A 144,179-nucleotide genomic window follows, 5' to 3' on the forward strand; every position below is an offset into this window, starting at 1 on the left:
AAAAGATCTTGAGTGAAATTTTGTATCTCTTTTCCTCTCGCCATGCACACCTAATGTTACAAATAAAAAAAAAATCCTGTTCCTTGTCATGTTTGATAAAATAAATATGTTTTTCAATCCATTAGTGATTTAGTGCTTTCAGCAGAGGACTGAATCATACCAGGTGTTCCGTGGGATAGAGACATTGTACTCACATTTCGTTTCGTAGGAAACCATGGAATAAAGCCATGTTTGCATTCTATAGCTGGAAACAAAGAACTGAATATTCTTGAAGTGGCCGCCTTCAGTGTGAAATGTGGAATGAGAGAGGTTTTGTTTACTGCGAGGAATGTCACTACCAAGTTTCTTAATCCTTTGTCAACACTGAGCTAATTCAGCTTTCATAAAGACAGGGTAGGGCAATGAGTAAATGGATCAGTTGCATTCTTCTATTATCACACTACATTAACATTAGAGTTTGCAGGTTTTCTGCTTAAAGGGCTGTCTCAGATTTATGCTTCATGGGGATTTTTTTGGCTAAATCCTTGGCAGACTATGCTTTGAGAATATAAGGAAGCAACAGAAGATGTCTGTGAAACAAACATGACGCATTTCGCAATGATCTCAGCTATGTAGTAATAGCAATTAAAAGCTACAATACCACAATGGTCACTACAATTAATGCCATTAAAGTAATTAGGCCCAGCAGCTGTAGGGTCAAATAAAGACAGCTTTGTAACAACAATATGGCAGAAGAAAATTACTGACATTTCCATCTAAATTATATTCCCTAAATTATTGTCTTAATAATAAATAAATAAAGTTACAATAATTCAAAGACTGGTTACAGATGAAATTAGCGCAACTACTTGCTCCACAGTTGGCTAGAGTTAACATTTCAAACGTAATTAATAGCCTTTATTCACTGTATCTGGTTATACATGGTGTTTCTCATTTACATTCCTTTGCAATATGCTGACAGTGCTAAACGTCTGAGAGGAAGGATCTCATCCACCAGAGGAAAATGGTTCTTCGTGTTACAGTGCTTATAATGGACATGGTTGCTGCACTGTTCTAATAATAATGACCAGAAAAGGAATGTGGGAGAGAGAGGCTCTACGCTGTTTTCTTTTCAGTTTTTTGTTCCAAGCCTTTCCTGGAGTCAACGTGAAATGTAATTGCTCTTTTGACCTCTATCTTCTCTCTCCCCAGGTCTGAGGAAGAGCTACACTGGTTGATTATTGCAGGAATGAAAGGCACTCTGACCTTGTCGACCGAACGCCTTGCTGCTTTCAATGTTGCCCGTTATACTGAAGGCAGGCAACTCCTGGAGAGAGGCTGAAATCTACAGGAGAGCTGCTTGCCGGGCAGCCTGCCAGCGAGGGCTTCTGCAGCAGCGCAGCAGACACCGCCAGGCAGCGAGGGAAGCCAGCTGGGGGAGGGAGAGGGGGGACTATATCAAAACATTGTTAGCACAGGGTATAAAGAGCTCTCAGATGCTGATCACAGATTGCTTCTTCATTAATAAAACTTTACATCATCCACCTGAAATGAAAAGTAGCAGAGAGGCAAAGGAGAAAGAAGAGTACAGGGATAATTTTTTTTGCAGTGGAATGTGGCAGTCATTAAATTAAAAAAAAAAAAAATACCACCCCAAACCCACAGTTTTCAGAAGAATAGAGAGATTGTTGCTGTATAAGGATCCATTGAAAATACTCCTCCAAGGAAAACGGGTCAAATATTCAGTTGCTATAATTGTGCTAAACCAGAAAACATTCACCATAAAATCTTCCTTAGAATATTTTTGGAGCTGTAAGAGGCTGGAAAACATACCACCTGTCAAACATTCTCTCTCTTTTCATGTGTGTGCATTTATATATATATATATATATATACATATATATATATTTTTCAGAAAATGAAAACCTCAGAATTCACAGTCATAAGAAGACATTATTTGAAATTATTTCCTATTACCCTGACTGTAACTTTCTTTGCTCTGAGCCAGCCATGGTGACTGGCTGAACGAGGTTTCTAATTTGACCTGAGGATAATGTGGAGACCCAGGCGAAGCTGTTGAAGGGCATTGATAGTGCAAAGCTGGTCCATTTTAAATGAAGCTATCCAAAAAGAGATTCAAATAACATGGGCATTTCATTTAGAAACAGAGCCTATCCCGGCAGGGTCACTAGTGTTTCAATGTCATCATGACATGAAGGCTGCCTAGTGACTCATACAAAATGAATCAGTGCTCTTTATTTAGGTTTGTTGGGGTTTTTTTCCCCCTCAGTCGTGTAACTCTATCAGAAAAAAACCACTGCTAAAATGCAGACACGGAACACTCACGTTGTTCCCTCAAGCTGAAGCAAGGACTGGATGACTGCTAGATTACTCTCACACTCATGGAAGCTAATGCTGCTTGCCACAGTGGGAGAGACGCAGGGTTAGGATGACAAACGTACCATGTATCATGTGTCCAGCGGTCATGTCACACATTCCCCAGCCCTGCCAGATCCACGTCCTGCCAGGCTGTGGACAGGGGTGATGGCTGCTCCTTATGGCAGCAGGGCCAGAATAGGCTGGCAAGTGGCGGCCGCGCATTGCCTCTTGCCGTTCCCCTTCTTCAGGTCTAGCGGGGAAGGCACGTACTGTGTCTTCACAGGCACTTTCTACCTTGAGAGGATGGTTATATCAGGTCACTGCTGCTCAGCAAGAGAAGCCCTGCCCCACATTGATACTGTACTGCTGCCTGAGAAGCCCGGAGCGAGAAAGCCAAAGAAATTGGTTGTAGGTCATATCCAGAATTGGGCACATATTCCCCTCATTGCTTGGGGCAGGGTGTGTGGACCAGAAATGGAGAATCTATCAAAAATATTTGCACACAGTAAACTTACTGACCTTTGCTGTTAAAAGGAATGCCTCCCATCAAGATTGCACTGAGATGGTCTTGAGTTTATCACCAATTCATTCCATGCAGTTATGTCTCTGATGGAGCTCCATACCATCTGATGGAATAGGAATTTGCAACTATGACCAATGGTCCCATTTAACCTCTCTGTGATAAACAAAACTGACTGCACACCCCAAATCTTTCACAGGGAGGCTTGCTTTCCAGTCTTTGAATTTCTCTTCTGATTCTTTTTTGTGTTTTCTCCAGAATATCAACATCCTGCTTGAACACAGTGCTCCTGTACAAACCATCCCACTGCAAAAAAAAAACCCAAAACACATAAAGATGAGATTTCATCTCTTGAATCTTACTTGAGAGTCATTCAGCTCTGTTATTCAGCTGACTATCCCCCATAAGCCTCAGCTCATTTTCAGAGCTGCTCAAGTCCTCTCCCTGTAAGTAATGGCTTCTATTATTTGTTCCAAGCTGAACTGCTATATGGTATGGCTTGTCCCTTTCTCTTTCCTTTTGTTGGAAAAAGAAAAGCCACAGTGTTGTGTCAAAGTGAAAGAAGCCATGTTTTAAAATAATGCGTGTAAAGAACCTGAGTGTGCTAATACAGGGGAACCTTTCATGCAGTTACCATACTTTCAATAGTTTTTCCATGGAACAAATACAGGTTATAGACAGGAATCATTATATTTACACTTCACCTTATAGTGAAAGGGCATTCATATTGAATACTGATTTTAATATTATTTTAACTCATGCCCTGTACATTTCAAGAAGAAGTTACCAGGATTAGTGTTGAAAAAGGGAGCATATAGTACAGGCAGAATTGGCATAGAAATGAGAATAACGCCAGGTGAGCAGGAGTCTAACACAAAAACGAGAGTAAATATATTTTCTCCAACACACTGCAGGAGCTAAGTGGCTTTTTTCCCCATTCTTTCCACAGTTCAAATCCCTGGCAAACAGCTTGCTGCAGCTCAAGTTATTTTGTTTGGAGAAATCTAAAAAGGTTAAGCCAACTAACACCATGAAACAAATGGATCAGAGGTATTTGAGCTCTGGAAAGTCAAAGTATTAAATAAACTGTAAGTTCATACTGTACCAGTTCTTAGTTTTCATTGCCTTAATCTGAAGGATGAAGTAAAATAAAACTCTGCCAGATAAAAACAAAACAAAATAAAAAAGGTATGAGTAACATGATGTGAAGTGTATAAAATAGAAAATAATTGGTTTTGCTCAGTCTGCTCACATGGAACCTCAGCAGATCAGCATATTTTCCCTGAAAGCAGTTCAAAGAACGAGCTGCCATTTGTACCCTGTGTTTTTTTGCATGTCTCCGTGCTTGCCATCTTCCACGCTTGCTACCTAAATGCTTTGTATTGTAAACACAAAATAGGAGTTTTGATTGTGAACCTGACAACGTATCCAGGTTTTTTTGGCAGTCTCGATGGGGACAGTTCTCCGCAATACAAGTACCCACCTAACACTAATAGCTTATGAACATATTCAACCACATGCACTTTCAAAAGCAAATATTCCTGAATCTTGAATGCACTTTGCATGCATTGGCTTGGGCACAGATCCTTGTTTTGCCTGAGAATCAGGCCTGGTAGGTATTTAAAGAGCATAGACATGCATACTACATAATATGTTCTCCTGTCCACCTAGACCTTCAGTCTATTAAAAAGTAATAATAAATGTAATTTTTCTAAAGTATGGTAGTATGTTCACCATGAAATCATTGGTAGATAAAGCAAAATGTTTAGAAATTACCCAGTATAGCTCTAAAAACAAATTTATAAGAACTTTGTCTTGGTCCAAAAATGAAAACTGAATACTAGCAAAACTGAAAAGATACAAGTAGTTTTCCAGTGTGCATGTGCATTTTGGTGTATGGTCTATTTGGATTTATCTTTAATCCTTATTTGTTTGGGGTTCTTTTTTTTCCTGTTTGCTCTGATTGGCCTTGTTCTCACACAGATGACACTTTCTAGTTTTAAAACCTGGGGGGAAGGGGTGTTAGTGAACCTTAGAAAGCTGACCAGAATGGAAACCCTGAAAAATACATTAAAATGTCGGTTCTTTTGCTATCTGTCCAACCCTCAAAGGTGCTAGAGTTTTACTGTTGTCATTGAACTGACCTGGGAGAGATGATAAGCCCCTGGAAAAATCATGCACCCCTGAGGAGTGGGCTCAAGTGTGTCTATGGGTTCAACAATTGGGCTTGACATGTACATGCAATCTACGTTTGCTCTTTACTTTATTTTAAAGGTTGAAATGTGGCATTTCAAAAATATAATGTCAGGTAAGTAATAAGTCTGAATGTTAAGGGTTTACTGAATATCAGATTCATCCAAGGAGATGAGAAAGGTATAATTTCTGCAATATTTGCTAGATTAGGGCTTTTATTTTTGTAGGAAAGGTAGATTTTGTCAGCATGGCTGGCAGCTCTGTGTCAGCAGACGGGTAGGAGTACAAGAAGCTTCCTTGTGTTCAGTATCAGCAACTCCTGTTTAATTTGCATTTGAGGGAGTTTTTTCCATAGCATATTCATTTGCCAGTGAGTTAATGTGTCCCTGCATAATCAGATAAGAATGGAATAGAATTACTAATGATAAGAGGAGGTGGAACAAGCGCATGCCAGTAGAGCAGCCTTTCCTGCGCCCACCCAATCTGAATAGACCATAATTTCAACTATCTCAAGTTTGGTTTGGTCTTATTTCTTTTCCCAAGGTAGGAGTAGAGGTATTTTTTTTCTCTCAAAACTGAGTTTAGAAAATTAAATGCTGTGGATTGGCTATGACAGCTACTACTTCATTCTGTGAAGCTGGAGTTAAAGAATAAAGCCGTCCTGCTTGCAGCTAGGCAAACACGTCACTTTTACCTTCTAAATCCTATCTATGAGCCAATTAATTAAAGCAGAGTAAAAAATATTCTCTGTGAAGCACGAAGGAAGTAAATAAATAAAAAAAAACAACCACCAGAAAAATTTTGCTCCCAGTGCAACATACTCTCAATGTGTGCAAGTCAATAGTCATAACTGCATTAGAGTAAATGCAAATGTCATAAGCCTTTAGGGTTGCAATGTGCCGCTTATGAGGCAGTCCTGCACGGTGAAGGAAGGAGGACTTCCAAACAGCTTCAGCAGCTGGTATGGGCCTCCGGGGCAGAAAGGAGGTTGTGAGCAGCAACGCATGGGCTGCGCTGCCAGACTTGTCGGTGCTCAAGAGGTGGGGCCTTGGCCTCACCTGAGAGGTTCTGGCCACACTGCAGGGGGGTGTTGCGGCCGAGGACCTGCTTCAGGCTGCTTAGCATTGCGCTTGTGAGCCCTTCTTTAACATTCGGTAAGGGGCACAGCGACGAGCAAAAGGCTGCAACGCTAAGCTGCAGCATTTTAAAACATCGCACAAACCCCCATGAGTTTACCACCAGTAAATGAATCCCTTGTAGTCTCTCTTGGACAAAGCAGCAGTACAAACACCCTGGAGTTTTATGTTGTATTATTACTTCTAAGCTTCTGTAACTCCACACAGATTGTCCCTTTTAGCTGAAATACTTTGTAATGTAGATAAAGCTACTTTTGAATCAGAGAGACAGGTGTTAATAGCCAAGATGCAGGAGGCCCAGTTTTAAACTCCTGTATGATGTAATTTCATTGGCTTTACTCAGCTTCTAATTTGGTTTTGCCTGAGCAAATTCTCACTGAAGTCAGTGAGCTACACCCTTTAAACATGATAGCTAATACAGAAAGTGGATACTTCATACGTTTATTAATGCCGCTTAACAAATTTCATAGTGATTTTTAGCATAAAACTGTGAGCATATATGCCATGATATATTGAAAGCGAACACAGAGCTATGAATATCCATACCAGTATATATGCAGTTTGAAAGAAAAGTTAACACAATGGCTCAACAGATCTGTTACAGTCTTTCAACCTTTAAGTCTCTAAATACGTATTATGTGGCAAACCTTAAACAGTTCCTGCAGCCTAAAGCTTTCCTGTGGATTTTCCTTTGGCCCCTTAAAAATGTAAGTATATATTTCCTGTTTGCATATCATCTGCTCAGCAGGACAGATATGCCAACTATAAACTATTCTGCCTAAGTAACATAAACTACATGACCTTGCACTGGCCTTTGCAAATTATTTGGACCAATGATGTGTTTAATTGGGAAGTTAATGGGCGAAAGAGATGTTCTTGTGCTTTTCCAATCCACAATTATGTTCTTCTGCTTTTACTTCCAGATAACGCTACTGACTTTGAGGAAGGCACACTTTAGACAAAAAAAAAAAAAAAAAAGTAGCGGTGCAACAGGCCCATGCCAGCTTCACTGCTGAAAACAAGCAGAATTTGCACTACCATGGAGCAAGAAGATCAAGCTGTAACTATGGTGTCCACTGAAACAGCCTCCCCAAAAGAAGCACCAGATCCTTGAGAGATGTTTCAGCCACTGTCACTGAAACTAAACTTTGTGACTGCTAACGCTGCTGAAGAGCACTGAAGAATACTTGATCCTGTCATTGAAATCACAAGCATCTCCTTCAAGCAATACAGCCCAAGAATCACCCTGAAGATTACAACAGTCTAGTCCTTTCTGAAAAAAAGCCTAGGCTTGATGCTACCAAGGTCAGCCTTTATAGTACTCTTTCTTCTAAACTCTCTTTTCTTAGTAACATAATTGAGAAAAATATATAGCTATCTAATCTGAATAGGTTTTTATACTTTGTCCATCACTGTAGTGCTCGAACACTTAGTACTGTCTTGAGAACTGTAGCGGTATCTATCTACATACTGGATTATGGGTTTCCTTGTTTAGATAGGAATATGCTTCAGAAATCACCCTCAGAATTCAGATTCTATCCAAAAATTCTAGCTTTGATGACCTCCAAAGTCACCTTATAATTAGTCTACAGAGAAGATGCAATATGCAAGAAAGGTGAAGGTAATGAGATCCAACATAGCAGGAGAACACAGAGCAACAGGGCTTCTCCTGTGGAAACTGGAGCACGTCTCAGGCATTGTTTGATGCAGAGGTGCCAAGCTAAGGACATCTAGCACCTGCGGTAGACACTCATATAGGAGGAACAACCCAAGCAGGATGCTTATTCTGTCTAAAAGAGAAAGATTCAAGCTATGGATAGTGTGTTCAGGTCACAGAGAGATCAGGAGAAAAAGGGTTTGCTTCAATGGTAAGCTGCTGCACAGAGATTCTTCTTTTCCATTGGTTTCTATTGAAGTCATTCCACCTCACAGGGAAAAAAAAAAAAAAAAAAAAAAAGGCATGGTCTGACTGTGCCCACACTAGAATGACAATGATTAATTGCTAATTCTTCATCCCCTCATGGAGTTTATTTATGGTAGGTAACTGGTAAAGTGAAAAGAACTACATGCCTCTGATTTTTAAATATCATTTTGTTCCCTCTGTACTGTAGGTTCTTTTCAAGCACAATACATCATTCAGTGAATCACTGAACTTAGAAGAATCTCAGGCTCACACAAAATTTTCCAAGAACAGGTGCAACTAGCTTTCTTACTTCAACTTTCCCCCAGTCCCTTAAGGGATTGGTGTTGCCCTTCAGGTACCTAGACAATGTCTGGGAATGTCTGTGATCTTTAAAATACAAAATTCCAGCTCCACTGTATTTGTATGAAAGTCAATTCTGTATTTTTCCCTAACCCATAGAAAATGTAAAAATTTATAAGGCACAATGGTGGTCAGAATTAGAGCTCTTACTGCATTATTTACAGACATTAAGATATGTCACAGCAATTATCCTACATAAAGAAGCCCAAGAAGCTTGTATTTTAAAGGTCTTCAGGTGGATATTTACATAAGAATGATTGTGAAGGAGCAGGTGTGTTCTCCTAGACAAACCTCTGTAAGTCACTTGTTTCTGCAAATGGCAAGAGCTTTTTACAAAATGTTATAGGAATGTCCACAAAGTTGTTGCCATCTAGCCATATAAAAAAAAAAATAAATCTGTATTTTAAGAAGGATTTATTCACTCACATAACTAGACTCTAAAGCCATAAATGGCTGTGCCATGTTGTATACTTCCATTGTTCCCAAAGCTGCTGCATATGTTTATTGAACTGGCCCTTTCCCGTGGTTAGTGCTGGTCAAATCTGACTTTCTTTAACTAAAAGGGAAGCAATTCATTTTCTTTAAATAGCCCCCTAAACTATGGTCCCAAGTTCATGGGAGCACAAATCTATGTTTAGGATCTATCTTACCAAGTCTCTTCTCTAAACTCCAGCAACAATGTAAAGACAATATTCAAGACACACAGCCTTAAAGAAAGTAAGTTATACTGAAGCCTTTGAATGGCAGGGATTTTAATTCAGCAACCACAAAGATGAATATCCACTCCTGCCTGTTTATAAGCCACCAGATGATTTCTAAAAAAGTTCACAGACCTTGTCTTTTGTGGAGAAAAGCCACAGACTGACAAACTGGATCCTCTCTAGAAACAGAATGATCTCAAATAATTGAAAAGCATGGGATATGGTTTCTGTACATACACAGTAAGATGGAAGGATTAGACTTCCAGTATATGGGCTACTCTGCTTTGCTTTGTGAAGGCGGCTGATCATCACTGCCCAGGCAGCTACAGGGACACCTGCGGGGTCGCAGAGCAGCTTTGTAGGAAATGTGCAATAGGTCCAACATCCCTGGTGTTGAGCTTCCTGCAATGGCTGTTGGAGCCTCTGTGAATGACCTGCAGCTCCAGGGGCTCCTGCTCCGAGATAATTGTGAATACTAGCACCAAGAGTGAGAAGCACTCAGCAACGGATTCACTATCCTTGTTGATTGTTTTGGTCAATTGTTACTGAGTTGTGAAAAACAGGCAAAGCGATCACCTTTATGCTTTTGAAATGTATGTGGTGATGACAGACATACATAAATTCTGCCAACAACGTTCATTTCCCTTCTTCTGCTTTAGTGCTTCATAGTGACCTACAAAAAAGTCCAATGGGCAATAGGGAAAACAGTGTGCAGAAGAGGGAGATGTTGTTAGTAAACAGGTGTTCAAATATTTGTTCTTTTTTTCTCCAGGTTTTTTTCAAACAACTGGAAATCAAAACCATATTATTTGATTACAATATAATCTTGTATATAATTCTATATAATTGGTTCTATTGTATTCCTTTAGCAGCATGGAATACATGTCAATTACTGTTTGCAGGTTTGGAGATATATATATTTGTTACACCTTTCCTGAAAGGCTTGAAAAGAAAAGCATTTTCATTTAGCTTATTAACATTATGTAAATGGAAGCATAACTAGCCTTGATTTGCTGCCACTACCTTGGAAATATTTAAACATTATTATTACTTAGCTCAACATTCCAGTTTTATCTCTGAAATTAATGCTTTTAGGCTCAATTTATGCTTGTCAACAAATAATGATCATAGATGTGAGCTGGTTCATAATCCAGAGGTACTGGGTTACAATGTGTTGCCATGGAAACTGTGTTTTATTGCATTTTCTCTACTTGATTTAAGACATTTGACAATCATAGCTACTGTTTGCCTGTCTTCCCATATCATAAAAAATTCAAAAACACAAACAACCAATAGGGGACATTCATACAGCTCTTGGACCTCACTATAAAAATAAAAAAGAAATGACAACCTTATATTTAATAGGGACCTTTTGTGAATAGTTTATCTCACAGAATGTCTAGGAGTGTTGGAAAATTCAATCAGTGGTTAGTCATCGAATGGACCTGTCTTGCCTGTGGTTCATTTTGTTTATTGCATCATATATCTTTTATGATCACTGGGACTTTAGCCTGAAACAGCATTTTCTTTAACAAGAGCCATGTTTCCTCTAACGTTGTTTATTGCATCTGAAACATTACTCTTTGAAACCACAGTACATTTTCAATTGAGCAAAGGTCTGTAACGGAATACAGCATGTCTGTGTTTATTCAGGATCCCAAGTAAAAAATATCCCAGTTCATGTAACATTAATCACTTTGCCAGTGTTCAGCTGAGGTCATTGCCACATTCCTAGCAGTATTAAGCCGAGTCAAGATTAATCACGTACATTAAACCCTGCAAGGAAAGCACGTGAAGCGGATCTGAAATTAGACATTTGGTGAAGGACTAAGAGAGCACTGTAACAAAATATGTTAGCAGTGCTGTAGCAAGCTTTCAGAATGATACGAGATTTTTCCTACTCTGTTGTTGTCAGTTCATCTATATTTAAGGCTTTGTTGCTGTCTCCTTCATTTAACCCATTTTTTAGAAGTTTTAAATAAAACCACTAAAATACTTTCTAGATTGTAGAAGTGATTTTTCCCCTTTTTTACTTATTCATCTATTTAAAAAAATGCATTAATGTATTCTTATGTAACTCAAATTAGGGATTTTTAAAAAACAGGTAATAAAATCCTGCAATATTTTAAGGCAGAAAAGTTAATAATAAAGAGTATTTAAAACCAGTTATCCTTTCATGCTTTCTCTTCTTTCTGTATGTGCACATATGTTAGTACCATAATGCTTCGTATTTCATGCTGATGTTGCCGCAAGTGTAAAAGATGCATTTTTCACTATGCCTTTACATTCTACACTGTAGACTGTAACAATTCCTTCGTCCATTCTTGTAAACTTCCATTAAATGTTTGTTTGTTTTTACTATGTTACATAGTCATAAAAGGATAACTGAAGCACAAATAACTCCCACTGAAAACCCCAAGGAGAAAAACCTAGGGTGACATGAGGTTTACAGTCAGTTATCTCTGTCTTGAGAATATATTGAACTGTCAGAAACACTAGATTCATGTTTTAAAAAAATTAGGAAACCAGGCAATTCAGCAACAGGAATGGAAACTAAACTGCTGAACTATAAAATTAAAGCAGGCAGATTACCATTATTTTGCCATTCTGCAATGGCCTAGCAATGGCCTGCAATATCAAATTCTCTCTTTTTCAATGATAACTGAAAGTTTTTTCATACAGCCAACATCCAAAATCTGGGCTTGCCCTAATTGTAGTTGTATAAGGTTGTGGCCTTCTACAGCTCTGCGGAGTCACAGAAGTAAATAAAATATGTTCTCACACAGTTATCTCATTAGAGCACAAAAAAGGTTCCTGACTGGGGCTGGATGGACTGAGCATTGAAGGCAAATCCTTCTCTCCGTGGAAAGTCTCATACTCCCTACCTGACTTCTGTGATGTGCAGGAGGGATACACCACCTCAGGGTCCTCGACAGGAAAGGCTGTTTTCTATAGAAAGTGTCATCTCATCTTGGTGAAGACCCTTACCCTGAAAAAGATGTCTATCACCAAACTCTACAAGCTTTAGAAGAATCATGACATTTCTGCAAGGGTTCAGACACTACAAAGTTTTTTATCTCCTTCCCTTTGAACTTTCACTGAGCAAGAGTGGGCTTTTTGTAGTAGACAACTCTAGAAAGCAGTGAGAAAGTCTAATGCTTCCCTGCACTTAGAAATGAATGTTCCTCTTACAGATCATCAGAGGCACTGGTCACAGCTGAAGGCAGGAGATGCTTCTAGTAGCAATGAAATTTATGAGACATCTGTTTCATGTGTGTTTGCCACAACTTTATGCCGAACTGATGTCTGGAAACAATCTTTATTCAGATCTGATTGGCATGTACTCTTGATGTTCCTCTGCAGAATTAGTCTTTTTCCAGTGGTTGTCTGGGAGCTTTCTCTAACAAGTTCCTGTTTGGCTGCAGAGGCTTACAACACTGGAAAAAAGTCTGCTGCCTTCCTGGGACATACTACAAGGTGTGGCTTTTGTTGTTTGGATAGAGGTCTTATGCTTGCTGCAGGACTTTGAAATGAATTCTACAATGTTTCAGTACTATGTAGAACACATATTCTGTGCACCTCCTAAAATACTTACTGCATGGTTTTCTGCAATGGCAGGGATCTGGACTTCTTGTGCTGTGTCCTTTCCAAACCTGTACTCTGGTGTTCTCTTACAAAATGGCTAGGAGTCCAATGATTTTGACTGTGCTCTTAGTTCTGCCACAGACTCCATACATGACACTTGAACTTGCACTTATCCGTACTACCTGTCCATCTAGCAGTCTGTCTACTAGATATCTGTGTAATATTTGGGCTTCTGACACATATTCTGAAGGGATATTTATGAACTCCTGTTTGAGAAATAAACCACACTTTCTTGGTTTTTTTCCAACTCTTTGTGGAAAATAAGAGGTAAGCAAACTAAAAAAAAAAATAAAATTGTCTTTGAGAATATTTGCTTCCAAAAACTTCATTAATGCAAGTTTAAAGTCAACTGACAGGGCCTTGCATGCGTCTGGTATATCAATCTGCATGTGCAACATTGCCCCTGGAAATCAGAGTTGACTACTGGCTTTACCTGACACTAAATTGCACCATCACCAGCTTTAGGTGATGCCATAGTATTATGTTGGGTTGGTAGTATTACTACAGTTAAAGTTCCACCACTGTAACAACCTGACAATGTTTTTCTAAGTCCATGTCCCCCCCCTGTTTTTTTAATTGATTGATTCACTGATGGAATGACTTATATGCCATTACAGATTTGGAATTAATAGTGAGTCTGTGCCAGTCATGGGAGTAGGGATACCTCTTAGAGATATTTCTCCGTGCTCAACTTTAGAGCTGAAGAGACAAAGTGAACGTGTCAAGAATGTCACCAAAAAGTTGTGGTTTTGTTAAAATCACAGTGAAGAATAAGACTGTTGAAATCCTCTGTGAAAAAATATGAATCTGTGGCTCCATGTGTGCCAGTGAATGCATCCCAGACTGATGCACTGAAGGCCAAGGGAGATAGAGCACAAAGAGCACTCACTCTATGGCTGAGTCTGAGACAGGCATGCGATGCTTCAACAAATAAGTAACCTGCCCAGAAGACTGGGAAGAAGCCAGTGGGCAGTGTGGCAAGAAATCAGGTGACTTTGTATCAGGTTCCTTGTACCTGAAATAAGTCATACAGAGATTTACTTCGGGTTTCTAAAATTGCTCACTGGATTTCACTTAACACAAAAATACACAGACAAGAAACAGTAACTCTTACAATTGTTTCCTTACTCGATTTCTTACCATTTTGGAACATTCTTCTGTAGTCAATGGCCTGGCCCAGAATATTCTGTGTGACTCTTCCCGACAATTTGTCTTCCAAACCATTTACTGCCTTCAGCTCAGCTCATCATCTATTATGTATGCTGATCTAACAGCCAAACCTCTCTGCTTTGCTACGAAAGCAGGTTTATTTCTTCCCTTCATTTCCCTGGGATTTCCCATGCGTCTCTGTGAGTCCCTGTTCCAACACCTTGATTTCTTTGCGCCTTTTTTTTTTTTCACTCATGAAGTTCATCATGATTTAACCCCAGCTGGCAACTAAGCACCACACAGCTGTTCACTGACTCCTCCCCCATGCCCCCTCCCCATGTAGTGGGATGGGGAGAGAATGGGAAGAGTAAAAGTGAGAGAACTCATTGGTTGAGATAAAGACACTTTAATAGGTAAAGCAAAAGCTGTGCATGCAAGCAAAGCACGACAAGGAATTCATTCACCACTTCCCATCGGCAGGCAGGTGTTCAGCCATCTCCAGGAAAGCAGGGCTCCAGCACTTGCAATGGTTACTTGCGAGGACAAATGCCATCACCCCGAACATCCCCCCCTTCCATCTTCTTCCCCCAGCTTTATTTGCTGAGCATGACATCATATGGTCTGGAACATCCCTGTGGTCAGTTGGGGTCAGCTGTCCCAGCCGTGTCCCCTTCCAACTCCTTATGCACCCCCAGCCTGCTCACTGGTGGGGTGGTGTCAGCAGCAGTGTGTATTATCAACGCTGTTTCCAGCACAAATCCAAAGCATAGCCCCACACTAGCTACTACGAAGAAAATTAACTCTATCCCAGCCAAAACCAGCACATTCTACAAAGCATGCTGTTGTGAATTTATTAGCATGGTCATTCTTCTACACTAAATCCCTCACAGTGCGGATGCTCTACGGACAGAGGCAGATCATTGTGTTTTACTGCAGCAGTGCCAGAGGAAGTGATTTCTCTCCCTAGGTACCCTAAGTTTTTACCTGTTCCTCTGAATGAGGTGCTTTCATGACTATGTCTTAGTCTGCTCCTGGCAAAATGAACAGGATTGGTTTATGTTTAAAATGTGTTTTTTGGCAATTTAGCCAGCAGACCCGGTGATGGCAGCTGGGACAGCAGTCTGAGAAGCAGCAGATCTCTGTCCTTACGGTATAGTTAGATGAAATGGCATAACCCAATTTCATGGTTTACTGCAAATAAAAGGGGTGGCCCTGCTCTGCTCAGCCCTCAATTTCCTCTCCCTCACTCCCACCTAACCTACATGCTGCCAGTGACCCCCTCAGAAGTGACACAACTGCCCCTCCGACTGCGGAGTGAGCTGATTCAGCTCACTGAGCCAGCAGCAAACTAACCCCACAAAACAGTCAAGTTTTTTGTTGGCTTAACAAACTCCACTGACTCACTTAGGGGTCAAATGAGTGCCAGAGCTGTGCAATGGAGAGGATGAGACCACACAGCTTGAAGGGCTGGAGAAAAAGTGGGAAAACAGGGCCTGAAGGGGACTGCCCCTTTTGGCAGCAGCAAGCTGCGGCAGCAGCCGAAGCGTCCGGCTGAGCGGCACCCTCGCCGTGCACAAAGGATGCCCACAGGAGACAGAGCGCAGCAGTCAGTCTGCTGTAAAGTCACACCCCCGCATACTTTGCAGTAACTTCACTCGATCCGTAAGTCTTTTGTTCTGTGTTTGTCCTCCAAATTCCCTCCCTGTAGGCAGGTAAGGGAAGTAGCTTCTCAGCTAATCTCCTTAGCATACCTATTGTCTGGCTGAAGTGCAGTCATTATGTTCAACAAGCCTCCATTGTAACCAGTCTGGGAGAGAGAAGGCACAGTCCGTGTGAGCTGGATACCCATTTGCCGGGGCTTTCAGAAGTACAGCAAACCTGCAAGCTCACCACGCCAACCAGAACTCCTACATTTTACCCATTCACCCCATGGCTGCATTATGTCAGAGTTCAAATTACTAGACGTTGATTAGGTGGGAGAAAGGTTTGCCAGAAAACTTCTTCTGGCTGAATGCACATGCATTGCACAACAGAACATGTCGGGCCCCTTATCTAATTAATTCTGTAATTAACAGACATTGCCCAGTTTTGGAGAGATCAGCCTTTTTGTGAGCACAAGGACTGCCAGTGACTGGGACAGAAAATGTGGGTTTGAATTAAATTTTCAGTGACCAGTTTTGACCTTACTCCCTCTAGTAATTAGCAAGAATATTCTACTAGAATCAATGGCTTAACAACAATAGAGGCAGCTTCAGGATATGACTATTAGGTTGTAAACAACCATTGCAGATGAAATAGAGCTATTTTCTAAGTCTATTGGGACTTGTTTATCACTGTACTCCCATGCCTCTCACCAGAAGCTACGAAACTTCACCTCTTCCAGTAAGAGCCCCCTCTTAACTCACTTCTGCCTAAGTGGGTTCAACTACTTAAAACAGTGGGGAAAATAGTTTTGCTAATTTGTCTCATTTTGGCTGCAGTGGTCTAGGGACTGCTCAGGTCAGGAAGAATATGATGCACTATCCCCAGGCAGAAGAGGGGCAGTACCTCTTCCACTGGCACAGTGATTTGCAGAGTAAACGTCTACCTCTAGTGCGCCAGTCTCCCACTATCCAGTGATATCTTCAGAGTAAGAAACTGTTAAGGAGCAATTAGATATATATTGGATAAGCCATTAAAACATCATTTCATTTTAATGATTTGTATCTGCAAGAGGATGTAAATTAGTAATGGCTTATCAAACTTTACAGCTGAAGTTATTAAAAAAGACCTCTGAATAGTAGATTATTAAAAAAAATATGTATGTATATGCATATACTCACACACATGCACATACTCACATTACTGCAGGAAAAGCTAAAATCAGTTTAGGGTTTTTTGTCTCATAAAAGAAATGGCTCACACATGTTGTCCAGCTTGAAAGTTTCCAAGAGAGCTGATTGCCAGCAATTATTTTATATTTTATGGTGCATTCTTTCACTCTATATTTGTTTTGTTTTGTTTTATTTTTTCATATGGAGTGCTCAGTGCAATACAAAGGTTCATAGAGGGTTGGAATTCCTAGATCCCTCCTGAAAGCTTGTTATTAACAGAGGCTGCTTAAAAGTACTTTCCATAGCTGCTAGCTGCTCCTGAAAGGCATAACAAGCAGCTTTCCGGGGGGGGCGGCGGGCGACGACGACGACCTTAAAAAGGGAAAAAAAAAAAAAGGAGAGGACACTAATTTTCCTCATTCTGAGTAGGAGGTATAATGTCTTTATAAAGTAATAATTAAAAGAAAAACAATTACTGGTGCCTTATCTGGACCTTGCAGCTGTACTTCCCCCTTTTGCATTAGCAGTGTGTGTTCTAAGGTTATGAAAAACCATGAAAATTGCATCTTAAGAGGAGTTTTATTCTTTTTCCTAGGATTTGATTGAAACAGACAGCTACATTTTGTGTATATATAATTAGGCAGTAAAATAGGCTTTGAAGGCAGATTTCTGTTTAGTATGTGAGTCACACGCACAACAGTCTTTCATTCAGCAACCAAAGACTGATCTTTTTAATGCCTCAACTCGCTCAACATGTTTTCTGAATGCTACATCTTGCAGGAAAGAAAAAAAAAACCGAGAGAAGGAAAAAAAAACAACCCACCAAACAGCTTTTAAACCATATTTCTCTCTTTTCTTCCTGTTTTTTCTCATTTCCCCAAATGAAAAACAATCTGAAAAGCCAATCTAGCTAGTCTGTGGTGATTTAACCTTATGACAAACTGATTTTTATCGTCTTTCTTTCCAGATTGTTGTCCAGGGCAGCACTGAATGCTGCACCAGCTCTAGGCGTATCTAATCCCTCTCATAAAAGGCCATTGTGGTAATAAAACTGAGACCAATGGCTTTTTCATTCTCCACCTCTCAGCTCTCCAAAGTAATGGCAATGGGGTCTCCTCTTCATGTTTTTCTTTTCAGATGCATAGTTTCTCCTTTTAATAAGGCTAAAATAGAGAGAAATAAAAGGAACACAATCACATTTTCCCCAAAGCTCTTTCTATAAATACCTTCTGGAGAACTGAACTTAGGAACAATTATCTGCTATCTGAGTTGTTGTGACACTGTGTGTGAATACAGCAACGTATCCCTGGAAGTTTCTGATCATTCTCAAGTATGTGAACATGTTAAAATGTTGGGCAGATAATACTTAGGGCTTCATATTTTCTGCTTAGGGTCACACTCTGGCATTATTCCTCATACTGAAGCCTGTGGAACTAAGGATGTGATAAGGGTAGTGCTCAACACTGGCACAGTTCTCACACCTACTCCTTGCAAAGTAATCATGTGGAAGGCATTGTCCACTTATTTTTGTGCACTTGAAATGCATTCTTGTCAACAATATTTTCCTCCCCAAAGACAAATTATAACCCAGGTTTTTTACAAATAACAAGTAAGAAGGGTAGACAGCAAATATTCTCCCCCAAAAAGTGTGCTTTCCTTTTTTTTTTTTTGAAAAGCCTTGACCTCGGTGCTAAATGATTTCATTAATAATATGCTAATAGATTATATTTCAGAACTAGTTCACCATTTTGAACAGCAGTACAAAAGAAAGTTGTTCTGCATTTGATTACAATTTTTTATTTGACCTCAGAGGAATGCTTTTAACCAACAAAATACAGAGTGCTAGATAAAAACATTTACAGCTAGAAATAGTTCACACAAATTCATTTCTCCAAATAAAAACATTGTATTTTAATACTTATTAATATCAATGTACTTACAGACATCTTTTAATATCACCATTAAAATTATAACCCAGCAACACTGTTTAAAAGCTATAAAACTTTGCTTTGGGCAAAATTTTAAGACAAGTGTTTCAATTCTGAGGGCATTACATTTGTGTGCTTACAATTAAGAAGTATAAAATTAAAAAAGAAAAATTTTAATAACAATTCTATAATTTATTCCTAAATTTCAAACCTGGAGACAAAGGGAAGGAGGAGTATGTACTCTGTAAAATGCTATTCCGTGGTCCAGAGTATGGAACAGTTCATAAGTAAGTATCCGTAAGTACAATTTGGAACTCATCTGTTGGGCATTCTTGATGACTATGAGCTAGATATACTCTGTAGAAGCAGTGATCTCACAGCATTTCTTCCAGGTTCCTTTATAGTATTTCTGTTGGAAGATGGTTGAAAAAATAGCACTTCTGGCTTCAGGACACCACAGAAAACCTTAAGCTCCAGAAGGATCCCTGAGCATCTCCTAAGGACTCAAGACTTCTTTAACCAGAATTATAAAATGTGCACCAGGTCTTTTTTCACATCCCTGTGGCTGTTCAGGGAATAAGATGAAAAGTCTGCTGCCATCCCTGCTTAAAGGGTTTGAAAGCATGGAGAGTCTTTACATAAGGCAGATAAAGCTGAGACCTGTGTGTGACTCTTTGGTGTATCTTTTTCTTCTCTAGTCCCAAAGAAGACAGCAGTTTCAGTCACTGGAAGGTCTACTTTAATAGTAGTTATTTGCAATACACATGTCTAAATCTAATGCAGATGTTCTTGATAACATCACAGTTGATCTCAATATGCTTAACAAACACAGTCCTCAGGGCACCCTGTAAGGTAAGTAATCAGTGTTACATGAAATTACAAGTGAGGAAGCAGAAGCACTGTGATGAGAAGACCCACAGGTTTCAAAGTCCAGATTGTGCAGAGGCTCACCAGCTAAGCAGATCACCTCTGCCTTGTGTCTGACACAAACAGTGCCAGCTTGAGTGCATGCCACTGCTTTAAAGGAGAGACAGGAGTGATGCACTCAGTTTAGCTACAATGATAACCTTCTTCCCTAATAAGAAGAATGATCAACTAGTGATGATGATGTTTGTTATTTTCTTTTATCACAGTTGTGATGCGTAACACCAGCTAAGTTTCATGGCCCCTGCTGTGGTACAACTCCTAGATGTTGAACCAAGGAGCATAACAAGACTATTGGACTGTTGTACACATACCACGTATCAACAGGTCAAGACATCACCAAAATTGTTTTGAATGTTTTATAAAATTTTCTGGATTCTCAGGTGATTTATTGCCTTTTGTGGGAGATTCTCATAACGTTAATTTTTTTTTTGTGACTTGATATTCCTTACTGCCAGACTTCTAAATCTATGCATACCTCAGTTTTTTCTTGCCATTTTCTTCTTTATTTGTCAGGCTTCTTCTCTTTCTAAATTAAACTTCTGCAGTCATATCTATCCAGAAAATATCTAGAGGCTGGATGGATCTTCTCCTCAAACATCAAGTATGCAGTTCTGCAATGTTTCAGGTAGCCCCATAGAGAATGTAAGCCTTGAAAGTGAGTAATGTCTCATCTGATCCAGGCTCCCCTTCCACTCAAAAACATAGCTGCATTATTTTTGGCTGAGGAATTACGGATGTTCTTACATCCACGCATTGTTTTAGTTACCATTTCAAGGCAAGATGGCCAAGTCACACAGAGAAGTACCATGAACTTCCCAAGGTCACATAATAATCGTGAGACAGCTGAGAACAGACCCCCCCAATTCCCCATCCTCTGCACTAATGAGATCATTCTTCCCCTTTTGTATTTACACTGTCCTCTTTTCTGTCTCCCTCTCTCGGTCTCATGCCCCCCCCCCCCCTTTTTCTATTGTCTTGATCTCTGTCTCCTCACACTTCTTTTGCAGCAGGTCCCTTCTTGTGCAGTTGAGGGTGCGAAGCTCTCTTTGTGTTTCTCTCCTCCTGCCCCAGTACAGCAAAGGAAGCAGTAACAGAGCAACAAGGACAGTCAGGAAAGCAAGAGGCTACAGCTGCCTGCTCTGGTACACATTGAGAAGTTCTTAGGGATACTCTCTTCACTCGTAGCTCCAGTGGTCCACATAACTTCATTTGCTAAAATGCTTCTCAGCCTGGTTATCAAGATCTCAGGCATTCATCTTGTCCCAGGGCATTTATTTTCACCTTCCACACCTCTGCAGTTTTTAAATCTATCGGACATCAACTCCCAAACACATTCTGATAACTTCTTTGGTGAGTTTTCAGGGTCATTCCCCTTCAAGCTCCTGTCAAAAATGCAGCAGCATGCTTCCTCATTCCTCCCCCGAGGATGATATACCTATCCTTGGCTCTGAAAGCTTCCACAAATTCATTCCTCACTTCACCAGCCACTACACACTCTGCCTCTTAGTCATCTTTATCTTACTCCTAGTATGCACTATCTGATCTTATCTCTGGCCTATTCCTTCTGCTCATCCAGCATCATGCTTCTTGCTCTCCTTTCACATTGGACAGCAAATCCCTCTCACCCCTGCTTCTGCTGCAGGCTCTGTAAGCGTAGCTGGCTACTCCTCTGCAAATTCCATCTCAAGACTCATCTTCCCTCTCCCTGGCCTATGACTCCTAGCCTTCTCTCTAATAAAGCAATCCAATCCTATTCCCTAAGCCTCAGTTTCATTTCCCCATGCTCATTTGTTCTCTCTGAAACACTGAAGTATGGCACCCAGCCACTGGCCTTTTGTACATTTTTCACCTTACCACTACTATAATGTGGATGCTGCCCGACTAAAATACTGAATCTGCATCCATCATTTCTATTGCAAATTATAATCGACTGTGAAACATTAAGCTATTTTGTATGAAAGTAGCTGTAAAAAAAACACTGTGTAATAGAGTACTAAGGCTAAGACAAAAGGCTATAGCAGATTTTAACATGTATTGCCTGTTTCTTATCGCAGACAGTCTATTAAGCAAGAAATACATGTCTTTAATATTATCTGAATGTTTACACAATGCAATACATAAATACATAAGCTTTTGTTTAAATTGAGGAGAAATTGAGAGCAAGATAGGAGACTATCCATACAGTGAACTGAAGGATATATTCGTGTCTGGGTAAAAGGTTTGTAGTTCAAATTCTACAGCAGAACTTCACGGAACTATTAAGTTACAAAATGGAAAAGCCTTACTAGGTCATTCAGTCCATTCTAATGCCAAAATGGAGTCATTCCCCATAGTATTTATTTTTAGTGCTTTTTTCCAGCCTAATTTTCAAGTCCTATGCAATGGGACTTAAGAACTTCCTTTGGGACGTTATTTATTTCACTGATTAGCACATTTCACTGTCAGGATTTTTTTTAAAATCTTCCAACTGTTGTTTTTCTTTTCTTTTTTTTTTGTTCTCTGTGCTCTCAGATAGTTTCCATCTACCTTTTACACTCTCTCCCTAACCCCAAATAAATTCACACACACACACAGAGTCTTTCATAAATCATTCCCTCTAGTTGCCAGTTGCCAGGCCATCTTCATTGCTCTTCTGTAAACACCACAGCAGTACTTTGTTTCTGTATATAACCTATATTTGTGTGCTGAAACATCAGAGACACTGACCTTCAGATTAGATATAGAACTGAGACTCCTTGTGAATATGCAGATAAATGTAAAAGAGTCCATGGACTGTTCTAAAGAAGAAAACATTGTTAGCGTTGCCTCTTTAAAAAAAAAAAAAAGTAGCATCTAACATAAGTATCTGTCGAGTGTATAATGACTCCTCTGTATGTTTGTACCACCAGTTCCCACACTCTGGTCTATGGATCACTGGCAGTCTGCAACGCTGCAATAAATTATCCACAACTAATCCGCAGAGCCAGTAGTTTGCGCGCATCAATTCAAAGTTTGTCCATAAGACTGCGGGGTAGGCCGTGACAAATTCTGAGGCTTGTAAGGATGTGCTCATCCAGAATTTTTGGATCAATATGATAATTTCCAGTGTGCTGCTTTCAAATCTGCTGTGAGAAACCCTTTATGTGCAAAATGTTGTATATGAGAGAAATGCCACTCATTGTTTACCTAATAAATCTGGCAAATAAGTCTTCAGGAGAAACAGATTTTGTCCTCTTTTTAGTGCAAAGCTGATGAAAAAAGAACGATGGTTTAATCTTGGCAGATGTTCTGTGTGCAACACTGAGATTGTCTGCACGTACGCGTACCTCTGCTCCCGCAACACGAAACGCAGGAACAAAGGGTGCAGCTGGAAGAGGTCGTCTGAGGGATGGTAATTAAGGCGCAGCTGCAAATGATGGTAGGACGACGTGGCATTTTCAGGCATTAGTAAATTTAACACCGAAGATCTTAAAGTTCGCCCTATCAGCGGGACTGGGGCACGGGCCAGGATTGAAAAAGGCCCTTCCCGAAGTCGTCCGTGAGTATTTGCCGCGGTCTTTGTTTTCCCCCTGCAGCCTGCCTGCGGGCACAGGTGCCCCGGGCTTCCGGGGAGGGGAGCCCCCCGCCCGCTCCCCCCGCCGCGGGCAGAGCCGGGCGCGGCGGGGCGCAGAGGGAGCCGGGCGCGGCGGGGCGCAGAGGGAGCCGGCCGCAGCGCCGCCGCCAGCCGCACACCCCCGCCCAGCCCCAGCCAATGAGAGGTCGGGAAAGCGATTTCTGGAGCGGTGATTGGCCGCTGCCCGCTCCGCGCCCGGGGCCCCGCCGGCCGGGGGAGCGGGGCGGCGCGGGGGGGAGCGGGGGGCCGAGCGCCCGCCGCCGGTGCGCGGCGGCCCGGAGGGTCCCGCCTGGCCGCGCTGATGGATCTTGTCGCCAGGCTGCTCCGGGAGAAGGGAGGAGGAGCGTCTCCTCATAACAAACGTGCTTTTAAACTGTCCAGGAGCGTAAGATAAGAGCCTCGCATTCCTTTCGCTAAAAATAGACGTTCGCCGGTAATTTTTCTTAGCGTAGACGAGGCATGTGTCTGGCAAGATTAAAAAAAGAGAAGGGGGAGGCGGGCAGGGTGGATGGGGATCTCTTTGGGATTATTAGCGGTTTGCAGCTGCATTAATTAAAAACGGATTTCCTATTTTAGACAAACATCACTAATTTATTGGCCTTCTGTCTGTCTTGTAAAACGTACACGAATACAAAGTTGTAATTTAATTTGGCGAGCAGGCAGAAATTAAGGCGAAAAAGCCACTAAATCATACAGCGGGCACTGGCCTGTTTTTGAAATAGGGACATTTCCAACCTGACGAGACAATGCGAGTTAAGTGGTCTTTTTGCAGCCACTCATGGGAATCGACTGCTGCAGATGCACCCACGGGCCTGCGAGTGGTCTTGCTGTAATTCCTGCCACAGCAATAGATAAATAAAACCCTGCTCCGGTAACCATGCGGTACGCTGGGCAGGCCTCTTCCCTGTGTGGTCATACACAACAGCCAGGAGGGAGAGGGGCGAGAGGGGAGGGTCCCCTCTGAACTTTGTGATCTAAGGAGGTTTGTGGGGATATTTTACCCATCAGTTGGCAGCTGTGGTTGGAGAAACGGATCTTCCACTGACGGTTGCTTTCAGAAATTAAAATGATGGTGTAACTCAGATAAAGTAGAGGCATTTTTGCAATCTCTCCCAGTGACTGTTCCTTGGCTAGTTAACAGACCATCTATTCAGAAGCAATTTTCTTTGGGCTGAAATTATGTGCTGACCATAGCAGATCACTTCCCATAATACCCCTTCCCCCACCCAATGCTAAATACAAACTGTCTCCAACTCACTGTATAATAATGTGAAAATGACTGTAATTTCGCAGACGAAAAGCAGCCCAAAGTGAAACGTGTCTAAACAGAGGTCGATATTGAAAAATCAGGGCCATTACCTAAATGTGAAAAATACATACTGTAAAGAAAGAGGAACACTGATCCGCAACTAAGCAGGCTAAAAAAAGCAGGCTTGCTGTTGCTGATCTTAAAATTTTCGCTAACCACTGGGTGAAATCACCCAAGAGTTACCCCTGGGAACCTGTGATTTTCAGTACCTTGTAACATTATGCATGCTCGTTGCCCCACAAATGGCGAACGCGGGGGCGCAGGTGGGCCACCCCCGGGTACCACTGGCAGTGTCCGCAGCCACCTCGGCTGCCGCACCAGCTGGGAAGCAGCCCCTCGCTGGGGGTCCTTGCGATCATCCCAGCATTGTCAGAATGCCGGGGCGGCAAGGCAGGGACGCGTTCACACCAGGCAGCACTTCTTGCTTGCATGACGCACGTGCCGTGCCCCCTTTTTTTCTCACCCCCCCCCCCGCCTTTGTCATCACTTAAAAATTTTAATGTGATCAAGGGCCTCCTTGGCAATGAACTTACCCTTGCTAATAAACCCTTCCATTATCGGCCCCCGAAGGGGAAGTGGTTTTACACCAGGAGGAACAGAGCGGGTTTTCTCCGGGTGGCCTCCCAAGGGAGCGTGTGCTGGTGACCCTGGTGCCCCCGGCGCGAGGCCGGAGGGGCGACCGGGAGCCGGGGCTCACGGCACCGGGCAGGCAGCCTGTCCTCCCAAGGGCCCTGGTCACGGTGGCCCAGTGGCCAAGGCACAGCCGGGTGCCACGTCACGGGTGGCTTTTACCACCACCACCCCCCCCATCTTGCATCACCTTCCCCGATGCCCCCGCAGCGAGCAGGTCTAGGAGGTTTTTACTCCTGCACTACCTCTCCGCTAATCACCCCTTTGATGGGAAGCATGTAACTGCGGGGACACTAACGCCCGTAATTTTGCTTAGCTGGATGAAGTCCAAAGAGTATTTTGTCACCCTGTCACGGGTGCGCAGGACATCGTAAATGCCACGCTTTGACTTCTGGCCGGAAACCTTGACTTGGGCAACGCGTGCATTTGGCAAGAAAAACATCCCCTATCGATTTTCACAGGGAGATAATTCCCAGTGAGATCAAGGGGAAAGAAAAAAAAAAACCAACAACAACAAAAAAAAGCGTGGTAGGGTGGGGGTGGGTGGTGGGAAGTAAACCGTGATTAAGGGTATGAAAAAGGACAGGGTCCGACCCCCCGGCCCGGAGGTGCCCGCGGGTGCCTGGCGCGAGGGGCAGCGCCCCCCCTCCCCCCCGGGTGCCCGCGGGCGGCCCCCACCCCCCCAACCCCCCCCCGCCGTCTGCGAAGGGTTAAACGCAATTTAACGCAGTGGTGTAGCATAATGGCTCCCAACCTAAACAAAAGGAATGATTAAGGGGGATATTTTCGAGCTACACAAAGCCCGATAGGGAAGATTTGTGTTACTAATTCCTGTGAAAGGATGTTCACGTGGTAGTTATACGGTCGCTGGCATTCACACTTCAGTGCGTGGAGCAGTAAATCAGCAGCCTGGAAACAAAAGGGTTATTTTCTGCTCCTTCTCCTTCCGAAAAAGAGGAGCAAAAAAAAAAAAAAAAAAAAAAAAAAGAATAAAACCCGACCTGCCTAACTTAAACCACATTGTAAAAATGAACATGGAATAAAATACGTGAGGAGGCGAAGAGAGTGGATACAAGAAAGAGGGCTGGTCCGAAAGCGCAGCAGCGCCTCGGTGTCCCCCCGAGCAGAGGCGGGGGTGCTGCCCTGCCCTGAACCTCCCTTCAGCCCCTTCCTCCAGACACTGTTTGCTTTTCTCCTCCACTAAGCACGGAAATAATCGCACATGTGTATCAGCAGCCCTCTCTCGCTGGCTTCAAGCTGTTATAATTTTGAATGAGAGGGCATTTAAAAATTATGAGTGAGATTCTAAATTGCCTCTTTGAAACCAGCACAGAAAAATCATTCATCATCGCTTCGAAAACTGCCCTGAAATTAAATTAAAATGAAATGAGGGAGTCTTCCTCCCAACGTGTGAGTCTTGGCAGAGCTCCTCTCCACCTTGGTTTTCTATTTTTTCCCCTCCTCCCTCTCTTTTTTTTTTCCCCCTAAGCCCTAAATGTTATATAGGATAATTGAAATGGGAAACATGATTTGTATCTGGCTGCAGCAGGAGGCTGCCGACTGTAGCACTCGGCGCCGGCTGAGGGCTGCAGAGCGAGGGGCTCTGCGTGTGTGTGTGGGGGGGGGGGGGCGGTATACGTGCGCTAATGCCTCTGTGTACAATGTGTGTGTGTGCGTGCGTGTTTCTGTCTCTCACCCTCGCCGGCAGGCAGGAGGAGCGAGGGACCAATCAGAGAGCCCGGTTTCATAAAAGCTGGCTTCTGATTGGCCAGGAGGGAAAGGGCATCGTGAACAAAGAAAAGTCCCTCTCAGGTACCGCGCCGGAGCGGGCTCCCGCGCCCGCGCCCGCTCCAGCGCCCGCTCCCCCGCCCCGGGGGCAGCGCTGCGTCCCCTCTGTGTGTGTGTGTATGTGTGTGTGTCTGTCTGTCTGTCAGTCAGAGTGTGTGTGTGTGTGTGTGTGTGTGTGTGTCAGCCTGTGCGGGGACAGACACAGATGCGATTTTTTTCTTCTCTCCCCCGTTTTTATTTTTGTTTTAATTTTGTTTCTAGAAAGAAAGGAGGGTTCATGGTATCTGGTGCTCTCTTCTTCCAAACACAATAAATCTGTTGAAGACATTAGATTTTTTTTCCTAAAATAAAAAGCGGCTGCAACAAAAACACACTCAATGCAGTTAGAAGGAAAAGGTCAACTCGATCCAATACAGACCGTAAGTACGGTTGCGTGGTGTGTCTATAGCACTTAGAGGGGATTTTTATTTTTTTTCTCTGCAAAGGGGAGTGTTAAGAGTTTTGGGAGTTGAGATAACTAGGGTTTTTGGGGGCTTTAAAAAAAAGAATCCCACAAGCAGGATGAGTTATTTGAGGGAAATAAGAGGGTGAAAGCACTGTAGTCACACAAATCATACTTGACGGTGCACTTGGGGGGCGTTAAAGCATAGTGCCTTTTTGGGGTTTTAACTAACCAAGGGGGAAAAATAAAAGTGACACAATTACCGACAAGCCTGCATACCTCCCCCTCCCCCCCGGCCCCGAGAGCAAGGCGCTCGTTAGCGGAGTGATGGGGTACCGACAGACCCCGGCGGCGCGGGAGGCATTTCTCCTGTCACACCGGGACGCCAGAAACGCGAGGCTGGAGCTGGAGCTGGAGCTGGGGCGGGGGGGGGACGGGGGACGGACGGTGGGATCGCCCGTTGGTCGCCGGTGCCGTGGCCGTTTTCCCCCCGCCCGGGTCTCCCAGCCGGCCGCCGCTCGCCGTCCCGAGGCGAGAGGAGGGGAAAGCCCCGAGGTAACGGCACCCCCTCGCCGTACCGCCGGGGGGTGTGCGGGGGGTGTGTGTGGTGTGTGCGGGGGAGCCGTGTTGAGGTGGGTTGTAAGGTGTTTCTCGGGAGCACCCGCTTTGCGGCGGCACCCCCGGGCTCCGGGGTACCCCCTCGGCCGCGGGGGTGGCGGCGAGAGGGCGGGGCGAGCGGCAGCCCTGACGGGCTCTGCCTGCCTGCTTGTCCGTCGTCTGTCTGTCTGTCTGTCGCGGTGTGCTTTTTGCGTGTTAAAGACGCGGCCCGTCTTCGCCGGTTACGCTTGTCACCCATTTTTGTTCTCACGACAACCAATGGAGCCCGCCAGCCTCACGTGACGCGGGCGGCCTGAACTGTAACGGAACCGCCGCGCCTCGGGGGTTGGCGGTTGCTGGCGCGAGCGCCCCTCCTCCCCCTCTCCTCCCTGCCCCCCCCGCCACCGGCAATTCATTACGGCTTTTAGCTTCCCATCGCCGGCTAATTAAAAATACCAAGCTAAAGCTCTGAGACCGTCTGACGGGGGGGTGGTGGGGGGGAGGGGGGTAGAAGTAGGCTGCGAGGTTTGCCCAGACAATAAGGTGGGAGCGATCTGTCCTGAAAAAAAGGTCGTCTGCTTTATCTCCTCGGACTCTAATTACTGAATTACTTACCGCATGACTGATTAGCCCAAGCTCCTGGGTTTTTCTTTTTTTTTTCCTTTTTTTTTTTTTTCCCGAGAAAGCAATTTGAAACTCTGATCTGTGCCTATGCTTTTTTGATTATTTTTAAAAAGCGCTGATTTGAGGCGGGGGAGACGGGGACAGACGCCCCCCTCCCCGAAATGTTATCCCTGGGAAAATTTACTTCGTTTGAGAGCACGCTATCCTTCCTCCACTCCCACAAAATGTTTTGATAACCGGTTTATCAGATCAGTGATTCCCCCCTCCCGCTCCTCCTCCTCTTCCTCGCCACCCCCGCCCCCCCCCGCCCCCCCCCGCTTCCCTTCAAGTTACTTCAAGAAATCAGATCTGTCAGGACGGGCGAAAAAAATGCCACTTCCCAACTAACAGGCGGAATCCAGCCCAGATTTTCAGTCCTTTCTTCTTCTTTTTTTCCTTCCTCCCTTTCACTAATTTATCCCGATGTTAGCACATTCTGTCTTGTAACACCCAGGCGCCTGTAGGTTTGTTTCATGGGATCATTACTTACTGATCAGGATGGCTCCCAGGTCCGGGGCTGAAGACGGAGTGTGAAGTTGGGGAAACATTTTTTTTTTTTTTTTAATTACTGTGATGATTATTACGTCTCGGTGCTTATTCAGGAAAAGCAAACAAACAAAAATCTGGTCCTTGATGCTTCAGTTCTGAATGTGAAATATTACCTGCCATCTGGTAAAGTTGTGAGGCTCAGCATTTTTTTTAAATTTTTTTTTTCTTTTAAGCAAGGAGGAAAAAAACCTAAACAAACAAAAAAAGGACTTCTGATCCGTGTGCCAAAGTAGGGGGAGATATGTTATTGACCGATTTGTACTGGCTGAGATGATACTTGCTTTCTACTTCTTGATCACTTGCTCTTTAAGTAAAATGAGGCACAGAGTTGTTGCTGAGACGTGTGGGAACAGCATTTTGATTTGCTGGTTTAATTAAAAAATGATAAAGGATTAAAGGTAAGCATTATGCATATATATGTATCAGTATTTCGACAGTCGTCTGTAAAAGGGAGAGATCCCTTTAAAAATCGTTTTAACTAAGCTTTGTCAAACACACACTCATTTGCGGTCACTGAGGCCACCTTGGTGCAGATCACTTAAAGTGTATGTCTTAATCAGTTTCCTGTACAGTCAGTAATACTATATTTAACAGACCTAACAATTGTGTGACCTATGAGTACATTATAACTGCTTTTAGAACTGTTATCTTGAGAATATTTTTTTAAAGAAAAAAGACCTTTTTATTTCTTTTCTAATTTTTTTTTTTTTTAACCTATGGAGTTTAATATTTTCCAGTAAACATTTTGTGTTTGTAGATTGTTGGTTTTTAACAGAAGCTGTATTGTGGCAAGGAAAATGAGGTTTCCCACTTCCTTTAGCACTCCCTCTCCCCCCCCCCAAGAGATTAAGTGGAAGGAGGGTAAAAGATAGGAGAGTCACAAAACTTCAAGGGTCTGGTTTAAAGCCACAAAATCCATGGAATGCAGTGGAGAGTGAATCTGTGTCCTTCCTTTTCTCTCTTTCGTGCCTAGGTGGTCGTCCAAGAGGTTAGATTACAACATGTGCTCCAACAGCTAGGCACCACTTCTAAGACTGTATTTCCTGAGCTTTATGGATTTAAATCATGTAGTTAATTTTTTCTTTCTTTTTTTTTTTTTTTTTTTGTGAACATGACTTTTTGACAAATTGTGGATGTTGGTATAGAACTAGATTAAAGATGCTCACTGTAAAAGCATCACGGCCATTGCCTCCGGTTTAACAAACTTAAGAAAAACCCGTGGCAATGGTGAATGATTTTGCTCCCCCTACCTTGCCCCCTTTTTATTAGTCGTATTATGTTCTGGTAACACCCAGACAAGAAATATTTGACTTTTCCCCTCACAGGACAAGGTGGACGTGGACTGCGGGTTGTGAACCTAGACACACCTGGGGGAGGAAGACAAGAGTTGAACTTAAGAGACCCCAACGGAGATAAACGAATGTCCCCACATCTCCAAAGGAAAGTTCATCGGATTTTTACTCTAGAGATCTCGTCTTCAGGATGTCATTGAACACTTCCACTGCAGGAAAAGGTGTGGATCCAAACGCGGTTGACACTTATGACAGTGGCGATGACTGGGAAATCGGTGTTGGGAATTTAATAATCGATTTGGACGCCGATTTGGAGAAGGACAGACAGAAATTTGAGATGAATAATTCTACTAATACCACCAGCAGCAGCAACACCAGCTCCAAGGATTGCGGGGGTCTGGCTTCCAGTGGGGCTAATGCTACCTCAGCCTTAGCTGATGGCCTAAAATTTGCTTCTGTTCAGCCCTCTGCTCCCCAGGGGAATTCCTCTCACAAAGAGACTAGCAAATCAAAAGTGAAAAGGAGTAAAACTTCCAAGGATGCTAATAAATCTCTGCCTTCTGCTGCCTTGTATGGGATTCCTGAGATCAGCAGTGCTGGCAAGAGGCAGGAAGTCCAAGGGCGCCCTGGAGAGGCAACTGGCATGAATTCAGCACTGGGTCAAAGCGTGAGCAGTAACCCAAACGGCAATAATAACACCACCAGCAACAACACCACCATTGCCTCTTGTGGGAAAAACAAAGAGGAGAAACCAGGTAAAGCCCCGGGCAGCAGAGGCTCCAAGCGGGATAAGGATGCGGGAAAATCCAGGAAGGACAAGCAGCATGACCTCCAGCAGGGCCACCCCAATGGCAGTGGGGGTGGCAGCAGCCAAGCTCCCCCTGGGCACCTCTATGGCTTCGGGGCCAAGGGAGGTGGCGGTGGAAGCAGCAGCCCCTTCCACTGCACCTCCTCTGCTGTGGGGGAGGTGAGCAAAAGCACCCCGGATTCAGGGTTAATGGGGAACTCTATTTTGGTAAAGAAGGAAGAGGAGGAGGAGGAGAGCCACAGGCGAATCAAGAAATTGAAAACAGAAAAGGTAGGACAAAGCTCCTCTCCACCTCTTCTCTTCTGTGTCTCCCTGTGTCTATAATAAATGTCCCACAACTGTGTGTTTGGCTCCCATGTCCTCCTCTCTGCTATGTGTTTGTGACATCTATCTGTTCTTCCTCTTTCTCTTAAAAAAAACAAACCAAACCAAAACAACCCCGAGACCTCTTCCCTAGAGAGAAGACACCATGTTTTGAGTGTGCTGCTCTGCCTTTGATTTCCCCGCCCTGTCCCCAGCCCTGGAGAAGGTTCCTGTTTTGTCTGTTCCTTTTGGTCACACTCACCCAGAAGGAGAAACCCCGAGATGACCCTGACTGAGCCATGGCTGGTTTTAGCAGGGAGCAGCAGTGTTGGTACCAGTGGGATGGCACGTGTTTGCAGGCTGGAGGACTGTGCGTTTGCCTAGGGGGGTGCCTAGCTCAAGCTCCAGGCGCCCTGTGCTGACACTTTTCCACAACACCGGTGGCCATTCCTCTCCTAAAGTCTGAAGGGACCCCTCTCCCTTCTCTGACCCGCTGTCTGGAGTCGAGATTGCACTTGGGGGGGAAAACAGGAGGCATCGGCAGAGACCTGGGCTCTGCCATCGCGCTTCGTGGAGAGACGCAGGATGCTTTTCTTACTGGGGGCTCCTGCCCAGAGGCCCCCAGAAGCTGGTGTGGGTGGAGGAGAGGGAGGAAGGAGCCGGCAGACAGGCGGTGCCTCCCCTCTTCCTGGAAGGAGGAGGCTGGGAGGAGGGGAATGCACCTTGTGCTGAGATGTGTATGTCTAAAACAGCTTTTGGAACAGAGGGGAGTGGTCTGTCTCCTTTCTGGGGGAGCTCTCCTGTCTGAGCCCCGCTGGCCCTCGGATGTGAACTGCTCGTTTGTTGAGTGGTTGAAATGTATGAAAGAAATCAGATGGGGGGGGGGGGGGATGGGGTGTTTTTCTTCCTTTCCATTACCTTATGAAGGATGTTTTCTGTAAGAATAGATGGCCACGACTCTATGCTTTGGGAAGGGCGGGGGCAGAGCTTGGCTTTTGTTAACCACTGGTTCAAGGAGGTTCTGGTGTCGGCAGGAATTGTTCTGTCCGTAGGGCAGAAGGCATCTTCTGGGGGACCTGGGGGCAAGCGTTGGCCCAGGATTACGAGTCCAATGAATTCTACAGGTTGTTAAAGATAACCTGGTCTGCCTGAAAAAAATAAAGCAAACCAACACCCCCTGAATGAACAATCTTAGGGTGTTAGATTGTGGCTTTATTGTCAGCTGTTGGTCTTAAATTACCTGATTTTACAGCTTCCCTGAACGAATGTTCAGAGATGGGAAAACTTTCGGGTCGGTGTTAACTGTACAGTCTGCAAGTGTCTGGGAGGGCTGAAGGTCTCAGGGGAAAGTTATGTCTTTTTACGCCCCATTACTGGCTGTTTTGTATTTTGGTCATGTTGAAGTTTTTGTAATAATATTTGACTGGAGGATTAGATTTGTGTGTTTGCAACATCAGATATTTGTTAAAACTGGAAGATAATTTCAAAGGCTTCTGTTCCAGGCAAGGAACAAATTAAATTTCATATTGTACGCATAATATTGCTTTTAAGGTAGCATATCTATGGATGAATTTGAATGAGCCTTGTGACCTTTTCTAAATGCAGATGAGAAAACCAGATTGCTGTAATTCATGTGTATATGTTTGCACTTTGATTTATGGAAGTTCTGTTCCCGGCGGAAAGGTGTCCTAAAATCTCACAGTCTCTTTATTAACTTAGTACAGTAGGCATTTACTTCTGTTGCCAATAGTCTTCAAATTGCAGTTCTCTAATCTGTTTTAACTATCTAGATAAATTGCCCTAATCCGGTCTTCACAATGGCTGTGGTTAAAGAGTCAGAACCATTTGATTGGATTCAGTGGCTGCCTGGAATGTGGGAGGTACTGCCCTTTTGCAACCCCCTTAGCCTTTTAATCTCTCAGCCAAATGTTCACATTCAACAATTTTGTTTAGCTGGCAATCTGAACATTTCAGTATCTCAAAGGCTGCTGTCATGGCAACAGAGATTAGAGGGTGGTGTGGTTTCTTCCGTTTTTGTGTTCTTTTCACTCTCTAGTCACACAGGAAATTGTATGAAGAATCCATATACACGGGAGTAATGTGACGTGCAGTGTACGTTGGATGGCATGCAAATTCAGAGCAAACATGTATGGAGCGGCTCAGAGCCAGTGGTACACTTCGTGTTGTAGTTGTTGCTCCAGAAGGAGGTTTGGAGCTTGCATTTCCAGTAACAGCCACTGACTGCTTTTGGAACACACCGACTTTAATACAGGCTTCGCACATTAGAGTCCTGCAGTGTTGGCCATTGTCTGGGACAATGGTGTGCTTGCTTGCTGTCTTAAATAACATCCCTTAGTGTTTCTCTTCCCAAAGAATGTTCACTTCTAGACGCAGAATAATAATAAAGCTCTTTAAGCCCAGCCTGTGGCACTGTTAGCGAAACTTAAGTGTTCTGGCTTTCTTACCAAATGTTTAATAATAATTAGAAAAATATATATATTTTTAAGGGTTTTAGATTCCTTAAGTGTTCTCGCTTTGGCTGCTTATACACTAGAACATGTATGCTGTACATGCACAAAGCACCTTGTGTCTATAGATAAATATATAATTTTCAAGCCTGCATGTTAAAATCAGTTTCCAGTTATCTTAATGTTGTGAAAGAACATGAATTTGGATGTTTCCTCTTCGATACAAAGGAGTTCATGCCTGCCGATTCAAAATCTACAGGTTTCTGTAAGTGGTGTGGTATATAATACTGCATTTGTTTACTATTTGTGAAAAACTTGGAGCAGATTCCCAGGAGTTGTAGTTACTGTTCAGCTTTCACAGCATGCTTCAGTGTCTATTTTTGGTCTATTTATTCTGTTTCCTTGCTGCAGAAAGTCATGTAGAACATGATAAATTGGATCTTATGAAGCCTAATTAAATCAATGACTGTGTTCTGCTGGCTCTTTTATGCGGAAACCGCAAGTACGTTGTAAAAGTTGCCACTCCCCTAATATGTGGATAAAGTCAAAGTATGCTGTAATTCTAAGATGTTTGAGCTATATTTGTGCAGCCCATTTTGTGGTTAAGCCACCAGTGACATGTCTGAATAAGTAGCTTTGACAGGTAGGCTAACCACTGCTAAGATTTTTGGTGTTAAAACCTGTCTCTATTTTCCATTTCTCATCCATACTGTTTTTAGCACAGTTACTGACTGTTTGTCAGCATGAACTCTTCATCTGTTTCAGCCAAGTTTTTTGTATTTTTAACAGCTGTTACACTGAAGAGTGGTCAGAGTGTCTACAAGAATTTGCTTTGTGTGTGTTGCAGGGAGATTTGGGGATTCAAACACTCAGAATTTGAGATACGGGAAAATTCTATCTGGCATGTGAAAATCAGTATGTTTACATGACAATAGTACAGAAGATATAAAGCCATAATCAGAGGTGTCTAATTGCAGGTTTTTAAATGAATCAGTCTAGTGATACTCCAGGATTGAGTTTTTCTCTTGTATTAGCTTATTGCTTCTCATTAAGACTGCATTTCACATCTGAAAGTTGTCTTCGGCAAATTAACATGTTGGCTGGTACTGTTTATTTTATCTTCACTGTTTTTTTTTTAATAGAGGGATTGAGAGTGTTCTACACTTCATCAGGAAACTGTGTGCATTTTACCTATTGATGTAAATCATTTAAGTACATGCTTTGATTGATGATGTTATGGAGATATGCTTTTCATGTACTTTTCTTGCCGGCCTTGTGTGTAGTTTATTCACTGTGAAATAAAAGGGCAGGGAGGTCACTTGCTGTAATTAAAGAACAAAGTCTATTGTTGTTTGACAGCAAACTGTTTTGAAAGCTACATAGGGGATTTAGCTGTTAAAAACATTGATAACTATGGGTGTCTAACAATAAGCACAGCTCAAGGTTCTTAAAGTTCTGTAGTGCTGTCTAGTAGTGTGATGGTGCTTTTTGAGCTGGGTGAAGAGGTGTTGCCCTTTGGCCGAGGAAAGCTTTCCGCGTGAACCTGCTGACCTCTGCCAATATGTATGACCAGATCTGCTGTTGAATTCCTGTGCAAAGCAAGAGTTAGCGTAGCACAATGGAGGCTGGTCTAGAACATTTATAAAATAAAGTAGGGAAGCTGATAACCTTACTTGGAACTACTGGAAAAATGTTTCACTTTCGGCATTGGTAATTTTACAATTTTAATAACTTCATAAATACCCAGTAAAAAGGAAGGGATTGATTGTCCAGATGTCATGAGGTTAACCATGTTCTCCATGTTAGAGGGCTTTCCTGCAAGACTGTTTTAATTATAGCTATATAAAGACTTGTTTTTCCAAAGGAGCATTTTATAGTCCAATAAATGAAATGTATGTTAAAAGTGCTAAGCAAAATCTCCCGTAACCATAGAGGTGTTCAATAACCAGATTCAAGTAATGTGGAAAGTACCATCTGTTCCTAGTTTCCAGCATAAACCCAGGAACTGAATAGCTGAGATTTGATCATATTTTTTCCGACTTTCTATTATTATTATTATTATTATTATTATTATTATTATTATTATTATTATTACTACTACTACTACTACTACTACTACTACTACTACTACTTCACCTGGCACTTTATAGAAGCTTTCTGAAATGGAGTAATACGGGAGAGACTGTGAAAACACGTGTTCGTACATACAGTTAACCAGTTCGACTTTCATTTAAAGAGATTTCCAGAAGCTCAGTCATTGAAGAATTTATAATAGTGAATCACCTCCTGCGGGCAAACACAATAAGGGTCAGTTCTTCAAAGGTCTTACTATTTAGGTAGAACCTGAATTATTCTGTCAACTTTTCCCTACGAGGTAAAAGGAAGGGGGGGCGGGGGCTCTCAAAGGATAACTTTAGCAAGCTCTTATCAGTCACCTAATTGCATATGATAAAACCATTGACTAAAATTTTCCATGCAGAGACTTTTCAGCTCTTCAGAGAAGTGTTCTAGAATTGTTGATAGGGGGAAAATTACTCTTTTAAAGATAACTTAAGTTCTGAACTGTTAGGCAGTGAGATTCTTGGCTGCAGCCTACGAGCCCTGGATAAAACGCCATCCGGCCTTTGTTTGAGGTCTTTTACTGAAGCTAATGACTGGTCTTGTGCCGCCCTGAGATAAATGACATTATCTCTGAGTGGTCTGACAGGAAACAGACATGTTAATGGTGAAGCTGCGGGGAGGATCTGCTGTAGCTCTTGACAAAAGAGTAAAGCTTGGACCCCTGGTTGTGATCATTAACACATAATGCATTCCAGCTTCTCCTACCAGGGCCTCGATAATTGGAAAGCTATTTTATCGACAACAATGTAAATCATAAATTTGAAATGTGTAGTTTTTCTTGCATGCTAAAACTCGTGCTCCCCCCCCCCCCCCCCCCAAGAAATGAATGATCTAGTTTTTTAAAAGGTGTCATCTGTAGGCTCTGTAGTACAAATGTTTGTGGGAGATTCAGTGGCCTGCTTTCTGTTAATTGGATACATGCTTTGCATCGCTGAATGCAGGTTCCCCTTTATTTGCTCTGTGTTATCCATGCAATTTGCATTTGTGAAAGTAGGCTAAAAGAGTAAAAAAAAAAGTAATCTGTGTTTCTCCACATCTTACGTGTTGTTACTGGTACATGTGGTATTGAGCACATTTTACAAGCATCGTCAGGAATATGGTCTCAGAAGTACTAACATTTCTGCTATCAGAAACACCAACTTCTGTTCTGGATAAAGACATACATATTTTGGATTTCCATCACCCACCCTTGACAAAATGTAAGATTACTTCCACAGCTACTTAGGCATCTTTGTGTCCTTGCCACATGTTCTGTATTTCTCAGATACAGTATTCACTTTTTTGAATGGCATGCCAGCTACATGTTCCAGATTTGTTCCATGGTATACAGTTGGGATTGCTGAATATAACCCAAGTTTTAAAGTCTGCCTTGCTCTGAGCTAGCATACTTTGTACGATGATCCAACAACCAGGTTATTCTTTATGTAATATGCTTAGCACTGTACCAGCTTTATATTGTACTTATATAATGTTCTAACATACATGGTGATATGTCACTGTGTTTCCTGAAAGGCTAGAGAGATTATATGACTTCTTAACTGTGTTTTATTTCTTACAGCAGAAATACATTCTCCCATGAGTCCTCAGATAGGGTCACACCTGTGGATCTGTGGATGCAGTGACTTCAGTTGAAGGGCTGGCCATGGTTTTGCTAAAAACTAGTGTTTGTTTTTAGTGTGTTTACATGTCAAGGAGTTATTTTTATTTCTTAATAGTAATCACAGAAAATGTATTGATCGTTTTAAAAATGTTGGTCTGTATGTAACATTCTGTGTTGGGTGAAAGACGGTGAAAGACAGTGAAACAGTGTTCCCTGAAAATTTCTGATGATGGCAAAATATCAAAAAGTAAATAGCTTTTTAAAATTTAGAAAAGTTAATTTATATTTTTTTCTTCCTTTTTTTTGTTTCAATTTGATGAACTTTTTTGTCATCTTCTCTTTTTTGCACCAGAGTGTTTCTGCCCAGTGGAACTCTTTTGTGGTGGAGCATTTTGCCAAAGTGAATAATAATACAAGCTATCATTTTTTAATTTGCTTAAAAATATGTTTGAAATGACATAATTTTAATAAAGATAATTACCAGTTTTCATAGCAGGACTTGAGCGTTTTTCTTAAAATGAGATTTTAAATCACAAGATTTTGTTTTATTAATTATTACATTCTTGAATTAAAACCACAATTTACTGCAGGCTATGAGTAGCCATTTCGGCAAATATGAAGATCAGACTATGACTTTTGGTTGTGCTGTAGCCAGGGTTTCAGTAAGCACACTCTATTGCATTTTCTCTTTTAATTCTGTCTAAATGGTCTTGGCAATTGGAACAAAGCCTTTACATTTGAATGAAAGGTTGTAAAACTATTCAGAGTGACTTGACTGACAAGCAAGTTCTTTGTTGTTTCTCCACACCCCCCCTTTTTGAAAAAGCTGAGAGAAAATTCGAGGGGGTGGGAATAGATGGTTTCTTTTGATGCCCCTTTTTGCGTGTACATGTATACATACATAATATATATGCTTATATATAAGATTACTTGATTAAACAACTTAAGTGACCGCGTAGGGTAAGTTGCAGGCAATAAAATAGGATTGGTGACTGTATGTGTAGGTTTTGCAGCTCTAGGGTAGCTATGGTGTTTAAATTTTCTGAACTCTTAAGCCAACAGTGGAAGTGAAAAAGTTGCGTTATAGTGGCAGATGTTTATAATATGTCTGCTTTTCCTGTAAGTTGGCAAATACTGCAGCATCTCAAAACGAAGGGATCAACTTTTCTAGCATCCAACTGTAATGTCCACTGAGGCTATTCAGATCAAAGCCATTGGTAATTAAATGTGAATGCTCTTTGTTTCAATAATTCTGAAGTGAAGACCTGCTACGTTGAATTGTATGTCTTTTATGTAAGTCTTCCTCAACCATTTTGACTTGGCCATTTTCAGAAAAAAAAATCAAACATTTTGTTCCCTTATCTTCTCCCATCTTCTTCTCCCAGTTTTTGAATCTTCCTAGCCTAAATCTTATTCCTGGGCACAAACCCAGCTTGGCCAAGGTGTTTCTGTGTCCTGAGAATCTCCACCAAACAATAACGTAAGAAAAATGTCCTCATGGGGGTGTTTGAAGCATGTGCCAGTAGTGGCATGTGAATGCAGTTTTTGCAGTCAAAAGAGCAAACTAAAATGTATTGATTGTGGTTATGTGGTGTTCTCAAAACACTGGTATTCTAGTTGTTGAATTGTCTTGTCATGTTAACCAAGGAGCAGATGGCATTATGCCACAGAAGTGTTTTTTACTTAAAGGAACTTTAGAGGTTTTGATGTGTTTTCTTTTCCTCTTATTTCCCTGATGGCTTCTTTTTATTGAAGAGTAACATGAGGAGACCTGGTAGCAATTTTATTGCTTTCCCATAACAGTTTGAAATAATAGCTTGGTCTTTGCTTGCCAGTCAAGTTTCTACCAGTCAGCTTGATTCTGTTTTTTATCATGTGGCAGTGGAATATAAGAAGTATATGTTTGTAGTTTGCCCTCAGAAACTGGCTCTTTTTTTTCATGCCTCAATTAGCAACAGAAGACTAAGCTCCAATTGGTCACACTTTGGTAAACTCCTAGAGCTCGCTTTCTTCATTCTGATAAAAGAAAGCGCCAAGTTTAGGCTTGGTTTCCCAGGAAATTTTGAGGCACATCTGGCCTCTTTAACTGTGTGCCGTAGACAGTTTGATTTTGAACACATTTAGTAATTTGCATTAGCCATTGAATTAGTTCAGGGGTTTTGTTAAGTCCACCCCTATGCCCCCCAACATAAATTCACACTACTCAAATTCCACCTTACTGATGAATTTCAGTGATGCTGTGCTGAACTATGGTAGAAATACGTCTGTCACAGGAGTGGTACTGTAGGTATCTGTTACATAAGCATAACTTTCGTAGTTTTCACAGCTTTCCTCAAACAGTAAGAAGAGTGGAAAGCAACTTGTAATCTCCTTTCTCATAGTGCGTAGGGCCAGACCAAATTATTTTTGGATTTCCTGTCACCTCCTTGGCTGATTTCTGTGGATGGCTTATGTTAAAAGCAACAATAATGTTTGAATTGGAAGGGTTTGTTCTTTGGGTTTTCATTCTTCGTGGAGAACTGTTTATTTGTGTGTGGTTCGCCACACTACATGGATAGTACTATCAACTCTGTGCTTTATTATAGGCTTATAGCAGTGGAGTAATGGCAGTAGTTGCATGTTTCGGGGTTTTATGTTCTTGCCAATTCTTCCTTTTTGAAGGAGGGAAATGAAAGTAGATCTGTATCTCTGTGGCAAAAGGTAATAGAAGCAAATACAATTAGAAATGGACCTCATTACCCAGTTGAACTTTGGTTTGCAGCTAGGAGTTTTAAATCTGATTTAGTAAATATTCAGGGAGTTGTTTAGTTAGCTGGCACTGATGATAAGAATCTAATATTCCAGGAGTATTTTTCTGGATATATCGAAGATATTTGACATAAAGTTTTACTGGTTAATTTTTGCCCTGGGCTTAATGTTAGGCAGTGTATGTTGAATTGCACTGGAGTTCTGGAATTTGAAGGAAAAATACTGCTGCAATTTGAGAACAATGAAGGTGGTTGTTCCACGCCCAGTGTTACTAAAAAACTAAATTCATGTTTTTACCCACTTCAGCTAGTAGTAAGGCGCAGTATCATGTAATAGTGTTACTAGTTGCTGTTTAAGGACAGGATTGTATATGTGTATGTATGTATGTATATCAATAGATATACTTACATATGGAGGAAGTGGATACGTATATATGTATATATGTGTGTGTGTGTGTATATATATATATATATAAAAAAAAAAGAGCTGCTACTGCTTTATAAATACAGCAACTGAGTTTTGGCTAATAGTCTATATTTACATTTCATACCCAGATCCTTTAACAATCTTTCCTATGATGCTGCACCAGATGCCAAACGAAGGAGAAAGCTAGCAGCTGTTTCCATTACAGCATTGGTACATTAGCCTCTACACTTTATTTTCATTTTTATATTCCCCTCCAACCTTTCCTAATCACCCTCTAAAAAGGATTTTTTCCCTCTTGCCTCCGATATATCTGTCTGCTGGGTTCTGTGTTATTTGTCGCTCTAAAAATATAAAATCTGTGTGATTTTTTTCTTTCTCTTAAGAGCTTAATGCTTTGACTCTTGCTCACAGTGAGCAAGGGCTTACAGCCCTTTCTCAACTCAAGTAAGTAGTTAATTGCATTATGTCTGTGTAAGCCCTACTTGAGATGAGTCCAGGTTACAAAACAGGGCCCAGTATGACCGATTTGATTATTCTTGTAACAACTTGAACCACTGTTTGATTTATATTTTTTTTGCACATCACCTGAATAGTGTTTTGTTCATTTTTACTCTTTCCTTCGCCATCTCTCTGAAAAATAATAGTTTCATGGCTGTATGCTGTTATTGCTGAGATATGACGGAAAACTGCATGCAGTACAGTGAAGCACATTCATTTTCATCTAGTACCCGTTTATTGCCTTGAGCACTGTAAATCTGTCAGCTCTTCACGATGCTTTCACCTCTTTCTTCATTTGCTCCAGCTTCTAGTTTGACAATGTTCCCCTGAGGCAGAATTCTAATCTGCTTCCAATTAGTTGCAAAATGTGACTCAAATTTCCACATTATGGCTGCTGTTTTACTTGCATGCACACATCTAGAAACAAATTAATACTCGTGAATATTTATTTTTGAGCCTTCAGATTTACTCTGGAAGGAAACGTTGCCAACTATTTTCAAACTACTTCCAAGATTTACATTTTTCCTCAAACTGGAATATTTATTATAGGTTTAAAATGCCTCTTACTGCTTAAATTTTAGAAAACCTTTACAGCTGGGCGGTAATTATTGAAGATACATTGCATATGGATATATTGGAAAAATGAACAATACTTATAATTAAGGTTAAAATTTGTTGTGATTGCTGTGCCAATTCAGGACGTGAGGCACTTCTTTTCTGCAGGGCTAGCACAACATTTTTTTCCTTTAGCCTTTAACTAGTTTTTCAGGATGAACATACTTATCTGCCACCTGTCTGCCTGCCACCTATTATCTGCAAGTCCAGAAGTTGTCATTTGGCTGGGGGGAGGGAGACAGAGACTTATTTGGTCTTTGGTGAGTCTCAATAAGTACAGCTAATTAAAATCTGTTTGTGTGTGCCCCTTTGTATGTGTCTGTACCTCTGTGTGCATGCATATGCATGAGTACACGGGTGTACCTTTAAAATATTTTATATAATTTGAGTTTTCAGGATTCTCCTATAGCGTTCATATTCCTATGAGCAGTTGCAGTAGCAATATGGCCTTTACTGTTGTATACATTGGGGAAGAAGTGAAATTTTGAGTGGAATGTGAGGAAATCTAGACTAAAACACTGTGGAGAGGAGTGGAATCTAAACCCAAGTGGGAGTCTGAACTTCAGTCCTTGTTCAGGCAAAAGGGGCTCCATGACAGTTCTGCTTTATTGCCTGTCCACCTCAATGCCTTATGTCTGTAGTTGCCTATATGGAGAAACACAGTGTACTTAATTCAAATATACTAGTAGCTAAATTTATAGGTGCAAATCTTTAGTGGAGCTTAGCACTCTGCAGCTTGGCAGATTGATGTCAGCAGCCGTAATAGACTTTAAATAGGCTTGCAGAATTTCATTGAAAGTATATTGCTGAAGTTGATATTGCTAAGTGCCTGTCATTTCTAAATGAGATTTACACCTGTAAATTGAGCTTTTCATTTACAATAATTCACTTATTTATGGACAATTTAAAAAAAAATATTTCATTGTCTTTACCGTCCCACATTGAGGTGGTAGCCTGCTAGCCCCATGTTGTATGTATAAACATCTGAATGAAGGCAAACACACACATGCTGTGTTTTGGTTCATAGTCCCTGAGAACTTATTTTCCACCAAGAACAAAAATGTAAAAATAGAGCTAAAGGAAAATGACCTTGATGTTACTGTGTTTTCTCTTGGGTCATGAGTGACTTTTTAACTGCAGAGATGAGAAACCTAACATGTTATTTATTTCTCTAAAAGTTTTGCTGACTCTAGTAGACTCCTGTGATTCACGACATTGTTTTATAAGGAAACAATATTTGCAAACATTGTGAAATGCTGCAGCGGCACAACTTTTTTTTTTTTTCTTATACAACATCCAAGGTTTTTTTTCTCATACAACGTCCAAGTCTTTGAGGTTCAGCTCTGTAGCCACAGTGAACTGCAGTTCTTGTGATTGCCAGTTGTTGAGAAAAAAAGTACACAGACAGTTAAAACTGGAGTGAAAAGTATGTATTTGTAGCTTACAATAACTGACTTAAAGACATTCAAAGTGTTTAACCAGGCCAGCACTTACAAAACCACCCCCACACATCCACACGTATGGGTACACACACACACACACGCAACCACACATTATTAATTTCTCAGGCAAAAGCCACAGTGCTTCAGAGAAGCATTAAATGCTTTTGTTGATAGCTTATAGTTTTATAAACTCTAAATGAGCTTATTGCCTTTTAACCAGCACTAAATAATAGAAGAACCTATGAGCCTTCACATTGGACAGCAGCCAAGCAGCCAAAGAAAGGGGAAAAAAAGAAGAAAAAAAAAAAAGAACTGAATGGTTTAATTGTGGAGCAAATCATTTGTTTACAGATTAAGACCTATTTGGTAGCCAAATCCTATGGACAAGGAGGTGAAAGAATGAGGCGCTAAGGTACAGGAAATGAGCTTTATATTTTGTCACTAAGTCCTGCTATTTTTGCCTCCTAAAGCAGAGGAGGCAAGGAAAAAATGGATTGTTTAACAGCAAAGACTGCTGAGCAAAGTGCGCATATTAAGTAGGAACAAAAGGGTGGGAGAAGGGAAGTGTTGGTGCGCTTTACATGCTGACAGGAACCTGACAACTGGAGCTGCTTCCAGCTAAGGGGCACCAGCCGGTGGCAAGAAGAGCTACCCTATTTTGTTTTCCGTCTGAATGGTGTGGGGGAAAAATGCCTCTGTTAATGTGAGCAAACATAATACATTTTCTTCAACCTCTCTCCCTGAAATGCAGTTTGGCTTGCTCACAAGACCTTTTTTTCCACCTCTTTTTTCCCTCTCTCTTTTTCTCCTCTCTCCTTTTTAAGAGCAAGTTTTTTAAATGGGCCTTTGTTTCAGTATCATAATTAATTAGTTGACAGTTCAAATGGTTCAGAAGTGCTTGTGGTTCCTGCTTTATTGTTGTACAACATTTTTTTAAAGACCTACTTACTGGTGGCCTGTAAATTTGAAGATACCATTTTCATGAGTCATTGGTTTAAAGATCAAAGTCAAGAAAGCATTATAGCAAAAGTGGAGTAACCTCTACAGTAAAGGTTGTTTAAGCTTCTTCATTTGAACCTCCTCTTTTTCAGTAATTTATAGCCTTTCAAAACTGCTACCTTTTGAGTTGAATTTTCTGTGACTTCTTTACTGTAATTTCCCCACCATCACCACTGTGAAAATTAATTTACGAAGTCTGAATAGGGAAAATGTGTATTAGGGGGAAAAAAAGTCATGGAAAAGAAAACACTTTATTTATACAGGACATCCCTGCTGCCAATAGTTTGGTAGGCAAAACCTTCTTGGAAAATGTGTTATGATTGTGTGAAAATTGGCTTTTATTTGATCAGATTATGAACCTTCTGAAGAATATGTTTGACCTATGTAAAACCAGCTATAAATATGCCATTTTCCATCTTCAGTAGCCATAGTAACTTTGCATGAGAGAGGGAGTAGGCATAAGTGAGTTTGGCAAGTTGTGTCTGGTCATCTGAAGTCATTATAAAATATGCTTTTAGTTTGATACCCTTTCAATTATAATAAAATGGACATTGATGGTTTTATCCCTTTGACTAGTGGCAAGTTTATGTAAAGAAAAATCAAAAGATGCAGGAAAAAAAGAACTTGTCAGTTGCTCGTATTTGAAATCCAGTACAGGAATAAGGTTTTTAGTGTACACTGTATTGGATAGTTTCCATAAGGGACAGGAAAGGAGTTAATGAGCTTCAGGTGTGCCTTTTAAGTGCTTAGCAATGCTATGTGTTGTTTCTTTTCATATTGTTGATTGAACTTTACTGACGATATATAAAATGTTACTCTCAGCTTATACATAAACAAACATAAAGAGCATTGCCAGTAGCCTGTGCTATTAAAAATATTACTCTCAAACTGTAGTCTACTAAGTAGTAACCGTAACAACAGTATTCTTCATGGAGTGTTTTTTTCTTTATATTTAAGTTTCCACTGTATTTCCTTATCCAGAGAATGAGAGAGAGTACATGGTGAAGTGCATGTATCTGTATCCCCAAGTAACAGGCCACTTCAGCCATTGCATTTAGAGGCGGAATGTGGTTGCTTTGAAATGAACAGAAGTATTACCACTAACATCTCTGCAAGGAGAATAGTGCCTTGAAAGTTATGTAAGAATTGGGTCTCTTATATGCAGTCTAATTATATGCATATCTGTGTACATTTATGTCTCCTTCATTTTCTCCCTAGGGAGTGAAATGACTATTTCCATTGGAACATTAAACCAGTCTGTTATCTGATGTCATGTATTTGGTAAACTGAGCGTTGACATTGTATTTTAAGTGGTTGAAAGCAGTGTTGTAAGTGACCCTTAAAGAACTTTACTTTACATTATGTTCTGGTATTGTGATTTTGTTCACATTGTACTTTAGAACTTGTACAGTGTGACTGGCAGAGCTAAAAACCAGTCTGTAATAGGAAATTTGCAATAGGAAATTTTAAGGCATAGCCTCTGTGTGGTAGTATTTTTTTGTGTCTACTTACAAGTATATAATTTTGTTATATAAATAATATATATTTATAAGCATCTGGTGCTTCTAACAGATACACGGATGGTCTTCACACTGCAGGTTGAAAATGATAGCATTGAAATAACAGGTGAAGTTTAATAAATTCTCAAGACAAAATTATTCTTTTTTTGCAGGTATGTGAGGCTTAACTACCAGTAGACAAATTCACTCCAGGCTAAGTCTTCAATTTTTGATCAATGTAGTGAAGTATGTAATAGAAAGTTAAGGGTTTTCTTTATCAGTAGTACCATATCTGAATGCTTGAGAGACTTAATGAACTTCTCTATCTCCTTGGTAGGGTGAAAAACAATAAATAAGCAGTGTTGCCCTGAGTGTGCATCTCAGTCAATTCAAAAGGAAATTTGCATTCTAAATCAACAATTTAAGACAAAGAAATTATTTAATCTCAGCATTTTGGGAAATCTCATACAGGTTTAATTTGATTTTTTTGTTGTTGTTGTTGTTTTAGTAGTACTGGAAGCCAAGGGGCTGGTAAAATTCTGAGAAAAAGGAAGTTGCTGATATGATTTTAAGTCATTAAGATAAAAATAGCTCTGGATAATATTTGTGGTGACATAAGAGCTCCTCTTTCTTATAATTAAGTTTATCAACTTTTAATTCTTTCAAGAAAAGCCATGCAAATACAATACTACTTTCAGAATTGAGTGGGGGTTAATCAGGTTATCAGGTTTAACCTGCACTAACAAATTTTCAGTACCTTGGAGGAGACAAACCTTCAATACGTTTAAATTCAGAGGTCAGAGTACATTTTCCTCTGTCCTATTTGGCCTGCATTTGCAAGGCCCATGGGTGTTTCTGATCTGATCTTGCATTTGTTGCACAAAGGAGTCACTGTGTTTACTTACTTTTGTGAATAAGAACCGGCTCCATGGATAAGGAGTGTGACGTCTTTGTTGTTCATTCTCATACTTCCAGTATTTTCAGTGTTTTGACTTAGAGAAGGTCATCTGATCTGTAAACTGGAAGTCAGTATACCAGGTTTTCCAGGTAATTAGGCTAATTTGTTTTAGTCATTATGAAATTTGTAAAGCATTTGCTGAGAGACCAGGCTATGAGCGGGGAGGAAATATTAGTTACTTTGAGATTAATTGACTCCTCTTTTAAATTACAGCTTCATTTAAAAATAAACTCATAACCCACTTTAGAGTTGAATTACTGCCTTCATTGGTTTGGGGTATGAGAGCAAAGCATCATTACAAGCCTTCTCAGTATGGAAATGTAATTTCTTTGGTTTGGTTTAAGTCAGGCTGCATTTAGAGGAACCACTACCTCCAAAACTAGCTCGTCTTGGAGCCCTATAGAAACTCTTTGATACCTTTATGGGTTTGCCACTGTGGAAGTGGGCTATGGTAAATGTTGTTTTCTTGATTTCCAGACACAAAAGGTCACATTTTTTCTCACTTCTCTCGCAAAAGGTTTTTCACAGCTCTCTTACAGAATAGTGTCTGCAGATGTCTTGGCTGTACTGTAGTCTTTGCATCTGGATGTGTAGTGAAGTTGTATCTGTGAAACGGGTGTGAATGGAGCAGTGCCAGGACAAAACTGGTCGCTGACTGCCAGAGCATGCCTAAGCCTGCAGGTATCAGTGGAACAGTTTTGTTAGGTTTCTGAAAATGAAACTTGAGCTGTAATCCCATGTGGGGTTCTAATGGCATCTACTGAGAATACTGTCAATACTTATCGCTAATGAGTACTTTTTTTATTTTTCCTCCCTATTTTCTACAAGGTGGGCCATTCACTAGCCTGCTTCTGTCAAGAAAAAAAAGTCCAGGTGATCACAACAGTGTGCATTTTCTGACTCAGTGTCCAACTTTGCTGTGAAGAAAGGTGAGGTTACATGGGCAATGTGGAGAGAAAGGCAGTGACATCCAGTATAGGTGAGGTGGGGCTGATGATTAGTAGCTGGGTTTGATACCCTCGCTTCAATTTAGTTCAGTTGCAGCTGTAAGAAGGGGTGTGACTCCAGCCTAAATGTATTGAGTTTATTTGGGCGTTTAGACTGGCATTTGCAATCTCCGGGTTAAGCAGAGCAATTTATTTAAAAAAACAACAACAAACAACCCCCCCCCCCAAAAAAAAAAAAAACCAAAACCAAAAAAGAGAAATGAGCACTGAAAGTCTTTCAACTTTATTTATCACATTGCCTGCTTTCTTCATGAAGGCCGTCAATACTTTATGTGTAATTCTTTCTCCTCATTTCCACAAGATGAGTGATTATTCTTACTTTTGCTTGCATTTGTGTGATACTAACACCTTGGATTTTAATCTCACATCATAGTGCCTTTTTCATTTTTCCCCATGTTGTGCTGTATTCAGTGTTAGGAGAAAAGGTGGAATATAGGGAGAAAATTTTCCTCAAGACCCTCCTGTTCATTTGACAGATTGTGTATGTAGTCAAATCTCTGGTTCTCTGGTACACTCTGTCAGTTTCCCCTGTTGTTTCTGTGGATTTATCAACTGGTTACCGAGGAGAGAAGAGTGTTTCCAAATTAATAGGAAAATGTGTCGTGAAACCACAAAAATGTATAGAAGTCTCCAGGGTAACCTGTGTTATCTGGAACAACTCTGTCAGGGCTTTCCTTTTTAAAAAGCTTTCATTAACCTGAAGGGATGGTGCCTGTAGAAACCCGATTGCTGAAATCCTGTCTCCTTTGCTGTTCTGTCTTGGAAGTTTCCATCTAGCCCTCTTCTTCAGCAACACTGGAAACTTCTCGTCTGGCTGTCTGGTGGCCAGGTGCTCTGGAGGTAGCTAGGAAAAATATCACAGACAGTGAGAAGGACAGGGTTTTCAGGCAGAGAGTATCACAGATAGCAAGAAGGACAGGGTTTTCAGGCAGAGAATATCACAGATAGCAGGAAGGACAGGGTTTTCAGGCATAAGGGTAGGAGCCAGATCTGAGTCACTTCATATGAATGAAGCTTACTTAGATAAGATGAAAGTTCACCCTGCAGTTATTCAGGGGAAGCTCTTGGGGGGTGGTGGGGGAGAGGTTGAGCAACATCTGTCTTCTGGTCATGAGGAGGGATTTTTGGGTTTTTTTCCCCCCCATGTTTCCATGCTTGCCGCCAGACTGGAAAACACGTTTTTTGGAGCTGGTGCAAGACAGGAACAGCCTTGTCTTTATGGCACTCTTGAGTGCTAAACAACCTTTGGGGCATCTTCCATTCATCCATTGATTGGCCAGTGCACCCGCTGAAATAGTTAATGGTAACCTATGGAAACAGGTAACCGTACTTGTGCAAGTGATGTAATATCATAGGTTCTGTGCTTATGTGGAAATCCATGCTCTTTAGGGAGCCAGGTAGCGATGTGACTGTAGAAATGGCATGCTGTTGTTCTGCATTTAATGCATATTAGCCAGCTTTCTATAAGCTATTCCATGATGAGGAAATAAAGAAGCACCTGTTTGGAAAGGAAGAGGAAGCATGAGAGTGTAAGCCCTCGGTGAAGAAAGGACAGTCTCTTCACTGAGTCTCTGTGTTGCCCACTTGAGGTTGTGACTCATGAATCTTGGCTTCGTTGTCCTTCTGTGGCCCTAGCCAGATATTGCGAGTGCTGCGTTTAATGCTGAAATGCAGCTTCTCAGTTACCAATATAAATCAATGAACGTTTTTGAAGAACTTGTTCCTCTTAGATGTGTTTTCACAGTGCAGAGAAGCCTATGGCAGTGGCTAATTACCAAAGGGTTAGTTTTTCTTCAGTACTCCAGCATTCCCATATAGATACTTGTGCTTGTAGTAATTTGGATTTCAGGCTACTTTCATCTCAGCAAGAGGAGCCTAAGAAGCCCAAGAGATGTATATTGGCTGTTACAGTACTTGGGGGCTGAAAGAAAAACACAATCCTTCCTGGTTACAGTTAACCTCTGGTTGAACTCAAGATGGCTTAAACTGGCACCAGCCCCATTTCTCTCTTCTGGAGCCTCCTTTTCCAAATTTGTACATACAGATATCGTGGGAGTTATCATGATGATGACTGATGCCATTCACAGGGCAGTGGAGGGCTGGCTTGAATGACCTGGCCTGGGAAATGTGCTTTAGGTAGTTGTAGAAAGAGACAAAGATATTTAATGTATGAGGCAAAGGAGCACAGTAATGACAAAAGAGTTTCCAGACTGTTTTACTTTGTCTAACCTAATTGAAGATCCAAAGACTTGTATTAGTAAACCACAGATATATGTACTATGCAGGCACGTATAGTTACTTCCATACAACTAAGCTTGAAGAAGTGTGCATAATTGGAGAAAATACCTTGGTGTGATGGGTGTGGCTGTAAATCTTGTGCATCTAGAAAGTGGAAGCTATCCTTGGTTTGCTTACAAAATCTGTGACTAATTTAGTAGATATTAATGTTGCCTTTGGTTATCAAACAGTTTTGAAGTATGGTGAAATAATGTTTGTTCCCAAGCTGTTAACTTCCGGAAAAGTCCCTGTATATCAGTTAATTAATGATGTTTATAGGATCAGCACGTTGTTCAATAAGCAGATTCCTCATGTTAATTAAAACATGAGTGTTATAATCTTAAAATACATCTGACCTTTTAAAAGAATGGCTTCTGTGCTACTCTGTGCCACTGTTATACCGAGTTAGAAATCAAAGTCTAATAATGAGTACTTTTTCGCTCTAATGAAACTAAATGTGGAGATTTCTTCCCCGTATGTCTCTGCTGTTACAGTCAAAGGTGTTGTCAGTATTAAAATTCGAATACCTCCTCCTCCTCAGTCATCACCGCTGAATAAACTTGTTTTTGATTGTAACTTTACAGATTAGCAGTTCCTTACTGCCCATATTGCTCTCCAAAGCACAAGGGTAGCCTAAAATGGCTGCAGATTATGATGTATGGCTGCTCTTGTGAAGCTGCAGCTGTGAATCTCAAAGAGGATGTAACCATGCAGAATCGCTCTTTTAGATGGTCATTAGCGCTGCATAAGTACAAGCCTCTTTTTCAGATAGCATTTATTCTTCACGGTTCTTCTACTAGTATGTGATGGCAATGTCATTTGCCATTGAATAACAATGAATGTTTTATTGAAGTACAGTATTCTGAACCAGTGCTTTTTTTAAGCTGTTTAAGTGCTTAATTTTCGTTTGACTGCTCCTTTCATGCAAATGTGAGTGTAGCAGAAAAAGCCAATACATCCTCCTCCCTTGTGCTCGTGTGATGTATTGGACTAAGCTGAAGGCTTGTGTGTGGGAGAAGAAAACATAGCTTAATTTGTTAGAGTTATCCACTGGCATCCTATCCTACTCCAGTTTTAGTAGTCTTTCTTCATTTTGCTTGGAACAAACACATGCAAAAAAAGCAGAAAGCTTTCTGTGTGATACTAAGGAAAAAGTGAGCCAAGAAACAGTCTCTTCCTTGCCCTCAAACAGATTGAAGACTAAGTTCCAGATTCCTTTTACGTAAATGAAAAGAGGATTTAGGTCTAAATATTTCAATGCATGGTTATTTCATTCTTCTTCCAAGGATCTCAAAGCTCTTGGAGGCAGTACAAGTTCCTTTCTGAAGGGCAGATTTTTAGTGTGGTTAACACCTACAACTATGGTAAGATTTTTGAACAGTCTAGCACCTACTTTTGCTATTATGAGAATCTGAGGGAAACCCATGCACCCAGTGTGCTTTGTTCTTTTGAACATCTGGCCTCTTGTTTTGATTTGTGAGCTATTTTGAAAATCTGGCATCAGTTCTGGGTTTTAAGTTCTAATTAAATATAGTACACAGTCTGGCCATAAGCTTCACAATACCCAGAGGGAAGGAAGGGGGGGGAAGGAAAAAAGCTATCTCCATTTTATAGTCAGTGAAATTGAGATGGCGAGATCATAGAGTTATTGAAAATTGCCAACATATTTCCATACTGAATAGCTCCATCAAAAGTGGCTTTTAGAGCCTAAATTCAGACCAAAAGAAATGCATCTGTGATCTCAACATTCCTAGGTTTTAGAACCACAAAGCAAATTGTTTGGATTACAGCATGGAAATCAGCCGTACTATGCCATAAGCACTGACTGTATCCATTCCTACGTTATCATCAGACTCTTTAGCATGATTTGGGAATGTGAAATAGTATTCACTTGTTTGGGGGCAGAACAACAGATACTGTGTTCTTTTTGTGGAGCAGTAAACAAATACTACTCAGGATTCAAGTGCTGTGACACTAATTTTAATAAAACACATGGTGATTCTATTTTAATTATAAACAGTATTGACAGCAAGTGGTCAGTCTTCGGTAGATACTCAAGCTAATACAGTCCAGGATAGCTTAAATACCTGTGTCTTTGCTGTGTAAGAATGAAGAATTTTCTATATCATGCCTGTTGAGATCAAAGAAGCTTGTGTTTATCTGATTCTTTTTGCCATTTTTTCCTTTATAGAAAAGCTAGGTTCCAGTGTAAGAATGTGTATGTTCTTTGCTTATATTCAAAGATCCACCAACTCTGTCTCTGTACCTCCAATGTTATTGTGTGTGGGGGGGTGGGGGGTGGGTGTCTTTTCTTCTTTCCCTATCCACAGCACACAAGTAGTGCATCTTCAGGTATCTTTGATCCAGTCTTTGCTGTTTGGCCATTAGTCATATTGATTCTCCAGTGATAAAGGCAGCTTTGTTCTCAATGCAATTTTAACAGTACAGTGTCAGGGCCTGTCACATAAACATTGTTGACATCAAAGACACTTTGCAAAACCATGTAATTTTGCAAAAATACAAACTGAGTTGTATTTCACCTTTTGTATTTCAGATACAAAAAGGAAAACTGACTAGGTTGGTTTTAGTGTCCAAAAGGAGTGAAATTCCAGAAGCAAACAAAAACAATGACAAGAAAATTTAACTTCTTCCTTTTTCAGTTACCTAAAATGCTAGTAATAATACAAGCGAGGTAGCTTCATTTTTAATGTCAGTATCCCTTTAATGTAATTTAGTATTGATACTATTTTCTACATTTTCAGATGAAGTAGCTCCCTCAAATTTGAAAAAGTGGACCACAGCAAAGTGCCATTGATTTCAGTATCTGAGAGTAGTGTTTTGAACAACTTTGCGAGTAGGCTTTGAACTAAAATAGTGTTGCATATTGAGAACTGTTGTCAACTAGTGTGCTTTTTATGTTTTATTGTAGTACAGTATTTGCTTTAACCCATTTAAGAGTTAGTCCAATAAGAAGGAAAGGAAAGGTAGCAGAGGTGTAATAAACACTGGTTTAATTTTTACAGCACAGTACACTATAGAACTATAAAATTGTGTGATTAGCTAAGTCATTAACGCTGTCTTAAAGCAAATAAGTGTTTAGAGCCTGACACACTTAGTGCTGAAAATCTTTCTAATAGTGAATTTAAAAAGTAACTGATGTTGCTTGGAATAAAGATTCTGTTGCTGTGTATCAAATCATCAGGAGCTCTGTGTTAGGGCTATCATCCAATTACTATATTCTAATGCATTCCCTGTTTTACAGCACTCGTATCTATATAATTTTGACACTTCCTTAAGAACTGTGCCATGTAGAACCTGCAGAGCATTTGTACAGGATCGTCACCAAAAATAAGTTAATTGATTTAAGTTCTGCCCTCCACTTTATGAAGGGGTTTCTTTTCTTGCTGTTTTGTCCTGCATTATTGGTAGTGAGTTAGGAGGCATAGTAAGAGGTAACCTAAGAGTCATTAGAGTCAGTTAGTCTCCACTTTCCTAATATGATCCTATTGATCCAGGGGGCTATGTTAGTTGTTTATGCTTTTAAATCAAAATTTTCCATTATGATTAAGAGAGCTCTAATTGGCTGGTATGAGACATCTGAAAAGTCCCAGATTTTTGTAGACAGACTGCTCAGTGCTTTCTGAAAATGATGTCTTTAAGTTGGAAATTTAGAAAATCTTGACCCTGTTTTGAATACAATCTAAAAATAGATAAACAGCCTCACTTCTTAATTTGCTAGATACGGGGAGGCCACTTCTGTAAAATGTAACTCATGTCACTTGGCACATTAAGTCCAACATTTGGTGTTAGTTTGTTGTAGTTCATTCAAATTTAAAAACAATGTTAGAGAATGTTTGGAAGATAGATTTCATGTCCCAGCCAGCTGAACCTCCTGTCCCATGGCCTCTTAATAAATTTAACTTCTTTTCAATCCAAGTTTCTTTTTTGCTGCACAATGGTTGAATCACTTTGTTGTTTTATGATGCGCTGATGAAGTTACTGCTTTGGAAGACATCTGCCTGATAAATGTTTCTCAGGTTAGCTTTTAAGCAATTGAATCGCAAAATCACTAGTCCTTATAGAATGACAGAAAGAGAGAACACACTGAAAGTGAAAACTTGAGATTTTTTAGGGTGGCTCTCATAGCATGGTGGGTTTTTTAGACGTGTAGGAGAAACACATCCTTTTTTGGACATGTATCAGAGAGAATATTTTCTTTTATAACAGTGGATCTATTCCCAAAACATGTCTAGGATAAGATAAAAAGTATTGCTAAAATTATGTCAGCTGTTAAGCTGCAAGTGATAGATCTTTAAGGACCTGGTGTGTTCCAGGCATTGCTTTCGCTGTGGGAAAATGAAGTGCAAACCTAAGTGAGCAAAGGACTCTCACACACAGTATTAAGCCATCAAGCATCAGTGTGAGTTTAAGATGTTGCATGTCTCTGCCAGCAGTTGCCATCTCTGTGGCTGTGCTGGCAGAATGATTGTGCGAGAGTCGTCTGTCCCCTTCGGTGCAAAGCGTACACTTAACCTGTACTCCAACTCTGCAGAAAATTATTTCAAACGGAGCTGTCACTGTCACACTTTCCCATGGACCCTGGGTAACTAACTGGCATGTCAAGATGAATCCCACCAAAAGTGTGAGACAAGTTGTGGGATATTTTTCGGGGCCAGATGTGAGTTGTCCACATGTTCAGCTGTAGGAACACAAGGACTGATACAAGACTGTAGCCTTAGTTAAAATTGCCATTACAGGTGTCCCTGAAGCAGAAAAGCTCTGGAACTAACATTACCATGGTTACCTGAGCAAACAATCTGGGACTGACATCTCTTTGCTCCAGCTGTTTACTAAAGGGGCAGTTCTGCAATATGAATCTGCTGCTTGAAATGCTTCCTGCCTGTGTGTCCTTCCATGTGTGATCATGACCTTCTCAGCTGGGTCAGTTTGACCAATAATATGCCATCCTTCAGGACGATATGTACGTGTAATATACCAGGTAAAAAAAGTGAAGGGAATGAGTGTCTGGAAGACCACAGCAAAGTGGAAACTTTTAAAACTGGCTCATCTGACAAAATATGTATTCTGGAGCTAAAGGTGTAATTTTCACATTACTGGCTCAGGGCAGCAGAGACAGTCTAAAAGCTTCCTGCTACTTGCCCCCTTGCTGAGGTTAATTGCTGGTAGTATCTGAGACAGTTTATATAGAGGTAGCTGTGGAAAGTCCCCACAAACAAAATTCTCTCTTCCAGATTGCATGCCCTTAAATACGGTATTGGTAGGATTGGATGCAATTTCTTTACAGCCATGCTGTAAGACATCTCTCTACTTTTAGACTCCTGAGTAGAGTCCAGACAGGGTAATTGATGACTGGACAGTGATTGGACCAAGCTCAAAGACTATCCAGTTAATATTGCTGCATTTAAAATGACAGCAACAGGTTGTTTGAGGTCCGTCTTAATAGGCATGTTTACATTTGTACAGAGGAATAACTGCTCCCTTTGGAGGTATATTCTTGTCTTCTTACATATAAATCAATGGAAACAAGAGCAAGCCTCTAGTCAGCCACCCTGCATAGAATTCAATAAGAAAGACGCAATTGTGGGATTTTTTTCCCCACATTTGAAGACCAAAATGAACCTGAAGATGAGTTGGTAGTATTTCTACTTAAGTTTTTCTAAGTCATTAGTGAGACAGAGTAAATGGATGCCTTGAAGGCTGGCTAATTTGTTTATAATAGTAAACAGCTCTGGTTTTGAGGGAGAGAAAAGCCATCAAACACTTTTGTGTGTGGATGTTAATTTCCAAATATCTGAATAATGATTGAGGCTGTATGATTCAGGAAAGGAACACATAAGAGTTGTTGCCTTTATCCACCAAATAGAGCTTTTGCAGCCTTTCACAACTTCCCATATGTTAATGAAAAACATTTTCTGAGAAATTGGCAGCTTTGTGCTTTGTAGCTGATGCCAGCTTTTTTCATGGACCAGTTCAAGGCAGAGCAAAGGGAAAAATGCCTTGGTTGAGTGTGTGAATTACTCTGACAAGCTTTCAGATTGCCCCTCCTCTTATTAATATTCTTTTTGATGTGAGCTTGTAAAACAGAGGATTGGCTGTTAATCTCTGGGATCTCAAGGGCTTTTGGCAGTGGCCCATAATTGATGTGTTCACATGGCTGTTGTCTGACTACTAATGATTAGACAGCAGTGTTATCTCCCAGCTAAATCAGTGTTGCTTATAAATCACACTTGATAAACTGCAGTTTCATGTGTTCAGAGGATCTGTACACGTCTATGTAGTTTGATAGAACTGCCAGAGTAATTTCATGATTTCATGAAGGCTTAGATTAGGTTTATTTTTTACTTCAGTTGAGCAAAATATTTGAATTTCTACCAAGCATACAAAAATGTTTCATTTTGTTTTTTTGTTTTAAGCTCATCATGCAGTAGATAGAATAGAAAGATATGTACAATTAGGGCAGAGCAGAGAATAGAAGGTACAAGTAACTGCAGAATGTTAACACATGAAGAGTGGAATATTTGGACTACTGATTTGTTTTGCTTTATTTGAACAGAAAGGGAGATTCATTTACAGCAGGTGTTGATCACACTATTACACTATAAAAATAGTCTATGAGACAGTGTAAGAAAGAAGGAAGTTAAAGGTTAGATTGACATACTGAAACACAAGGTCTTTCAACAATGGTGTCTGGGATTTTCTGGGTGAAATCGGGTCCTTTGCATGCATCCATTCTTTCTCAGCAAGACAGGAATGATAAGCCCTTACTGAAAGTCTGCAAATGTAAACTTTTGTTGTTGTTTGGGTGCTTAGAGAGCATGCTAGTGAGGATCCCAAGGTACTAAGGGAAAAATGTCTCTGAGGTAGGGACATAAGAACAGAGATCTCAAGGTGACCTGCTTCTAACTCACAGAAAGGACAAGATTTGGCACTCTGTTCAGTAGCCTGTAATCAGATGATTTGGTGCTGGTAGTGTTGATGCTCTCGTGAAAGAGAATTAAGAGAACACTAAACCTGGGTTTCTCCTCTCTGCCAAAACTGAATGGCCTCAGAGCTAAGGCAAGTAGGTAAGTAAATTTAGAAAGGTCTTCCCTGCTGATTCCAGTTCTTGTGTTTGCCTTCATACTGTAAGCTTAATCCTTCAGTTTCATTGTTAATGTTTATCGGACACTTTGCATCAGTACCATGTTCAGTTTAGAAAGAGAAAAAAAAACCACCCTACAAACCAAAACAATTTGGAGGGAATGGGTTTCCTCTTCACAATGATTATTTTCCTCTTAAAAATCTTCACTGTACATGTGTTATTTTCAGAAATTTTTTTAGAGCTTTTGAAAAATTATTTGAAATGCTAATTACTGTTCTCTCTGGTAAAACAAACACTACAGTCCAAATTCTGCCCATAGTTACGCTTCAGTGGAACCACTCTGGATTTACACCGGCATATATTATGCTTTAGTAGAACTACTCTGGATTTACACCAGTATATAGATGTACACCAATTGAGAGAAAAAAAATACTTATAATAAATTGGCTTTCCCTAAGATAGGGTAAATACCTCAAACTGCATTTGAGAATAAAGATTTTATTTTTGTTATTAACTATAGATATTCAACAGCAGGTAGTTGCAAGGATAGCTAAATAGTAATAGTAATGCTTCAGCTCTTTTCAGTTGAACTATCGCAGTGAAAGGGAAAGCTGAAAGGTCATTTTAGAAGTGTTTCCTTTAGTGACTTAGTAGATAATCATGAATGTGTATGTCCCATTCTTAAAAGTAGTAACACTGTCTTCCTTAAATAAAATTAGCACATAGTGTCATACACTTGCTAGTGTTTGTAGCTAATACCATGAAGTTGGTCTAAGAAATATAGAGAAAAACTAACTGATACGGGATCGTACACCCTATTGAAAAGCCCAGGTGGGAGACCTAGGGCAATAATACAGGACTATATTAACCAAAGATCCACCTGTCTTGCCTAAGAAGCCTAAGGCTAGCTAAATTAAAAATTTTGGGGTCTGTACACACTGATAATTACAGGGCCATGAAGTCAAATGATGGATTTTCAGAACATGCTAAAAATGTTATCCATAAGAATCTAGTTAGGCAACTAAAGGTTTTTTGTATACATAGACTATCAAGGAAGCTCGATTCTGTTTCTGAGGATTATAGAGGTTCTTTGACAAGTTTTTGGATGAGAAATTAATCATTTAGTTGATTTTTCTCAACAAAAGTGTATTGAGTTGAGGAAGCGAGAGCATGAATCATAATGCATGCAACTTTGCACTTGCAAAGTAGAGTAGCTGGCAAATGGGTAGGCAACAAAAACCTAGTGATAGGCCATTAACATGCAGAAAGTCAAAGAGGTGCAAAGAAGCCATTTCTCTTCTGAGTCTTGTTTGCCACTGGATTATACATTGGAATTCCTGGAAAAAAATACATTGGTATCCTGGAAAAACTCACAAAGTTGTATTGATTTTCTATGTCCCTGCACTCCAGAATAGCTGAAAAGGCAGCTATTCCACCAGGCGGCAGTCACATCATTGACTAACTGAAACCACCTTTTGGTAATGGAGAACTTCTGCTGCGGGGTCATAGGGTTCTGGCATGATTTGCTTGGACATTGAGAATGAAAACTTGAAATGTAACAGTTAAATGCATTCAGTCATGGTGCAATTAAATTATCCATTGTCTTCCTATATACAATTGAGAGCGAGAAAGTTTTCCTTGGTCAGTTGGTGTCTTGATATGTCACAGAGCAAGCATAGCTTCGTTCAAAGTCTCACACCTGTTAGAAATAAACATTGGCAACTTCAGGTACCATCTATTAATAATGCTGTGAGATTTCCATAAGTACATACCTTTTTTTTTTTCAGGCTCAGAACCCTGACAAGTTGAGCATAGCAGAAACTTGGGAAGAAAAAGAGTTGATTGTCATCTTTAAAATGAAAAACTTTTTTCTTTAAAACTAAAAGCTTCTAAAGGGTCACAGAACTCAATAAAGCAGTACCTAACCCTTATCAGCAAATGGCTGTGCCTTGGTTTTTACTGTATTCAGTCACATGACAACATCTGATACTGAAGATCATCATATGCACATTCTGTCTAAATTCAAACAGTTCAGAGAAATTCCTTTCTTGACTGTGGAATACAGCATATCTCTCTAGACATGATAGGTATCTTGAGCAAATTTCAGTGCTTGTTTAGTCTGTATTAGAGCTTAGCAAAGCACCCAGGCTGACTGAAGAAAAGTTGGAAGTGCAGACTGAAGACCTGACCAGCATAAATCAAGTTTCAATGGAGAAAGGTGTTCTAGAGATGTATGGACAAAACTATCTCAATGAATACGATCTTAGGCTGAAAGAGGAGAAATGTCTTTACTAGAAATTTGCAGGTGGTGGTCTGGGCATCCTCCCAGAACTCTGCCAAACGTTAGAGTTGACATACAGTTTTCACAGATGCAGCCTTTGGCAGAAGGATATCACTGGCAGCTGTCAAATGCTAATCTTTCCCACAGTAAAATGGGTGAATGACTTTGGGAAATCCCAAGCATCTGAGCTAGAATAGACAATATAAGAGAGGACAAGGAATTATTCTTGCCTGTTGTTTAGCACCATCGTTTCTGCATTAGACCCTACTCAAAGTTTTGAGTTTTCATCATGGTCTTCATTGTATGTTAATGCTGTCCTAAAAAAAATTAACATTATCAAGTCTGTGGAGGTGCTGTAGATACAGTTATGTAATGTCTGAGGAGATCTGGAGTTCTGCATGTAGAAAGAGCATGTCACTGTTGAAAGATGGTGAGTTTGCAGAACTGTGTGTGCTAGTTCAGCAGCTGATAGGAGTGGCACAGAAGATCTTGAATAGAAGGGAGAATTTTTTCCTTGTTCCTTGTAGTAAAAGATTAGTAGCATAGTAAGAGTTTTAAGTGGGTTTTTTTGCTTAATAACAAATATTCAGAATATTCAAATTATTCCAGATGTGAGTGGTTTGCTGATTTACTGGGGAAAAAAAAGGTGTCAGTTTCTGTTAATATGTCTTTTTGCTTGCCTTTTTTTTTTTTCCCTTTCTCTCCAACTACTTAGTTGATTGAAATGGAGAAGTTCATTTTAAGAGTAGGAAATACTTGGAATCTGCAAGTAGGTGCTACTTGTATTACTCAGTTCAACACAATTACATGCCAGGTTTCTTGTCCATACGAGAATATTTGTAAAGCATAAGTGTATTTTTTTATTATTCACGACCATAGGTTTTTAAGTCTAAAATTTGGATGAAAATTAGACAGTCTGAATCTCCTTCATCCTTCTTTTATATTCAAGATCTTGTGATTCTCAAATGAGTTGACCATAATAAGTAACTTCGTAGTACCTCTGGCTTTCTTGTATTTTAAATGTAAGGCTTGTAGTAGATATGTCTCTCCTGTGACCAAAATTCTTTTCTATATCCATGTCTTGTAGTATTTCTTTCCTATTTTCTAAGCATGTCCTTCATGGCACCGACCTTCCAACAATTTGATGTAGAATGTTTGTTTGCCAAAAATGCTTTTATTAGATAATAAGTGTGGGGTTTAATAAATAAAATTATCTTTGGGTAATGACCATTATTTCAAAGATAGAACTAAATCCTTCTCATCTCAAAATTAATACTAGTTTATTTAAGAAAACAAAACATCAGTTCTGTTAAGTATGGTGTCAAAACACTTCTGAGTGGCCTCTTACGTGAATTTAGATGCAAGAAGTATTGAGTTGATATTAAATTGAGATTTTTTAGATGAAATGGAGATTCTTCATAGGGCTAATCTGTGTTACATGGTAGAATATGAAGGAATAGCTTTAGTTTTTAGATGTGTAAATCTTTGTGGGGCAAAGTTTGTAGCAAGAAGAGATTTAAAGATCAGTGAGATGTCTAGAAATGCAAACGCACTTCTGAGCACAGAAACATTTTTTTTCCATGTCACATTCTCCCACCTGTGTTTTCATCCAAAGCAGTTTCATTGATTTCATTAGAATTACTTCTGATTTATGATGCTGTGAATGAGATTAGAACGAGGTCTTCTGGGGTCACTGTTGCTTTAGAAAGTTAAGGTAGGGGCAAGCATACTTCATGTGAAAGCAAGGTAATCTCTCTTTCACATTAAAATCTAGAGAAAGCAATTTGGAGAAAGCAAAACTTCCATATAGGACTGAAGTCTTTTATTTCCTGTTTTTCATTTCACACATAGTGATTCTGTGAAGTATTAATTCATAACTTGTCAATGTCGTTTTCAAGGTTGGAGGTTTCTTATTCCTTTCAGTCTTCATGTTAGTGTCTTTTTTAAGGAAGGATGTAGTTTTGCAAAGGGTCAGGCTTTGGTTTTTAGGTATACCCCATAATAGGATTCAGATCTTTTTTCCACATTCTTTCTACTAGTGCAGATGTTCCCACTGAGAATGCTTACAGTAGATTTTTTTCCTCAATTAAAAAAAGCAGTGCTTTCTTGGCAGGGCTTATCCTGAGAGTTAAACCTGCTCCTCTGTCTTTCTCCTGGCTGTATATTGGTAAATGGATAAAACGGCTTTTGGCATGTACATTTCAGAATCACCTGGTGGGTGACGCTGCAGTAGTGTATGACCCCATTTGGTCTTAGATTGGTAGACTATGTAATCATTGAGATATATCTTCAAAGATACACCTTGATTAATGAGGAGGAACTACACATACATTCATACTTACGCATGTGATAGCACACTTCGGGTCACATCACGGGTCCTGGCTGCATGGCAGCTATTTTCTAGTTTGCATTTTGTGATTTATGACAGAAACATATCACACTTAAGATACATTAAGTGTTAACTTATCACACCCTCTGAAAGTTTTCAAAGTTGAAATGAATGAAGTACATACATACAGAATACTTCCACTTGATAATAGGATCAAAAGTTATCTGTTTGAATCTCTGTGAAAAGTGTTTTTATTTTGAATACTACTGTAAATCTGCTTCTGTCCAATTAGTACCATGTCAAATAGGGCCATAGGTGTTCCTGGTATCTAGCTCTTTCATTCAGGTGAGCTTTCCACAAGAGTACATGAGAGACTCTGTCCTGTAAAGACTTAAAATTCCCCTATTCTTGCAGGAATGGGAATATGATACAGCTGATTGCAATAGTATGATGTCACGCACTCTCTGATTGGGAAGTCCCCTCAAATCTGTGTACCTTCTTCTGTGAGCTCAGCATTACCCACTGAAATCTCTCCTGGTTGTTGGGAAATTGTGTACAAAAGACACAAAATGTTGATTTTCAGTCACAATTTTAGAAGTTTACACTGCATCAGGAAGATGAGTTTTGATGAGTAGAACTTAATTCCAGCATGCAAAATGTCTGAGTAACTGAAGGAGAACCCTGCTTATTAGAAGGTCTTGCCTATTTCCAGGTAGAATGATAGGTCCTCTCTCTTCCATACCCTCTTCCTCATACTGACTAATGTTATGCAGCCACCAAAATATTTTTTTTCTGTCATGTTCAGATAGAGGAGCGCTCCACGGAGCACTGACTGCATTGCTTGGCAGGCATTCTTCATTTTCTGTGAGCTCTCTGCTACTAAGAGCCATAGTGCTCTGATATAATCAAACACTTGGCAGTGGAAAGCTGCCACGAATAACACTCCAGCTTTGTAGCCTTTGTCACTAATCAGCTCTCAAAAGCTCTTGGAATTAGGTGAATGAAGAAAATATTGCTTGAATATTTCTGTCTTTTTTGGAGCCCTTTGATTATGTGTATAAAGAGAGCATCTCAGTAAATAACCTTCCTCAGATTTAGATTTTCATCCTCCTATTGGAATCTCGTGTGATAAACAGCAAGGCTACTGCTCAGTATGTGCCAACACCTGGGAATAATCATGCAAAAATAACAGTGAGAAACTGCAGAGCATCTGTTCTTGACATTAACTTTCCTCAGTTTGACAGACTGCCACCACCAGATGTTAGTCTTATGTGCCTTTTTTCCACTGGAGATGGCGGCCTTCCTGCCTCTCTCTTTGCCTCTAATAGCTTACATCAGTGCCTTTTGGAGAATTCATGAAAACAATCGTGTCACCACAATGATTGCTGAGAACCACCACTTTGCTGTGCTGACGTTACGATTATCAAACAAGGTGGGATAATTTTAAAACATGGAAAACTGGAGCAATATTTAAGTTAACATATCTTTTTCTTATGAGTAAGGTCATATTTGTGCAATGAACATGAACTTCAGGGACAATATGTGTCTCCTTAATTCTTGACCAAAGGCTTAGTGTTTTAATTCAGAGCAACAACCCCTTTACTGCAATAGCTACCTTTTGGCCTTGGCCTGCGTGCTTCTAGGAGAAAACATGAACATTTATTAGCAGGTCTAAATAAACCAGAACTGAGTAAAAGTATTTGTAACAAAGAACTCAGTAGGGTTCACTGTCAGATCCATGCTTTCTTTAGATCCCCCTCACTGTTTATAATACTTGGAAAATGGAAGACACATCTGCAATTTTAGTCTATATTGGTTTAAAACATTGGCTAGTTCAGTATGGTAATAGCAAACATTTTCTTTTTTCTCTGGCTTTCTGATGAGTATGTTTGTTGGAAGAATGATGTTACATGTGTAGCAGGAGGTTTTGCACCGTTTTACAAAACACTGTGTAAACTATCAAACAGGCCATCCATCAGTATTTCTTGGCTTTAAAAGGAAGCGTGGCTTAGCCTTTCTTAAGCAGTAGGCTTCATTTACCTGCTAGTTACTGATCCTGGTTCTTTTCTGGCTTGAAGTAAGGTATGTTAAGAACTTCTCTAAATTATGCCTGGGGCACATACTGACCCCGTTTCCTTGACAGAGCCCCCATTACGCAGCCAGTGCTGGGGACCAGGGCTCTGTGCCATCCCTCTGTTCGCCCCCACTTGGCATCAGACAGCCAGAATCTGTACAGCATAGAATCAGCGTCCCCCTGTACTAGGCATACACAGTTACGATTTTATGTTATGCTTACTGTTAGATAATGCAAGTAACGGCTGCTGTTGGGGGTCAGTTGATACTTGACTTGCCTGTGTGCCTTCAAGTCTGCTCTGCAAAGCATTCTTGCCTGTGCTTTAACACCGCAGTTGGGATGGCATAAAGAGAAGAGTAAAGATAGCATTGCTTGACTGCATTGTTTTTATGCCGCAGGAACTCTGCTTTACTCAGTAGAGTTTTGCTGTATTAACAGGTTTCTACTCCTAATGGATGCTTTTAGTATTCACATTTTGCTTTGATTTTTTTTAATACTTCGTTGTATCTCTAACCTGAAGATTATTTTAGTCTAAATAAAAAGAATGCCCCAAAAATGAGGAAGCGTTTGGAGAAGAATATGGTTATAGGTCCCTCCTCTCTCCTCCCTACTTGTAGTGTAACTGAGACCAGAATCCAGGCTGGTCATACAAAGATTGTACAAAACCTTTTTGTTAAGTATTTAGCACAGTTAAGGCTTGTGTGCACAATTAGAAGTGTTGGCTCTCAGTTTTTATGTATGAATGATGCTGAAAGCAAGACTAGTTACAAAGGCCAATTGTAACAATTGTTAAAATTTTTAAAAAGTTCTTTTTAATTTTAGTTTTCCATTGTATTTTCTCATTATGAAAAGTGGCCATGTGATGAAGTGAGCTGATCTGTGATACAAAGGGTATATAATACAAGGATAACACGCTTTAGTCCTTTCTTCTCTTTGTATCCCCATTTGCCAACTTGGCTTTAAAAGAAAGCAAAGTTACCATTGATCTACATTAAGATACATTTGAATGAAACCTAGATGACAACATACAGTGAGTCATTATGGTTTTTTCTGTTGAGTCTTCTTACGGGGTCCAAAATTAAAAACAGCATAGACTTAAAGATGTTTGATCATCTATTTGAAAGAAGCTAGAAAGCAGCCATTTTTAAAAAATCATTGGATTGAAGAATGATTTCTTGGTATGATATCTACAATCCAGTGGGCCAAGTAAACATGGATTTTAGGTGGTTTAACTATTTGAGTGGGCACACTCATATCCTCATTTAGCTATCTTTTATGTGACAAAGGACCTTACGGCCACAGTAAAATACTGAGAACGCTCAGGCCAAATCTGTATACAGAAAATCTGCTACTTGGTATGCTGGAAGTCATACAGGAAAGATAACTTCTTCAGTTCATATATAGATATTGGCTCTGTGTGAATTGTCTGTGTAGAGACTGATTGTGTGGTGAGTTGTATTCTTCCAAATATGCATTTTGGAAACGCTGAGAAATTAGATAGTTTGAATAGATTCTAGTAGGAGTCCTCATCTGTTATTTCAAGTAGAAAGATGTTAATGTTACCTGTAAGCTGTTAGGTGGGTGATCCTAATGTATTTTAAATTAATGGATGACAAGAGATTATATTTGATGCCATGTGGATATTAGAATTGTTCCAAGTGCTAATTTCTCTCCGATGCACATGAAAAAATGGCATTTATATGTCTTTGTACTGTCTTTATAAATGTTTTCCTTTAAATAGAAAATTAATTTCCCAGTTTGCAAAATTAATTTCCATCCACAAACCAGTCTCTGTCAGCACCAAGAAAAAAGTGGCCTTATTCCTTGTTTTTAAAATTTACTATTATTTCTTATTAGCAGTCTATGACAACAGGAATAGTCTTGTAGAAACTTAGCAATTTGCCTTGTTTTAGCATGATAGGTATTTTTGTACTTAATTTTTTCATGTGCAGCATTTGGGCTGATGTAAAAAAATGAAACTCATAAGACTGAAATTACCCGTGATACACCAGATCCCTGCATACACAAATGCAGTCTCAGCAAAGTGGGCTTTTTTTTTCTTTTTAATTTATCTCCTTTTTTTTTTTTTTTTTTTTTTTAATCTCACAGCACCATTATAGTAAGTTTGTCTGTTGTTTTCAGGTTGATCCCCTGTTTACAGTGCCTGCACCTCCACCTCCGATTTCCAGCAGTATCACACCTCAGATTCTGCCTTCCTACTTTTCCCCATCTTCATCCAATATTGCAGCACCAGTCGAGCAGCTTTTGGTACGGACTCGTTCAGTGGGTGTAAATACTTGCGAGGTTGGAGTAGTAACAGAACCTGAATGCCTTGGACCCTGTGAGCCTGGGACCAGCGTGAACTTGGAAGGAATTGTGTGGCATGAAACTGAAGAAGGTAAATTGTTTTTTCATTAGGTTGGTTTGTCTGTGAGTATGTTAATGAGGAGGAAACTGCTGTATCTGCCTTGGGTGCTAACTAAGGGCTTGCTAGCCTGTTGGGACACCATTATGTACAATGGCAGTCACAGCTTTATAGCTCAGCTAGAGAGTTTTTCTTTTAAAAACAAATGACAGGTTTTTTATGATTTAAGCAACTGTATTTTCCAAATGACCTACCATGTAACCCCAGTTAAGAACAGAATTGTTTCCTATTGCTATATTGAGAAAAGCATATGAAGAAATAACTGATAGAATAGCATAAATGTGCTACTTAAATATACATCATGAGGGGGGTATATACGATGGAAGTGGATATATGAATAGTTTAGATGAAGACTTAGAAAGCTGAATATTTTGGAATTCAGATACTATGATCAAAAATGCCAGCATTATGTAACAATAGAAGCCCCAGAGACCCCTCAGAAATTCAATTTAATGTGATTATTGTTTGCATTTTGGTTATTTGAAACATGCTTTAAGAGGAAAGTATTCTTGCTGGAAGAGAAGTGTTCCATCTGGTGAAGAAGTGCTATCTAAACCAGAGTGATTTCTTTAATATCCTTTGAAGGCATTTGGCCAAGTAGGAGTGCTGGAGAGCTTTGGGGAATACTAAACGTTGATTTGCTATGATTTAGAACAAAGAAAGTAGGAAGAGGATTATGCTGTGATATGCAGATTTTTCCATTTTGGTTTTCAAAAGCTCATTATTAAAATAACAGCTTTCTCCTGTTAATGCTAAAAATACTGCATGTGTACACTGAACTTCTGCAATTTTTGGTGTAATAATAGTGGATTTCTCCAGTTATAGCTGCTTGAGAGTCTTCCTGTGATTGTTCTTATGTTTGTTTTGAGGATTATTTAATTTTTAGTGATCTACCTCCTCAACAGTGAAACCAAGATTATTTACAAAAGGATATAATGAAAGAATACAGCAGTGCATTGCTCCATGATAAATTCTGACATCCTTTGGACATACGCACAACGGCACTTGGTCCTTTGCAGTGATATATAAGGCCTCACCAAAGTGCTCTACACTGTCCTCTCAAAAATCAATAGAGAGAGTCAGATTTACTTGCCTTTATATGCTTTCATCCATCCATCTCTCTCTCTGTATGTCTACAGCAGATTCATAAGGTAGATTGATCCTTTTAGATTGTTTTTAAAGCACAGTATAAATTCTGTTTTAAAATATCCCTGCAGAGATGACTGCCCTTAGCAGCTCCAATCTTCCTTAACTGGCCTGTATTAACCAGTTGGAATGTGTGGGCGTTAACTGTGTTGACATGAAGGAGCAGTAGCTGTTAATAGTGTTATTCTTGCTGAATAAACTAAACTTCTGACCCCCACTGAATTTAAGAAGCCTGCCTTGTTAAAGGTTTGGCACCAGAAATGAAATATTAAAAAAAGTGCATTCTGGTGAGGATGACATTCCATTTACCAGTTTCTCAGCGTTCTACTGGTTTAAAAACTCTTCTTAGTTAATAGAAATTAACTCCCTCAACCTGTTCCCAATTTTTCTAGAACCGTTTTCTGAAACACCTCAGCGTTCAATGATGGCATGTTTGAGTGAAATGGTTTTGAATATGCCTGTTTTCACAGCTTTACAAATACTGTTTGGCAACACCAAAGCTACGAGTGACTACAATAATAGATAAAATGGGATTCTAATATACTCTAGAAATATAGCTAGAATGTAGATTAAGAGACTGAAGATAATTGAGATGATTTCATATTCTATGGTTTGTACTGTGCTCTTTGTGTTTTACAGTTTCAGACCCTGCTGACTGAAGAAAATAACGTAAATTTTACTCTGGTTTTCCCAGTGTTCACAATCAACACTGTATTATGAAAAATGAGTTCCTAATGATAATTTTTGCATTTTAATTAAGTTTTGACGTTTGGGGCACACATACATGTATATATTTAGCTGTTTTCAAGTTTTCTGACATGTTCATGAAAGCAGCTATATAGCAGCTTGCATGAAGCCATTTCTGCCAAATTTTAGAAAACAGGGTGCAGATGGGCCTTCTATTTATCTTTAACAGAAGGAAGATTATCAGATACTCATTTTCTCCAGTTATGATTTTGACTTTAATTAGGCCAGAACATGACCTTTCCTAAATTGGTGTAAATCCACAATACTCTAACTGAAGGCTTTGTAATTGGTGACATCTAAAACCATCTTGATGTTCATAATGACCAACTAAATTACAGATTTCTTTTGTGATGCCCATATGTTTCATTCATACTCATTCCCTTCACTGCTTTCCAAAACATAATAAAAACACACATGCAAACTGACATCTATCTAGCTGTCTATATGTCCGATAACTTTTTAACATAAAACAATTCTAAGAAGCTAAGGTATGAAAACTTCTGACTTTGGCTTGTGTTTTGAGATATTTGAATTATTTTGTATCTGATTTAGCCATTCTGTAAGATGAGTTGTGAGGTGATTAGAATAGGCTTGTAGGATGTCTGCATACTCTATGGCATATGGGAACTATGAACCAAATGTGCTGCCGAGCAGCGTTCGTATGCTGCAGCAACTAGCTGTGGGAATGCAAATACAGAAAGGATGTGGTGATCACGTTATAGTAAGAATAGTAGAGTGAGTCGAGAAAGATGAAATCAGATAGGTTATGTAAACTCATTATTAAATGTAATACATGCTTTATAGAGGAGAAGGCATATACATCCATATTTTGAAGATTTTTGGTATCTGAAATAACCAGTTTTAGGAATGCTACACAAGTTGTCACCTTCTGTTGCATTTGTTCTTCAAGGTCAGAAAAAAGATGATGATTGGTTTTATTAGTCATATTGTTAAGATAATTAACTCAAAGGAGAGAAAAAAAAGCAGCACTGCATTTCAGACAAAACTGTGGCAGATTAAAGACAGTGTTTTTATAACAGCTCTTTTCATTTATTCCACACCAATCTATTCAGTTGACTTGATCAGCAGATTTAATGAATCAGACCATTTTTCCCAGAGTGTTTCAGTTTTAAGCCATGTAGAGGAAAGCTGGCATCTGAAGTCTGTCACATTTTATTACAGGGCATTGTAACTAACCATAGCTGGTTACTAGTATAATTGACTGAGACTGCTGGTTATCACCTGGGTCTCAGTTACGCTACTAAGTTGTGTAGTGTTTAATTTCTACATATGTATGCTGTAGGCATTTTCATCTGCATAATGACCTTGTTTGGAAATGACTTGATAATGTGTCCAAAGTGGTGGTAACAGCTGTAGAACAGAATATTGAAGGAACTAGTTGACACTACCCTGTAGTAGTGGAATGAGAAATGGTTATGGGCAGGTCAACCTGTAAGCTGGCAGGTGATGCAGGTATTTGACACCAGAAACTACCATCCACTAACAGTTAAACTCCTTCACAAAAAGCAGCTTGGTAGTGTTATTGGAGTGTATTTTTTTGTTTGGTTCCTCTGATACTCTGGGGAACAGCTGCTAAAAGTCTGTATTTCTATACTCAGAAATAAGGTTTATGTAGAATCAGGTACTTGGTAAATTGTGTAATTATCTTCTGGGAAAACAGTTTTGAAGAGAGCAGTAATTGTTTCTTACTGCCTGGAGGAAATAAAAATGACCCAGAAAAAAGGGAAACCACCAACCAACTTTCTAAACTGCTTAGAGCTTGCTTCTTTGTTCAGTTTCTCACACGCAGTTGCCCTGGGTCATGTCCTGGTTTTGGTTCTGCATCAGTAGTAGAGTCTGCCTTTAGATGTGGGAAGCACTAGTTCTGATGATGTCTTGTTTGAAAACTGTGTAGGAGACAGCCATCCATCACCTTGCTGCCTTTGTGTGCAGAACAACCTGTTCTACATGCAGTGCTGGAGTTCTTGCAGTGCTGCACCGACATTCTTCCTCTTTGTGCAGTTTGGGTACAACTTGCTGTTGTTGTTCACTAACAAATAATGGGGAAATGAGTTGTATTTTTTAAAGTGTCCTGTTTTCAGGGTTAACTTGGTGATTTTTATAACTTGAGACTGGTTGTCAAAGATAAGAAATAGGAATCTGCTAGATCTCAGCAATCTGATGGGATCATCTCCAGGGTATTTCAAATTTATTCTAGCATCAGTTCTGACACTATTTTGCAGAAATTTTCAGTAGAAAGGAGAACACTTAGATGACAAAGAGGCTCTTGGTTGTGTGTGGGTTTCCCAGCCTGCCATGTTTGCAACTAATATGCATAGATGTTGTTTTGAAAACTTAGCTGTTGCACAGAGCTGATGTGGATTCCTCCCTGCTTTACTATGTGATGTTAGTTTTGCAAAAACTATTTTAAAATAACAGTCTGTTTTAAATGTCTTTGGTTATATATGTGTTTGTACCTGTCTGTATAAGCAAGGGTGTTTATGTGTCTATAGGAATAGAATGAGAAGTAGTCTGACTGCCTCCAATTCCCCTTCGCAATTTTTGTGGTTTAACAACCAGATTTTCCTACTTTCACAAATACAAAGGCATGGTGAAACAATGAAACTTGTAATGTTGAAAGCTGTGTCAAATATGTAAGTAAACAAATACAGAAATTAGAGATTTAAGAAAAATCTGTTTTATCAAAGAACGTTAAAATAATTCATAGCAATTAGATCAACATGATTGAATCACACTGTTGTGTTGAGCTCAGGCAAGGTTTATAGAGAGAGGTAATATCCTTTATTAAGCCGAGTGATACAGTTGTAAAAACCAGGTAAGCTTCCAGACTGGGTGCATTTATATTCTGTCCTTTCTGTGTGATGTAGACCATTGACTTGCTGATACAGGAAGCAGTGGTTTGTTATTGTTAACCACCATATTCAGTTCAGAACTGAAAGACAGTGGATGTTTTTATAGGAGAGAAGCATAAAGATATCCATTGCTCAAAAATCAGGCTTTGTTATGTCCATGTTACAGAGAAGCAGTTTGTGGAGGAGATAGGGTTTTTTTCCTAGCTACAATAACAGAACACTTAAAATCCAGCTATTTTCTACTGTTGTGTGAGTTATCTGCCGACCAGTATGAATGTCAGCTGGTATTAAAATGTCATCTGTTCAGAAAAAGCCTATACACCTGTTCGTATTTTGAGATGTTATGTTTAATTTTTCCTCTTTCTACTACTGTCTGTGATACCAGACCCAGTAAATCAATGGATTTAAGGAAGCCTGAGATAGGTGATTCTTTATAGACCTCCACTGTCTGTGATATCCGACCCAGTAAATCAATGGATTTAAGGAACCCTGAGATAGGTGATTCTTTATAGACCTCAACTGTCTCATTATCTAAGGCACTTTAAGTCTGACACCTAGTACGCGTTACTCAGAAACTTGTAGCACAAGAGAAATGGGCTGTATCGCACAGTGGGAAGCCACAGCCTTGCATAAAGACGTTTGTGGTTTATGGAAGTTCTACCTACTTTACAAAAAGAGTTTGGGAGATTGTACTTTGAGATGTACACAGACTATCTGAGAAAAGTTTTAAGAGTTTAACGTTACAGGATTCAGACTGTGAGAGGGATTTAGCTGTAGGTACACTGAGGTTTGTGGGTATGAGGGGCCTTTTTGACAATCTTGACAGTTTGCCGGACTGTATCAGTGTATGCACTTGTTCAGGGACATAAATTCTGACACTGTCCTGTAAGTGGCTTCTGCAGTGTTTCTTGTGCATTTGTTTGAAACAAGTGGTGCTGGCCAGTGTTAGGGGGAAGGAGTGGGCTAGATGGACTGCTTGGTCAAAGCCAGTATGGCGGTAATTTAATTTTGATATATTTTATTGCTATAACACAAAATCTTTGTGCTGAGAGAACCAAAAAAGGAACTGGTTTTGACTGAATCATAGAATCATTTAGGTTGGAAAGGACATTTAAGATCATTGAGTCCAACCGTTAACATAACATTGCCAAGTCCACCGCTAAACCATGTCCCTAAGCGCCACATCTACACAACTTTTAAACACCTCCAGGGGGATGGTGACTCCACCACTTCCCTGGGCAGCCTGTTCCAGTGCTTTACAACCCTTTCAGTGAAGAAATTTTTCCTAATATCCATTCTAAAGCTCCCCTGGTGCAACTTGAGGCCATTTCCTCTCATCCTATCCCTGGTTACTTGATAGAAGAGACTAGTGCCCACCTCATTACAACCTCCTTTCAGGTAGTTGTAGAGAGTGATAAGGTCTCCCCTCAGCCTCTTTTTCTCCAGGCTAAACAACCCCAGTTTCCTCAGCTGCTCCTCATAAGACACTGTCACACACAACCTTCAATTTCTCAACTAGACAACTTCTTGTAGTCTATTTGATACTGTTTTCATTTAAAATAAATGAAGCAAACAGTAATTTTAGAGCCCCCCCTGTATCCACAGAAGCCCCTTAAAATGGTTTTAGACCATTGGGAGTGGCTCTTATGAACCAGGTGTACATGGTTGAGTTGATGTGGCTTTAATGAGTTGCCATGAATCAGCTGGGCTATGATAACCAAACCTTTGCAGGCTCTGTGTTCACAGCAAACAATAGATAAATCATGTCAGTATAAACCACCACAGTGAAGGAGAAATGCAAAATAGGTTATGGATGTTCCCTTCTGGCAGAGCTCTGTGTCAGCTGGGAGATACTTTGACCTCCTTGAGTTTAATTCTGATTCTTTTACAAAGCACTCCTTTTTCCAGAAATGTTCAATTAGTCATTCATTTAAACAGTAATTTAAGTTTAAAGCTGTTTGTCTAGGTGATGGAAAGCATCACAGATCAGTGAAGATCAGTAACAGAAAAAGAAAAATATGAGGTGAAAACAGAACCGCTGCTAATTTCCAGGCTATGTTACTGCAGGGAAGTCGAGCTAGTTCATCACCTCTTCCATTCCTTCCCAGCACCATTGCTTCAGAAGATTTTTGAAGACTGCAGACCACCACTGGAAGGAAAGCACTTAGGAAATTGGTGTAAAGATGCTGTTAAATGTTAAATTTGGCATTTAAATGCTAGTGTTCCTCCTTGAACATATACACTACACATGGCAGGGTCTAACTAGTGCTAGTCTTAAGAGAGGCTGTACATCTCTGTCGCATGGAGGGATCAGTGATTTGTGTACTGCCTAGTGCTTGGCTTGTTGCTTCACTCTTACAGATACAGATGTAATGCTGAGCAGAGCATAGCCACAGTACAGTTGCAATAACTGAACAAAAATATCCAAAGTGTCTTATTTAGCCAGCGTAGTAATGGCCAGCTTATCTAAAGGGACCTGGCAAATGCCACATTACACAGCTCAGTGAGAAGTCTGGGTGCAACTCTTTTGCTATAACCGAAAGCAGAGAATGAAAAAACCTAACAAATTCCAGACAGTGCTTACATAAAAAGCTGTATATTGCCAGACTGCTACAGAGGAAGACTCCCTGCGCTGCTTGTACATACATAGAAAATTATCCCTTTTACAAACAAGCATATGGGGGCAGGGAGGGTGCATAGAAAAAGGAAGGAGGATAATTGAGATTGGAAACATTTGCTTGGAGCTATTTAAATGTGAAACTCAGCCTGCTCAAGCAGTGAGGTTATGAACACTGAAAGAGTTGCTTTAAGAAAACCAACAGTTTTGAGCATTTACTGCTCAAAAGCAAAATTTCAATAGCAGCAGATTGCTTAGAAATGAGACCATTCCAGTACAAAATACTTGCAACATGTGGTGTTTGGATTTGTAGATAGCAGGGGGGAGAGATGACTGCTAATGAAGAAAGTGTGTATGCATGCAAGTCTTTTCTTACTAAATAAATACTACTGGAGTAAGGAATGAAAGCACAACTGAAATGGTATCTTTAACTGGTGTGGTTCAGGGATTAAACCGCTTACTTAAAGATGTTCTCGCAGTCACGCTAATCTTGTACATTAACTAGTTAGGACAAGCTGTGTCTTCCAGTTTTGTTACACTCCTAAGTATTGCTGGTCTTCTCCAGTGGTGAATGAGAGGTTCTCTTAGTTGCTGGACTGTATGTTTTCACTGATACAGATTAATATCAATTTAATAAAATAACTTCCCCCCCCCCCCCCCTTGTTTCAGGCTACATAGTGAAAAGCTACTTTTGGCATTGGGACTAACTTGCCTGTGTAAGATCAGTGGCTGACCTAACATCCAGCTTTTCATTTTTTAGAATTATTGGAAACTTACATTTTGTTACCCTGAGGGCATACTCATAATTCTTTCCAGTTATTACTGATGTGGTAGTAACTAGCTACTAGTCTGGAACTCCTGGTGACCAGAGGCAATCCAAAAAGGAGAAGGAAAACCTCAGCTTAAGAATTTTGAACAGTGAAGACTTCTTTGGCCTCCAGGGTTACTGAAAGATTACAGCTTGTATTTTTGTTCTAAAAGAGGGAGACAGGAAAGGTAGAGGTTGAGGGTGAAGACAAAGAATATAAAAAAAGAAAAGCTCAAGGGAAATAGCTTTCTTGATTTAGACTGAAAAACTAGGTCTAGATTTATTAAAGCTCGTGTTGCAATGGAAACCACAGTTGAGGTTCATCAATTTTATATCCCCAAATGCCATGAGATTTAGGGGAAAAAAACCAAAAACATCTGGGATGAAAAACAAAAGGCCAATAGTAGACCACTTAGCTTTAATTCTGGTTTTGGTTTGTTTGGTTTGGGTTTTTTGTGTGTTATGTTGTTTTGGTTTTTTTTAAGGAGTATCAACTAAAGCAGAAACACTTTTATGTCCATCAGAATCAACACTGGTTTGTATTTACTAGCTGTGAATTTAAATCTCAAAGAATTTTTAAGGGGATATAGCTATGGAAGTAAAAGGCCATTGAATTCATTTTTAAGGGCAAAATTTATTATCCTTGTTAAAAATTTAATCAGAATAAAAAGAATATTTAAGAAAAGCCTTCTTTTCCCTTGCTTTTTTTGTTTGTTTGTTTGAATACAAGTCAGTTACTTGTTAAGCTTAGTTGGGAAGTTTACAAGGGCTTTGATTGGGGTGGTATTTGAGTGTATTTAAGTGATTTTGTTTTCTTTGAGTTTTGTTGTTGCTGTTTCTATATGATCGTTAACAGGCAGATCAGGCCATTTGCTGCTTGCTAGTGACTTAGCCAATAGTATAAAGATCTCCATCAATAAAATGGAACTGAAGTTAGTTGTCAGTAGATGACAGTTGTGTAGCCGGTCCTTAACACTGAGGACAAGTGTTGTGGAGAATCGGTTTCAAGCAGAGGCAGTTCCAGATCAATCTTAAATTACTTTAGAGGTGTTTTTTTTCCCCAGTCACTTAAACTTCTGCATTTAAGTAGGTTCAAACAAGTAATTACGTTTTACTGCCTGTTTACTTTCCCCTACAGTGACTGAACTTCTACTTCTTAACCTTCCATTCATATAGAGCTGGCTTTTGTGGATCTTTTAAAGCCTGAGGCTATGTGACCCCCTCTAGTTGGGAGATTTTAGAAACAGAAAGAAGAGTCTCAGGTTTCACTAAAGGAGCTGTTTTCCTTAGGGAAGAGATAAGCTGATGTTAACTTTTAGCAGACTATGACTTCTAATGTGTGTTACAGATTTAAAAACAAAAAAAAGCTTACTTTTTACATTATGCTCTACAATTTTCTTTAAGTGCCGAACGTTATGATTTTAGGTTCTGTGTTTTCTGAGGAAGTTTTGCAATGAATTAATATTTGCTTTTTGAGAAATTTTGTTCAAACCAAACCAGTACAAGTTTGCCTGCATCCAAGCCAGCTTCATCCAGAAGAACCACTGGCTATTGGTAGACTTTATTTAGCTTCAGAGTAAGAAGCAACACTGGTTACAAGCCTGAGCAATTAAAAAAAAAAAAAGAATAAAAAAGATTGTTCCTGGATTGCAACGATTCCCAGCTAGAGACCTGTATTTAGAGGTGATCCAACCTGAACTAAGGCCAGTGGAGGCTACTCATGTTCACTATGTAATGAAAATCAGATCATTTTTGTTGAATTCTGAAAGAGAAGATGACATCTCAGCACAGTTTGCATGCACTTGAAAAGGCCTTTTATTTTTCCGTTGTTGTATAAAGGAAGGGAAAAGTTTTCCTTGGTAGCCTTACAAAAATTGACGATTCAGTATTTTTAAGCACATCAGACCTGTGTGACTCTTAAGTGGCAGTATAGTTTAGTTCTTTGTCAGTAGCCAATTTCTGAGGTTTTCCAACTTCACCAATCTTTTGCAAACCCCAGCTAGGCCCCTGTTCTTGAAGGACAGAGGGCTACTTAAGATGGGAGTGAAAGATCTTGGTTTTGAAACATAGTGACATAGTAGTTTGTTTCTCATTAAACTGGCTAGTCAGGGTTGGTTAGAAACAGATTTAGCCAGGAAAGTGTTCAAAGGTGGTTCTGGTGGGGAGGGAAAACGCGGCAGCGAAGTTGTCCTCACAAGTGCTGGTGGAAGGCTGAGATCTCTCCACAGTGCTTCTGACGTTGGCTGATCCAGCGTGTGAGAGCGGAGCCATTCAGTGAACCGCATGCATTTCTTCCAGTCTAGTTCTTTTGGAAACTTCTCACAAGAAACTTTCACATCTTACCTGAGAGTTGTCTCCTAGGTTTTGTGTGTGTGTGTGTGTCCCAAAAGCTGTGCAGACTGGCTTCTTTGGATTTTCCTTTCTCCAGCACTTGCAGTCCTGGTGGCCTCAACCACGGTGCTGCTGCTATACCAAGGTAGGGCTTCTTGCTGACCAGGGAAACTGCAGATGCCAGCAGGCTTGAAACGGATTTTGAATGACCACACCTCCCGTGCAAACACCTTCCTATTGACAGTGGGAATGAAGTTGTGTAGCGTTTTAGTCATTTATTTAATGATAACCAGTCTGGAGGTTTTGCCGTAAGAACTGACGGGCAGTTTTTCCCTCAGATGAAGATTACAGGTGGCACAGAGGTTCAGATTTCCCAACTGATGGTGCATTTTTATGAAACGCGAACTAGAAGGCTAAGGCTGTTTCTTCTTATCTTGATTTTGCCCACACCAGTGGCACATGAAATTAGTAAAAATAAGGGGGAGGCGGCGAAGACACACTCTTCAGGGGCGGGAGTAAATCTGTGCTTGGTTTTGCTTCAAGGTAGTGGGTGGTGATGGGGTTACAAATGGTTCTGTTGGTCTAGAGAAGCAGGTGACAGGAAATAACTTAGACAAAATGTTTTTGTATCCCCAAAGCATTATCTTCAAGGAGCACAGTAAGTAATGCTGTTGTGAAAAGAAACCTCCATTTGGACAGACAGCTTGATGCAGGCAAAGCTGCTAATTTGTTTTCAGCTTCAAGGAGATTTAGAGTCTTTGCATCTTTGGCAGTAACATACAATGTAATTGTTTCCGTTCTCCTTAATCATCAGTCTAGCTGCATTGGCTTAGTGTAGCTAGGAAAGGCTGGAATGTTGACTGAATTAGCTGCACCAGATAGCTTCTCCTAACAGGAGAGGAGTTACTCTGGGACTCTTCTGACTTTCTAGTATATGAGGAGAACACTTGCTGTTCTTTTCATGATTACATCTAGTCGCAGAAACCCTTTTGCACAGAAGGGAAAATGAATTGTTGAGTATGAAAAGGAGGTGACAATTAATGTTCTTACACTGGCAATGTTACTTGGTTATTAGGCGCTCTCTGTAAATAACAGCTTTGCTTTCATCTATTTCTGCCTCTGCCTTCCACAGAAGTAATTTTGTAACCCTAGAGTTTTTAAATACTTTAAAAAACCTAACTGTGCGTCAGGAGATTGTTTGCATTCCTATTACTCAGTTTGGCAATGTTTGTGGGCAGCAGCTGCTTACACTTTTGGAGTACGTGCCATTAACATACCACTGGTATAAACCTAGCTCAGTTCACCAAAAATACAGTCTTCAGAGAAGGGATATAGCATATCATTGAGCAATTAAATTATTTAGTCAATCCAGTGGTTAAGCTTGGGTCAGCTTTGAAGGGTAAATTTCATTGCTGGGATACATTCTTGGCTATGAATGAATGCATGAATAATCTTTCTTTGAACCTTAAGATGCACAATAGACACAATAACTTTTGAGTTGAACTCTTGAGAGTGGGCTGATTTATGGGCAGCTGTTGAAAGTGCTCCTAGTCAAATTATTTTTTCACCTGTGAAGTAGAAACCTGTAGTATATTAATTACTGTATACCATTGCAATGGTAGACAGACAAAAGCTGTTCAAGTCTTTGCTATGTTTTTTAAATTCATAGATTAAAAGAAAAAGTAATGATTTTGACATGGTACACTGCCATAAACTGAGAATGACTTGTCAGGGCTCCAGCAGACAAATAACTGAAGGCGTTACTGACCTCAACTGCTCAGATAGTTGATCTGTGTAAGTTACCTCCCATTTAGCAGAGGCAACAGCAGGGATTGTGTGCTTCCCCAGTGCCAGCAAGTTCACAAGCCTACGTAAGCCAGCACTAGTTCCATTTACATTAATGCTGTGATTGCAGATGACCAAGGATCTGACACACATTTGTTTCTACTTTCCCTGCTCCAAGGGCTGTAGCCTCAAGCAAAGGGCTGGGGCAGATGTACAGGAGGGGGTAGCATCACCCATTACATCAAGATTTGGCCAAGTTTATCTGCTGGAGGGCTTAGTTTGCTAGAAACATCAAGAGAGGTCTGTTCTGTGATGAGCAATAGTGGCTTGGCACAGCACCTTTTCAGTGCTGAGGGAGGAGGAAACTGGTTTTGTCTCAGTACCTATTTCTGAGCTATTGTGTCTACATTGCACAGTGATAGGAGGTTTACTGATTGTCGTAATGCATTCTGCATTATTAAAATCGTGTCATGGAAGTTGTTTTTTAGGGGAGTTTTGAGAATTAATTGCAGAAGGAGCAATTTGATTTTATTTTCTTTCAGTTAACAGGCCAAGCAGATGGGAAAGCAGACCTGGAGTAGTTTTGCTGGCTGGCTGCCACGATTCTGTAAATTTTGATTTGCGTGGATATGTAACAGTTTTATTTTTCCCTTTTTGGAAATGTATGCCTGTAAGTCTTGGGGAAATTAATCGTTGGTTTCCTGTGAAATGTGCACTTGTAAAACAAATGTTGTAGCAATGTGCCATGCAGACCCTGTGTTGTGTCAATTAGGAAGTGTGACATCAGCAAACTCCATAGGCTGTCAAAGGCTAAAGCACTTTTCAAAGCATCATTCCTTCACAGCTCTCCAGAGAAAGGATTAAAAAATGACAGAAATTCGAACTGCAGTTCAGTACAGTTTTATTGTTTGCCTTTGCCACTCAAAAGTGCAGGTTCGTAATTCTACCCAAATGAGATTTTTAATGCCATTTGACCTTACACTATTTTGTATTTGAAATTAACAAGGCATTCAAATTTGCAAAATCTGTATTAACAACTAAGTGTGAGTTGATCAAAACTTGGAAATCTTAAATTTAACGTTCCAGAAGAGGAAGGATGAAAAATGCAACTCAAGTTTCACCCTTGATCTGTCTCCCCTTCACTTCTTGCTACCCCCTGCACCTCCATACCAGAATGACCTGCAAGAGAAGAGTTAGTTAAGCATTTGTTAACTATGGTATTGATGATGACATTGCCACTAATTACATGCCAAGAGGGCTGCATTTAACAGTAAAAAATGCTAGGGATTTAAGCACATGGCTGACAGCCTGGGTCATAGTTCTTTTTGTAGCTTTTTCCCTGGAAATCTAAAGAACTCAGATTCTCACTATTCAGCACTTGAATCTTCGAGATCAAAAGGCCTTTCCTTCAAAGAGTTTCATGTTGTTATTTAAATGGTAATTGGCTCTATCCTCAGTTTGACTGTGAGCATTTTAACTTTACTAGGTTTGGGATTTTCATTATTTTCAGTTCTGTGCTTCTAATGGAAGAGGTGATTTGGGGAATGACAAAGATTAATTGCAAAGTTGGAAGCTAGTTACAAGTGACAAGAGTTGATAACTTTTGGGAAGGCACATAGGCTATTTGAGCAACGTGTTTCATAACGAATGATTTTGCTGCTGTAATAATGCCTCTTCTTTACTGGTGACTTACATCTGGAGTAGTTCCTCAATGACGGGTGAATGTTTCTGTATAGTGTGGACTGTGAAGTAGACCTAAATTATGGGTTTGTTAAACTATTTGCCTGCAAACTTTTGCTTCAATACAGTACTCCCTGGAGAGAAGGTCACGGCAATGAAACTGATCTCCAGGGTGGCAGTGCTTGAAGAGTAGTAATCTTTGATGAATACTTTCTACTGTAATGTTCAATACTTTCTGGTGTAGAAAAAGTTATCGTCCCATGATGTTTTTAGGAGACAGAACCAATATTTTGCTTTAATGCCTAATCACTCCTTGCTGAATTGGGCTTCTTTCTGTTCCTCTCTTGTAAAGCCTATTACCTTCAGCTGTCAGTATGACAAAGAAACATGAAAACTGCTATCCTTGTTATCCAGGAAAGGCTAAAATACATTTACAAACAAATGTATTGCTATATGATATCGCTATCATTGAAGTAAGTAAACTGCTGTTGCAGAGCACTGAAGAGCAAGATGAGACAGGATTGTATTTCCTGTGCTTGGTGACTTGGTTTTCATTCTGCTGGGGTGGGGGGGGTGTGGGGTGTGTGTGTGTGGAACAAAAGACTCTTGGGTATAATTACTGCTAAAGTGGCTAAGCTGTATTCAGGATTCAGATGTCTTCGTGGTAAACATTAAACAAGAACCTGCAGGCCTGGGTGAGAGAAACAAACAGATGAATGTGACAGTTTTCAAAATGCAACAGTTCAATTTATATGTGTAAGGGAAGAGTCTACAGAGGTGTCTTTGTATTAGTGATGTAGCACGAAGGACTGCATTAGGAATCTCTGCTGTTTAGAGGTATCTTCCCATTCACATGTTCATTTTCTATCGGCTTCAGACCACCCAACATCACATCTAACCTGCAGCCTTTTTTTCCTGCAGTCTCTTTCTTCCCCTCCCCCAAACGTATGGTGCATGTGTATTCATGTTTTTGCTTTCTGTTCACGGAGGTATCCAGCTGGGAAAATATAGTGTGTACAATACTCTCTGCCTTCAACTGACATTTCTCATAAATTGCAATAGAAACACTGCTATCAGCAGCTTAATAGCAGGTAGAATACAGCTCTACATATCAAGTCTCAGCAGGACACAGAAACTATGGTTACCAAATTTCCAAAGAGAAAGGATTGGGAGGGAAGGTTTTTATATAAGAGTAACTGGGGGGGGGGGGGGGGGCATTTAAAATGGTTTCATTGAAAGCTGCCTTTCTGAAAAAAAGGCTTATAGGGGCTGACTCAGTGGCTTCAGCATTTGCTTTTTGCTGAATTGTTGTTTTAGAAGACCTCACAAGAGGTTTCTATTAGAAGTAGTGCACAAAAAGCAGTGCAACAGTCTTTCCTCTTTGGTCTTAAAAAAACCTACCCTCCTTACCCATTCCTTAAAATACTTTTTGAAAAATACATAATAAACTGCTGCTGTAGTATAAGGTGTTTATGACAGAACGTCTGGGTCAGCCACGGTGCATTTATGCAGGAAAGTACAGGTTTGGTGGAAATAGACTAGTAAATAGCATTATGTTCCTAATCACAGGATTTAATAAGTTTCCATTTTGCCCTCAGCTCTATTGAAACCCAAATCTTGACTGAAGAAGGTCAGCATATGTTAGAAAATATATCACAATATGGAAATAAATTAATTGATTTAGGATTGGGGGGGGTGTTGTTTGTTTTAGTTGGTTGGTTTGGGGAGGGTATTAAGTCAGGTGAGATCTTGTTTCTCACAGGTTGGTCTGTTCTTTCTGACCATGACAGAAAGGACAGGAAAAAATGATCTTAATTTGTGGCGAGAGAGATTCAAGTGAGACATTAGAAGAACATTTCTAACAGCAAGGATAATGAGGCTGTGTAGTAGGTTGTGTAGCAGCTTGTGGAGTGTTCCGTTAGAGGAAGATCTATGCAAACATTTTTCAGGATAGATGCTGCCACTGCTTCAGAAGTAGGGACAACTTCTTGAGGTCCTCTCAGCTCTATAGTTCAATGTTTCTAAGAGCAGGATAGTTCATAATTGATTTTGTTGGTTTTTTACTTCTCACACAGGGATTTCCTAGGAAATTAGGACACAGTGTGTCACCTTCTTTATTTTTTTAGATTTAAAATTAGTTGAACAGCATTAGTGAAATATTTAAAAATGGCAGTAAAAGGAAATTGTGCTGCCTAAGCCAGGGCTACATATAAATTATAGCAGACAGCTATTAATCAAGGGCTCAGGGGAACCAAATATGGAACAGAGAACAACTCTTTTATGGACAGCCGAGTAATGAAGAGACCAACTGTTGAATCTATACAGCTGAAGGAAAAAGAAGGAGAGTGTGCAGGTACTCTTTGCTGGAAAGTTACCACTATGTTTGGCTTAAGCTTTAATTTTTCATACCAATACCTAGCTAGTAAATATCTCATAATTTTGAAGGATGCTTCTCCAGTTACCTTTGCTCTTCTGTAACGTAATCTTTTAAAGCTGTCTTATGAGGAATGAGGGAGGGCAGTGTTATAAACATAGTACAGCATATTGAGATCCAAGAATACCGTTGAGTCTGAGTGAGGCACATAAATAACACTAATCTTCCTTCTGGGAGGACAGCTGTTGGTTTCAGTTTGAAGAGTAATAAAGATATACCGCTCTTCTTCAGTTTTTCAAATTATTTTCAATGGAATATTTTTCCAGTGGAAAATATGTATTAGCATTTTTGTTTGTTTGTTTCTTTGAGGGATATTGGTTGTATGTTGAGTTTTGTGTGAAGAGAAGGGAAAAAAAAACCCTCTTCAATGTCTCAAAGTTATGGCCAGTTATGTTTTATTTATGGCATCTGTAAGACAGTTGGCAGCAAGCCATAGAGACAGAATTTCACTCTTAGTCTTTCTGCTTTTCTCATTCTTTTCTCATTATTTCCTACCACCTATTGGTAATAGTATTTAAGATTTTCCTAGTTCTGTGTTGTTTTCCCTACAGCTAACTTTCCTGTGACAGAGGAGGAGTAATAGTGAGATTTACCAACAGTGTTCCCTTTGATTCATCATTCATTTGGTTTCTTTCTGCAGTCCTCCCTTGCACTCCTGAATTTTTATGAAGTCTGAAGATCTCGCTTGGTCAGCCATATAGTTTTGTGAAGGAACAGTCTTTACCTGTTTGATTATCTAATCATGAACCTTTTTGCCAGTGAGCAGCTGGCTTGCAAATACGTTACATTTCTCTTTGTCTAGAATCTCTAAAAGAGAGGATGTTTTTTCACAGAAAACAAGAGAAAACCCCATGCTTCTCTAAAAATAATTTATGTAGATAGTTTACTAATCTCCCATTGAGAAGGCCTTGAAGAAAAGAGATCTTCAGCCAATAACAACCTAACTTTTGATTGTGCTTGCTACATTCTCTAGACAGGACAGGTGAGATGGTAGGATCAGAAAAACAAGTTTAAAACAGTTTTATCTAGACACAAATTCATCCTTTATGTCTGTGGCAGCTATCACTGTGAATATCTGAATATTTGAAATCCAGAGCAAGTTGGAAGGTTCTCTGTGCAATGCCTTTGCTTTCAAAGACAAAGACCAAAATTGACTCAAATCTTTTTGGAAGCATTCTGCTTTGACTGCCAAGGGACTGTGAAAATATGTAGGTGGGAAGTCCTTTGGAGAGAAGAAATTATCTTTCTACTCTCTGAATGTTTCTGATAGTCTCCTATCAGATAGAGTCTCCTATGCATGGATGTCTCTAGGCTCCTTTTCAGCAATTCCCAAATCTACGAGAAGTGGATATATTTAATCCCTAAAGACAGAAAGAGACAAAAATAGGTTTTAATTTTTCTAAAACAGTGGGTGTTGATCTGTGAAATTTAAAAGTACTTGAAATAAACTCAGTGGCTGCCATTTGGCATGGAATAATTTCTGAATCATAGAATCATTTAGGTTGGAAAAGACTTTTAAGATCGAGTCCAACCACCCTGTGCCCTGGAAACGTGAGGTGACGAGGTGGGTCCTGAAGAGCTTTTGGAGAAGGAATTTCTTGGAATTTGTTAGAATTTTTTAGAATCATTTAGGTTGGGAAGGACATTTAAGATCATTGAGTCCAACCGTTAACGTAACACTGCCAAGTCCACCGCTAAACCATGTCCCTAAGCGCCACATCTACGCAACTTTTAAACACCTCCAGGGGGATGGTGACTCCACCACTTCCCTGGGCAGCCTGTTCCAGTGCTTTACAACCCTTTCAGTGAAGAAATTTTTCCTAATATCCAATCTAAAGCTCCCCTGGTGCAACTTGAGGCCATTTCCTCTCGTCCTATCAGTAGTTGCTTGATAGAAGAGACAAGCACCCACCTCACTACAACCCCCTTTCAGGTAGTTGTAGAGAGCGATGAAGTCTCCCCTCAGCCTCCTCTTTTCTAGACTAAACAGCCCCAGCTCCCTCAGCCGCTCCTCATAAGACTTGTGCTCCAGGCCCCTCACCAACTTGGTTGCCCTTCTCTGGACACGCTCCAGCACCTCCATGTCTTTCCTGTAGTGAGGGGCCCAAAACTGAACACAGCACTCGAGGTGCGGCCTCACCAGTGCTGAGTACAGGGGGGCGATCACTGCCCTGCTCCTGCTGGCCACACCATTTCTGATGCAGGCCAGGATGCCATTGGCCTTCTTGGCCACCTGAGCCAACTGGCCACCTTCTGAACTACCTTAAAGGCTAGATACTGAAAGAATCATCTGCAGCCTTTTTGTTTAAGCATGTTTTACTTCCACTTCCCAGTTTTTCAGGTTTACCGGATTTGTCTTTTGTCATTTGTCATCTGAAATACTGAGTCATGTCTTTGTACTAGTCTATAGATGATTAAAGATAATACAAAATTTTCTTTTCAGAAAAAACGAACTTCTTGAATGGTAGTTAAATTTGTGACTCTTTAAGAACTACAATTAGTTTCACAAGTGTGCTTATACCTTCAGGATCCTATCAGTGTAAACAAAATGTCTATATTAATAGTTTGCATGAACTCTTCGGTCAAGTTTGCATTTCTTATGGACCAAGTGTAGATTTTGGTGTTCTCAGAAATAGTTCTCAGTCAATAAGCAGTTTTCTCAAGAAGGGAAAAAAGGGCCTTTTCAGAGGAGAGAAGCAAAAAGTAAAATGAGTTTGCAAAACTTAAGGAAAGTTAGAATGGGTCTGTTGGGCAACACAGAATCTTTGCCCAAGAGGCTTTTCCATAGCATCCCTTTGGTTTTCAACACCTTCAAATGACAGGGTAAAGGTAGCAGCTTTCTACCAGCCTACCAATCCTGCCTGCTGCAAAGAGACCACAAAAACCTGACCTGGGTTTCCTTTCATGTAGCTCTTCTGTATGCTCAAGCCTTCTGCCTTGGAATCTAATTCAGTTCACCAAGCAGCCTTTTTATCTGCCTATCCCCAAAAGGTTTCCTACTAAAAAGAGGTTGTTTCTGACTGTGCATAGTGCATTGGACTCTGCAAAGAAAAAGAAGGCTTCTCATAAGTAAGATGCTAACTGGATCTGGGCTGTCAGAAATATGGTGAAGGGAAAAAGACATAGCCTTTACAAATGTTTTCCATGGACATTCATTAAAAACCTAGTTTACTCTCTTCTTTGAGTAGTCTGGTAGCTATTTTAGGTGGTTTCAGGTCTTTTTTAAGAAGAATATATCAGTTCCTGTTATTAAATCTGTAGTCCTCAAATCTCCACTAGTGTTCTTTGTTTCAAAAGGCATCCCCCTTCTGTGGAGTTTTCATAGTTAATTTTAATATTTTTTTTCTCAAAATGACATTTGCAGAAGCTCTTCAACCAGAATAGGAAAGGTCTCCCAGGACAAGACATCCCCTTAGCAATGGACAGAAGTGCTACTTTTGTTCAGTTCCCAAAAGAGGCAAAAAGACCTCCATGTTCTTGTATCTCATAACAGTTAAAACAGATGTATGGTCTTATCTTGATCGCTGGTATTTTTTCTGACTGTCACAGAGGAGGGTCCATGAGACAGAAACCCAGCCTCTGTAATGTAAGTAACTAGTTGACTAAAATACTCAAAGATCCTTGGTAGAACCTCTGAACAGAGTGAAACTGTGAGGAAAAGGTGCCACAGCCTCAGCTGCCTTCTGGGTGAGGAGAGAGGCTCCTGCCAAAGATTTGAGAAAGGCAGCCAACTGTCATTCCTTTCACACCTTCCTGAAGTGTTACAAACTTCTTGTTGTGGCATCTGTTGTTACTGCATTTGGTTGTCTACTGCTCAGAAATGAGGTCCATCAACAGGAACCCATGGGTGGAGACATACGGAGGTCTGACCTTTTTGCCCATTGGCACTCTTTCTCTGTCAGTGCTGCCTTCTTTTCCTGATGAAATGCCTTGATTCTGTGTGATTCTACTCCATCCTTCCCTCTAAGCGGCCTTAATCTGCTGGTGAATATTGCACAGAAAGTATAAGGGAGAGAGAAATACAGTACTGTTTTTGCTAATTACTTTTGTGGTTTCAGATGGTCATCTTCAGGTGATCTTGTGTCCTGAAACACAAAGACTCCTCTTTATAAGGCAGGTAGGTGAGTTAGAAGATGATAACTATGCAAATAGTGTGGAGGACCAAGAGCAAGGGAGCAGTCTTTCCAGGCAGTTGTCTCCCAGCCTACAGGAGGGTGAATCCACCCCAGTGAGCCCCCCACAGTCTCCAGGGGTATAGCAAAAAATGCATTGACTAAGTGGAACTGCATTCACACATCAGGACTGAGGGAGCTAGATTTTATATGGGTTTGATACATCATGCTGGTATTTCACGAAAGGGGAGGTCCACATGAGGTATGTAGATTATTCCATGTAATACAATGATGGCATCATTTCACTTGCTTCCTTCCTGACAGAAACCGTTAGCTGTAGTGGATTAGCTGCTGTCTGAGCAGAAGTTGTTCTGACAAAGATGATCATGTAAGGAGTGAGCTACAATTTTGTATTAGGAGGGAGGTCAGGAAATTAATGCATCAGAGGATTAGAAGAGAAAGAACAAAACATTCCCAGAAGCCTTGCTTTTGTGGCCTGTCAGAAGCAGCTTTCTTCATGTGGTCAGAGGGATCGTAAATGACAATAAAACATGCAGTGAAGAGTTGCACTTAATCTGACTAAATATTACACATGAAGTCTTTATCAGTCTTTTCTGCTCCTGCTGTTGCGGGCATATATTTTCAGACATTCAGTACATTTCCCCCTCCCTGCCTCCCTTTTGCTCCTGTTCAGGGGCTGCAGAAATGCAGAGTAGCTGACATTTTCAGTGTCATAAATAGAGGATGAAGGGTTATGCTAGTATGATCTGGCGACAGCCTACTTCAGATATGCCATTTCTTTCTTTTTTTTCCCCATGAGTTACACTATGTTACTAAGCTCAATTCACAGTGTATTGGCAATTGAGTTCACAAACTGTCATCAGAAAGATGGGAAATTAAAATGTTCTTTGCCAAACTTTATAAAGAAATTGCAGGTGAGGAGTGGAAATCAGAATTAGGCTCTCAGGGCTTTTGGTCAGTGTACGGTGCCCTCTCCAGCATGAGTTTGCCTAACAGAATGAAGGGAAGAATTTTCCTCATTAATTCATGTGACAAGGAAGTGAAACAAACCACACAGCTTGTACTACAAAGTTTTTATTGCTTCATAAATTTTATTGAGATAGAAATTAACCAGTTTCCTCTGTGTTTTAAACAGAGTCAGTTTGTGTTTATTGACACAGGGGAAGCTCATCTGTGTTCAAGAATAGATCTGTTTTCTGTTAGAAAAGGCTGCACTTCAGAGATGTTTTTACTACCATGTATTCACTTGACACACCATGCTTAAGAATCTGTGGTGTGGGATTTCTTGATTGAACAACAACAGTTTTTCTACCTGATTGGTTTTATGATAAGCAGTGAAGTATCAAGAAAGAGGTATCAAATTATAAGAAAGCCACTGTGAGATGCAGTAGACGTGCCAAAGTCAAGAAATGTTTTTATGTGTTTCCAAAAACTTTTCAGCACTGCATCCACATTAGGGCTGCTGCCATGTTTACTGAAGCATTTGAATGATGTTTTCCTGCTCATTTACGAGGAACATAAGCATGGGTGTGTTACATTGTGGCAAACATACAAGAACGTCTTTCATTTAAGCTGTATTATTCATTAAGAGTTTTAAACTGCCCTAAAACTTATGGAACATATGCAGCTTTATTTGGGCACTTCAGTACAGACAGGTCCATATTTGAAATGGAAGCTTAATGAGCTGTGACTATCTGAAAAATGAAAATGTATAGGCAGAGCCCTTGAAGCGTCACCCTTTTTTTTCTCTATTTTTACAATAATGATTGTACAAGATGGGATTTGCATCTCTGAGCAATGAGTTAAATACTTCCAAATCTCCTTGAAATCAATTTCGTGTGATCATGCACGCAGATTGAAAACCATGACTTTGAGATTTACGTTCTGTGAATAAAATTTACGTTCCTTGAAAAGCAAAGAAGGATGTCATTTCATGCTTCCTAACCTTCATTGTCTATTTCCCTTCGGTACACGCAAGCCCAGTGCGCCTGCGCACAGTCTAGAGGAACAGCTTTCTGCTCTGTCGATTTTGTTTTATAAAAGCCCTGTTTTCTTTATTGCCTTTATCTATTATATCTGTAAAATTTATTTTAGCAATGACAAATTTCTCTTTCAGGCCTGGAGTCTAAAAGAATAACTACAGTCAGGCTATTGGTAAAAGATTTGTTGGATATGACTGTTCATTAAATTGCAAGGATCTGTGGGTGAGGCTAGCTGTCTGAAGCTGCTGTGAGTAGGTGGGTTATGGGCTGTACTTAGTGAATATACATCATCAGAGAGACAAATGTGCTTCAGCAGCCTCTTGTTTTGTTCAACTAAAATGGGTGTTGATTTTGGAAAGCTCAGCAAAATCACTGTCGTTTTTCTAAATCAGATATCATTCATCCTACAGAGCACCCATGAAAAACAGCATTTAGTTTAAATATAGCAGCATTACTTCTCAGCTTTGTAAGTTGACAAGAATAACATTACATTTATTTCCCTTCAAAAAAATGCTCAAGCTGAATGCAGTGCCTGTGAGTGAGAGCTAATTGACAGCACTGTAAACAGGAATCCTTGTACGCACCAAGTGTACAGTCCAGGATGCTGCAGTGGTTACCTTTTCACACTGCTTTGGTGGTTTTTCTCAGCCACAGTTTCTGTTCCTGTAGGGACAAGAAGTTTAATGTTGGATGCATTGTTACTATTTTTAAGAAAGGAAATAAGAGAATATAAGGATAAAAACTTGAGTTACTAATACTGTGACTGTTTGATCCAGAGTAGCTACATAAATAAATTGAAAGGCCTCCTGTATTTTTAATTTTTTTTATGCTACTCCAGCACTACCCATACTTACTGCTCTGTTTATTCATGTGTCCACCTACATAACTGTGAAACTTCATCTTCAGCAGAATCTGAAAACAAGCTGTTTGATGGACTACAAATTCTGAGTTCTTCTCATTCTTCAGGGTGTAAATATGCTTTCAGCTGAAAGCCAGGGAGGGAGGGGAATCCTTCATCTGAAACAAGCTTTTAGTCTGCACTTGATCTCCTCTGGTTTTGTATGAAAAGCCACATTGGACTGAATGACAGCTGAAAAGGCAAGCTGCTGTATCAGGGGATTTAGCAGAAGGAAGCTGCTGTTCTTTCAGCCAGCACCTTCCCAGAAAGCTCTCTGAATCTCTTACCATTTCAGTCCAATTGCGAAGTCAGTGCACTAAAAATATGCGGATGAAACAGTTTAATTGAAAGTACCTTTCACTGTCTTAGTACTGATATTCAGGTTTGAGAAAGTAAACAAATATTGACTTAAGGATATCAGTTTCTATTCTGTAATTTAAAATGAGATTATCCTTTCCTAAAAGCTGAAGTTATAATGGCAGAATCATCTAAAGCTACAGCTAAGTTAATTTAAAAAAAAGAAAGAAAGAGCAAGCCACTTTCTTCCTTCTGTTTCTTCAATATCCAGGGAAACTGATCTCTGGAGCTACTGCAGTTGGTTTCTGCTAGTTGATCACAAGTTCCATTCCTATCATAACGAGTCCTTAACAAACTGCTTTCCTTTTTCTTCTGTTCCAGTTTTAACTCTGATAAATAGAAAAACCACATAGAAGACTGTGCCAACTGTAAAATCTAGTCATGTTATGCAGTGTTGAAATTCTTCCACAAAAAAAGGGTTTCTGCGCATTTGGTGACAGCACGTTATGACTCTCTAAATGACCTGTTGTTGGTAGTAAGATTTCTACATGCAACTGAAGTGATACACAGTTGTTTAATAGTAATAATTAAGGGTAAATGTTTTCAAAGATGAGTACTCTTCTGTGTCAGACATGTAGGAGTCCCATTTAAATGCTCTTCAGACCTCTGGAGAATGCTAAGGAAAAATACTGATATCATGATTAGTTCCGAAAGTGTTTTTCTATTTTGAGCACAATGTGATACTGATCTTGAAATACTACAGAGTGACTAAAGAAGAACATACCTATTTGTCCACAGTTAGCATAGCATGATTCCACAAGGGATATTTTAAATCAAATGTGGTTTGGTCACTGGTTTTCTAATATACAAGTTATGTTACAGAACATACCAACATTTGTATGACAGTTCTGTGTGACGAAAAGGTTATAGTTCCTGGTGTGCATAAAATTATCTAGGAAATCTTTCTTAGTGTGTAAAGATGATGAGTCTAGCTGTTTGAATTCTTCACCTTTCTTTCATACAAGTATGTGTCTAAGGGCTGATCTTTGTTACTGATGATTATTAGCAATTAGGAATGTGTTACTTTCAGGGAAAAGGCTTTTGGGCCATTGTTGTACAGCCCAGAGTCAATAAACTCTGAGCTGCTCATAATAGCCTTTCTTTCTCATTGAAGCCTTGGACTTGCCCTAACTTCATCAGAGCAGAGGAAAAAAGAATAATGTGAACAATAGGAGCCATGGAGTTTGACTTAGGCCTAATGTGAGGAGGCTGTAAAAGCTGTCAGGCTACTTGATTGATTGGCTTTCGGGCTGCAGTCCTCAGTGCAAAGCAATAATGTTCCTGCCTCTTGTGAGAGGGCTGGATGTGCCACCTGGGGTCAGAGCTTATCAGCCTCAGGGGCCAACATTTCAGATGAGGCCAAAGTGCAGTCAGTGATTTATACAGAAATTTGCGTGTAGATTCTGGAGTAAAGCAAGCTTTATCTTGATATTGTTTGTCTGACCAAGGAAAGAATTAAGTCATGTCTGAAAGTCCAGCCTCTTTTTTTCTTTCAGTGACATGGGAAAATAGTGTCCTCATACTGAAATAAGTGTTACTGTCATCATGTTGGTTGTACTTTAATGAGGGAGGGCATGTCTATAATGATACTTTGAGGGATGTTTCATTGCCAGAATAAATGTAGAGATTTTTAACTGATTATATTAGGATTACTAGAACTCTTAAGATTTTACTTACACAACACTAGTGTGTTCTCAGTGTCTAAATAGTTTTGTTTCTAAACCTATTAGGGTCAAAGGTTGATCAGCTCTAGTGCACAAAAAAGCCAAGAGAAGCTGTAGTAGCCACATAGATCACAGCAGGTCAGAGAAAACTAGTCAGGCTCTTATTAATAAGTGGAGAAATTGGGACAGCCTGCACAAAGGACACTTACAGGAAAATTGTCCAACCAGTGGCTGGTAAGAGACGAGAAGCCTAGCAGAAAGAGTACTGATAGCTAGTGGGAAATCAGTTTGCTGGTAGCTTGCCTTTGCATTGCATCAGTATTGACAAACAGCTGGAATAAGCCAACTGGTTAACTAGATGTTTTACTAGTTTACACACTTGGGAGATAATTTAAAACAGAGGAAGGAAAATCACGCTGAACTGCTCTGCAGAACTCTGACACCTATTGAAGTTGGTTCATTGATAAGTAGCTCACTTTTGTTCTGTCCAAGCAAAATGACTGTGGTGCTTCAGCAGATGCTAACAAAAGCCCGTTTACCTTTCTTCTGCTCAGGGAGAACACTATTAGTCACAGTTCATTAGGCTTGTTTACAAAACAGAACTGGTATCTTAAGTGTGTTACTGAAATACTTGTAACTGTTCTGGGCATCTTTTTCCCCACTAAAATACAAGAATTTTATAATAGGAGGGACAGCACTGCCTACTATTTTTTAAGGAGAAGAACACGTTTGTGGGATAAGAGCTGTAAAAATTATGTAGCATTTAGCCTTGGCAATGTATAATATCTGGTTTATGGTTTTCAAATCTAGAAGGTGCAGTTTCAAGCACAAGTTTTGTTTTTAATCTGTTAACTGTAGCAACAAAAGACCTTACAATAAAGTTACTCCAAATCCTAAAGAAGCAACTGAAGAGAAAGAAGAGCCTCAGAAGCAATTGTATAGGAAGAAGACCCTCAGATGTGTAAGGTTCTTGATCTGCTTTTCCTAGACAGGAAAAAGTGGAATGGTGGGCCTCACCATACTAAGTTGATTTCTTTTCAGTGCATGGGACAGAGGTAAAAGAGACAGAACTCCTCCTTTACATTTGCAGTATTCATAGGACTCTAGTGTACATCCTATGCTTGACTATACACCACTTACAGCTTTATGTATTTTACTGTGAATTTTCATGGTAGAGTATTACTGTATTAAGATCTTAATAGAGTTTACCTCCACAAACATAAAAGATGTGTCCCTGCAAGTCCCACAAACTGAATGAAAGAACAAGAGGTACTTGTTTCCTATTAGCTGTAGTAAGAAATCCTGATGGAGTTCTGCAAAAGAAATCCCAAACGTTTGGGGTTTTTTTTTCCTCCCCTTTATCTTGGATGTGTCTGTCTCAGGTGTTTACTTGCCCTTTTCCCAGGCAGAGGACAAGGAAGTCTTCATGCAGTAAGTGAAGCTTAATGCGCAGAGAGAGAGAGAGATATGTAAAATGCAGTTCAGTAGATTTCAGTGTTTTCAGCCACTGCTTTAAATTGCTATTTTCAATTCCAGTGAGTGGAATAATAGCGAAGTTATCATGTCTAGTAACTGCAGTTGGCCTTTGTAAAGAATGGCTTGTTAGGAGCCTTTATGATTTACTGAGGCCACAGCTGGCTGCCAGCAGAGCTACAGGAATGTGTTCTCTCTTGGGCCTGGTAGCTAGAGATGAAAAGGATCCAAAGCTGGCACAAAAGCAAATAAATGCTTTGACTTTAAATAAAGCATCATAATTTATAAGAGGCTCTGCCTCTCAATCCCAATGAGGTACATGGATCAGCAGCAGCTCTTTGAGGTTGAGCAGTATTGTCTGCCTGGCTCGACTGCAATTCTGGTATCTGCAGTCCACAGATTTGGAAGCATTTTCATGGTTTGGGCTTGGAATTGTTTCTTTATCCATGCTGTTTCTTTTCCACAAATTCTGTCTCTTCTGTCTTCCATTCCTTTTATGTTTCTTTAGCTGCTCTACTGTTTGGTAAGTAATTGTACCAGTTTGCACCTGGCAGCTCTTTATCATGATGTAGAGCACTGGGGAACTAATCACCAAAGACACGTGAAGGTTTAGAGGTGCATTTTGTCATCTATTATTTGCTTGGTTTTTACTCTCCAAGTGGATTGTTCTTACAGTAGCAGAGTTCAGAGCTGGGACACAAACTTCTGTTGAGATGTCCTAATACTCACCTTAGGAAGAAAAACAAAACCGTATAAGCTCCTTAAGAGTGGTTTTTTTTGATAGACAGATACACACACACATGCATACACACCTAAATTTATATCAGCTTCCTTCTTTCTGCAGCTGTTTCTCAACAGTCTGCTGATGAAAACAGTATTTCTGTGGTCTGGTGTCTGAGATGAAGAATAGGAATGAGGCAGATAATTATTAAAGGAACTCCTGAATGCTTGTCAGGGTGAGAAAAAAATGGTTTTGGTTTTCCCTTTTTGGTCTTACTTCTCATATTTAAACAATAGTTCTTTTCCCTACACTCCAGTTTTGTTTTGCTTTGCTATTTACTTGCTTTTAAGGGTGAAAGAGTTTGGGAGAGAAATAACTAGCTGAAGAGATCCTGTAATTAATATAAACTGCAGGAAGTGAGTGTGACAAATGAGTTGAAAAGCCCTATGTTCTGTTGCTTATCTCAAGTGACATATGGTCCTAGAGTACAAGCAAAGGCAGTTGATTGTGGGGTTTCTTTTTCTTTCGCTCTAGTAGATGGCAGAAGAATGTCCATGTGTTCCACAGGGCAGCAACATAGGAGCTGAAATAACACCCCTTGAGAAGCGAGTGGGAAATTCAGGGGATTACAGAACAGCATTTCCTTCTCCTAAAATTGAGACTATGTGACATTTTTCAGTGTCAGGCAATGTGAATCACAGTTATGATTACTGAAGTAAAAGAGAAAAAAATCTGCTAGAAACAAAACACTTATTTCTGAAACAGATTTGGTTTTCTTCAGAACACACAGATGTGAAATGATTTTCAACTTGCATTTTTAGTGTCAACTGAAATAAAGTAAGACTGTAGTTTTATTCTCAAGCTTCAGTAGAACAGTGAAGTGGTTCAGTTACTCTGGCCAAAGAAAAAGGTAAGGTTTGTACAAAACCAAATCTTTAGTTGTACTCCAGGGGTCAGAAACCTATGGTTAGTTTACAGTAACATTAATTGGTCATTTTCCTGTAAACACTGCAAACATGTGGTCTGACATTCAAGAGGTATAACAGCAATGTATCCAAAAGTTTTCCTAGTCCTGCCAAAATCTAATCACTTTGATATAAATCTGACAGGAGAAAATTACATTGGTTGCTGTGGCTTCATAGTTTTCAAAATCACCATCCTAAGTAGCTCGTATTTTAGTAGAACTATTCAGTTGTGGATAAACCTACAAGCCATTAGGGACCCAATCCGATGTACTTTCTGGGGTATTACGCAGTTTTCATTGAGTCTTTTATTGCTCTTTTAATGAGAGTAAAATTTAGCCTTGTGTTTGATTAGGACCATTTGTTTTTCTTCCAGCTCTCCATTTGCATTTATATCTTGCTTATTGGTTATTTGTTAGGCAGACTGTCTTTTAGAAGAAACATACACTGGAAAAATTATATTGGAATTGTTATAATAATTGATAAGGGACATAAACTTTTTGATTAGATGCTGCCCTGTTTTCCAGAGCCAACCTGCCTTTAGCGTTTCAGTTGTAGCTTTGTCCAGAGGCACCACCATTTCAGCTCACCCTCTGCAACAAGTCTTCCTAACATGCTGTTTTGTTTTATACTAAAGCTGGAAAAGGGTAATGTTACTAGGGAGGCAAGAAAAAGAAAAGGAACCAGAGCTGCTTTTAGCTGACCATTCAACTGAATATTGACCAACTGTCTTCATGAGAAAGAAATAGATGGTGGTGAATAAGCTAGAGTCTAGTTTTCCAAGAAGCTCAATGATTTTCCCAAATCAATGCAGCTCATCAGGCTTCAGAACAAAGGCTGTGGGAGACGTGACAGTGATGGAAGTGGTTGTGTGTTCTTTTGTGTATTAAGCACATGGGTTCATGGGGAAACAAGCGTTCTTCAGTTGTTTCAGTGTTTATTCTTCTATATGGCCTGGGATAAACCTCTAGATTGAAAAAATATATTAGTTATTATTAGGTGGGATGAAAAAGTTGTCTCCTGGATGGCCCAACTCCATGGCTTCAAGAGGTACTCCTCACTGTATAATTGCTAGTTCTTTTCTGAATGCAAATGGGATTATGTAATGCAAGTCCAGGGAATGTATGTTTTGTTTGTGTATCAGTAAAGGTGTAACACTGCTTTTTCAAGCTAGGGTGGTGGTTGCTACCCTAAATATATTGTACTGATGACTTCATAATGAAGGGGGAAAGAAAGGGCATGCCATTTGAATAAAGTATCTGTGAAATTTAGGTTGACATTACTGAGAACTTGCTGGAAATCGCATGGATATGAACTAAGTTTGTTATGCTGCTTAAGAAGCTGCTGTAGTTTATGTGGCTAGAGTAATGCCAGTCTGCTTTAGCCACCAGCAGGGCAACATTAACTGAAATAGCAGGTTTTAGCCTCTCAGCCCTTTAAGCTTACTATGTTTTCATAAAGTACTAAATTAACACCACAGCTAAGCATCTCAAAGGTTTATGACGGTACCAGCAGTATTTCATTATGCTTCTTTTCCTTAATGCTATCCAATCTTCTCAGCTTCATTGCTATACAGTATTTGTTCAGATAAAGTCCAGTGTCCAGGATGACTAATTGCAGATCAGTGCTCCAGATGGTTTGATTACAGGATGTGGTTAAAGTGACTTTTCAAACATTCAGTGCAGCAGTAGGGCTTTAAAAAAAAAAACCACCCCCAAACAAAAAACAACCACCAAAACCAAACACCAACAAAACACCCCCCCACCCCACCCCCTCAGTCTTGCATTTCTAGACCACCTGACAGTCATTACATTCTCAGGCTTGCTGATGTTGATGTCTGTTACATGTGCACCTGCTGTAAATGTAGGTACATTCATGTGCCATGCTAGACAGAATGTGATTAAAGTAGTAAATAAATTCTATGTCTACCAGATCAGTATTCAGTGTAGAAGACTTGACTTTATAGGTAGAATGTTTACTGTTAATTTTAGATTACTTTCTTGATGGAAGCAATCAGGGAGAAATAAGCCATTTGCATTGCAAGTCTAATATAAACATTGTTCCGTGGTTTTTATGCCTGGATGAATTGCAGGTGTGTATGTGGATCTGGGATTGATGATGATGTGGTGAATGTTGTGAGGCAGATGAGTTACACTGCTCTTACTAAAGCAATGGCAATGAAAAAGCTTGAGATAATCCTAAGATTATAGATTTTCATCTTGCAGTTTTTCGCACTTCATATACTGTATTTACTGTTAGAACAGTGATGTCAAATAGATATATGTGGGATTAAAAAAACCGGCAGTGCCAGATGCAGAACAAAACGTGTTTAATCCATGGTGGCAGTGTACTCACTGGTGACAGCTATGCTGTGGTTTAGCTATCCCAGGCATGTCTGTATTGTTTGTACTTGGCAAAGCTGGGACAAAAGGCAAATGGAATTTGGTTTGCAAACAAATTTGTGGATTCACTGATCATAAAGATATGAAGAATTGAATTTGCTGTAATGTTATGTCAAGTGATGACGAGAGGCCTTCTCAATACTGAGAACTGCATCTCAACCTTGAAGAGCTGCTGTGCCACAGGAATACTGCTACAAGAATTTGTTGTATTAAACTTTTAAAGAAGTAATCTTATAAAAATTACTACAAAGCATAGTATACTTTGGTAGATCTTCCCCTGGCATCAGCAAAAGTTGTCTGACAATGATACTGAGAATAGTAAAGGCAGTAGGCAGAACTGTTAACTGAATGGGAGTTTTGAGCAGTAGGGCTCCACTTACATTTAAATGTGACTTCTTAAGCCTAAGTGACTTTTGGTGACTTAAAAGCAAACAAATGATTCCTAGTTTTGGAAGATCATTTAAATATTCTTTAATAAATCAGTTACAGAAGTGTTCAGAAAGACTTTGTGCAGATGTGCTCTCTCCAGAATTTTGCAGATACTTTTGTCCAGATTCTCTGTTAAGAACAGAGGGAACAGCTCCTTTTACAAAAATGAAGGCATACCCATTTACCCGTTCAGATAACTGGTCTTTTGAGTTTTCTGGGAAAACAATCAACTTGAACTAAAACAGAATTTTGTAGCAGTTGCTGTGATCTGAACACAAAAGCAGCCTATGCTGTAAACATTGTCAGGCTTTCCAGTCTGATTAATTGAGTAATGTCTACTTATATTGGAATTTGAATGTGTTTATTTTCTAAAGCCAGTATTTAAAAAAACTGGGGCCTGCATTTAATATATTAATGTGATAATTTGATTCCTAACCACATGATCTCATTTTCAAAGTTTTGAATACAAAGCATAAAAATTCTTGGCTTAATGTTCATTGCAGAAAACAGAGTCAAGATAGCAGAAGGATTAGTATCTGTTTCACAGGAGATCCTTCAGTCTTTTGTTCTTTAGATGAAGGAACATCTGCAAGAGTGCATCATGTTAGATTTGAGTAGATCCTTAAAAGCTTGATGTGGCTGCCAGAAGTGCAGTGTTAAGGTAGTGAACAGGAATGGTACCCTGCCTTTTTACTGAAAATGTCTTGTGATTGTGATTTTTTTACGTCTAAATAGCATATCTGCCTTGGTTAGGCTGACTTCAAAAGAGCGTGGCTCTTTTTTCAAGTACTGAACAACAGATTTACGTAGTTCATTTCCAATTTGTAATAACATATCTCATTCTATAAATTTAGTTAATAGTAAACAGCCAGTTTTAGTTCTGGACTTTGTTATGCAGTGACTGAAAAGAAAGGGAGGGCAAGGGAAAGAGAACAGATACATTGCATCCACAGAACTCAGCAAAAGTGCTTCTTTCTTTAGATTGCTGAAAATTATTTTATTACAAATCACTTTTGTGACATGTGACCTTTCATTCCATAATAAAATCCAAGTACAAATTGCCACAGTTATTTCATACAGATTATTACATTGTATCTATCAGAACTGCTTATGTAAAATGGTTTTGTGCTCCTCTAGGCATGTGTTAGTTTTTCCTATCTGTTGTTCGGTAATTTTTTGCCATAAACACTGTGGCAATGAATGTGACAAGTAAAGAAAAAAAGCTCATAATGGTACATGCACTGTGAACAAAACCACCAAAATACAGAAAGTTTTCTTGCTCCTAACAGGCTAATGAAATTCCCCTTGATGTTAAAGGAGGGAATTCCATTGACAATGGGGGGCATTAGGTAACATCCTGTGTGCACCTTTGCCGTGCATTAAGGCTTTTGTGTATGATCCCGCCTTGGCTAATAATGGATTTCAGCAGAAAAGGTGCTGACTAATGTAGGTGAGCTGTAAAACTTCTAGGTAACATGACCCCATTTTCTTGTGTTAAACACCATTTTGTAATTCCTACACATAACAGGTTCACCACTGTCTTTGTCTACTCCTTAATGATGAAGAGTAGCATGGGTAGTAACTTCTGAAATTTCTGTTTTCTTACTCTTGGCTGATTTAATTTAGGATATTTGACATTGAAGACTGCAGAGGATACTGCTAATTTCAGATACACTATAACTGAATAGTTACGTAGTTTGCAAATGGAATGATAAACCAAATTAAATCAAGAAATTTACATCCTCATTTTGGGAAAAGTTTTTCTCTATTACATCCAACTCTTGTGAACTGTGCTCTGGTAATTGGTGAAACTCTTCAGCTGACACCCTTACTTGGTGGAAGAAACATTTGTATGTAGTCTAAATATATTCACTATTGTTTGATCCAACCTCATAAGAACAGGATTGGCTATTTGGCCAGGTTTCCTGAACTGGAATCTTAAGAGTCCCAATACCCTCAGATACACTGCATTACAAGCATCTGAATTTTTCTCCCATTCTCCAGTAGTGGTTACTTTAACTAGTTTAGCCTTTTCGAGCTTTTTTTAAGGTGAAAATCTCTATATTCAGACGATATGAAACCTGTGGCTTCCTCAGACTGTCTTTGCATTTTCACTCTTGTTCAGGCAATGCTAAATAAATTATTGTTACATGTGTATAGTCTGACGTATAGTCTAATGTAATGGGAAGTCTCATTACAGGGACTTCTTATGACTTGACACAGCCCCAGTGAGGTTTGATTCTGTATGTGATATGTTAGTTACTTCCTAAGATGGAGGGAGTATGTGGAGAGCCATGCCCCAGCACACACATGCTCAAAAGAGGAGCTGGGACAACTTAGAGAAGGGTTAGTGCACCTGTGACTGCATGCCCACTGTGCTCAGATGCAATGCTCGGAGGTGAACTGAAGACTGCTCTAGTACTATTTGTGTACTGCTTCTGAGACAGTGCAGAGAAGTCCCAGCAGAGGTTCTTGTTTTGAGCTTGAACTCTGTGCCAGGACAAGCATTTTGGATCAAAGAAACCTGTAATAGTACACCCTGACTGGGTACAGCAAAAATAAGTCTTTCTCTTCAGTAGTGCATCTAGTGTATAGTTACCTTTGCCATCTCTGTTTTCATTTCCCAGTGCTTTTGTCTGATAAGCCTCCAGTTGCATGTTTCCTTAGGGGCCAGTCCTACCTCCCACGTTACTTATATTCTCTTGACCCATTTCTATGACAAACTTAGAAGATTAAATGGCTACCTTCACTGCTGGTTCTGTGGAATCTTACTTGTGGCTGTTGATTAGGAAAAGGAAATCTATTCCTTGCCAGCTATTCTAATGGTGTGGAGATTAATCTTCACTCCTACTTACATACATACTGGGGCCTTTGCTAAGACTAACAAACTTAATGAGATGCTAAATGTAACTGACTTTAAGGGAGGAACTTACTTGTGTTTGTTTTTGAAGTACTGACTTTCTTACACGGGAAGGTCATTTGAATGTCTTCAAAGAATTACTGAAATGTGTATTGATTTCGGGGGGGGTGGTTATTATTACATCTACTCCATGCCTTCTGCTTTGTCCTCTTTTCTCTAAATAGGTAACAGACTATCCCTAGGACTGTTGTATAAATAAACGAAGCACACACAGAGATAGACAAGACTACAAATATTGAGGAAGATGGAGTACACCTTGACTAAAAAAAAAACCCAAACACCACCAAAACCCAGAAAACCTAACAATTACATTTTAACAGAAGGGTAAAGGTGAACTAGCTGGGGAAGAACGGCTGGCTGGCAGAGTTAGTTCTCCCGTAACACCCCGTGGGAAGTCAGAAAGCCCTCCTTGCTTTGTACGTTGAGGAGATTGGACAAACACTGGTAAATCGGCGGGAGGGAGCAACTGTGCTGCTTGCAGGGGGATGGGCTGCATGACATAGAATGTAGCGATGGAAAAAACCCGTGACTTTCGCTTGGAGCGCTAAGGAGTCACAGCTGACAAGCTGTTCAGGTGGACAGAAAGCATCAAGGTTACCGGAGGAACACCTTTTAGCATCTCTCCGTAGCGTGCGAGTGGCAGGCGGGAACACAGCTTGCAGTTGCTGGCTGTGAGAAACCCGACTTCCACCGAGAGGGATTCCCTCTGTGGATCTGCTGACGCGGTCTGCTCTTCGCGTTTTGTCGCCCGTACCTTCGAGCAGGGGTAGCGGTTTCGAGACACGGCGCGACTTCCGCACTCGAGGAAAACGACGCGGCCCCCGCCGTCCCAGAGCCCGCGCGATCCCCTGCGCTTCGGCGCCCGCGGCTGAGGCGCTGCGGCGGCCCCGCTCCCCGCCCGGGCGGCGGACGGTTCCGGCGGGGCGCGCCGGGCCGCCCTCGGCCGCAGGAGCCCGTTCGCGGCGATCGGCCTCCTCCGACCGCTTGCCTTTGCCCGCCGAAGGCCCCCCGGGCGGCGGCAGAGCGCGCCCGGCCCGGCCCGGCCCGCCCCCGCCCGGCCTGTGCCACCAATGGGCTGGCGGCGGCGGCGGGAGCCGCAGAGCTGGGCGCGGCCAGGCCGGAGCCGGAGCTGGCGGCGGGCGCGGGCCAATGGCGGCGGGGGCCGGGGCGCCCCGCGGCGCCGGCGGCGACACAGGCCCCTCAGCGCCGGCGGGCGGGAGCCCCCCCGCTCCCGCCCCCCTCTCCTCTCCCTCTCCCTCTCCTCAGCCGCCCTTCCCAGCGGTGGTTCCCGGTCGAAGGGGGCGAGGGTGAAACGTGCTTGGTTTCTTTCCAGGCTGCCAAGTTTGCGTAGGTCATGAAAATACAGCACAGCGATTTAACCCTAATCCTTCTAGGTATTCAGAGCCTGGCTCTGACCCTGGCTGGAAGAGCCGTTTGTCTTTTCATCCTTCGGACCAGTTGGTCCCAGCGCACGAAATTCTGGTTGCCTTACCATAATGGCAGCTTAAAACCCTATGGGGAATAATTTTCAAATCTGCTACAGAGAGTTTTCAAGGAAATCCCTTCTTCGCTGGTACCTCTGCTAACAGCGCTTCAAATGCTTCCCCGCTGCTAAAAGGCCCCTGGGGAAATAAGGGGCTGGTTGCATGTTTACTTTACCTTGGCGGAGCAGAGAGGGATCGTTTAGTGCAAAATTAGAAATTGCACTGGTAAGACAAAGCAAAAAGACCGGCTGGAAATATTCTGGCACGATGCCATTATTATATCCGTTACAGAAACACTACAGCTAGAACAAGGGAAGTGTAGAGGAAAAACAAGTCACAAGGCTGGCAGCTGCGAGTTAGTGTCTTCACGCCTCTCATAAATTGGAAACATTTTGCATCCTGCCTTTCTTTGCTAGGTAGAATATATTTTTTATTTCAGTGTAGATTCTAATGAGAAGAGATGGCTGGTTCAATAATACTACCTTGTGTTTATCTGCAGAAGTTAATGAATTAAAGAGGTCATTATGCTGGCTAGTCCATAAATTTGATGATAAATTATGTGAAGAAGTGCTTGAGGGCAACCTGAAAACATTCAGATGACATCCCCCATATTTATTTTATGGTTACTTAGGATATCCCGACCGTGCACACATTTTACAGGTGTAATTCAAATAAACCAAAATTAGAAGTCTGCTTTAGGTGGACACGCGAATTTACATTTAATAAAAGTCATGAGTGGAAAAGCAATTAAATTACAGTACATTTTTTAAAGGATCTTTCTTTCTATGTATCTCTATCGCAGTTTCTCTTAGTTTTACTGTAGGGTTGCAGTTTCATGTCTAGTCCCTTGCTTTCCACAGAAGAAAAAGCAAGGCAAATAATACACATTTCCATCCTATATCTGCTGAACAAAACTTGCAGTGCATACGTGTGCGTGTGTTTGTGTGTTTGGATATATGCAATTTCAAATAAATAGAAGCATCATTATCATATTGTTCAAAGCAAAGCAGATTCTTCTCAGTCACCTACTGATTTAAACACTAACTGGTGCTTAGTTTATGCTGGCTGGCTGCCAAGCGAAAGCAATTATGTGCAATAATAGCAAAATTAAGAGGTGAGTGTTGCTGTTTTACAGCAGGACATAGCAAAACCCATTTCCTTCTGTCAGCTGTATGTTGATTACACACAGTCACACACTCTCTCTTACATACATACACATGCGCGCACACACTCTTGTTCTTTGTTGTTTGCTGCCTTTCGTGTGGGCTTTAACTTGAGGTCACTGAAACCAGAGAAAAGGAAGAGTATAGACCACAGCGTTTGAAAGCAAATGAAAATAAAGCTCTCACTTTGTGGGGAAGGAGAGAAAAAATGAAAAAAGAGCAAAACAAAAAGCCTACCTCAGTTATTGTTCTGACTGTGATAATACTTTGTTTTTCTCTCACTGGCAGGTGTCCTAGTGGTAAATGTTACGTGGAGGAACAAGACTTATGTGGGAACACTGCTGGACTGCACGAAGCATGACTGGGCCCCTCCGAGGTAGGCAATTATTCTGAGTCTGTTTTTTCTCTGCTGTATTTTCACGCCCAATCTCTGTCAAGAGACTGTACAGAGATTAATAAAAACCAACTGGTTATAATTGAAAACATACACCAGTGAAACGAGTAATTCTCTGTTCCACACTGAAATGTGGGGTGAGAGTTTTTATTTGTTTTGTGTCTTTGAGAGGGAAGGGGAAATACATGGGATTCAGTCAGAGGGCAATTAATTTAAAAATGCATTTCTGTAAGTTTGGAAAATTTTTCTCTACATTGTTCTAATTAGGTGGTCTCATTCTTGTCATTTTTGTCCTTTTTTTAATGATTTTTCCCTTTGAGACTGAAACATTCTCATTTGGAAGAAGGACATCTTTCCTTTAATATGTATCAAGGTTCTGTTATGGGAAGTGGTGTTGTTCGGGTGTTTATTCAGTTCACGGCTCCTGGTGATGAAATCTGCTCTTGTTTATGTAGGTTTTGTGAATCACCAACAAGTGACCTGGAAATGCGCGGAGGACGGGGCAGGGGAAAGCGGGCAAGGTCTGCTGCAGCTGCAGCTGTACCTGGGAATGATGTGAGTTTTGCAGAGTCCAGAGGACTTCAGAATAAGAATCGAGGTGGTGCCAATGGGAAGGGGAGGAGGGGCAGCCTTAACTCAAGTGGGCGCAGGACACCCCCAAACTGCGCCATGGATGAAGTCAAAGCCAGCCCCTCATCCACAAACAAGAGGAAGACTAAGCCTCCAATGGAGCTAGATTTGAACTCCAGTTCGGAAGACAATAAATCTGGAAAACGTGTTCGTACTAACTCTAGAAGCACTCCAACAACCCCACAGGGGAAACCTGAGACTACTTTTTTGGACCAAGGCTGCTCTTCTCCAGTGCTGATTGACTGTCCTCACCCCAACTGCAACAAGAAGTACAAGCACATTAATGGACTGCGATACCATCAGGCTCATGCACATTTAGACCCAGAAAACAAACTGGAGTTTGAGCCTGACAGTGAAGACAAAATTTCAGACTGTGAGGAAGCACTGAGTAATGTGGCACTTGAATGCAGTGAGCCAAGCACAAATTTGCCAGGCTTTGATCCACTAAAAGCACCGACATCTCCTTCCTCCATCACTACCCCAGGGACCCCCAAGGGAAAAAGGGAACTGACCAGCAATGGCCCCAGTTCAGTTATCAGTTCCAAAACTGGCAAGAATTCTGGCAAAAAGAAAGGTCTTAACAGTGAATTGAACAGCCTTCCAGTGATTTCTAATATGGCAACCACTCTGGATAATTGCTCGGTAGCAGATGGCAATTTGCAAACTGAAATGCCAAAATTGGAGGCTGAAGGGTTAATTGACAAGAAGAGTTTGGGTGATAAAGGCAAGAAAGCAAACAATTGCAAAGTGGATAAAAACCTTTCCAAACTGAAAACAGCCAGGCCCATTGCCCCAGCGCCAGCACCCACTCCTCCCCAATTAATAGCTATACCTACTACAGCCTTTACAACCACCACTACAGGGACAATACCGGGACTGCCCTCTCTAACAACTACTATTGTTCAGGCTACACCAAAGAGCCCTCCACTAAAACCTATTCAACCAAAGCCCACAATTATGGGAGAGCCAAGCACTGTAAACCCAGCTCTCACATCACTCAAAGACAAGAAGAAAAAGGAGAAGCGAAAGCTGAAGGACAAAGAAGGCAAAGAGACAGGAAGCCCCAAGATGGATTCTAAGCTGGGAAAGCTGGATGATTCAAAAGGGTCTGGGAAAGACTTATCTGGACATTTTTTAAAGGACCATCTCAACAAGAATGAAGTGCTAGCTAATGGACTGTCAGAATCTCAAGAGAGCAGGATGGCAAGTATTAAGGCTGAAGCTGATAAGGTTTACACGTTCACAGACAATGCGCCCAGCCCTTCCATAGGGAGTGCCTCCAGGATGGAATGCAGCACTTTGGTGAATGGACAATCGGCCATGGCGCCACTGCACGTGTTGACACAAAACGGTGCAGATAGCGCAGCCGCTAAAACCAACAGCCCTGCTTACTCGGATATTTCTGATGCGGCTGATGATGGTGGCTCTGACAGCAGGTCAGAGGGCATGAGGTCAAAGGCCAGCTCTCCGTCAGATATTATTTCTAATAAGGACAGTGTTGTAAAAGGACATTCTTCAGCCACAGCACAATCAGCTCAAGCAAAAGAGTCTCATTCTCCCTATTACCATGGCTACGATCCTTATTATTCCCCAAGTTACATGCACTCTGGACAGGTCAGTGCCCCAGCAGCTGGGAACAGCAGTACCCCACAGGGACTGAAGATCAAAAAAGAGGCTGAGGAAGAGGCTGAAAAGAAAGAGAAGGCAGAACCGTCAGATGCCAAGAAAAGCGAAAGCACTTCCTCTAATTTGCAGCCTCAACATCAGTCAGTAATAACGCAAAGACACCCTGCACTTGCTCAGTCACTTTATTATGGACAGTATGCCTATGGGCTCTATATGGACCAAAAGTCCTTAATGGCCTCTAACCCTGCTTACAGGCAGCAGTATGAAAAATACTATGAGGACCAGAGACTAGCAGAACAGAAAATGGCACAAACTGGGAGGGACTGTGAAAGGAAGAATGATCCCCCCTTGAAGGAGATTGGGAAGGATGACAACAAGCAGAAGAATATTCCATCTGCCACTATTTCAAAGGCTCCTTCAACTCCAGAGTCCAGCAAAAATAACACTAAAATAGGGTCATCAGTCCCTAACAAAGGTGAGGAGACAAGCAAATCACAGATCCTTTCCAATCACCAGCAGCAGCTTCAGTCTGACAGTTTCAAAGCTAAACAAATGGAAAACCACCAGCTTATAAAGGAGGCTGTGGAGATGAAGTCTGTTATGGACTCCATGAAGCAAACAGGAGTAGATCCAACCACAAGGTTTAAACAGGTGAGATCACAGGAAATGGAACAAGAGTGTCTTGATTTACCCTGAAGTCATGTGAGATTTTGTTCCTGATTCTGCTATGTTCATCTACCTTTGCAGCCAAACAAACTCCACCATCCTTTTTTTCATGCTGGATAGTACTGTAGTCTGTGAAGAGACCAATAGGCCTTTTAGTTGAGCTGTTTGAAAAGATTAAAAAAAAAAAAGATCTAGCAGGGTGGTGACAGAACCCAGGTTTAAGACCTGAATAGACTATTTTAAATTACATGCATGGATAAACAGAATTAGATTTGTCTTTCAGATGTAAATTCTAAGCAATTTGCTTAGTTCAGAAATGAGAAATTTAAAAAAAAATAAGCAGCTTGCATTGTGAGAGGACTTAAAGTAGATTTGAAACATGGTTTGAAGTGTTCCTTTTTTTTGTTAAATGACAGTTGGCATTTACTAAAGATGGGTGAGCTGGTTCTTTGAAGAGTTGGCTTGAAGCTCAGCTCTTTATCTTAACCCAAGGTGACCTTTCTGAAGCAGTTAAGTTCCCCTTCTCTCCCCAACCAACCTCAAGCCCCTACAGACCTACACAATGGATGAAATCCTCTCTCCATTGAAGTCAGTGATAGTTTTGCCATTGACTTCAGTGGAACCAGAATTTCATCCAGTGGCTTCGTGCTGACCTTCCTAGATGTCACTTTTTCCTTCACTCAAGGCAATGCAACTGTCTCTGTGCTCTGAACCAGAGCTTCAATGCTTGATGCTTTCATGTTCTGGTGTACGGTACATCCCAGACTTCCCCCTTACAGGCTGCCTTTCAAGATACGGTGGGATCAGGTGAGTGGGAGTTAGGGAGCTCCAAAGGAAGTGGGATAGTACCACCCTGAGTAGAAGACTTCTGCTGATTCAAATGAGTATTTGAACGAGACTGTCCAAGAGTCTAGTTGTGTACTTATGTTTCTGTTGTACGTGCCATAAATGTGTATCGATCAGAGACAATGTTTACAATGAGCTCTTGCCTATCCTGTATTAGAAAAAAAAAAGTACTCTTCCTGGTACTGCTCAGTGCTGACTTGGTGTAGTCTTTTAAAGAACTCACCTACCTAATTCTATAACGTGTTTATAAACTAGTCTACGTAATATGTTATGCAAAAATGTATTTATGATATCCTGTACATTTTCTTTAAACTATGTGGTCCTGATCCTGTACATACTTACCCATCTGTAATTTTACAAACTTGAAATAAGACTGTCAGCTGAAGAAGTCTGCCTTAATGTCTGACTTCCACTGATTCCTGAATGTTTGTAGTATCGGAGGCAGCATTAGCATCTTTCCAGCTAGATCAGCTTTTCAGGTTCCTTGTTCCAGGTAATCTGAGTGTTCTGGCGTATCATTAGCCAGCTTTAATTTTGTGGTTCACAGATATTTTTTGCTCTCTAGTGGGAAAATCTCTCTATGGGCTTTAATTAAAATGTTTTATGAATAGCGTGGTCTCAGAACTTTGGTACAATGCATATGTATTTCATGATTAAACTAGTTAAAGGCATGAAGAAGGATGTAAGATGAAGCAATTGAATTAAATTTTGATAATAGTCTCTTGGTCCTTCATGGGAATATTGGTTTGATTTTGAGCTCAAGGCACTCTGTAGCAGGCAAACCTCTCCTCTATGTAATAGGGATATGTTATTAAAACAGCTATTAAAAATACATTAACTGAAGTATGGGAAATATCAATAATGATCTTATTTCAACATCTAAGTTGAGAAAAAAAATTTTTTTCTCCTCCATATTAGGATCCAGATTCACGAACATGGCATCATTATGTCTATCAGCCTAAATACCTTGATCAGCAAAAATCAGAAGAACTTGATCGTGAGAAAAAGTTAAAAGAAGACAGCCCTAGAAAAACACCTAATAAGGAAAGTTCCCTGCCTAACCTTCCTGTCTCATTAGCAAGCATTAAAGAGGAGCCTAAAGAGGTCAAGCGTTCTGATTCTCAAACAGTGGATGAGAGCAAGATAAAAAATGACGATCGAAAGACTCCTGTAAATTGGAAGGACTCTCGGGGTGCTAGAGTAGCAGTTTCCTCACCAATGAGTCAGCATCAGTCATATATCCAGTACTTGCATGCTTATCCTTATCCACAGATGTACGATCCCAACCATCCAGCCTATCGTGCAGTCTCTCCTGTCCTAATGCACAGCTATCCTGGTATGTATTCTGAAATTTGCCTTGCACGCTAGTTAAGATTTACACCCTCAAAGGGCAGTAAAGCCTGCATTTTAATACTTCTGTTAGTAGCTAGGGTAAATAAAAAGCTTCATGGGTGACATTTGTTTTGCTTGTGCTTCCACTAGGGAAAGTTCTGTAGATGAAACTGATTTAATACAAGATGTTCCTTTTATGAACTGTCACAGTTCCCAGCTACAGTTTTCTCAACCCTTGACAGTCTGCTATTGCTGTTAGACTGACAGATAGTTTATTGCCTATAAAAATATTCTAAGCACTTACTGTCAGAACCATTATAGTTACTATTCCTTTCACTTAAAAGAGGACCCATAAATGTCTGAAATGGCTATCAGCTCAACCCTCTTTATAACCTCCATTCATCAGGGTAAATTAGGTGAAGAAATTGAAGAGCAAAGATGCTGTTTGATAGTTGCATGATCCATTTTTGATGTTATCCTCTCTCCTGGCATCCCCTCCTCCCACCTTGATATAACCAAAATGTAAAAATGGTAACTTGATGTGGTATTTATTGTTTACCTGCAGGGGCCTATCTCTCTCCAGGATTTCATTATCCAGTTTATGGGAAGATGTCAGGGAGAGAAGAGGCAGAGAAAGTCAATACCAGCCCAAGCATCAATGCAAAATCAACCACTGAGTCCAAAGCACTGGATTTGCTCCAGCAGCATGCCAACCAGTATCGCAGCAAGTCCCCTGTTGTAAGGCTTCATCTGTTGTTACTGAAGAGTGGTACATATGGGGAACGGTAGAGAACATCATTTTAAGAAGCACACAATCTGGCATCAAGCTCTGAATGCATGATTCTTCTTTATAGTACTGCTTAAAATAAAAGTAATTTATAGTCAGGATGCTTCTGTGGCATAAACTGGAAGTGACACATGTAACAGTTCTGTGCTCAAGAGTCTTCCTATCTTAAATGAATGGACTTGTATAGAAAAATAGATTCAGAGATACCTCCTGGTGCACAGTTTATTGCAGTTAAACAGGAAGCTCCTGTTTGGAAACAGATAATGAAATGAGAAATTGGGCTGTGGGATTTGGTAATTTCCCCTACCTATGTTTGCCAAGAAGCCACATCTTCCAAACAGCAGATTAAGAGCCTCTATTTCTGAAGATCTCCACATTGGAGCAAATACTGTTACTTCACTTTCAGATAAGTTGGTGCTAGTTTTAATCGTGAGCAAGTCACTGACTGTTTCTGTTTTTAAAAGGGCTTTCTTGCTATTCAGGCAGGCTTGATCCCCAGAGTGCATTAAAGAGGGCTGAGGATTCATTTACATCAGCTTTCAGCAGCTCAATTAGGTTGTTCAGGCATTGGCAAGTCAGCCAAGCTTCAGGGAACCCAAAACTAGAAGTCATCACAGTGGCTTCAGTCTGCAGTGTGTTGCCTCAAAATATCTGTGTCTTGGAAAATCTTCCATTAGCCAGATACACCAGCTTTAGATTAGAATCAAGTGCAAATAATCTAGTAGAGAGACTTCTTCAGAAAAAATCAGCTTCATCATTTGAATTCAAAAGGTTGTTGCCAGGTAATGGCAAATGTGGTTTTGTTGTGATTTTGTCCCTTTTAAAATTCTCACACCAGTTTTCTTCCACTTTCTATTACTAGCCTGTGGAAAAATCAGCAGCTGAGCGTGAACGGGAAGCAGAAAGAGAACGAGACCGTCATTCTCCCTTTAGCCAGCGGCATCTCCATACGCACCATCACACACATGTTGGAATGGGTTACCCCCTTATACCTGGGCAATATGACCCATTTCAAGGTGAGCAGAAGATTTCCAATGGTGGGATTAGCTTCCCTCGTGGATTTCTTACCTTGATGTTGGAAATCATGCCTATGTGAAGCATTTTGAATAGAGATCCCCTTGTTAAATCAGAAGTGCTTTACATTTAGGAGGGACACCTGAAAATTCAGAGCGAGGACTAACAGCAAATAAGTAGCTTCATGCCTGAGAAATAGCAAGTTTTGTTTCCAAAACTGGGTGTTAGAGCATTACTAAAGATGTACCGGTTAGGCTGTCATTCACGTGCATGTTTTGATTCCTACTGCAAACTGACATTAACTGGCTAAAAGGCAGTAAAACAACCAAACAAAACAACCTCCTTCTTTGTGTAAGCAATGGAAGAAGTGTAGCAAAGACAAAAGCTTTTTATACTGAACATATTTTATGTACAAGGCCTTGCAGTCACAAGGGTTTGAGCTTGTTATAATTTGACCATCTGAAAGAGGACTCTTTGTATTTTGGCAAATGCAGTGCACAAAGTTGCAGTCAGGGAAAAAGCAGCACAGTAAGATATGATTCATTCTTCCTAGGTTTTATACCAGTCTGACTATTTTTCTCTAACCCTGGACTCTAGCTGAATTAAAAGAAGATTTCCTCCCATGCAGCAAAGTACATGCTATCACTATTGGTGGCTAAATGACATGAATTCATTACGTTCACTTGGTTCCTCAGCAGTTATTTTCCCTGTGTAAAAGTCTTGACATTTCTCAGTTTGATTCAGTGATTCCATCTGCCTTTTGGGATGCATTATGCTTGTTCAGTAGGAAAACTGTAAAAATGGTAAGTTATTATGAAAGTATTGTATTCTGAGCAGCTGTCGTTTCTGTAATTCACTGTGACTTTTGATTCTTGTTGTTTCCTGGTACCTGTTATTTCTACTGAGCTTCCTATTCAGGAACTCATATAAACCACTTAGCATCATGCAGTGCAGTACTTGGAAAGGAATACAATAAGTAGGAATGCTGTATTTTCTTGTAAAATATCTGTCAAGGACAATTTAGCTTACTATATGGAGGCTTATTGATCATACTGGGCAGACTTGTCTTAATGCTGTTGCCTGAAATAATTTGCCATTTATGTAGTGTTAAACCCCCACCATTTTCTGAGGGTGGGTTTTTTTGTCTGTTTGCCTTAGAGATGCTTCCTAACATTTCTCTGAGCACAAAAATCCATTAAAACCAGAAGTACATCAACATTCCTTCATTTTTTCTTTCCCTCAGGATTGACCTCTGCTGCCCTTGTTGCCACTCAGCAGGTGGCTGCTCAGGCATCTGCATCTGGTATGTTTCCTGCACAAAGAAGGTAAATAGCCAGTAAATCTTAAACTATATATATTAGCATAGAAAGGAGAAAGCAAATTATAGGTTTTATAGCCTGATGGTCTGCAGTTCCTTGTATGACACAGTTTTTAAGGATGAAGAAAAGCTTGGGACTTTGGGTTAATTGAAGTTTTATTCTCTTTAAGGTGACATTTTCTCCTTAGTTGTGTCCTTTGACTGTAACATAGGTCACTGAGAAGGAACAAGTAGTCTGTCTTCTGAGATTTTCCATAGACTATGTTTTAAGGATTGGTGTTAAGATAAAACAAGTGATTATGAAATACAATTTAAGATCCAGATATTTTATAAAAGGGGCTTAAAGTTCATGTTCAGTTAGATCCATGTACTATCAGGAAAACTTAAGCTTTTATCTGTTCTGCAAGTCTGCCTGGTTTGCTGATCTTGCTTTGAGAGAGGTTTGCTTGGGAGTCCATTAGAGGTGACATCGTATTTAAGTTACATACCCATTCCATGCATTTGCTTCTTTAGTTATTTACTAGGTTTTCAGTAGAATTTACTCTTCAACCATCACCCTTAGTCTTCAAGAGGAGAGAGACTCTTCTGTATTACAATGATCTCATCTCAAGTGAAAAACCCAAAGCATCCTTAACATTAGGGTTTCTTTCATCGCTGCCATGTTAAGCCTCAGAGTTTAATATATTAAATAGTACTGCAATGTTACATGGTTATGGGTGTCTTTCTGAAAGCTGACTCTGAAAAGAAGTGACCATATAAGGCTCTTGGCTGGAATTATTTGAGTGAGAAAGGTTTGTAGCCCTGAAAGAGCTGATGGATGCTAGGGTGTCAGAACCCAGAAGATAAATTCTGGCACAGGTTACTTGTTAGTATGTTGCTCCTGGCAGGGGTGGGACGAGGATGTGGCTTGCTGTCTTTCTTTCTTGGGATTGAGAGTACTGTGCAGATTTCATTTCATGGTGTATCCGAGGTGCAGAAAAAACCTAGGAGGAAAGGATGCTGCATACTAAAACATTCTTCTTTCTCTTTTCAGAGAATGATGAGTTTGGAGATGTACATTGTCATGTGACTGGATCACATGAGGAAGCGCTTTATTACAGACATCAGTTCCATGGTGTTAATTTGAAATGCCTTAATGGCAGGCAAAAACCAGTCATTTCATTTTTGTAAATTGCAGATTTTATCACAGAGTAACAAATGTTGCTGTAATTAGACTTCTGTTTTTATATATATATATGCGTATATATATATATATACATATATATATAAAAATATATATATATTCTTTACTTTTTTTGTATCAGTACCAAGGCTCGCACACAGGGTCTGCTGCTAAGTTGCGAACCACACAGTAAAAGGAGATATGTATTTGTCATGTTTAGAAAGCGTTAACCGCAGAAGGCTGTTTGTTTCTTTTCTCTTCTTCTTCCTTTTTTTCTTTTCTTTATTTTTTCTTTCTGATTGTAAATAAATAATGTTATGTATCAGTGTGCCTGAACCTTGCATACCCTTCTGATATTTCCCACAAGCTCTCAGAGAGGCTAACTGTGACGACACTTTGGTACAATGTAGACGTCTATTTGGTGGCTCTTATTAAGATGCATCAGTGTAAAATGTTACTGTATTCACTGTTTCATTGTAATTGTGTATTGTGAAAAATATACCTTTGGAAGGCATGGGGATTCTAGTACCACGAAAACTGTGTTGTATATAATGTATAGATTTTAAATGGAGATAATGAGCATCTGTGAATAATGAAATGTCTTTTTTGATAATCTTGAATGGCAGATAACTAATAGCCTGCATACCAGAAGATATCTGTGATTGTTCTATTACTTGAATAGTCCTGCAGTCTTTTTTTTAATGTTTACAATTACCCTGTTTTAGAAGAGAGACTTTAATGCCATTGCCTGGTTACTTGTTTTATGCTGTAATCTAGTTTCTTTTATGTAAAATGTATATCGAATGCTTTCATTTTTATACCTGCCTTAAATAATTTGGCAATCAGAATAAAGAAAAAAAGTTGGGTTTGTACTTTCATGGTGTCTATGGGCCACTTTGAAAGATGTGTCATAGGTGTAGATAGCAGAGGCTGCAGCTACCACACAGCTACTAGTCTGTTTCCCCAGAGGTTCTCTCTGGGGCTCAGTTACTGGTGTGCACCTGCAGCTGTTCTGTGCCTCCCTGCTGGGCCTGTGATGGTGTTCTCTCCCAGCAGGTGATGCGGGTCCCAAGCCAGTTGGCAGTGGACCTCTTTCAGCTGACGCTGATAGGCTCGAAAAAGGCCCATAGTAACACCTTGGATGGTATTAGTGGAATTTAGATCTCTAATACCTGTTTTAGAGCAGCTCTGTGTGCTATAAATTATAGGCAAATTTCTTCTATTATGTCAGTATTGCCCCCGACTCCCAAATCAACAGATGCCTAAACACAGAGAACCTGTCGATTAAAAAAAAAAGTCCTTTGCTGTGCTTAACCTGCATTACCACAAAATAAATATTTTATGTGGCTATGCCACCTGTTTTTTTACAGTGCAGTTAACACAGTACACAGTAATATGAAATCACTAATCATGACATGAAAAAAAGTCTGATTTACTGGTCAGGTTTTTGAGGCTTTAACTTTTGTCCTTTCCTGCATATCCGAGCTATATTGATTGTCAAAACTGTTTTTTAAAGTTTTACTAGTTTTTTTTGTTTTTGTGTTTGTTTTTTTGACAGGTTGAATTACTACAAGTTAAAGCTTGTTCTTCAAGTCAGTTCCATTTCTCCCACCTTGTGAATACTTAATACAGAAGGATGAATTGAAGATTCCAACAGACAAGCACACTTGGACTTTTTATATTACTATGATGAATCTGCCATTAATATTGCTATAATTGTTTTATTTTTATAGGCATAAAATCAGTTCCCTTAGTGACTAGTTATAAGGTTTATTGATTTTTACTACACATCATTCATCTGTGGCTTACTCTTATTGTCTTGTTATGAACACATTCAGAAGTCTCACAGTGGTGACATACTACAAATTAGCCTCATAAAAAATGGGAAGGAAGGGGTGTTTTCTTTGAAAAGGGGATATTGTGAATGCAGGGCTCTTGAAATAATAAATGCCTTATTACTTCTATAGTAAAGGCTCAGATGGCTTTTGTATTGAAATGTACCGTTCGTTTTTTTTTTCAGCCTTGACTGTTAATGCTTCTGCAGCTAAACAGATCTTATAAATTCACACTGTTGGTGATTTTGATTTACTGTGGTTTAAGACTGAGTGTTGTAACTGGAATGAATTACTGTGACTGATACAGGGTAAGCAACAGTTAAGACCTGAAGTCTGTAAGAGGGGCTAACATCCATTGCCATTTATTGTCTTCCACTTAAGGTTATTGTCTTCCCTCTATCTTTACAGCTTTCCTTTTGGTTTAATACTTGCCATGCTGACCACCTTAAAGGCTGTGCAACAGTGAGCATGACCCCTTGGTTCAACACTCCCCAAAGCCAAAAGGTATCCACCCACATGTGTGAGCACTGACATCCATCTGCTATGGTCCTTTCACCACTCTGTGAGCATCCAAAGGATGAGCAAACTGAAGCAGTAATACAAGGGAAACAATTTAGAAACCTGGGGACTAAGAGCTGCAGAGGCTGGTCACTGGAAAGGGGCAGGTGAAGGAGCATGATACAGATACATTTGCACTCTTGTTTTGCACAGGAAGCGCTGGTACTTTTTGTTCCCTCCAGCTGACACCTCTACTACTCTGCTCTTCTAGCAGCCACAGTCATTGACCCTGCTCCTATCTTTCATCCAGATGTTGCTGGATGCCCTGCAAAGGTGAAGCAAGGCTTATGCATTGCACTTACTTCTTTGAGTTCTCTAGCATTCATGAAATGCAGCTAGAAAAATGAAATGTCTGTCAGTGGGAGCCCATCGCACAGACCCAAAAAACACAGCCAGAGTGCTACTGCCTGTGGTGCTTGCACTGGGAAAAAATGAATGTGAACGGAGAGGGTGTTGGGGTTTTTTTGAGCAATCATGTAGCTCTAGAGGCAGAAACAGGACAGGGGTCTAACTGATTGAGCTGACTGGCTACCAGGGCTAGACTAGGGATGGTGAAAATGGGGGCTAGGAGTAACATTTCTCAAGTTTTGTAATTGTAGATTCGCTGGTGGCCTTAGGGAACACCTGAGAACTCACAGCGTTAATTCTCTGCTGTGCCATCACCCCCTTGCTCGTGAAAGGTGCATTGGTTGGGCTTAACCATTGGGTTATTATTCCCATTTGTCACTGTGACAAGTGCAGGCAGGACAAGTGCCCCCAAAGGACATGAAGTTAGAGAACCCCTGAATCCATCCTAAACCACACCAGGGATTGTTGATAGCACAAAAACTGGCATAAGCAAAGAACAGTACAGTGCCCTTCTGCAGCTCTCCACCCTGGCTCTTCTCAGGGAACCAGTGGAATAGTCAAGCAGGAAATCTAGTTCGTATTTCCTTCTGGCATTACAGTCTTGTCACTATCTTTATCACAACTGAAAAATGTACTGTCCTCATCTTTCTGCCGTAGAAGCTCACTCTAATGTTTGCTTGCCACACTCTCTCACTCCTTTCTTCTCTCCCCTCCCTACCCCACTTGTCCACTTAATAAGCCCTTTTACATTCATTTGATATCATCAAAACTCATTCTATTTGCACAGCTAAAAACCTTCTGCATACATTTGTGATACCAGCCTTTGATTAGTTTTCTCTCTTTCCTTTTATCACACTCCCTCCTTTGACCTGTGTTTTTTTATGCTGTGTTAATGTATCCTGTCTCTTCTCAGCCTAGGGTGTTTGGGACAGAGAACATGTTTCACTTCAAATTCATACAGCGTAGTTCATATTTATAGTTCCCTCTGAATAATAGCTATAGCTTCTCATAGATGATAGTACAAGATGCCACAAGTAGCTAGAGCAGACCATTATTAAGATAAGCTTAAGATAACTGACAAAAAACATTACAGTTTTAAAAGGTGTTTTGAAACCATCTAATGCCTCAAAAATTGGGAATGATACCAAGCCCACATAGGAAGTCTGAAGCTGTATCTCCTTGTATCAGAGGGAACTGGAGGTACACAGTCATTGCTTAATGAACCAGCTTTGTTCTGCTTTAGAAAGAGAGCTCTGTTTTCTTCATTTGTTTCCATTTTAGCCCTTTACCTAGCTTTCTGCACTAATCACTCTATAGCTTTACTGTGAACTACAGTTCTCCTTGATGTAGTTTTTTTTTCTTAGGTTAGTATTTCTTAAGTTTTCACAGCTTCAGCCTTTTCTGTAAGATTTTTTTGAGGGAATCTTACTGTAACTTTTATCAGGAAATGCAGAAGGTTTTCATTCAGGAGAGCAGATATCAGCAGAAGTTACACCTTGCAGTGGTGGGAAGGTAGACCATTAAAATCCTCACACTGACTGTTAGTAAATTTTATGCAGCATATGCTAAATAGTGCTTTCAACCTCAGTAGCAACTCTCACACTTCTTGTCTGGGCTGATAAATTAGCAAACTTAAGGATTTAGCAAAGGTAATTATTACTTGCAGCCTGACAATATTTATCATGCAGGAAACTTGTTATTCTCCACCATAATATTATAGAGAAGTGCTTCTGGGGACTTTGAAAGCAGATTTTATTATAAACAAATTAACTCCTGCAGACCAAGCTGGTACCTGTAGTTCAGTTCCAGTAGCCTCATAGTCATTTCAGCAGCATTTTGCAGTCATTTTGATGGTATAATGGTGTGTGTTAATTACAGGATTTCCATCATTTGAGTTTGCTGATGGTAGAATAGTGCTTACTTGCTAGTTTGAGCATAATGCTACAGGATTTCTTCATGAAACTGAGCAGTGCAGCAGTGCCTGCTAAAAAAAGAGGTAAATCAGGAAGCAAAGATTCTCTGAAAGCCTGTTTAAACCCTTAATACAGGAGACTAATTTTAAAACATACATCTCGATAGAGTAAATGACTGCAGTTCTTTGAACTGTTTTCAGGCCCTGAGGGCAATAACAAGCCTTGCTGGCCCTGCCCAGCCTCCCATGGAGCCTTCCCCCAGCCCTGCTCAGGGGCCCAGGCCTCCATTTTGGCTCAGCCTGCAGCTGCCTGTTCCTGCCCCAGGGCTGCCTGATGCCCTGGGCTGGGGCTGTACCCCAGTTATCTTGCTCCCTGGCCAGGGTTGGTGGGATGGGACCTGCGAGCCCCCAGGAGCCCCAGCCCTGGCTGTGCTTTCACAGTGGGGAACAAGGATGTGCAGTTTCTGCTCTACAGGACTTGGGTTTAGGCTGTTTCTAATAGAACGGTATGCCGGGAATGGTCTTCAGTAAGACCCTTACTACTGTTTTCATAGTTAGACAAATGAAAGAGGAATTTTGTCTTTGTATATGTCATGGTTTAACCTCAGCCAGCAACTAAGCACCACGCAGCTGCTGTCTCACTCGCCTCCACCCAGTGGGATGGGGGACAGAATCGGGAAAAAAAAGTAAAACTTGTGGGTTGAGATAAAGACAGTTTAACAGGACAGAAAGGAATAACAACAACAACAACAATAATAATAGAATTGGAATATATGAAACAAGTGATGCACAATGTAATTGCTCACCACTTGCCAACTGTTGCCCGGTTAGTTCCCAAGCAGCGATCTGTGGCCCCATCCCACCCCAGGCCAACTCCCCCCAGTTTATATACTAGACATGATGTCACATGGTATGGAATAACCCTTTGGCCAGCTTGGGTCAGCTGCCCTGGCTGTGTCCCCTCACAACTTCTTGTGCCCCTCCAGCCTTCTTGCTGGCTGGGGATGAGAAGCTGAAAAATCCTTGACTGCATATAAACATTACGTAGCAACAACTGAAAACATCTGTGTGTTTTCAACACTCTTCTCATACTAAATCCAAAACATAACACTATACCAGCTACCAGAAAGAAAATTAACTCTATCCTAGCTGAAACCAGGACAGTATGTTTCAAATCAAACTCTTACAGAATAGTAGAAATGAGATGTGGAACCAAAAGCACCAGAGTTTTCTGATTGAAGCACCTCCTGCATAGCTAACAGGCTGCCATGAAAAAACAGTCCATTTTCCCCTTTTTTTCCCCTTTTTCCTCAATTGTATCAACCTGTGTTTGAGACTTCAGGTGGCACAAGAGATAACTTGAGGGCAGAGAGTAATTTTTCCTTCTCCCTATCCCACGTGGGTGACTGAAAGGGACAAGATTCGCCATTAGCTTTAAAAGGAGCTGTTCCTTAATACATGTGCTCAAACCGGGCATCTTCCTTAAACAGGTTTCTCTTTGATAAGTTTCCTGTTCAGCAGTGGTCAGCTCTGTTGGCTGCTTCAGAAACATGACTCTGCCTCCTTCCTTTGGAGCTCTGTGTTCTTCAAAAGGGAGTGGGAGGAACCAAATCAAGGGCTAGACGGACTGCTGGGACAGTTGAAATTTTTGCACTTCCGTTGGTTACACATGCTAGAGCAAGGCTTTTATAATCTCCTTTCCCTGCACCTTTCCCCAGCTCTGTCACTAAGCCAGTTTAAGTGCTTGCAGTGATGAGCCTCATCAAGCCACTGATTTTTAAGCAGATCTCCAGACAGAAAAGGTCATTAAAATGTCAGTGACACAATATGTCTCCCCATGCCGTACATTGGAACATAAAAATTTAATACCAAGCTTTGCCACAAGTATCTGCTGTGCTAATTCATGATCTTCCTTCTTCGAAAAAAGCTGGCTTCCTTTAATAGAGAATTTGCCAAATCCTCAGCCTCTGTAAATGGCTTGTGGCTTTGCTGAAACTAGCTGACCACTTTCCCTTTTATCTGCCAAAAGTCTGTCCCCATTTTTGGAGTTACTTCCCTAAAGATCCAAGGTGCAGAAGAAACTACTACAGAAAGAAAACACTAAAAATAGCAAGATGGAGTCCACTGTTTTTTATGCTAGATCACCTCTCATTAGGCTTAGGTGGGTTCTGCTTCTGCAACTTGGATAAGGATTTGGTCCCTTGAGGCAGAGCAGTAATTGCTGTTCAGTATAGCTCCTTCTTGAGTACATGCACGTCTCCCTCAGCTGCTGATATACTCACTCTGTCCTTTGTTAGAGGGTCACATAGAAATGGCTATATGCATGATTTGCTATTAGTTTGCTCAGGGGGTTCTTTTGTAGCCCACTAGCAGTAAAATAGCTCTCTAGGGTACTGATGACTGCTCAGCTCTGGAGTTTTATCTCTGCACCTGACACTAGGTCACAAGCTTTTAAAACCTGTCCCGCTTGTACAAGGGTTAATTCTCCAAAGTGGATACACTAGAATTCTGTTTTATTAAAGAAGAGCAGTAGGTATATGTCAGTGTATGGGCCTGGCAAATCATTCAAGATATATACAGAAAGGGGAGGGAATGATTAAAGCTGGTCCTGATAGGTAGGGAAGGCAGGAGTCTTTGACATAACAGTGACCTGGCTGAAAACTTCCGAGCCTGCTCTAAAGACTCCAGTGCTGAGCTCTGTACTGAAATGCAGGGGTTTGGAGAGTCATGAGTCCAGCAAGGTTACCCAAGCAGCACAAGGAACAGTGGCATTGCAGAAAGTCACTGAGCAAGTGCAGGTGAGTCCCCAAACACTGATACTGAGGACTGTAATAGGTCCTAGAAAATGAACCTTTGGCACTGGGCAGGTGGATCTTCTTTATGCAGCTAACATGGAGCAAATGCCCTTGGAGCCGATCTGACTGTCCTGAAGCACTCGGGTGCTTGCTGCAGGCTCACATGCTGCTGGCTTATGAGCTGCCATCACCGTATGCTCTGCTTTCTTCAGTGGCACAGGTCGGCAGCATCAAGGGTGTTTACGATCCGAAGAGTGCTGGGAGTTATTACATCTGAGCAACTTACTTAAAAGAAGATGAGACAGGATAAAGCATGAGGCAGCCTTAAAGCTCAGGAGAGCCTTGACAACTTTGTCTTTAGAAGGCACTACACCTGTCCCATTATTCACATGCAACTCCCCTACCCCACGAGAACACAATTTCACTTGCTTCCAACTGCTACACACCAAGAACCAGTCTTTTTTCTCTGCCATGTGAAGACAGGACTAAAGAGGAGTCCCTCTTTTATAGAAAAAGAGAACTTTATTGCAGAGTAGGATATTATCAGCCAGGAGACCCTATATGAAAAACCAGAAGTGTGTGTTTCCATTTACACTTCCTCTCATGGCAGTAAGTTGAAACCTTTTGTCCTGTTCTCTCTTTCATTGTTGGTTGTCATGAAGTAGATGGATACTTACCTTCTTTTGGGGCCCATTAAATGGCAGTATTAGATTACTAGCCACCAGTACAAAGGACCTATATGTCCTTGTTAATTGGCTGATACATGTTTAAGAAGACATCTTGAGTGTTTTTCTTCGTAAGAAGGATATTTCCATCATGGGACATGATAGTTTTGTCCTTCTTAGATGAGGTCTCAGCTGAATCTGCAGGATGTTCATATGTTCAAAAGTTCAAAACTGGTACTAGACTTTCATATTAAGTGCCACATACATTTAGCAATTTTGTGTTGTTTTGGTTTTGGGTTTTTTTTGTTTTGGTTTGGGTTTTTTTATCTTGTTAATTTCAAAAGGAAAAATAAGCTTCCAGGAATTCAACTTTGGCTTTTTTCCCTGTTTCTTTAAAAGGACATTTGTTCAGAGATCATTGAGATTCCTGGCAGCATCTGGTAGCAGATCCAAAGGAAAAGAAATTTCAAAACAAGTCACTGATTTAATGGAGACAACATTTATCAATAATACAATTATCCCTCTAACTCGCACTAAAGCTCATTTGAACTAGTATGCAATGATCAGTAGGATGAGAATTTAAAATCTTTCTATGTGAAATCTGTAAAGCAAACATATGACACTGGTTTCAGGAGATGGTTTTATCAGGGTAGCTAAGGGCAGTGAGGGATGCAGAGCACTTCCCCATCTCTCTTTCACACCCCCACACTCCTTTTTAGATTATGGTTTGCCCCTGGCTGGCTTCTTATGTTTACTATCCATTAGCCCCTAGTGATAGCATCGACTTCAATGCTCTACTTGAATCAACAGTCGAATTACCCCTATCTTCTGACACCATCAAAAGCAAATTGCTAGCTAATGACTAAGGAAAAGAGACTTGAAGAACAATAAATAGATCTGTGACCAGTGCAGCTAATAAAGACCAGTTTTCAATGGCTTTCTTGCCTCTTTAGACTCTCAGATGTTCAGTGAACTTCTTAAATTTTTCCTAAATGAGGCCACTAACAGGCTGTCTCTCCTTTGCCTGCTTACCAATACTTGTGAAATCATAACGTGCCTTTGGAGTATCTAGTTTAATTGCAACTGGTCAACAGGCTCAAATGTTAGGTGCAAGGGAAAGGTTATACGCATAGTGTGATCACAGGAAGTGTAAGTGACAGCTGTGCAAGGGTCTCCTCTGCCTGGCCTTGTTGCGTTTGTATCCCAAGCAGTCAAAAACCTTAAAGGTGGCAGTGAGCATAACAGCATCTTTTCCCCTCACGAAGATGGGGTGTGTTCAGGGCCAGGCATGGACCCTCTCTGTGAAATTACTTCAGTCTCTTGCACCATGCTCTGCACCACAGTAAGATGCAGAACATCTCTGGCATGATATCTGTTGTAAAGAAAAGTAACTGGGTTATAATTTGTTCATTTTTAGGGTAAAGCTATGAACAAGGGAAACTGGGATAAGCCTATGTCATGGCTCTTGACTCCTAAATCCATCAATAATCACAAGAATGTATAACTTGGAAGTAGTCCAGTATATTTATGTATTTAGCTGTAGGCTTTATGTGTCCCTATTGTATACACATAGGCAAAAAGGGAGTCTGGGTTTTAGAAAAGCTATGGCCATAGTCTTTTTTTAATGCTTTTGGGCACCACCAACAACAATGAATTTTTCTACTGTTTAATAATAAGCTAGTTAAGATACAAAAAAGAACAAAGAGTTAGTTTTGAAAGCTCTGGGTAGTAACAACATAATGGTTTCATTATCTAAAGTTCAGTCACAACAAGGGCAAAAAAAATATCCCTCTCGTGTATGCTGAAGAGCTTTTCAGTTTTGAAAAAAAATCAATACCATATTCACACTAATGTTTGCCTGCATAAAATATTGACTGTAGTCACACTGGCAGTTTTACATAAAGACTTAAAAGCAATCTTGATCGTCTGAAAGGTTCTAATTGTTTTTCCCCTTTCCTGAAAGAGTAATGAGAGGACAACTAAAAAGCAGAACTATATAGTTATTTTATAACTGGCACTAACAAATTTCACCAATTACAGAGTCCATTCTGTAAGCAATGAATGTGTGGGTCCCAATTAATCTAGTGTACCTCCAGGCAAGGTCTAAATCAGCTGGATACAGCTAAAGCAATTTGCACACAGCTAAAAGCAAATTGGAAAATAAGTGTTCCACCCTACTGCCTATCTTTCTAAGCCAAATACACAATCAGTATTCTGGCAGCAGCACTCTGTCATGTTATTTGCAGCTATCAATTTTAATTATAACAATTATTGATTAGTTGGGAAAGTGAATAATCTAATGTTCAAATGAGGTTGGCGCGGCTGCTGGGGATCTTTTTTCCCTTTCACGCACATGTACATTTAGTGTTAGGAAGTATCAAGCAAAAAACATACCTGCACCACAGTGCTGAGCTCAAGATAACCATCATTGAAGTTGCAGCGGTGATTTTGTTTGTTTGTTTATAACAAACATCCAGTTTTAGGATTCACCAGTACAGAAAGGTTGATATGAATTGAATTAGGGCATGAGAGGACTCACTTCAGGAACACAGGCCAATACTTTCAAACTTGGGCACCTAAAGTCAGTCTTCTATTTCTTACTCAACCACCCAAATGAACGAGCTGTTCTCTGTGGGGAGAGTGCTCCTGTTGCCCATTGACACAAGCTATTTTGCTAACCTATTTACTTTTAGGCACAAGCTGTTTCTTCTTGTAGAACAATGCTTCTCTTGAAACAGAGAAAAAGGAAATATCCAAGCCTAGCTGCACTAACAAGAGTTTTATGTGTTTCAGCTAAATAAATAGCTGGGGGAAGAGTACATCCTGACTTGAGCAGGGTTACAGCCACAAAGGCTGAACGCGAACTTTCTGTATCCAAGTTTCTGGTACAGGCTCATCTCCTCTGCTAATTAAATGCCCTTTGTAGTGCTGCTGAAGACATTCTGTTTCCATTTGAAGTGATCTGGTAAACATTCAGCTAATAATTACTGTACCCCAAAGAAGCCCTTCAAGTGCACTGCAGACTGCCTTTGCTGAGGCTGGGAGAGCAACAGGAGAGTTTCCACCCTATCTCCTGCTCCTCCTGAGCTGTAACCTCAGGAGGCAGGGGGAAGAGGCTGTGGCAATTTTAATTCTGGGGCTTTAGGATGCTGTTGCCAGGTGTGCCCTGCCTGCCCCATGGCTGAATGTGCCCATTGTGCTCGGGATAGGCATGGTGGCATGGCACAGAGCTGCCCCACATCTGCCCCAAGTCTGCCCCACACTGTGCCCACCCCAACGGGGGAGACCAGAGGTGCAGCCACAGCGCCTGGCTGCCTACTTCTCACGTGGGCATGACTTTTTTTTTTTAAAAAAGGTAAGGAGGGCAGTGGAGAGTAGCAACATCCTCAAACTCTGGGCTTACACTGAGGTCAGATGAGCAGGATCAGACCCAGGATCACATTACCCATTTACCTGCTTTTCAGTTTAAAGCAGTGTACTAAGTACAGAAGAATTTTGGGGGGCAGTTTTGCAAATAATGGCCACTGGATAACTGGCATAGTAGGTGGTCCATTGCACTGTTGCTTGGGAATTGGATGGATGTGAAACTGGGAAGGTCAGCTGCTGCAATTAATTATCAAGAGAGAGTAATTTCAAAGACCTGCACCAGTGTTTAGCAATGCAGTTCCCACTGTCTTGGCAAAGCCTGGGACAGCTAATCATCTGCTTTGAAAATGTGAGCGGCTGCATCCTTGAATTGGACAAGAAGATCTCTCCACCTAATCGGAAGCCAAAAAATGTGCTTACAGTGCCTCATACTGCAATGGAAAACAACAAAGGAAAGAAATAGCAAAGACATGGCAATGAATCCTGAATATGCCAAGCATGGGAATGCCTGCTCTCTGAGAGAAAAAAATAGTGAAACACTTAGATAAATATGCATACATGCGAGAGCATCTGGTGATCAGATATACCTTCGGCACATGTGCACACACAGTGAGTGTAGTCCGGTTGTCTGACATGCCTCCTGCTCTGTCTTTTGCCTTTCTGAGCTCTTTTGTTTGGAGTCTAAATTATTTTACCCTGCCCACCAAAGCTTACAGCCTGCTCAGCTTGATGCTGCACAAACACACTTAGAGACCTGTCCCCATCATTTGCTTTCTTCCTTTCTTTCTCTTTCCTTGTGTTGAGGAAAAAAACACCCACATATAGCAATTTCCTGTTTAATAGTATTTACCACTATAGTATTGTTGTAATAGAGAACCATGAAAAGTTATAGATGCAGTCCTTTAATCTGGCATATAATAGTGTGATTCATATTTTGTTAGGCCATAAATTGATAATCTCACAGCTTCTCTATTATTTAAAACATAGTATTAATATTAAAATCGCTGTGCCTGTCCATAACTTTGGGATCTGAAATGTACCTCAAGGGATCCTGCTCCATCTGCAATAAGTGCTTTTCACTTCAGATTAATATATTTTCATTTGCCCTGTCAGCCTATGCAGATGGAGCAGGCCTCAAACCACACCGGGTCAAGTAGGAGTCCAATTAGGCAAAGTTATTTTTAAGTTCTGGAGGGCACAGTGTCAGCATGCTAGAGAGATTTAAGCACCTAAAGATGTAGATAGGTGTCTTATGTATTTTCAGAAGTGCTAGAGCACTGCAATCAAGGGGAGTTAGGCATCTGGCAACTATCTTGTGAAACACATTTTGAGATTCCTGTAAAGACCCTGAACGCTCTTGGAAATCCAGCTGCTCTTGCCATAGGAAGGTTCCGGCCACATAGCAGAAGCCACTAGTGGTTTCACTTTCCCACTCCCATCATCTCAGGTCTGCTGAGATTTAGTGTCATGGCCAAGATTCATGCAGCAGCCTCCAGATGTGCTTACGTGGCTCAGGAGAACATACGTGTATCGGCCATCCTGGGAGTTCAAAGAGGTGGGGAATCAAGCAGGAGGCAGGAAAGCTGATGGCCATGGGTGAGCCAGCTGCACTCAGGCATGGCGTGGGGATCTACTCACTCAACACTCTTCTCTGTACTCTGGGTAAAGGAAGGTCAAAGAACATAAACCCAAACACTTTCTGGCTGGCTCAGTCATCAGCGGCCATAAGCAAATACCTGGAGAAGAGCAAGAGTAGGGAATATATCTGTGTTAATACTCTCCCATCTTCTGACAATTTTCAGCCAGGGGATTTTCTGTTGTGGTTTTTCTATGCAATAATTTACAGACTTTTTTTTTCCAAAGTACTTGTTCGATGTCCTCTTGAATTCAGTATGAAGTTTTTGCATCCACAGTGTCCTCCTTTGCCAAGTCATTTCCCACATGCATTGTCCATTGCATAAAGACCCTCTGTGTGTCCTAGATGCAGTCCCTCTTACCTTTATTTGATGACCCTGGATTCTTGTACTGGAAGTAACAGCAAACAATTTCCTCCCTAGTCATCTTCCCCCTATACCTCTCGTGATTTTATAGACGTCAACATATTCCACCTTAAGTCATCTTTTTTCCACACTAAAGACTCCAAGCCAAACCTTCTCCTCCCTGTCCACCCCACCCCCCCACCCCCCAGAACCTATTAATCATCCTTGTCATTATTCTCTGAACCTTTTCTATTTCTAATATATTCTTTATTGTTGTAGAGACTCATACCTATCTTTCCACGGTAGAACAGCCCATTTATTCCTACCTTTAACTTCCTGGATTTTAGCCAGTTATTTTTTCTATATGTGTTTTTATGCTGGTGAGTTTCTTTAAAAGGCATGGTGAAGGTCACTGTCAAAAGCCTTTTGGAAAGCCAAGTAGACAACATCATAGGGGCAATCTGGTTGAATCATGCTTTTCCATATGCTTGGTGATCCCCTGACTGTCAAGAGGTTTGCAAGGCAGGACTTCCCTTGCCAGAAACAGTAAACAGAAGGCAAGCCTGAAAATGCATTTTGTGTCTGTATTCAGCATGAAAGGGAAGTAAAGTCACTTAGAGTTATGGGCACTTCGACATTTTAATCTAGTTCTGTGAATTGTCTTGAGATTTTACACAGACTTGGAATAGGGCAGATGAGACATAGTCCTTAGGAGACTTTTCAGAAGACAGCTTATGAAGATCAGAAACATGTACCCTCAGCCATATTTTATTAAGTCCACCTCCTTGTTTTTCTCTTAGAATCACAGAATAGTTTCTGCTGGAAGAGACCTGTGAAGGTCTGTAGTCCAACATCCAGCTCAAAGAAGGTTTGATTAGATGAGGTTGCTCAGGGCTGTATCTGCTTGGGTTTTGAATAACCTCAAGGATGGAAATCCCACTCCTCTCTAGGCCTCTGTTCCAGTATTTCACCACCTTCATGGTGAAAACTGTCTTTATTATACCTAGTTGAAATTTCCCATGTTCCTGCTCATATCCTTTGTCTTTTCTCCTGTCCAGCTTTGAGAATGGTCTGGCTCCACTTTCTCTGCATCCTCCCATTAGGCAGCTGCAGGCAGCAGTCAAATCTCCCTTCAACCTTCTGTTCTCAAGGCTGAACAAACCCAGTTCTTAGCTAAAATGAGGAGATGCACTGGTTTGACAGCAGCCACAGCAGCATGTTTCAGTTCTTGTTCTTAATGATGAATGGGACAGGGCCAGGATGCGAGTGTTATCCACATGGAGTTGGAAGAAATCCTTGAAAAGTTTTTTAATTAGGTTACTCAAAAATAGGTGGTCAGATCTAAAGAACTGCACTAGAAGTCAGTGACTAATAATTCTTGAAGCATTGACTGAATGATGTAATATGTACAGTAAGTACCAGGGCAGAGAGTGTGTGCGCTACAAAGTTCAATCCTAATAGTATAATGACCCCAGAGGCGGCCATCACAAGCTAGTAGAAATTAAAGCAATTCAGGACGCTCTAGCTTAGACTAAAGTGATTTCAATACCATGATCCATCAGAGTGGATCTGCAAAGACCAGCTGACGTTTTAACTGCTGGTTTGCATACTTGAGGTCTCGCAGCCTCCAGCAGCTGTGTGTTGCTCTTGATATTCCTGCAGTTCCCAGCAGAAGGGATGGGGCTTCACGTCAGGGAGGCAGAGAGAGCCTTCACCACAGCGCTGGGTGTTTGTTCCTCTGTCTGACAGTATGTTAGATACTACACCACACAGTTCTCTTCTGCCATTTTGCTGTTTCACTCACATACATAAGCCTACCAGCCAGTAAAGTGGGAAGGTGAGATGACTCTTTTCAGTTGTCTGGTGATATACAGATACATCTCTCAGTCATTCCACAGAGTACACTGTACATTTCCCAGAGTCTGAGTACGGTGAGAGATAGATAAAGGCAAATCAGCTGAAATCAGTCTGGATAACAGCAAAAAAATCTCTCCAGAACAACTGCTTTCATAAAATTCCTGCTATTTTGATAGGAAATACAATTGGCAGCTCACAGGAGGCTCTGACCACAGCAAATCCAACATTGACTGTCTGCTTAGATGGCAATCCAGATCTGAATCTGAAACATTCAGAGCCAAGAATTTTAATCCAGGCTGTGTGTCCTCACATCTACAGTCCTGAAATTTATTACAATTCTCTACCATTTCCAAAAACTGTGTTTAGAGAGTGTCAGATGAGGGACAGTGTTGCAGACTGCAAACCAAGCTCCAGCTTTTCTTGCAGACAGATGCATGACAGCAACTCAGACCTCAGTGGTAACTCCAGACAACACGGTCTGCCTGAACATATATTGTTATCTATTGCAGGAAAAATGGGTGAGTCCTCATGAATTTGGCATACAGTTCAGTGGCCTTTACACCTCTAGGTGCTATCATCCCCTTTTGGCTTGTTCACAGATTCATTTTAGCTGCTATAGGAGTTCTATAAGGCTCTTGTGCAGGCAAGTACACAGAGCTAAGTACCCACAAATCTCCTTTAAAAGTATATTAGTATTAACTGCATGCTTATGGGGGGAAGAAACAGTTCTCCGTAAAGGGACCAGCTAGAATCTTATCCATTAAGTGTATCCAGTATTGAATATAGTATTTTTTCCAAACTGCTTGCACTTCACATATGCCTTTGTTCATATATATTTCAGAGATAATAATAAGACTCTAGTATAATGTTTCATCTTGGCTTTCAGAGATAACAGTGCTAAAAATGCAAAACAATGTCAAGTAAATCTGGACAATGTGAAAAATAATAAAAAAGAGCAGCTAAGGCTGTCCTTGAAAACATTACAGCTGAACGTGACCTAACCTAACTAATACCTCCATTTCATAAGAATGTAAGTCTCTTACAGTGGGTTTGTGATATGACAGAGCATTGGTAAGGTGTCTTTTGAAAAAGAGGAGAAACTTGAATCTGATGCAAACTTTAAATTAATAAAGGCTCACTAAAAAGCTTATAGTTAGATATGATTTCATAGTAAGGCATATTTCCTTCCCTTTCTGTTTTTTCTTATTTCTAATGTGTGGCATATTATATGTGAGTCTACTTTTAAAATTTCATATGTATAGATATATAAGTATATATAAGTATGTGTACCTGCACATATGTATGTAAAACTACATTATGGATTTTCAAACAGTTAAATACATGTTATATTTTCAAAGGCATAAGTAAAGTAATTTGTTAACTTCTCCATATACTGCGGAAGCCCGATTAAAGGCTATTTTTGAAATAAACCAGTGGGGATTAAGGGCCTTATCAGCATATGCAGAGACTGTGAATGTAGAAGTGGTGAGGTGCTGTTGACCGCTGGTCCAGAGTGCACCCCAGCACCGACATCTGTGGCAGGCTTCCCTTCCTGCACCAGAAGCGATAAATTTCACCACTTTCATCAGTGCAGTGAGATAAACCACCCTCCCTGGCACACAAGGCACTGTGAGCCATGGGGAAGGAGAGCAGACAGCATGGTGCTGGTGGAGAGCTGTGGGGTGACTCTTTATTTGGTTGAAGAATATCTTACAGGTTTTGGGGTGTGTTTTGGGTTCTCCTAATTCATCACTATCTCTAATTTGTTTTAAAAGATTTCAATACATGTAAGATAACCTACTGCCTTTCAGCACGTATTTAGCCAATACTCCAGAGAGGTCCTGCCACTTTTATTCCCCCAGCAGCATCACTCGCTCTGGGGCAGTGCCAGCCAAGGGTGGGCTTTGGGTCAGCAGGGATGGGATTTTCTTTGTATGCATGGCAGCCTCCTTTTGGGCACTTTATCTCCCACCTCCCAACCATCTGCTCATCAAGTCCATTGAGTGTACAATCTGTTAATGCAGTGCATATTTTGAGAAGGTAGAAGGTGCCACCACCAGTGAGGTTCAAGGGGATGATAAAAATATTATGGTCACCAAGTTTATCTTGTTGTTCTGACTCTTTTTTTGCTACTTCAGCTCCATTCCCCTCTCAGCAGGTGAATTGTACAGATTTACATTCACTGTGCCAGAGATGCAGACCTCCCTAATTAATTCAAATTCACAGTGATGTCAAGGGTGTAGAGGTGATTTGTCCCAATGGATCAAACACAGAGTAAAAAACCATGCTATTCCCACTGAAATTAATGGAATTTGTTTTCACTTAAAGCAGGGCTGACTGTGGTTCAATGACACTGAATTTCACAGATTTGCATTGATTTGCTAATGAGAAATTTACACCACCATTTACTTGCCTCTAAATTTGACCCTTTCACGAAAGCTTGAGTTGATGATTACTGTGGGAACAGAAGAAACTGGAGTGAACATAATTCAGTGAGTAAACTATAAAAGAATTCAAGGGCAAAGTAATCCAAGGATTAAAAAAAGCCACAGAACAAACAGCAGCAGAAAGAGTGCCTGTCTGATAGCTTATCACTGTGACTAGTATGTGATCAGTGGCACTCCTGAATGCTGGGGAGCTGCCCCCCATTAGAATTTAATGCACTATCTATGAGGGCTGGGCACACAAATCCGATTCTAGCAAGCCCCTGAAAGGTGGTCTAAAATCCAGCCTGCTTCCCCTGCCACCTCTGGGCGTGGGGACTGCCGAGGGCTTTGCTGTGGGGATCTCTCCGAGAGGAATCCAGCGGGCTCTGGGGACACAGGACCCTCGCACGCCAGCTGCAGCGCGGGAAAAGCCCGCGCGAGCCCCGTCCTGCAGACCCAAGTCGCAGCGCAGGCACTGGGGGTTCGGAAACGGTTCACAATGCGGTGCTGAACCTTGCTGCACGGCTGACCTGCTTTAACTAAAGGAAAGAAAGCCCACATTAGCATGCGAGCAAAGGAAGTCAAAATGATCTCATTCATAGAGCTTTCTCCCATTTATGTAAGGGGAGTTGGCCCCCACAGAATAGCATGTCTTTCTCTGGGCCACACAGGGCTGTCTGCCTAATTTTCCTCATTCTTAACCTTTGCCTCTCCATGGGATTGAAGTGCAAGACAAAGCCGGGACGCTGCATTCTTCCCTTATATCTTAGCTACAATAACAGGGAGGTGGCAGGGTTAAAAATGTTTGCACACCCCTGGGACAGCTTGAATACATGGCGCTTTCTGGCATTGCTGTCTCTGAGCTGTAAGGACTGACTGGCTTGAGAATATGCATCTCCGCCAGAGTCTGTATGTAGCAGGCAGCCACAGCCACCTAAGCTTAAGTGTAAGCTATCAAGTTTAAATTAATGATAAAAAATAGCTTCTAAATAATAAAAGTCCCTAAAGCAAAACTTTCATCTAATACTACTAATTGCCTTTGAATTAGTTCTTCTCTATAATGCCACGTTAGCACAGCAGCACATTAATTATTGAGCAATATTTAAATCATTCTGAAGTAAGTAATACATTAATTTACCACCTCCTTCAGATGGGAAATCTCTCTTATAGTATGTTACATTTCTTTAATCTTTATTATTTAAAATAACATCTTTCATTTGTCCTTCCGCCTTACATAGTTGTGAATTTTGTGAAGGCAATGCCGCAACTGAACTGCAGGTTCAGAAGAAAAGTATTTATCAAATTTTTAATCTAATAACTAATCCTTTTTTAAAATTATGCCTCTTAGCAAAATGTATTCCTGGTATTTTGTTGCTGTATTGTTGGACAGCTTAGTAAATTGCTTTTTAAAGGAGTCTACCTGGATTGAATTAATTATTTATGACACTAATAAACTAAGTATTCATAAAACTATATTGATTGTGCCAACATGGGTCTTGAATCTGCCTCACTGTTGAATAGCTAATATTCATATTCCTCTGAAAAAGAATGCAGCCTTTCTGTGACTTTATGTGCTATCTATGCAGCATAAAAGATGAAATTACCTTGCCTAAAAGTAAAAGTAGGGATGTACTATGGTAGAAATATATTAGTGACAACTTTATTCCTTCACTATTATATTATACTACAAAACCTATTTCTTCTCTTAGCAAATATTCCAGGTAAGGTTTTGTTATTTTGTAAGACCTCTTTTGTGTTGCCTTGTAAGAAATGCATTCAGGTATCTATTCTGTTGAATTTGTCAAACAAATATTCATCCTATCTCCTGGGATTTTAGGGTTTTCAGACAAGATATTCAGCTCCTCAACAGAGAGATCTTAAGGTGCAAGTCAAAACATCCTGGCCTTCATAAATAAACACTCACACACAGCCTAACATATTCACAACAAAACCCCCGAAGTATATGTATATTTTCTCCTTGGAAGTCAGGCAAGTAAAGGTACTGATGTTACAGGCACACAAGACCTCAGCATGCTCTGATTCCGTATGCATGTGTGCATGGGCAACACAGTATTGGACACATATTGGGTCACTGGGAAAAGGGGAGAGGTACCATCATTGGTGCCTCCCCTGACATGTGTACTGAAGACATTCTTCACAGTTTAGATAGGATTTTTCTTCTCTCTTTTCTCTATAGCTGTCCAGTTGTTCCGTGAGCTACACTATAGGATGCTCTAAGACCCAAATGAACCTCTAAAGATCTTCTAAGGGACTAAATGAGTTACAGGAGCATCTACCTCTATGTCCTGGTTTCAGCTAGGATAGAGTTGATTGTCTTCCTAGTAGCTGGTACAGTGCTATGTTTTGAGTTCAATATGCAAAGAATGTTGATAACACTGATGTTTTCAGTTGTTGCTCAGTAGTGTTCAGTCTAAAGTCAAGAATTTTTCAGCTTCTCATGCCCAGCCAGCGAGAAAGCTGGAGGGGCACAAGAAGTTGGCACAGGACACAGCCAGGGCACCTGACCCAAACCGGCCAATGGTGTATTCCATACCATGGGACATCCCATCTAGTATAGGAACTGGGGAGTGGGGGCAGGGAATCACCGCTCAGGGACTGGCGGGGTGTCGGTCGGTGGGTGGTGAGCAATTGCCCTGCACATCATTTGTACATTTCAATCCTTTTATTACTACTGTTGTCATTTTATTAGTGTTATCATTATCATTATTAGTTTCTTCTTTTCTGTTCTATTAAACCGTTCTTATCTCAACCCATGAGTTTTACTTCTTTTCCCGATTTTCTTCCCCATCCCACTGGGTGGGGGGGAGTGAGTGAGTGGCTGCGTGGTGCTTAGTTGCTGGCTGGGGTTAAACCACAACACTCTACTGTGCCATTTTGCATGACCAGTCCTCAAGTGCTATACACAAACTTTGGAGGTACCTCCTTTGTGTCCTTCCAATATATACAGTGTTATACTAAAAACAGTTACACAAAATCACAATTAGATCAAAGCAGATAAAGATCCAGGATGTTACAAGCTTTACTACTGTCCCTGGGAAAATTGTGGTATGGGTCGTCTTGTAAGCTATTATATCCAGGCATGTGAAGGACAAGAATGTGACTGCGAAAACCCAACACAGATTTACCAAGGGTAAATGGTGCATGACCAGTCTGGTCACCATCTATGGTGAAACAATTTGCTCAGGGGTGAGCAGAGAGCTGAGGACATCACTTACCTTGATTTTAGTAGAGTGTTTGACACAGCCTCCCACAGTGTCCTTGCTGAGAAGCCGTTAAGTTATGGACTGGACACATGGACCACAAGATGTATGGAAAACTGTCTGAACTGACTGGTGGTGGTCAATGGCTCAAAGTCAAACTGTCGGCCACTCACAAGCAGAGATCATCAGGGTGAATACTGGAACCAGTGGTACTCAATATCCTTATAACTGACCCAGATGGTAGGACTGAATGAACCTGCTCCAAGTTTGTGTGTGACTGTGCATACACAGGAAGAAGTAGCCACTCTATAGAGAGACATTGACAGGCTGAAAGATTGCATCATAAAGAATTGCATGAGGTTTAACAAGGGTAAATGTGAATTCCTGCTGCTGGGACACAGTAATCAAAAGCAAAAGGACAGGCTGGGGTCTGACTGGAAGGGTCCTGGGGTTCCAGGTGAGTACCACGGTGAACATGAGCTAGTGGTGTGCCTTGGCAGCAAAGCAGGCCAGTCCTGGCCACATCAGGCCAAATTTTATCCTAGCCTTGACACCAACTTGAAATCTGGATAGTCAGACTCATATACCATGTCTGACAGAGCCCTATTTCTTAATTCTCAAATTTCTCCTCTCTAGTCACTTGTTCCATTCTGGTGCCTCTGATGTTTCTATTCCAATTCTGGACTCTTGCAGAATTCATCCTGTCTTCCTCTGGATTCCTTACTTCATGCTCTTTGCATCTACTTCTATGAAAAGTTCATTTTTTTCACTGAGATGGTATTTTCCCACATAAACTTCTGACATTTAAATCTTCAGGACAATATCCCCTTTGTGAGAAAATCCTTTAACTCTATAACCTCAGCCTTCACTAATATTTGGATTCATGTTGGAACTATGCCCTTTTCCCCAAGCTGTAAATTTCTCCAGGTGACTAATAACTGCAGAATGTTCAAGTGTTTGATGGATCATGAAATTGTTTAGCTTACCCCCTCGTAGGGCAGGATTGGAAGAAACATATGGAAGGAAGTCTGAACGTTTTGTCTCTAATTCATGATCCTTCCGTGAATTTGTTAGTCTTCTTATCAGAACTGATGGAAGGCACCATAATGTTGCATAAATATAAAAGCCCTCAGCAGAATTTTCTAACACTAAGTGGAAGACTCTACACAGCAATGATGTGTTGTTTTGATGGATGACCTCAACAAAGTAGACAGAAGAAATCTTCTGAAACAGACCTCATAATTTTGAAGGATGCAACATATTTTTCACAATACTGAGACGATACCATGTATAGAAGACCCCAAAATGGACATGTCTTTGTAAGCCGAGAGGAGTGCAGTACAGTTTTAGAAATTTCTAAAATCTATCTTTAAATTAAGTTCTAGAGTCAAAGATTTTCTAAGGATGCTCACAGTCTTCAGCAACAGAAGGGATTTCTGTGGAAGTACTGCTAGAAATCTTTGCAAAGCTTTAAAATCACTGTTTTCAGGTGGAGACTATGGACAAGCAGCTCTTCTGCACTTGGCACTTTAAGGAACTCCCTATAGCAAACTGCAGTTTGTGCTATGGAGACAATCAGAACCAGGCCCTAGCCAGGTTCTGTTTCTTTTCATTTTTTTTTCCAATTAATCAGTTCAGGGCTGTTTTTTCACTTCTGCCTCATGTGGCTATGACAAGTGTTTCCCTGGTCCTGGGATACTTTCTAGGTGAATTTGTAGTCTTTTATTTCCAGTTTCCAAGCGTTTGAGACTTCATGCCTGCTAGGACTTTGATGCACACCTTCCAGCTCTTTCCAAATTTGAGCTGCCTATGATCCTCAGCTACTACTTCTTTCTGAATGCTAGTTTGGGTGTTGACACTATTCAGTGATGAACAAAAAGAGTAGCTCTATCACTGGAGCACTTAAGTGTTACTATTTGTTCAATCCAAAGTATTGGTCTGAGGAGATCACTGCACCTTTTGCATAGGAGAAACATTTTCCAGGTATGTGACATGCTATTTCCAGTGTCCATACATTACTGATGAAGTAATGTCTATATATTACTATGCAAGAAAATGTGATGGTTTGCCTGCATCTCATTTTGTTAAAACACACTGTATTTCAGACTCACTGTCCATGACACTTTCATTCTGGATTGTTTCATCCCACTTGTGCTATAAAGCCAGGTGCCTAATTCTTTTTAGCCTGAATGTAAGAGGTGAAGGGAGATACTTTGTTAACAGCCTTTGCCAAGAGCAGTTAGACTAAGTTAATGGAAGCCAGTTGTCTTAGTCTTTCTCTGAGAGCTGAGTATGAGCCGTTTGACCAGGGTGCCATAATGGTGAGTAACATGACAAGGGTGAGCAAAGTTTTACTAGAAGATGGATATCTTCTCCAGACCTACCTGCTGTCTCTCCCTACTTCTCTGGCCTTGGAAAACAGGAGAATAAGAAAGAAGAGGAAAGGAGTATAGCCGCCTCAATCATAAATTGAACCTGCAGAATCCCTGAGGAGGGGTGGATAAACTCTGGCTGAAAGACATACGTAGGTGTTTCTGTTTGTGCATAGATCTGTGTGTTGGTTCCTGTATTGTCCAAGAAGAAAATGTTTTAAAAAGTCCTCTGCAGACCTTGTGTGTTCTTTTCTTTAACAATGGTTTCCAAGAAGAAACACTTTTGACCAGAGTGCCATGAAAGAGGAACTCTTGGAAGTCTATATAAGCTACCAAGGAAACTTTGTGATGGGGAGTTTCTGCACTGACCTGGCCAAGACCCTCATCCCAAGGGAGAAGGAGGCTTCTGACAAAGAATACACACCCACAATACACCCAGGTGTCTCACAGTTAGAAAATAATCAGGATCATTTGTGTAGGAAGCCACAAGATCCAAACCCTGGGTAGACTGATTCCCAAGCATGTGGTAAGACTACACTGGTGCTGTAGCGTAAATAAAGCAAGAAATGAAAGAGCAAGATGGGAGAGTAGCATTTCTGTCAATGGAAATGTATCCACTGGAGCAGGACAGGAAGAAGGACCCCATGAGGAAAGAGAGGGTAGGAGACATCGTTGGTTGGACAGGAAAAGATGGAAGATTAGGATGTGGGGAAATCCCATAATGAGAAAGAGATAAAGGGAGGTATTCAATGGCAAGAAAAAGGAGACTTTGAGGATAAAGAATAAAGAAGAGTGAATGTGGTAGGGAAGAGCAAGAAAGAAATAGCAGAATGCAATTAAAAGAAACAGACAAAAGAAAAGAAAATAGGAGAAAGATTATAGGAGAAGGAGAGACAATGTGTGGGTCAGTAGAGGGTGCAGGGCACAAAAGCAGTAAAGAATGAATGGAAAAGAAATGCTCCTTTCAGAGAGAAAAAGAACAAATAGTTACAGAAGTGAAAGGCAAGAGAACAATGTGCAGAACAATAAAAAAATCTAAGATAAATAATACAGAAGTGAATGGAATGAATCAAAACTAATAGAAAAGAAAAGGGGGGAAGCCTGAAGAGAATAAAAAGATAAGTCAATATGCAGAAAAAACAGATGACTGATTTTAATTGGATTTATTTGTTTGTCTGTATTTAATAGTCTTTCTGTGAGAGGCATATCTTCCTAGATTTTTATATTAAAAGTAGTGGCTACCTATAGACTACTGTTCAACATTTATCACATTTTATGATTGTATTGCTCATGGAAAAGCTTTACTAGTGCTATATTAATATAATCTGAGTAGCAGAGGGAATCTGTAGGAAAGGATACCCTATAGGAAAAGAAAAGTGACACCCCTTCATTAATTATTCTAATTATTCTTTCAGAGCAGAATTGAATTTAATTTGGCCTCTTAATTAAGAGGCCAAAAAAGAGCTCATCTCTTTTTGAATCACTCTTTTTTCTTACAAGCCCACTGTTTACAGTCCATCTGAAATCTGAGGGTTGGACGCCCTGCTCTTCTGCACACAGCAGAATCAGCAGCTTACGTTTAAGATGTTTTGCTTCTTTTCTGAGTCTCTTGCTAGTGTACTTAGCAGGGAATGATTAAAACCTGTGCTCTGTTAGAACTGTTGCAGTGTTTAAACAAGGAAGTCTGTGTTTGTTTAAGAGAATGGGGAAATGGTTATCTTGACAGATTAGACTGAAAAAACAGGACAGCCGCAGTCTAGCACAGATGTCCAAATTTGCCACTTGGCTGGTTTTTTGAGGTCCTCTAAACAAAACTTGCTTGTGTGTTTGTGCCTTTGCTCTGTTTGACACCTGACTGAGGAATGTGATTAAGCGCTACTGCCAGGGATTACATGTCTCTTGTGGGCAAGTGTTCACAAGGCTGAAGTTTCCTCATGTCTGTCTAATTGTGTCATAGCTTGCTAAGGGAATAAAAGAGAAACATCTCGAAATGGATTAAAGCCCTTGCAAAAAGGTTGGTTTGTAATGAAAAGGCTGTTTTGGATGGAAAACCAGTGGACTTCTTTTAGAACTGAGTTTTCTAACAACGTCTCCATTCACTTAGTGACAAAACATGTGGAAGTGAGAAACATATAATTTGCCTGTGAAATGCTGAAGCTATTTGCAAGACACATTACAGCCTCCCAGATGTAAAGCACATCTCAATGGAAAGAAATGTGACATCCTTAATCAGTGTGAGATGATCATTTTCTAATACAGTTAAGATGCATGCTTCACTTGATAAATCCATACAACTGTCTACTCAAACACTTCATCAACTTCCATTAACGTTATCATCTTGAATTAGTAGTCCTCACATTACTTCCAGGACAGAAAAGGCAATTCTACAGCTACAGCCATTTTTGTTTCTTTAAAACCTGCTTATCTGTAGGTAAAGTTTTGCTCCGTTCCATTAATGTTAAGCGTAAAAACAATAGCAAGGATTCAAAAGATAAAGACCATCAACCTGCAAGAAGAGGTCACTACACTGTTCAGGCTTCTGTGCATGTAAGGGCTTATGTTTGTGCAGTGCCACATGTGAGAAAAACTTTGCTTGGCGTGCATGTTTTGCGTATAACATACATCCAGGCCATGTACACAAATTTGGTGTATGCCGCACAGCCCCCAAAATAGGTCAGAAATCTGGGCCAGATCCCAGAAAAACAGCAGTGCACAGTACCTGACAGTGGGCATGTATAAATACTTTTATAGTGATTGTCTTTGATCCCAATTGTCACAAGCACTCTGAGGAATTTCATCTATGTATGTCTGTGATTACAACTGTTGGTTGTAACTATTAATGGTGAATATACAGTTAGAATGAGAAGAAAGCACTTTTTTGGAGAAGTAACTGAAAATCCGTTGATAATCATTTGGACTTCTATTATCTCACTGGTGTTGGACGGGTATTTCATAAAGCACCTGGGGCAGAGGGATTGTTGCAGATCTTGTGTCTTTTTTCAGGTTACTGTAGATCCAGAGTTCAAGTAGTGTCTTACCAAGATTAAAGATAGAGACCTACCACAAATATGAGGTACCTGATAAATACATGATACATGGTAAATGTGACATACATGACAAATACAAAAATGAGACTACTTTGGGACTCAGGTTTCCACACAGCCAAAAGGACACTGTAAGCAATTGAATTTTATAACTTGTAGAATTGTTCTAGGAATTTGATGAGAGATTTTAATACCTGCTTAGCTGGTAGTTTAACTTACATCAGCATCTGCGAAGTATCATGATACTATTTGAAGCAGTAATGAAATTGAAGCCATAGTCAAGCTCCACCTTGAAACTTAGCAGGTGTTTTAACTTTTTGCTGGGAAGCTGTTTGAACTGTCAGTCTGACATTAGAAGAAGCTTGAGAAGGCCAAGGACCTTACGGGAGAAAGTGTTTATGCCAGGAGACTTCCATTTAGTTGCTGACAGGCTTTCATCTATTTCTTTTATGATCAGTTGCTGATTTTTCTTTTCTTCCCAAGCCTTGGACTTGAAAGTTATGATGTTTCAGAGATTGTAGGCAAAACGTGGTGTAAGAGCAGAGATGACTAAACTGCTTATGCTTGAAATCGTTGGCTTGAAACAGCTGACTGCCACAAGGTGCTTAAGAATCTCTGAGTTTTTAGAGTGTGTCTGTGCAAGTGTGCAAAAAGTGATTCTTTGCTGAAGCAGTTGGATCAGTTGGATTTGTTTTATATGTCACAGTGCAGAGATAATACCACCAGCTTTGCACGGGGTGGGGGGGCAGGGAGGGGAATGGGAATCCAGGGTTAGCACAGCTTGTTAGCTGAGGCTAAGAGGCTAAATTATCTTCAGATTCACAGAATAATACTACAGCAAATGATAAAACAAACTCTTTGTAATCACTTGGAACAAGGAGTTGAGTAACTGTCAACAAAACAAGAACAAATCAAGACAAAGCAACTGAATTTCATTCTCTGATAGGACATTAAGAGAATAACACCAGATGTTACCTATCTTGACTTTAGTATGACTTTGTGTATTACACAATGCTCCCAAATACAAGCGAGGGAGGTGTGGTGTTGATTAAGCTGTTGTGAAGTAGGAACAAATGTGACAGGTAGACTGTGTTTGGAGAATAGCTATCAACACTTCCTGGTCAAACTTAAGAGTGTGTACTGAGAGGGGATTCCCATTCAGCTGCTCTGAGGCCACTCCTCATTATATTAATCAGTAACTTATATAATGAAATAGAGCATATACACTTTTAAAATATATGTTTCCTACCAAATTAGAATGGGCTGGAAGTGCATTAAAGGATGGGACTGGAGCGCTAAATAATCTTCACAAATTGGAAAAGTGCAGTGCAAAAGATACGCAAAATGTGATACATAGGTAAGGAAAATAAACTGTGCAAGTAGTGGTTAGGTAGTAACTCTGTAGGGGTTTATCATGGATCAAAGTGAACAATGTCAACAATGTCATGCTATTGTGAAAGCATCAACACATCATGCTGGGATATGAAACAGCATGAAACACATGAACTAACAATCCGTCTCTGCTGAGCAATGGGAAGAAGTCAGCTCCATGCCCTGTCCATCTTTTGGCTATTACACCTCAAGGTGTTGGCTAAGCAGAGTGAGTCTGAAGGATAATGAAAATAACAAGAAATGGGTGCTTTCAGTTTTGAGAAAAATCTGATCAGAGGTGAAAGTCTTAAAACAGTACAAAAGAAAAACAAAAAAGGAAAGTAGCTTTACTTTCTGGCTATTGTGGATAAGCTGAGAAGTAAAGCAATGAGGTTCCAGCAAGGGAGATTTGCATTACCTGTCAGAAAGGCAGCCTGTAAAGGACTGTCCTACGTGGTCCTACCAAAGTCTTGTAGCCCCAAATATTGGCCATCTAGGCCATCATCTATAGTTGGCTTTTGAAGCATTGGTAAGGTGTGAGCTCTGGAGGCCAACATTTCATGCTGAGATCTAGTCAGCACTCAGTATCTACTTTATTTTTTTTTTTTATTATTTTTTTTTTTTAAATTAAAAAGGTTGTGGTGATATCTGAATATTCCTTAGAGGGCTTTTTAGTTTTGCATGGCTTAAGCACAGACCATTGTTGCATTAGTACACTAAATGATGATGATCCGCTCACCAGGAGGACTTTTCAAGAGAATGTTACAGGTGCACTTGCTGCTTTCACTGTATCTTTTTGTTATGTCTGCAGGTTTCTGGAATTTCATGGGATGCATAGGACAGTTCCCCTGAAGTTTTTTATGCATCTATTGGAAAAACATTTCTGTTTTTTCCAGTTGTTTTTGTTTGTTGATTTTTTTTTTTTTTTTTTTTTTTTATCAATTATCTGTCACAAGGATTTTCTCATGCTGAGTTCCATGGGTTTTTGTTTGCAGTGCGTAATCACAGATTGCTGGGTTTTTCAGCTCTTGCAAAGTTGGATGATCTCTTAGGAAAAATATTTTACTGTTGACTTGCCCAATGGTTTCTTGTGGGACTAATTAATTAAGCCTTGCTAACTTTCTGTAGCATTTAGTGCTCATTAATTTACCGTAGATACAATCCTCTTGTCATCCTGGCTCTGGACAAACAGCCCTCCACACAATCAGGTCAGCTAGGAATATCTGAGCTGATTGTTTTTTTCTTCTCTTTTTTAAACTTGAAAATGAATACAGGTTGCAGGGAAAGGATGAGGCTGTGAAAGGAATATGCTAGTTGAGCTGGGAAAATGTATGAATATATTTTGACTTGCTCAGATGCTTCTGTTTTGACTATTGACCTTCCTTTAAGAGGTAACTGCTAGTATTTCCTTCATGTTTTCTAAGTAAAATGAACACAGAATGAGTGGATTTATTCCCCAGAAAGAGTGAGGAGCATCAGAAGAAGCCCCCTTGCTATTTCTATACTGTTAAAATAAGGAGAGCTGAGGAATGGTGCTGGGCATTAGGCTCACCCATCCATACTGACACAATGCCAGGGGTGCCACAGCCCAGTTTTGTCCCATACTGTCTGCTGGGCATGGGATGCGACTGTACCCAAGTTGTAGGTTTGGATTTGGCCATCTTGTTTTGAACAGTAGGATAATTTAAAGGAAAGGATGTGCTCTGTTCTGTGTAGGTTGGCCTCATTGCAAGAGAATGGCCTTGGGCACATTGAATTTACTACCATGTCTTAGGCCATCTGTCCTGGACAGACAGGAAGGCATTCATGTTTTACCTCTTGCAAAGAAGTTTATACCTCAAGGCTGAGGTCAGTGCAATGTCACAGTGAAAAATCTTGGCCTCTAATTGTTTACACAGTGACTACCCTTCCGGTTTGTACAAAAATCCACCAGCTCCCAATGTAACCAGTACTTTTGTTGTTGAAAGCACAAATACTCACCAGTGATAGATACAGGGAAAAACCATGGAGCTCCTCATTCAGTCCCTTTTACGAAAGCCAGCTTTGTCCTATAGTATTTGGATGGCACTAAAGACAAAGGCTGGAAAACCATAGCTGACCTTATTTCTCTGTAAGCACTAGTACACCAAAACATAGAAGGAATAATCTCAACCCTAGCCAGAGTTTTACAGCCCAGACATCCCAAAAAATTATAAGCATGTTCTAAGTGGTGACCATTATGCAGCCACTCTCCCCCGGCAAAAATAGTTGTCAGCATTGTGGTGTTGGTAAAAGATTTTTTTTTCCTGATTAGACCATTCTTAGAAACACTGCCATCTCACAGAAAGAATAATACATACCCCTGGAGACCTGGGATTTAACCTTGAAAGAATCTACCGTGACTGAGCAGAAATCTATCTGCATGTCTCTCTAGGTAAATGCAGAGGAGGAAAAGAAGATATTTTTCTGAAAATAAAAATTTGACTTATTTCCCTACAAAAATGTCAATACAGATATTCACATATTGGCTCCAAGAAAGGTACAATACGTTTGCTGACAGTACATTTACCTAGAGATTTACTTTATGGCAACAACTATGCCATTTGAATTGTCAGTAAAGCTGCAAGGAATTAAGTTAGCAAAATTCAAATGGACTTTTGGGGTAACATCAATCAATTATGCTTTGCATAGTGCTCCCGGGCTGATAACAATGAATACAATATCATGCTATTTATTTTAGTTAGCAGCCTTCAAAAAGTGCGTCATAAAAACCTGCGAAAATTGTGACTGCCAGGCAGCCCTTGGTTTCTTTTGACAGCTGTTTTGCAGCCCGAGTCTTCCTGTAGCTTTGGGCTTGCTCTTCTCTTGACCGTAACCATAGTGCTAGCAGTGGGCTGCGCCCCACACAAGGCTGCCAGCCCTTAGCAGCCATCAGCATAACTTTTGCCTGGTTTTTGCGAAGCAAGTAGATGTTGGTTTTCTATCCGTTAGGGAGTACCCGTAGGTTGGGCTGAGCACGGGTTTCGGGGTGCTGGAGAGCCCCAGTACAGCATGCTGTGCCCCAGAAATGCTCCTACAGACCCGCCGGCACACCCGGGCTTGGAGCATCGATGGTGGCGAGCAGCCGCAACGCCTGGTCCTCCAGCCCCAGCCTGGTGGGTGACTGCCCCGCGGCCTTGTGGGCCTGAGCAG

The 144,179-nt window shown here is 40.5% G+C and overlaps 1 protein-coding gene across 4 annotated transcripts; it reads left to right on the forward strand.

Annotated features, from left to right (window-relative positions):
• Positions 1 to 26,807: 26,807 nt before the first annotated feature.
• ZNF608 (zinc finger protein 608) lies at positions 26,808 to 113,250 on the forward strand. 4 transcript variants are annotated; one of them, XM_075019970.1, is made up of 10 exons: positions 26,808 to 27,371; positions 30,529 to 31,573; positions 66,193 to 66,448; positions 103,773 to 103,860; positions 104,334 to 106,785; positions 108,565 to 108,982; positions 109,544 to 109,716; positions 110,628 to 110,781; positions 112,023 to 112,104; positions 113,131 to 113,250. In XM_075019970.1, exons 2-10 carry the CDS (start codon positions 30,686 to 30,688, stop codon positions 113,135 to 113,137), a joined length of 4,518 nt encoding a protein of 1,505 aa, XP_074876071.1. In that variant the 5' UTR covers positions 26,808 to 27,371; positions 30,529 to 30,685; the 3' UTR covers positions 113,138 to 113,250. The 4 variants fall into 4 exon arrangements, with proteins under 4 accessions (XP_074876071.1, XP_074876072.1, XP_074876070.1 ...); XM_075019971.1 differs by lacking the exon at positions 26,808 to 27,371 and adding an exon at positions 27,826 to 27,949; XM_075019969.1 differs by lacking the exon at positions 26,808 to 27,371 and adding an exon at positions 29,011 to 29,601.
• The last annotated feature ends 30,929 nt before the right edge of the window (positions 113,251 to 144,179 follow it).

Source organism: Buteo buteo, chromosome Z (genome assembly GCF_964188355.1).
Source record: "Buteo buteo chromosome Z, bButBut1.hap1.1, whole genome shotgun sequence".
NCBI classification, from domain to species: domain Eukaryota; kingdom Metazoa; phylum Chordata; class Aves; order Accipitriformes; family Accipitridae; genus Buteo; species Buteo buteo.

Coding starts and splice junctions, on each gene's coding strand:
- ZNF608 (XM_075019970.1), top strand. CDS start 30,686: ATGTCATTGAACACTTCCACTGCAGGAAAAGGTGTGGATCCAAACGCG. Junction 31,574..66,192: donor AGAAATTGAAAACAGAAAAG/GTAGGACAAAGC, acceptor TGTTGTTTTCAG/GTTGATCCCCTGTTTACAGT. Junction 108,983..109,543: donor CCTAATGCACAGCTATCCTG/GTATGTATTCTG, acceptor GTTTACCTGCAG/GGGCCTATCTCTCTCCAGGA.